This window comes from Silene latifolia, chromosome 4 (assembly GCF_048544455.1).
Source record: "Silene latifolia isolate original U9 population chromosome 4, ASM4854445v1, whole genome shotgun sequence".
Lineage (NCBI taxonomy): Eukaryota > Viridiplantae > Streptophyta > Magnoliopsida > Caryophyllales > Caryophyllaceae > Silene > Silene latifolia.
Window position 1 is genome coordinate 2,696,698 of NC_133529.1, and position 142,654 is coordinate 2,839,351.

General features: G+C 37.6%; 14 protein-coding genes, 1 long non-coding RNA gene and 1 other non-coding gene across 16 annotated transcripts in view; 10 read left to right on the forward strand and 6 right to left on the reverse strand.

Annotated features, from left to right (window-relative positions):
• The first annotated feature begins 928 nt into the window (after window positions 1–928).
• Window positions 929–3,369, forward strand: LOC141652548 (protein ANTAGONIST OF LIKE HETEROCHROMATIN PROTEIN 1). The gene is made up of 2 exons (XM_074460070.1): window positions 929–1,161; window positions 2,260–3,369. Exons 1-2 carry the CDS (start codon window positions 1,005–1,007, stop codon window positions 3,294–3,296), a joined length of 1,194 nt encoding a protein of 397 aa, XP_074316171.1. The 5' UTR covers window positions 929–1,004; the 3' UTR covers window positions 3,297–3,369.
• An 8,794-nt stretch (window positions 3,370–12,163) lies between these two features.
• Window positions 12,164–16,642, forward strand: LOC141652549 (FACT complex subunit SSRP1-like). The gene is made up of 17 exons (XM_074460071.1): window positions 12,164–12,318; window positions 13,060–13,151; window positions 13,355–13,463; window positions 13,559–13,651; window positions 13,746–13,838; window positions 13,945–14,145; window positions 14,258–14,400; window positions 14,490–14,589; window positions 14,672–14,812; window positions 14,967–15,045; window positions 15,121–15,252; window positions 15,410–15,438; window positions 15,599–15,766; window positions 16,024–16,102; window positions 16,244–16,292; window positions 16,343–16,494; window positions 16,582–16,642. Exons 1-16 carry the CDS (start codon window positions 12,259–12,261, stop codon window positions 16,407–16,409), a joined length of 1,635 nt encoding a protein of 544 aa, XP_074316172.1. The 5' UTR covers window positions 12,164–12,258; the 3' UTR covers window positions 16,410–16,494; window positions 16,582–16,642.
• Window positions 16,643–17,220: 578 nt separating this feature from the next.
• On the forward strand, window positions 17,221–21,230 carry LOC141652550 (FACT complex subunit SSRP1-like). Its single transcript, XM_074460072.1, has 15 exons — window positions 17,221–17,423; window positions 18,012–18,103; window positions 18,308–18,416; window positions 18,503–18,595; window positions 18,690–18,749; window positions 18,874–19,071; window positions 19,165–19,310; window positions 19,395–19,461; window positions 19,566–19,646; window positions 19,837–19,915; window positions 19,991–20,110; window positions 20,253–20,281; window positions 20,445–20,561; window positions 20,987–21,065; window positions 21,154–21,230. Exons 1-15 carry the CDS (start codon window positions 17,370–17,372, stop codon window positions 21,207–21,209), a joined length of 1,380 nt encoding a protein of 459 aa, XP_074316173.1. The 5' UTR covers window positions 17,221–17,369; the 3' UTR covers window positions 21,210–21,230.
• A 658-nt stretch (window positions 21,231–21,888) lies between these two features.
• Window positions 21,889–26,343, reverse strand: LOC141652551 (uncharacterized). Its single transcript, XM_074460073.1, has 5 exons — window positions 26,124–26,343; window positions 25,924–25,973; window positions 24,832–24,958; window positions 23,002–23,106; window positions 21,889–22,630 (listed from the first exon to the last, which is right to left on the reverse strand). Exons 1-5 carry the CDS (start codon window positions 26,236–26,238, stop codon window positions 22,008–22,010), a joined length of 1,020 nt encoding a protein of 339 aa, XP_074316174.1. The 5' UTR covers window positions 26,239–26,343; the 3' UTR covers window positions 21,889–22,007.
• A 5,009-nt stretch (window positions 26,344–31,352) lies between these two features.
• Window positions 31,353–34,061, forward strand: LOC141652555 (high mobility group B protein 7). Its single transcript, XM_074460078.1, has 6 exons — window positions 31,353–31,697; window positions 32,908–32,990; window positions 33,076–33,259; window positions 33,354–33,456; window positions 33,565–33,654; window positions 33,763–34,061. The coding sequence occupies exons 1-6, from the start codon at window positions 31,564–31,566 to the stop codon at window positions 33,808–33,810; spliced, it is 642 nt and encodes a 213-aa protein (XP_074316179.1). The 5' UTR covers window positions 31,353–31,563; the 3' UTR covers window positions 33,811–34,061.
• Window positions 34,062–35,778: 1,717 nt separating this feature from the next.
• Window positions 35,779–40,115, forward strand: LOC141652556 (type I inositol polyphosphate 5-phosphatase 4-like). Its single transcript, XM_074460079.1, has 11 exons — window positions 35,779–36,629; window positions 36,909–36,962; window positions 37,100–37,163; window positions 37,257–37,361; window positions 37,897–38,251; window positions 38,333–38,514; window positions 38,615–38,723; window positions 38,816–38,961; window positions 39,061–39,432; window positions 39,544–39,607; window positions 39,796–40,115. Exons 1-9 carry the CDS (start codon window positions 36,536–36,538, stop codon window positions 39,263–39,265), a joined length of 1,314 nt encoding a protein of 437 aa, XP_074316180.1. The 5' UTR covers window positions 35,779–36,535; the 3' UTR covers window positions 39,266–39,432; window positions 39,544–39,607; window positions 39,796–40,115.
• Window positions 40,116–50,487: 10,372 nt separating this feature from the next.
• LOC141652557 (putative E3 ubiquitin-protein ligase ARI10) lies at window positions 50,488–53,303 on the forward strand. Its single transcript, XM_074460080.1, has 2 exons — window positions 50,488–51,517; window positions 52,430–53,303. Exons 1-2 carry the CDS (start codon window positions 50,559–50,561, stop codon window positions 53,199–53,201), a joined length of 1,731 nt encoding a protein of 576 aa, XP_074316181.1. The 5' UTR covers window positions 50,488–50,558; the 3' UTR covers window positions 53,202–53,303.
• Window positions 53,304–55,718: 2,415 nt separating this feature from the next.
• On the forward strand, window positions 55,719–58,896 carry LOC141652552 (putative E3 ubiquitin-protein ligase ARI10). The gene is made up of 2 exons (XM_074460074.1): window positions 55,719–56,710; window positions 57,962–58,896. Exons 1-2 carry the CDS (start codon window positions 55,749–55,751, stop codon window positions 58,713–58,715), a joined length of 1,716 nt encoding a protein of 571 aa, XP_074316175.1. The 5' UTR covers window positions 55,719–55,748; the 3' UTR covers window positions 58,716–58,896.
• LOC141652553 (vicilin Cor a 11.0101-like) lies at window positions 58,785–63,664 on the reverse strand. The gene is made up of 7 exons (XM_074460075.1): window positions 63,538–63,664; window positions 62,428–63,359; window positions 61,612–61,787; window positions 61,351–61,431; window positions 60,595–60,870; window positions 60,094–60,490; window positions 58,785–59,558 (listed from the first exon to the last, which is right to left on the reverse strand). Exons 2-7 carry the CDS (start codon window positions 62,921–62,923, stop codon window positions 59,395–59,397), a joined length of 1,590 nt encoding a protein of 529 aa, XP_074316176.1. The 5' UTR covers window positions 62,924–63,359; window positions 63,538–63,664; the 3' UTR covers window positions 58,785–59,394.
• A 668-nt stretch (window positions 63,665–64,332) lies between these two features.
• Window positions 64,333–67,053, reverse strand: LOC141652559 (vicilin Pis v 3.0101-like). Its single transcript, XM_074460082.1, has 4 exons — window positions 66,971–67,053; window positions 66,574–66,850; window positions 66,074–66,344; window positions 64,333–64,772 (listed from the first exon to the last, which is right to left on the reverse strand). Exons 2-4 carry the CDS (start codon window positions 66,643–66,645, stop codon window positions 64,618–64,620), a joined length of 498 nt encoding a protein of 165 aa, XP_074316183.1. The 5' UTR covers window positions 66,646–66,850; window positions 66,971–67,053; the 3' UTR covers window positions 64,333–64,617.
• Window positions 66,975–69,049, reverse strand: LOC141652558 (vicilin Cor a 11.0101-like). Its single transcript, XM_074460081.1, has 2 exons — window positions 67,430–69,049; window positions 66,975–67,326 (listed from the first exon to the last, which is right to left on the reverse strand). The coding sequence occupies exons 1-2, from the start codon at window positions 67,797–67,799 to the stop codon at window positions 67,091–67,093; spliced, it is 606 nt and encodes a 201-aa protein (XP_074316182.1). The 5' UTR covers window positions 67,800–69,049; the 3' UTR covers window positions 66,975–67,090.
• Window positions 69,022–71,140, reverse strand: LOC141652560 (small ribosomal subunit protein uS14z/uS14y/uS14x-like). The gene is made up of 3 exons (XM_074460083.1): window positions 70,909–71,140; window positions 70,702–70,801; window positions 69,022–69,248 (listed from the first exon to the last, which is right to left on the reverse strand). Exons 1-3 carry the CDS (start codon window positions 70,968–70,970, stop codon window positions 69,240–69,242), a joined length of 171 nt encoding a protein of 56 aa, XP_074316184.1. The 5' UTR covers window positions 70,971–71,140; the 3' UTR covers window positions 69,022–69,239.
• A 6,119-nt stretch (window positions 71,141–77,259) lies between these two features.
• On the forward strand, window positions 77,260–80,743 carry LOC141652561 (mitochondrial import inner membrane translocase subunit Tim9). The gene is made up of 2 exons (XM_074460084.1): window positions 77,260–77,545; window positions 80,353–80,743. Exons 1-2 carry the CDS (start codon window positions 77,451–77,453, stop codon window positions 80,537–80,539), a joined length of 282 nt encoding a protein of 93 aa, XP_074316185.1. The 5' UTR covers window positions 77,260–77,450; the 3' UTR covers window positions 80,540–80,743.
• Window positions 80,744–81,438: 695 nt separating this feature from the next.
• LOC141652562 (uncharacterized) lies at window positions 81,439–83,469 on the reverse strand. Its single transcript, XR_012547219.1, has 2 exons — window positions 82,949–83,469; window positions 81,439–81,941 (listed from the first exon to the last, which is right to left on the reverse strand). It is a non-coding gene; the product is annotated as an uncharacterized LOC141652562 (long non-coding RNA).
• Window positions 83,470–131,348: 47,879 nt separating this feature from the next.
• Window positions 131,349–131,455, forward strand: LOC141654539 (small nucleolar RNA R71). Its single transcript, XR_012548096.1, has one exon. It is a non-coding gene; the product is annotated as a small nucleolar RNA R71 (small nucleolar RNA).
• An 8,254-nt stretch (window positions 131,456–139,709) lies between these two features.
• The window catches only part of LOC141652565 (F-box/kelch-repeat protein SKIP30-like), a 3,946-nt gene continuing 1,001 nt past the window's right edge, over window positions 139,710–142,654 (forward strand). Inside the window, exons 1-2 of the mRNA XM_074460088.1 lie at window positions 139,710–142,029; window positions 142,249–142,654. The exon at window positions 142,249–142,654 is cut by the window's right edge and continues 1,001 nt beyond it. Coding sequence (XP_074316189.1) covers window positions 142,454–142,654 — 201 coding nt within the window. The 5' untranslated portion in view covers window positions 139,710–142,029; window positions 142,249–142,453. The remainder of the gene's footprint in view (window positions 142,030–142,248) is intronic.

Here is a 142,654-nt window from a genome sequence, read left to right on the forward strand (position 1 = left end):
AGAAAAATAAAATAAAAATCAATGACAAATATAAGGCAAGTGCAAGTCTTTTTTAGGACGGCAATATTTGTATTAAGATGAAAACGGGTCAAAAATACTACCACTGGCATATACGAGTATAGAACAAACCTTTCTTAGTCCCTAAACTTCCTCCTTTTGTCATATCCAATTTACTCTCATTTAAATTTAAGACAATTATTACCATCTTAAACAAAAATTTATGTAAACCATCTTTCTAAGCGATATTATAATTAGCCCTTATATAGACCTAGTAAACGGGTCAACCGGGTCGAGTATGGATCATATCAGGTCAGGACGGGCCACTTTCGAGTTTGCAAAAATTCGGGTCGGGTAGGGTCATTTTGGGACAATTACTTACAAATTATTTAGGAATAATGGTTTGTGTGCAACAATAAACATTAGGTCGGGTCATATTTAATCGGAATTCGGGTTACAGGTCAAGCTCGGGTGTTTAGCTTGGGTGTCAAGTCAAGTACGAGTCAGGTTATTCGGGCCAGGTCATTCAGATCAGGTATTTTTAACGGGTCTCCTTATAAATGGCTTTTGTTACCTATGAGGGAGAGTTTTACCTCCGTAATAGTTCCATCCGTCTCGAATTCGGACCGAACCGAATGATATCCACCAACAAAAGATAAATAGTGCGTCTTGTTTCAGACGGGCCTTTTTGGTCTGAAATAATAAGACTGAATTTTGTAACCATTTTACAGTTATATGTAACTACTATTGATACCATAAGTGGTAACACTGTCTATACCATTATAGTTACATTTAACTATAAAATTATCACATATACATATACCCGTCTGAAAAATAAGACGAAAAGTGTCCGTCTGAAATAAGAATTTGTGAGAGAAAAACGGATGACTTTTGTTCAAAAATCAAGCCTAATTGGACTTCTTAGAAAACACACCTTTCACTCTTTCAGAAGTTTTTGGTTCATTTCCCTGAATCAACTCTTCAAGTAAACTCTACATTTCTGGGTAATGGTTCCTTTAAAGAAGAAATCGAAGAAATCAAAGAAGAAACATTTAGACAAATTAAAGAAGAAAAATATCTCACTAAATGTAGTTCCAATTGAACCCAGATCAATTGAATCTGATTGGTGGGATTGTTTCTGGCACAAAAGCTTATCATCTCCAGGTACCCCTTATAAATTCCTCCTTTTTCTCATCTTTTTAATCGAGTTTGCCTTGCTTAAAACCGTCTTAAGTTCATTTGTTTACCTTTTATATTCATTGTGAGACGTATTGTAAATAAGTGATTGGGACGGAGCTAGTATTAAATGAACAACATAGGACGGAAAAAGACCGTTTTAAGCTTAAGACGGTATTGATATTTATTGTTATTACATTATCATCAATCAAGTTGCAATCTTTTGATGAATGCTTGATGGGTATTTGTTTGTTTGATTTTTTCTTTTGATTTAGTTAATAAAGTTGTGATTTTTACTTGTTTTGAACTTATAGATTGAATTTAATCAATGGTTTTGACATGTATTGTTTTCTCGAAAGCGGTAATTGACCCCCTTAACTTCGATCAATTGTGAGATTAAGCCCCTTAATCTTTGATTGTTGTAATTTCGCGGTAATTGAACCCCTTAAGTTCGATCAATTTTGAAATTAAGCCCCTTAACCTTTGATGATTGTAATTTCGCGGTAATTGACCCCCTTAAGTTTGATCAATTGTGAGATTAAGCCACTTAACCTTTGATTGTTGTAATTTCGCGGTAATTGACCCCCTTAAGTTTGATCAATTGTGAGATTAAGCCACTTAACCTTTGATTGTTGTAATTTCGCGGTACCCCTTAAGTTTGATCAATTGTGAGATTAAGCCACTTAACCTTTGATTGTTGTAATTTCGCGGTAATTGACCCCCTTAAGTTTGATCAATTGTGAGATTAAGCCCCTTAACCTTTGATTGTTGTAGTTTTGCGGTAATTGAGCCCCTTAAGTTTGATCAATTGTGAGATTAAGCCCCTTAACCTTTGATTGTTGTAATTTCGCGGTAATTGAACCCCTGAAGTTCGATCAATTTTGAAATTAAGCCCCTTGGCCCTTAACCTTTGATTGTAATTTCGTGGTAATTGACCCCCTAAGTTTGATCAATTCCTTTGATTGTTGTAATTTTGTGGTAATTGACCTCCTTAAGTTCGATCGATTGTGAGATTAAGCCCCTTTAAAGTTTAATCTTTGGTTGATGTAATTAACTCGAGATTATGTTAATTGGGGAAAAATTCAGGTTTGACAATACCTAGTGATGAAGAGGAGGGATTCAAGTATTTCTTTAGGGTTTCAAAGAAGACATTTGAGTATATATGCTCAATTGTGAGGGAAGACCTAATTTCCCGACCACCCTCGGGGTTAATCAACATAGAAGGGAGGCTTCTTAGTGTTGAGAAACAAGTTGCTATTGCAATGAGGAGGTTGGCTTCTGGTGAGTCTCAGGTTTCTGTTGGTGCGTCTTTTGGGGTTGGTCAATCCACGGTTTCTCAGGTCACTTGGAGGTTTGTTGAGTCACTTGAAGTGCGTGCTAGGCATCATATAAAATGGCCTGATAGGGATCGGTTGGAGGAGATCAAATCGAAGTTTGAGAAGTCGTTTGGGTTGCCTAATTGTTGTGGAGCGGTTGATTCGACTCATATTATCATGACGCTTCCTGCTGTTCCAACGTCGGATGATTGGTGTGACGAGGCTAATAATTATAGTATGTTTCTTCAAGGAGTAGTTGATAATGAAATGCGGTTTCTTGATGTTGTGACTGGTTGGCCGGGAGCCATGACGGTGTCCAGGCTCTTGAAATGTTCCGGGTTTTATAAGCTCTGTGAAAATGGAGAGCGGTTAAACCAAAAAATGAGTTTAAATACGGAAGAGATTAGAGAATACATAGTTGGCGGAAATCAATACCCTCTTCTTCCATGGTTAATCACTCCGTATGAAAATAAGGATCTTACGGACGTTCCCTTAAAATTTAGGGGTGCCCATGAACCTGCTAGGCTACTTGCAGTGAGCGCTTTATCGGTTTTGAAGGGAAGTTGGAGAATTCTCAGCAAGGTTATGTGGAGACCCGATAAAAAGAAATTACCGAGCATTGTCGTGGGTTGCTGTATACTCCATAATATTATGATTGATTACGGTGATGAGTTGCAGTTGGATATTGCGTTGCATGGTCACCATGACTCGGTTTATAGAGAGCAGTATTGTAATCTTGTTGATGCATTAGGTAGCACCGTGAGAGACCATGTAGCTAAGTACGTAAGAGAGGGAGGAACAAGTTAAAGTCCCTTGTCTTCCGGATTTTATTGTAATGTCATAGTTCAGTATATGCAAGTTCAGCTTTTTCGATTCTAAATTCTGTAACAAGCTGATTCTGTAGGAACTGTGCCAGTAAGTGACCGTCGTGGAAATTACAAGACAGTCGGTCATAGGCCAGCAAGGAAATCTATGACCGAATTGACTTCAAAATTTTCCCATGGAACGAAAACTGAAGGCAATTAGTTCAAACCCTGTCGTCGTTCCCTGGTGGTACCTGCAGTTTACAAACCATTGTGCTGTGTTACCTGAGATGCAGATCCCTCCAAAATTCGACAATACGATCAAATTTCGTATTCGTGGGTCTTGCATGAAGTGGGCTCACGTGAAATGCTAGTAAAAGGCTAACCCATTCCGCGTTGTTAGAAAGCTGACCCGATAAAAGGCGGAATTTTAGTGAACTAGGGCCGACTTGACCTTACGCGATGTCAAACCAATTATAGATACAACCCCGATTTATCCCAACCCAAACTAAACTTCACCCAGGATGTCCCTTGGTCGATAATGACTAGATCCCTGATGACGCGACACGTAAGCTTAATAATAATAGTTAAAACTTGTGTGAAATTTACAAATCTCGGGTTTAAACGTCCCCAAGAGCAAACTTGTGGAGTATTTATGACGACTTCGAGCCTGAGACGTAAATAGCCCGTCATAATTTATAAAGGAGACCAACTCATCATTAAGAGGAAATGGGGCAAACAGGGAAATTTGGAGGAGTATTAAAATCAATAAACTTAGTTGACTTAGTTCCCACAATCTAAATACAGACTTGCAACCATGTTACCTTAAACTTCAAAGTCAAACAAGGCGTACATGCATTGATGCATGTTGACAGACCTTTACACGGGCCGGGCAGAGCCGGGCTCTCTTGGCCGGGAGCGGGATATGCTTGACCCGGGCCAAGGGCGAGCCGGACTGAGGGCCTTACCAATTTTTTTTTTTTTTTTTTTTTTTGCTAAAATGGCTGGCCAAGGCGGGCCGGGCTGGAATTTTAGGGCCCGGGTCGGGTCAAGTTGCATAAAATAACGGGTCGGTCCGGGTCAGCCCGTGTTGATGGCCAGCTCTACATGCATGTTGATGAAACTATAAATAGTGGACGACCTACATAAGTTCCGAGCATCGCATACCATATACACATACATTTATCTATTGAGATACCGTCTCATAGGAAAATTGTGTATATACATACATACATACACATACACTTGGCCGTTTTACAGCAAAATGGGGTAGCTGTTTACTGGAATCCTAACAATTGTCGTCTTCATTGCTTTCTTTTCTTGATCTTCATCTTCTCACTACAACTACCCATGTCGCCGCACTAACATTAGCACTTGATTTTAATGGTAATCCCTTCATTATTGTATTGTATCAGCCGCACTCGATTACGTAGCAGGAATGTACGATCCATTTATTTTGGTAATTAAATGGTACGAGTACCACGAAACTTCATTTTAACAAATATTGACTTAACAAATTCGGTATATTTTATTAAAATACACCTTACTAAAAAATAAAACCTAAAGAATCTGTTAAGTCGATTACGTAGCGCTGTCTCCTTTGCTCCCAATCCCGATTCAATAAGTCAAGCAAGCAATCCTATCTTTATTAATTCAGGAGCATTTACTGAATGGAGAGAGAGCCACGTCATATATACAATATTTTTTTTTTTTTGAAATTCAGTTTTTGGTGGGTCCCACTAGTGCAAAAGAATTTATTTCTTAACAATGTTCTGTCAATACAAAAATGCTACAATATCTGGCTTAGAGATAATTTTATGAAATAATTATATAAAATCGGAATGAATAAATTAATTACATATAATTCCTTAATTACATAATTAATAATAAAAGTACACAATTACAAATGGGAATGCAAAAAAAAAAATTATTCATCAAAAAACATTCATTGTGACCCAAATACATACCTTGCACGGGTTTAAAACTAGTTGCTTTGAATAGTGTATTACTCGACTTTTTAATAACCATCCATAAGATTGCTACACATTGTTTCTCAGCCAATTCAACTTTGTGTCGCCCTTCATTGTTGAGTTGTTTATTAGGAAATTGGGCCTATATTAGGACCGGCTACTATTAGGATTGGTCAAATTAGGGTTAAGATTTCATTTAAATAAGAGTATTATAAGTACTCATCATAACATCAATAATACAATTATCCCTTATGCAATTCTCTCCCCTCTCGATTTCTAATAATACAATTGTTAAGTCAATGAACTTAGTTAATACTTTCATTGATTATTATTAAGTCAATGAACTTAGTTAATACGCTAATACAGAGTTGCAACCATGTTACTTCGACGTTCAAACAACGCATACATGCATCAATGCACGTTGGTGAAACTATAAATACAGGACGACGACGCATCACATATACGATAATATATACACATATACACATACATAAATACATACATATTACATACATTTAGCTGTTTTACAGCAAAATGGGGAAGCTGTTGTATGGAGTTATCATTGCTTTGTTTGCTGTTTATGTTCTCACGACGACTACCCAAGTCGTCGCACTCACACTAGGAGTACAACTTGGACCTAAACTACCTAGTCTTTTACCAGTTGTAGAACAACCTAGTGTTTTACCAGTTGTAGAACAACCTAGTATTCTTCCAGTTGTACAACCAGGCAGTAAGTCTCTCTTAATACGTTCTTAAATTAATACGAAAAAATGTCAATATTTTATAATAAAAAGTGGTCATTTAATGATAAAACGTTAATAACTAAAATTTTCATTTTTTTAACAGTAAACTCGTTGTAACGTTTTATCAGAAAATATTTATATCATTTTATCCGTTTTAATTTCAAACTGAAAAAACCCGTTTGAAATGAGAATTTGCCATGCAACAAGTTTCTTATATATCCAACTCTTTCATTGTATTCAAGCCGCTACACTTTAGCTATGTAGGATCCGTCATTTTAATCGACTCGATTTCGAAATATATGTTTTTAGGTAATTATAATTAGGGGTGGGCATAATCCGGTCCATACCGGAAAAATGGACTGGTCCAGACCGGAATCTAGTAGACCGGAACCGGAATTAAATTTCAGTCCGGTCTCCGGTCCACCATTTTTCAAGATTCCGATTCGGTCCGGACCGGTTTGGACCGGAATGCTCGAAATTATTATTATTTTCATTTTTTTCTTAAAATTGTATTTTTATTCCGGTCCAATGGGCCGGAATTTGAAAAGGTGGGTAATTCCGGTCCAACCGGTCCGGTCCCGGTCCTTGAATTTTGTCGATTCCGGTTCTGGCCCAGTCCGGTTTTAGACCCGTGCCAGCCCTAATTATAATAAGATTGTCACAAGACTAATTTGGTAATTAATAAAATTGTATCTGCATGACGAAACATCATTCCCACAAATCTGAGAAGGTACTTATATTACCTATGTTGTGCGGAAGCGTGAATACCTTTTGTTGGGCCTTTGCTGCGCCAGTGTTCACTGGCCACAATAGTACAAGCCAAGCTCTTACAGATTTACTCTTAGGCTCCTTCACAAAAGGCCGCATACTATTATATTCTGTAGACACGATCTTCCATCTTTATTCTACTGATGTCAGTGATGTGGGACATGGGTTTGCACCCTAACAACCTAATACGGCGTACCAAATAATTTCGACTTGAATGGATATTACCTTGTGATATTTTGCTAATTTGCTGATATCTAATCTAAAAAATACTCGTAGAAAAGCAAAGAGTAAGGGCTTGTTTGGTTGCCCATTAAAATCATGGGATTTTAAACTTCCTAGGAAGTGTAAAACCATGATGTTGTTTGGTTGCCAAAATCATGGGAAGTAGAACTTCCCACATGAATCTACTTCCTCCATTATGTGGGAAGTCACTCACCAAGCCCTCATTGGTCATTGGAACTTCCCACATGAATTAACTTCCCACATGCAAACCAAACACTTTTTGGGAATTCACATGAATTGGAAATTCATGTGAACTTGAAGTTCCCGGGAACTTTAGTTCCCTTATGTCAACCAAACAAGTCCTAAGCGAATAAAATAGTGTTGGTTTGGATGGTTTTACACTCCCGTTATAAATTATTTTCATTTACAACGATTGTAAGCAAGAATTTGTGATAAATCTTGGTATCATTCTAATATTCGTGACGGTTGCATGCATGATGAAGATAAACTACCAGTGGTGGAATTCAATGTCCGCTTCCCGACTTTTGAAGAGGTCAGTAAATGCAAGGATGAATGCAACGACAACTCCTTTCATCCTGATCCCGCGGATTCGACAACCCTACAAAACCATTGCTATTCCGATTGTATTACTCGACTTCTTAACAACCATCCATAAGATTGCTACATATCCGTGCTACGGCCTAGGGCTACGTCCAATGAATTCTTCAATTACTAGTTTGAATGCCCGTGCGTTGCAACGGGGTAATAAACTTATTTATAATGCAAAAAAAAAAACGTTATAAGAGTTTAATGTTTACATTCTATGTCTAATGATTGGTTTACATATTATTAAAATATCTCTTTCAAAAAAAATAAAAGATTAATATATACGTGGGTTAACTCTTATTTATAATCATATAATCACCCTACCTTATACTAATCTTTCGATGTGAGACAATTCTATTATTTATATGTAATATATTCACCAAACTTGGATTATTTTTCTCATGTGGGACAATTCTACTATTTATACGTAATATATATTCATCAAACCTGCATTATTCTTCAATGTGGGACAAATAACATACTCAGAATTACACTATCTTTTTTCCACTTAGTTCGACATCCAACCAGATCCCGAATACCGAATACGGACAATTGCTACTCATTATATCTAATAGTTATATTTAAATTTAATAATATGATCAAGTACTCTCCATTAATATTTGTACGTTGTTTTTCTTCAAAAAAAAAAAAATCATAATTGAGATACGGAAATTTTCCGTGGTACCCCTTAATTTGGTCAAATTTTCCATGTTACCCCTACTTTTAAGAATCTGCCTACGGTACCTTGAGGTTCCATTTTTTTGCCCATGGTACCCCTAATGTAAAAGTTATTAAATGGACGTTAAGTTTGATGGCGTGACAATAAAATAACAATTAAAAAGAATTCCCCCTTTATTGTTTTATTGGTACGAATATCTCTCTCTTTTAAATGAAAATATAATTAACTATATCATTATAATATTAGAAATTTCTCATGGTAACTTTGAACTTTGATAGATTACACATGGTACTCCTAATTTTAAGTTTCTACAAATGGTACCCTTGTGTTTACCTTTTTCTTTCTCAGAATACCATTTGACAACTTCCGTCATAAGAGTAAGCCCATTACTCTTATGACTTGGGGACGCCTTTTTCTTTTGTTATCTATAACACAAACACTTCATTATCTAATTCCTAAATTCATATTTTATTTAATAAACTAACATTTAATACCTAAATAACAAAACACAAATAGCATGGCATGCTCAATTACTCATCTAGTTACTCATAGGAGTAATAGCATTATGAAAAAAAGTAAACACAAGGATATTATATGTAGAAACTTAAAATTAGAGGTATTATGTGTAATCTACCAAAATTCGAGGGTATCATGAAAAATTTCCGTTATAATACTGACTATTTTATCGTTCTTTCTCCCACCTAAAAAAAATGTTACAACTTTAAAAATTTAACATTTAATTCAAGATTATGTTTAAAGTCTCTTATATAATAAGTATACTTTGAGAGATTAATATATTTGGGGTGATACCTAAGTTCTAATTTAAGGATAAATCTTATTTATAATCATGGGATCACCTCAGCTTATGATAATCTTCTGATGTGGGACAATTCAACTATTTATACGTAGTATATATTTATCACACCTACATTATTTTTCAATGTGAGACGAATAACATATTTAAAAGTACACCATATTTTTTGAACCTAATTCGACATCCAACCCATTTAATAATAAGTAAATACTATATTATCTATTAATATTCATACATTTGTTTTCTATTTTTTTTATCATAATAAAAATATGTGCAAATGATATGAACCTATACTCTAATGATAGAATTTTTTTTTAACACAATTCTAATTATATTATTTAAACGTAGTATATTTACACCTACATTATTTTTTAAATGTGGGACATATAAAATCAATAGATAGAAAATATAATGATATAAACTTTTAAGAGCACTCCAAGACAGTACTTAAGATACTCAAATGATTTTGGGTTGATGCCTAAGTTCCAAGGATGCCTCTTATTTATAATCATGGAATCACCCACCTTATGTTATATTTCGATGTGGGAAAATTCTATTTTTTATATGTAGTATATTTGTCACACCTATATTATTTTTCAATGTGGGACATATAACATACTATGAAATACACCATCTTTAATATGTGTAAATTATATGAAATCTATATATACTCTAATGATAGCATTTCTTACCATGAATCTAATAATATTATTTTCATAATTTTTTTACCGACATTATTTCTTTAGTTTTGTACTCTGTCAGGAGACTACCATTAGTAAAATCTTTAGTTTTGTATTTTTTGATTTTCTTGCTCATGTTCTTAACTCTTTCCCGGGTAGTTCCCAACGATTTCCACTTTATTTTTTATATCATATCGTAGATAATGATTGAAAATCTTAAGAGCTCTTTAAAACAATATTTATGAGACTCAAATTTTTTTGGGTGGATCATAAGTTCCAAATATGTCTCCTATTTATAATCATAGGATCACATCACCTTGAACTAATTTTTCGATGTGGGACAATTCTACTATTTATATGTAGCATATTCATCGCACCTACGTTATTTTCCAATGTGGGACAAAACATACTAAAAAGTACACAATTTTACGTATTACGAAGTACACAATCTTTAATATGTGCAAAGAATATGAAATCTATACTCTAATGATAGCATTTTTTACCACAAAGCTAATTATATTATTTTCATAATTTTTTTAACGATATTTTTTTGCCAAATGAAATGTAAAAGGTTGATATAAAAATTGGAAATATCACTTGAATATAATTTAGGAAATATACATATTATAATAATTAAAAGATTCTCCACTTTATTTTTTACATTAAAAATTATACTTTCCTAAATTAATTTTTGATGATGTGGACGCTCTCAGATCGCTCGAAAAAACTCTCTTTTATATATATATATATAGATTTCTCGGCCCGACTCAACTTTATGTTTCCTTTTCATTGTTGAATTGTTGTTATTCTCGTCCTTTCTTTATCTTTTCATGTCTCGACTAATTCTCATATAAGATAATCTTACAATAATCTTTTCATTAGTGTTGGTTTTCTCACTTTATTTGATCCGCCATTAGAAACGGAAATCAAAAGCAATTGATTAAATTAAATTTAATGATAATAGCAATGAATTCATTCAATAAATGGCATTGATCACCTTGTAAAATTAATCTTGTGAATACTGACATTATGTTGCTTTTTTAATATTATTATTTTAGCTTTCTATCAAAAAAAAAATATATTTGACCAAATTTTAATACATCAAGGGTAACTCCCAAATTAATACGAGTAGAAAATAAATAAATAAATAACTCATTTAGTTAATGGAAAAATACTTAATTAACTATTAAACTTATTATTTAATTCTTAAATCACAGAATGTAGACCATTAGACCATTTGGATGGTATCATAGTCCATAGAGGCATAGATACACATTGTTAGCAACTAATCCAAACTAAAAAGTTTTTTTTCCTTTTAGTGTCAAATGAACTACAAGAGAAATCTATCGGGGGTGGGGATTCGAAAGTAGGACCGATCCTCCTTAACCACTAGGCTACGACATCTTTGATAACTAAAAAAAGTTAATTACACACACGATTAAATAACTTAAGTAGTGTCATCGAGTTAATCACACATGATTTTACAATGAGACTAACCCAATTATAATAGTCCAAACCAAAAGAAATTACTTTAATTTTATTTTGATAATAATCTACTAATAAATAGGTTAATGGTCATTGTTCCGGGTGTAATTCCAGAGCAGTTATTTGTTACCACCCGTGCTTGTAGAATGACGTCTCTTGGTTGAATCCTCCTTTCGGTCTCCTGAAACAGTGAACAAACTGAGGGCTCGGCTTTGGGCCGAGCGAACTCACTCCGACGCTCAAGTCAGTAAACTTAGAGGGATAAGTTGTTGTTACTTGGCGAAATATATATTGTAGAGAGATAAGGAAGATATTACCAGATTATGAGGTGGTTAGGTTAAATTGTGGATCATTTCCTCAATGAGAGTTGAGGGGTATTTATAGACTTTCACCTTTTGTCACGTAGTGGCCAAGTGGCCAAGTGGCTAGCAGATGGAAAGACTGATCTACCCTCGGCCGAGGGACCCATGGCAGGCCGGCGGGCCCTGTTGACTCGCCGCCGAGGGGTCTTGGATATGAGTTCGCGGATATGTGCCCCGGCTGGCTAGTTGTCCTAGCCGAGGCACGAGAGAGAGTGCCACAGCTGCGTCGGTTAAATTTGTCTAAGTCGTTGACTTGCTTGTGTATATCTTTGACCTTGCTCAATATGTTGACTTGGTCAGCGGGTGCAGAATATGCCCCATCAGTCATCATAAAGGATCGAGTTGTAAAATAAAATGTGAGGCTATAGAAATACCAGTATTTATTGCGTGACCGTCTCATTTATTAGCAATAATAATAATAAATGAATAACATTTATTAAAAGATCGTTTTACGGTATAAAACGATAATTGTGATATAGGGAGTACATATTTAGACCGCGTATTTATCTTATAAAACCGTCTTATACGGTTATACCGTCTCACTCATCACTCATAGTAAACCCGTAACAAGTTGGCGCCAATTCATTCCAGAAACAATCTTCACACACACGCTTCCATTTTTATCAAGCTCACAACAATGGAGGACGTCAACCTCGACAACAACAGCTCCATTAGCAGCCATGGCGAAAGCGAATCTGTCAGTCTCTCTCTTCTCTTTCTTCCTTCCTTCCTTCACTCCCTTCGATTCTTCTTTTTTTCTATATTTTTGCCTCGCGCGTGCTCTCTAACCTCAATTCGTTCGCCGTTGTCATCGATTGCGTTCAGTGTTTGTTCTCGTTCCTTTACTTTAATTTGTTTCTTGTGTATGTTTTTGTGATATATAAATTAGGGTTTTGGTTACGGAATTGATCTGATTTGGCCGAATTATGTGATTCTTGGATAGTTTCTAAATTGCTTCCTTTAAATGTGAAGAATGATGCAGAAGTATATTTTTGCCTCACGCGTTGTCATCGATTATAATGTTTTTGTTATTGTGATATTATGTTGATTAATTAGGGTTTTGGTTACGGAATTGATCTGATTTAGCCGAATTATGTGATTCTTGGATAATTTCGATGGTGCGTTAGTTTAATTGTGAAGAAATTATGCAGAATTATGTGATTTCTTCATAATTGTGATTATTAGGGGAAATATTGTAAATCTTTGGTTTCTCTAGAGTTTGTTGAAGCGGTAATTTCGCTGTAAAAGAGAAGCCACGAGCTAATAACACTCCAATTAAATCGAACTTTTATGATATTAATCTATGGCGTATTATTAGGGTTTTGAGGTTTTAATTTCTTTGTGTGTGAAATTATCTTTGAAATTATTTGGTGGCGTATAATTATGATATCTTCTACAGTATATTTGATTATAGAACATTTGGATTCGCTTTTCACAGGTTGCGGATAATACGACCATGTCGACTATGGCCAAGATTGATTCAAAAGAGGCAATTGCCACAATTAATGGCGTCACTGTTTTCAATCCAAGGTAATCTATGGAATATGTTTCTGTGATAGCTTTTGCCTGCCATTGTGTTACTCCAACTCGTTATAAAAGAAGAAAATGTAAACAATTAGTTGGATGAGAGTTAATAACATTTTGCACCTAATGGTTGATGTTTTTTATGCTCTGCGCGACCTGTTCTAAGATGTGGATTAGCGGTTACTGAATCGTTTTAGTTTCTATTGCAGGAATACATACAGTGTTGAATTACATCTTTCGCTCTTACACTTTGTAGGACAGACCAATGATTTTACGATTCACTATAGCAGTATTGTTGATCTTTTCAGTCTTCCTGAGGTCAGTTTATTCTACTGCCTACATTGTTTTTGTTAATAATAGAGTATTCGCTTCATTGCGATGTCAGTGTTCATACCCCGTATTTGTTAGTGCAGTCATATCAACCTCAGGCTCGCACATTTGTTGTTATCACTCTTGATTCTCCAATTTGTCTAGGGGAAACATCGTACCCTCATATTGTGATGCAGGTATGCTCTGTTTCATTTTGTTTGTTTTCTTAAACATCCAACATCTTCTTTGCTTTCCTTGAATGGCGATTTATTTCTTTGCTATTACTTTCAGTTCGAGACTGACTGTGAGATCAAAAGCCCTCCTTACACAAGTATTGAACTCTTGAAATACAAGTTTAAAGATGGATTAGAGTCACCTTACTCGGTATGGTCCTCAGGTCCTATGTTAGTTTTATTGTTCTTCACACTAAGATGTGGCTTTCGTATGATTCTTATGTTACATTATCTGGCTGTGGATTGCACTCATACAGGGACTTATTCATGGCTTTTTCACAAAAACATTAAGTGCGTTATCAAGTACCAAGATCACAAGACCAGGAGTATTCCGCAGCAGCCAAGACGGTAGTTATGCTGTGAAGTGTAATTCAAAATATGACAATGGAATACTGTACCCACTTGCAGAATGCCTTTTCTTCTTACCAGAACCGCCGACACTTTTTCATAATACGGAGGTACTTTCAAAATGCTACTAAGTGTACTAAGTAGGAGTAATATTGTGTGGCATACCATGCTTGATTTCTTGATTGCAAAGTGTGAGCAATTAACCTATTCTATTGTTTCCAGATTTTTTTTCTCGAGCTTCAGAAGAAAGTGCGAGGATCCGACAAGCGTTACTGTGACCTCATAGTAAGATTGAGGACTGAACCCGACCATCACTTCTGGAATATTGAAAGGAGCGAATATTATAATTTGAAAGAGTATTTTAGGTTTGTATGGTACTTCACTTATTCCTTGTAGCTAAAAATGCCGGCTCATTATTTATTATCCTGACGTGGTTTGGTTAATTATATGCCAGCAATATCGATTTGGAAGTCACGAGTCGAAGTGATGATGAAGTTGGCGTTTTTGACAAATTTGGTGATCCTGATAGTAGTGATACTGATGGAGAGCAAGAGGTAATCCGGTCATTATAATGTTCATGGAGAAATATTTTTCTCTTAGTCTTCTTATTTCACCAGTATGTTTGGCTGAATACAGATGCGTGTTAAAAGAGAGAAGGGAAGCAAGAAGCCGACTAAACATGGAGATTCACAGAAGAGAAAACGAATCAAGAAGGAACTTAGTGCTCCAAAACCAATTACGACTGCTTTTCTATTTTTCTCCGAATCAGAGCAAGAGGTAATGCTCCAAAACCAATTATTTTACATTATATTTGTACCGGAAAAATAATTGGTTAAAGTTGACATAGGTGGACTATAAGAAAAGAGAATATAGATTGATAATAGTTGCATTACAATTCTGTAATGTGTTTTCTTTTGGATATTTTACGCAGAATGTAAGAAAAGAGAACCCTAGCATCACTTTCACTGATATTGGGAAGATAATGGAGGAGAAATGGAGAAATATATCAGGTATGGATGTTGTTTGTTTAAAGTTACTTACAAAATCCAAGTCTGAGTAACCGGTGGGTACAATACTGTGCATAGATGCGGAAAGAGAACCTTATGAAGCAAAAGCTCAAGCTGACAGGAAGCGTTACTTGGATGAAATAGTCGAGTATAATTACCATCAGGAACCTAACAAGACGGCGTCAAGATACCTGTCTTGGCTATCTAAAGGTAACTAATAATAGTGTGCTCCAAATAAAAGTAAAGACAATGCTCATTGTTCCGCCTAATAACAAGGTTCGATATTTAAGAATCATTCCAAACTATAATTTGTTCCGCCTAACACATACTTCACCTGAAATGATCCTAAATCTAATTTGTGTTACAGTGCAGGCTCTTAAAACCAGAGATGACAAGGTATTTATAGCTGTGGGCTCTTATCCCATTTTTGTTGATCAATCAGTTTTTTTTTTTTTTTTTTTTTTTGCAGCATTTCCATTTTTCAAAGTCGTATTTTTGTCAAATTATTATTCATATATGCCAGAGTGTTTAGTTTTTACTCTCTTACATTTGACAGGATGAAGATTTCATTACCAACAGCCTTGGAGTTGTTTCTTCTGCTGACAACTTCGTGGAAGACAGCGATAGTGATGATGTTAATGATAGCAGCAGTGCAGATGGTGTTAATGATACCACAAAGTGTCCAATGGTTGCTTTCTTATGCTTCTCCCGAGCAGAGCAAGAGGTATTTACTTTTTTCTTTATGATGTTCATTACCTGTAGATTATACCGCCTCAAAATACAGCCTTTTTTTTTTGGAAATTATGCCTGAAAATGCTTGGTTTTAATAAGATGAATGTGACAAAGTAGAAGTTGCGTGACAATTTAGTGTTTAATTTTATTTTATTTTTGGATATTTCAATTCAATATCTAATTTTCTCATAATATAAATTAATTTGTGATTAAGGCTCTAATGTTGTTGTTGTTCGATATTTTTGTTAGAACACCAAGAAAGAGAACCCTTCTGCCACTTTCACTGATATAGGGAGAATTCTTGGGGAGAAATGGAGTAATATGTCAGGTATGAGATATGAATTTTTTTTATTTCGTTGAAGACGCCTATAATCTGCTTGTGCATTTATTAATTTTTTTTGAAAAGAAGTGTTTATATTTGCATAATCCGAGTTGCTTTCGTAACTGATGGGTTCAATACTGTGTACAGCTGCAGAGAAAGAACCTTATGAAGCGATGGCTCAAGCCGACAGACAGCGGTACGTTCAAAGAAAATAGCTCTATCAGCAATCTGCTATTATAGAGTCAGAGAGAATGACCGAGAAAGTAACTACTCCATACTAGTTAACTCTGAACAATACAGCGTAGTTTGTTAAAAAGGTTAGCTGCGTCATAGTATGAGATTATGTGCTGCACAGTTAATGCATCCATGTTTTGCGTACCAACCGTATGAGTTGCTTAGTAGCATAGTCGATGGCTTCGTGCTCCTACTTCTAATCTTGCTGATTAGTGCGCTGAGTGATGCAGCATTGTGTAAATCGTAAATAGCTCAACAATGTCTATTACAAGTTACAACAATAGTATGTGTGTGATTGATCAAATGTAGAAAGAATGATGCAGAATTGTGGAGACTTTTTCCATACATGATGTTTGATGTCAACTCATGTGTAACAATTGTGGTACTATGTCAAGATTACAACTCATGTGTAACAATTTGCGTTGGGCTCTCCTTAATTGGGTCGGTTTTATGCTATAGAACGGTCCTATAGGAAAGTTGCTGAAAGTAATTTATCTATTACTCGTATATGAGGTGAGGGGTCAACAACCCATTTATGTTTTAGTGGGTCAACACAAACATGATACATGATTTAATTGGGTCGGTTTTAGGTTGACCTCTCCAAACACAAACCTGACACGAATGATCTGTTTAGTAAATTAGTCTTCTTATGTTTTCGTGATCCTTTATTACATAAAATACAAAAAAATTCAAATATTAACCTGACACGAAATTAACGGATTTGAGTTAAGGCTTGATGACCCATTTATGTAAGTGGGTCAACATATGACACAAAATTTAATTGGATCGGATTTGGGTGAAGAATACGTAATCCGTTTACATGTGACACGAATACAAACTCAATACGATCCGATTTGTTTGTGAGGTGGTTCTACACAAAATTTAAGGGATTGCATCTCTTATTTGACTCGTCTTACCGTATCACGGACTCATAAAGTCAGAAGTCATAACAAAGTTCGCGCCACTTCATTCCCGAAACTCTCCATAAAACTCAAACGACCTTCACACACACGCTTTCATTTTTATCAAGCTCGCAAAAATGGCGGACGTCAACCTCGACAACAACATCTCCGTTAGCGGCCATGACGGAACTGTTAGTCTCTCTCCTCTTTCTTCCTTCCTTCACTCCCTTGAATCTTCGATTCCTCATCTTTGATTGTTCTTGATAGTGTACTTGTTTTCTGTCTATGTTTTGGTGATATTATGTCAAAATTTAGGGTTCTTGATTTGATTAGGAAATTGATCTGATTATTATGTGAGCTTGCACCTAATTTAGCGCGAATTATGTGATTCTTGGATTGTTTCGATGTTGCGTTGGTTTAATTGTAAAGATTATGTGATTTCATCATAATTGTGATTATTGGGGGAAATATTGTGAATCTTTGATTTCTTTAGGGTTTGTTGAACCGGTAATTTCGCTGTAAAAGAGGAGTATGCAGAAGTATGTGATTTCATCATGATTGTGATTATTGGGGGAAATATTGTGAATCTTTGATTTCTCTAGGGTTTGTTGAAGCGGTAATTTCGCTGTAAAAGAGAAACCACGAGTTAAGAACACTCGACTTACACTACATTATTTGGGTTTGCTTTATGTGTGAAATTATCTTTTGGTATTATTTCGTGGCGTATTATTATGATATATGTTCTATATCTGATTATCTGGAGGTTCCGCTTTTCATAGGTTTCCGATGATATGCCCATGTCGTCTGTGGCCGATATTGATTCAAAAGAGGCAATTGTTACTTTTAATGGCATCCCTATTCTCAATCTAAGGTAATCTATGGAAGATCAAAGTTTGTGATAGCGTTTGCCTGCCATTGTATTACTCCTCATAAGAGAAGAAAACGTAAACAACTAATTTAATGAGAGTTAGTTATATTTCGCTTCAAAAGGTAAATATGACATTCATTATGCTCTACATGACCTGCTTGAAGATGTGGATTATCGGTTACTGAATAGTCTTATTTTCTATTGCAGGGATAAGTACAGTGTTGAATTACATCTCTCGTGCTTACACCTTGTTGGAGAGACTAATGATTTTACGATTCAGTATAGCAGTATTGTTCGCCTTTTCTGTCTTCCCGGGGTCTGTTTATTCTACCTGCCTATGTTTTTTTGGTAATAGAGTGTTGGCTTCATTGCGATGTCAATGTTACATATTTGTTTGTGCAGTCAAATCAACCGCAGCCGTACACATTTGTTGTTATCACTCTTGATCCTCCAATTCGCGTAGGGGAAACATTGCACCCTCATATTGTGATGCAGGTATGCTCTGTTTCGTTTTATTTGTTTTCTTAAACTTGCAACTTCTCCTTTGCTTTCCGTCAATCGCGATTTATTTCTTTGCTGTTACTTTCAGTTCGAGACTGACTGTGAGATTAAAAGCCCTCCTTGCACTAGTAATGAACCACCTTACAAGGTATTGTTTTAAGTTAGTTTTGTACTTTTGTGAACTTGGTTTATTTTATTATTCTTCACAATAATATGTGGCTTTCCTATGATTCTTATGTTACATTATCTGGTTGCGAGTTGCACTCACGCAGGGCCTCATTCATCGCTTTTTCACAAAAATATTACGTACCTTGTCAAGTACCAAGATCACAAGACCAGGAGTATTCCGCAGTATGCGAAATGGCTATGCTGTGAATTCTACATTAAACGATGAAGCTGGAATTCTGTACCCACTTGCAAAATGCTTCTTCTTCTTACCAGAACCGCCGTCACTTTTTCATTATACGGAGGTACTTTAAAATGCTGCTAAGTGCACTAAGTACTCGTAATATTTTATGGCAAGCAATTATACTATTGTTTCCTAATGAACAAACTATCTCCAGATTGATTACGTGGAGCTTCAGGGGGAAATTGTTCCGGGATCCAGCAAGGGTTACTTTGACCTCCTAGTAAGATTGAGGACTGAGCAGGAACACCTCTTCAAGAACATTAGAAGGAGGGAATATTATTATTTGAAAGAGTATTTTAGGTTTGTATGAAAGTTCAACTATTCTTTGCAGATAAAAATGCCCGCTCATTAGTCTTGTTGTGACGGTGTTTGGTTATATGCCAGCTACATTGGTTTGAAAGTCATTTCAAGTGATGAATCTAGCAGTGATAGTGATGGAGAAGAACAAGAGGTAATCCGGTTATTAATAATGTTCACGGAGAACTATTTCTGTTTTAGTCTCGTTATTTTACTAGTATGTTTGGCTGAATATATGGAGATGATGATGGGTTACAGAATAGAAAACGAAACAAGAAGGATCCGAATGCTCCAAAAGCAATGACGCCTTATGCGTGTTTCCTCCAAGCGGAGCGAGAGGTACAAGTAGATTTTAGTCCCTCCATTTTACATTGTTCTTGTTGGATAAACAATTCAATCATAAAATACATTACCGTAAAACTAGTTGTTTATTATATCAAACGTGACAGATTTTACATTATCTGTACAATTCTGTTAGAAAAGCGAATATAGACCGATAATATAGTTTTCTTTTGGATATTTTACGCAGAATGTAAGAAAAGAGAACCCTGGCATCACTTGGAATGATTTTGGGAGGATAATGGGGGATAAATGGAGAAATATGTCAGGTATGTATGTTGTTTGTTTAAACTTATTTACGAAATCTATGTTTGAGTAACCGCTGGGTACAATACTGAGTGTAGCTGCAGAGAGAGAACATTATGAAGCTAAATCTCGAGCTGACAAGAAACGTTACTTGGATGAAATAGTCGAGTATAACCATCGGCAACAATCTAATATGGCGTCAAGGAACCTGTCTGAAGGTAACTAATAATAGTGTACTCGAAATAAAAGTAAAGGCAATGCTTGTTACTCTGCCAATTAACAAGCTTTGATGTTTAATTATACGACTTGTCGACTTGCATACTTCACCTGAAATCATCCTGAATTTAATTTGTGTTACAGGGAAGACTCTTGAGAGTGGAGATGACGAGGTATTTATAGCTGCGGGCTCTTATTTCATTTTGGTTTGGATCAATCATTTTTTGTTGCAGCATTTCCATTTTTCAAAGTCGTCTTTTTATCAAATTATTATTCTTCCTGTGCCTCTGATTAATATATACCAGAGTGTTTACTTTGTACTCTTACATTGGACAGGATGAAGAAGGTTCTTCTACTGACAACTCTGAGGAAGACGCCGATAGTGATGATGATCCAAATACCCCAAGGCGTCTAACGACTGCTTTTGTATTTTTCGCCCGAGCGGAGCGAGAGGTATTTACTTTTTTCGTTATGATGTTTATTTCCTATAGTCTGTAGATTATACCGCCTCCATCAGTCCATCTCATTATATTGTCCTCATTGGATCAAACGATGGCAGCTTTGACCTTTATTTTTCTCTCTATAAATTCTATAAAACAACTTTTTTTCATGAAATTATACCTAATACTTGGTTTTAATTAGACGAATGTGACAGTTTACGTTATATCTTTATTTGTTATGATGAGCATTAGCTTACCACTGAAGTCTAATATGGAATAAATTAAATAATAAATGGGATGGAGGTAGTAGTTGCGTGACAATTTAGTATCTAATTTTATTTTATTCTTGGATGTTCTAATTCAGTATTGAATTTTTTTTAATATAACTCATTTTGGGATTAAGGCTCTAATGTTGTTGTTGTTCGATATTTATCTTAGAACGTCAAAAAAGAAAACCCTTCTGCCAATTTCGCTCGTATAGGGAGGATTCTTGGGGAGAAATGGAGGAATATGTCAGGTATGAGATATGAATGTTTTGGGTTTTTTTTATATTTGCATAATGCCGAGTTGTTTTCGTAACCGGTGGGTACAATACTGTGGCACAGCTGCTGAGAAAGAACCTTATCACGCGATGGCTAAAGCCGACTTTCAGCCGTACTGAGCCAGAGAATGACTGCGAAAGGCCGAAAGTGACTAGTCCGTAGTAGAAGTAACTAGTCCGTAGTACTAGTAGTTAACTTTGAACAATTGTCAAAATAATTACTACAGAGTAGTTTGTTAATAAGGTTAGCTGCTTCATAGTCCGAGATTATGTGCTGCAAAGTGCAAAGTTTACGCATCAATGTTTTGTTGTGCCAACCGTATCAGTTGCTTAGTAGTTAGTAGCGTGGGTAGTCGATGGCTTCGTGATCTTGCTGATTATTGCAAAATGCAAACAAAGTACAATGGCATAAATTGATTGAAAATTGTTGGCAATAATATGATGAACAACATGAAGGTAGGATCATAGCTAATGCAATATCACAGTAAAATGCAACAATTTACAAAGTAAATCGAGAGTGGTCGAAACATCACTTCGCATTAAAAACGAGTACTTATTTAATTTGTTACAATGAGTTAGGGTTAACAAATTAACTTTCATGTTGAAGTAAAAATATTTGAGATGATATTTAATTGTCAATTATGAAAGATATTCAGCAAAATCATCCAAAATTGTAATGAAAATTGTGCTAAAAAATCAATCAATATGTAAAGAGAATCAAAAAACTTAACCATAGCTTAAACACTTTAGTAACATGAAGATCTGCAACACAACACTTTAGCTAGCCAGACTCCACAGATAAACGAAAGCAATCAGATTTATTCAGTCCTCAGTACCTAAATACATGATCGGTAAAAGCTTCCGTAGCTGAAGTACCTTATTGAGCAACCCAGGCCAACAAAAAAAAAACTTTTAAAGCTACGCAAGCGAAAATTCAAACAGCATGCTGTGCTGGTATTTCTGACCAGGTTCAACGACAATGGACGGGAAATTTGGCTGGTTAACAGCATTTGGAAATCCTTGTGTCTCAAGACAAAGTCCTGCGTGTTTGTTGTAGACGGCCCCACCTTTGCCAGTAACACCGTTTACAAAGTTACCAGTATAGAATTGCATGCCGGGGACGTTGGTCCAAACGTCTAATACCCTATGGCTAGATGGTTCTCGCACTTTAGCGGCGTGTTTCAACCCCATCTTCTCATCCCCACAATCAAGTACGTAATTGTGGTCATACCCCATCCCAACCTGACCAATATCCTGGCCAATTCTCTTCTCGGTGGTGAAATCGAATGGTGTGCCTTTAACAGGGACGATCTCACCAGTCGGGATTATTTTCTCGTCTACTGGGGTGTAGTGATTAGCCCATATTTGAATGTGATGATCAAGTACCTTGCCGGAGTGATGGCCAGCTAAGTTCCAGTAGGTATGTTGTGCGAGATTCACCGGGGTGGCCTTGTTTCCAGCTTTGGCTTCCATATCGAGTCTCATGGTTGTCTTGGAGACGAGAGTATACGTTGCAGTCAAAGAAAGATCACCAGGATAACCTAAAAAAGAAAACAAGTGAAGACAAAGTTGAGTAGTGAGACAGTTTATGATACTCCGACTCTTCTAATTCCGTCACGTACCCGTGTCCGACACTTGACACTCGGACAAGGCTATGACACTTTGACACCTCGTTTTAAACCAAAATATGCATATTTTTCATAAAAATGGCCAAGTTCGACACTTGGACATGACACGCACCCGTGTCGGATCCTTCTAAACGAGTCTGAGCAACATAGGAGAGACAGTAGACCTTAGACATGATAAGTCGATTTAATCCAACTTGAGATGTGAATTATACTAACCCGAATGACCTGTTTAAGAAGTTTAGGTGTGAGGTAATGAGGTAGAAGAAGAGGGAACAACAACTAACCTTCCTCGCCATCACGACTATGATATTTGAACGTGATGGAGGGGGTGTCACCTTGCTTGTGCTCAACTACTTCCCAGATTTTCTTATCGAAGCCCTTTAATCCACCTGAATCCACAAATGTCTATTACAACAATAGCAACAACAACAACAACAACATCAGAGCCTTAATCCCAAAATGATTTGGGGTCGGCTGACATGAATCATCCTTTCGAACCGTCTATGGGTGAACGCAAGCCTCAAAATGCGAATAAAAAAAGGGAAGATGAAAAACAAAAAGAAAGAACGAAAAATGTAATGGAAAGGCAAGGTAAACTTAGGGGTTTTAAAATCGAATTCCGTCTTTCTTTTATAAAAACTTAAAATTTAAATCGAGAGAAAAGATTAAAACGATTTTTAAAAACCGAAATAGAGTTAAGGATCCGGAATGAACCGGGTAAAATCTATAAGAAAGTGGTTGGTGAAAAAGTGTAATAAAGGAGAGAAAAATAAATAATTTAATTTCTTTAAATTAAATAAAAAAAAACATTAAATCTATCAAAAAACATCAGATACTAAAAATCCACATGTATCCTTTCCCTCCATTGTGCCCTCTCCGTCACCATACTCTCCTCAAGCCCCAGAACTCTCATATCGTGCTCTATCACTCTCAACCTTGTCTGTCTCGGTCTTCCTCGCCTCTATGGACCTTTTCTTTCTCCAAGTCTCGACCTCCTAAGCTGGTGCGTCCATAAGTCTCCGTCTCACATGGCCAAACCATCTTAGGCGGTTTTCCATCATCTTGTCCTCTATTGGCGCCACTTTTACCTTTTCCCTAATCACCTCATTCCTTAACCGATCTTTCCTTGTATGTCCGCACATCCACCTCAACATGCGCATCTCCGCCACACTCATCTTTTGAATGTGACAATGCTTCACGACCCAACACTCGGAGCGTAAAGTAGGGCGAGCCTAATTGCCGTGCGATAAAATTTTCCCTTTAATCTTTGGGGCATATCTTTATCGCATAGAAACCCTGAAGCACTCTTCCATTTCAACCATCCCGCTTTAATTACGTGAGCCACATCTCTGTCTAACTCCCCATCTTTTTGAATAATAGATCCTAGATATCCGAAGAAATCCGAACCCTCAACAACATTCCCATCGAAAATAATACTCCCCGCCTCTGTCGATCTCAACCCCGCCACCTTAGTGATTTGACACCTCAAATACTCGGTCTTACTCTGCTCGGCTGAACCCACGAGTCTCTAAAGTCCGCCTCCACAATTCCAACTTTCTCTCCACCCCTCTTTTTGTCTCATCAATCAACACAATATCATCAGCAAACATCATACACCAAGGGATGTCGTCCTGAATATCCCTTGTCAACTCATCCATAACTATAGCAAAGAGAAAAGGACTAAGTGCAGAACCTTGATGCACCCCGATGGTAATAGGAAATTCTTCCGTTCTCCCAACAATAGCATCGAACTTTAATACTGCGTATTAAAAACTTTAAACTGAGAGTGCGAAAAAAAAAATACACTGTAAACAAAACACACGACAGCGTTATACTGGTAAAACAGCATTCAGTACAGGTTAATTTCACTCCTAATAACTTGATTTATGTTCTGCAATGTGCTCCATTATCATCGTCATTTTAGGATTGAGTGAACACGGGTCCACGAGTCCGTCACTCGAACATGTACCAATACCCAGAGGCCAGAGCATCACCGGGAATGAGGAACATCACTTACAATATAGGAGTAGACAATTGGGGACGAACAACATCACCAATGTCAAAAGACGCACTACAACTCAAGTTTCGAGATATATGAGCTGAAAGTATCATACCATGAAGACTATTAGGTGGATTATTTATAGCCAGAGAGTATTCCACTCCATTCAGTGTAAATTTTCCATCTTTGATACGATTCGCAACACGACCAACAATGCAGCCATAATATGATCCAGCTCCTTGCTGAATTACAAAGATTTAACATCAGAAAACAAATTTGAAATAACAAAAAAACATCAAAGAAAATTCACAAATTCTTGTTTACATCCGTGGTAAACAAGAATAATTTACAACGGAGGTATAAATTCATCCAAACCCACACTTTGTTTGGGAGTGATGGTGCATTCCACCCTTCGTTACAACTTACAACGGTTGTAAGCAAGACCAGTTAATGTATTATACAACCGGTTGTACATACAAGTGATACAACTTATTCAATGTAATTGAGCTTTTTTATAAACTTATCGAGCTCTACTAACAAAATTATCGAGCTATGAAACAAAGTTATTGAGCTTCCCAGAATAATTATTAAACTCAATAACTTCGTAAAATAGCTCAATAACTTGTAAAATAGCTCAACAACTTTGTGTAAGAGCTCAACAACTTTGAGGCGGTTGTACAATGCTAGTATACAACTGGTTGTAGGATAGTATTTGTGAAGCAAGACTTACTGAAGAAAATTATTTCATCAAATAATATGCTCAAAATCTGAAAATGAACATGATGCAATTACAATCATGCAATGCAATCAATGCTCACGGATAACCAAACTCGAATTCTGAGACATCATAATTCTTTAGGATATAAAATAATTTATGGTCCGAATCATTTGTTTACCTTTTATTAAAATAACGCTCGCAAAGTATAAAAATGGTAAACAACTGATCGAGACAAAGGGAGTATGAATTATGTACTAATGTACAGCCATATTTGATCATCCAAAGGAATAAATCAATTCAATTGCAATAAAAATACAAAAATTTATAATTAACTGAAAAAAACTAGTACTCCGTAGTATCAAACAAATAATAATTGTTCAAATTAATCAAACATATTGTTATACACATATAATTGAATTAATCTGAAACAGAAATTACTTGAATATCAATTAATTTAATTAAAATTGATGGAAATAAAATAGAAATTACCAAATAAGGATCAACAGTATCAAATCCAAGAACAACATCATCGAGTTTCCCTATTCAATAAATTGAAACAAACCCATCAATAATTAATATAATTAAAATAAAACCCAGAAATTAAATCCCAGAAAAAATGACTAGAAATTGACATAAAAATTGAAAATTTATGATGAAATAATTTGTAATTGGAGAGGTAAAAAAAATACCATTTCTATCAGGAATGGAAAGAGAAGTTATGGCGCAACCATAATTAGTGATTTTCACTTGCATGACGCCATTGTTGAGCTCAAAGATCTCTGCTATTTTTCCTTGATCCGCCATTAGAGGATAAGTATAACTGTAGAAGTAGAACAATGGTAAACGTAACTTGAAAGTCTTGGGAGTACTCTAATTTAGGGAACGATTTGGCTTTTAAATAGGCGAGGCATAAAGTCCGATGTATAATGTTACTACTAAAATCGCTAATGCCATTTATGTTTGTGATTCGGTGAATAATATCGTGTCCTTAAACTTAACTTGTATGATTGTGATATTAAACAAAAGTGTAGTGGTATTATTATTTCGAATTTTCTAACATGTGCCTTTAGGGCACATGATAATAAGTTAAGTAAGGAAAATTTGTTGAGAATATATGATGACAAATTAGAGTTGAAATTCATATTTACCATAATTAGTGAATAATATTGAAAACTTTCTCTACTTTAGCTTGACACATGTTAGAAAAACTCTTATTCTTTTCTTTTAAATAATATGTACAAAAAATCGAGTTTTTAAGAAGTTGTATTTTGTAAATCACTAAACTATTTATATAAAATGATTTTATACAAGTGTTATTATGAAATGAAATAGTATTTTATCAAAATAACATCACTAAAAAAATTATATCAACTTTTATCTTCCATGATAAAGGCATCAAGATCTTTATTATTTCAAATCGTCAACAATTTGAGTGTACAACCCAAACTACCCTTTTACTCCTAAAAACTTCAATTAAACTATCGACAAATCGAAACTAACAACTAATTCACCATCTCGGGTTATTTTAGGTTACATTGTGTTGTTTTTGGTAGGTTGGGTGGGGAATTTTCTTTTAATCGTTTATTCACATATTTATTCTGCCTCCACTAGAAAAATATACAAATATCAGGAATTTGTTACCGACACCGTTGAGAGATAAAGACCAGGCATCTTATACTATATGCACGTTGAAAGAATAGATGCTCGTGATTTTTAACTGTTATTCCATACTAGGTAGCACCAAAATAGACACGTGACATGACATCCTATGAAATTTAGGACACTGGTCACATTATTTAAATCTAATAAAATATATTTTTAGTAATAAATGACGTACTAATTTATTTTTGTAAATATATTTGATATTAAATTTAAATAAATAAAGGTAAAATTTGACCTTAACTATAACTCATTCTCAATTCCAACCCAAACCAATCATCGAATCAATCTCTTTGGAAATCTCATTCATTGTCTAAAGAATATCATTCACCAACCATTCAACTCATTTCTCCACCATATAATAATGCATACTATTCAGCTTAAATTCAACTTGATTCCGTTTGAAAGTGTTTGTAAAATGTGTTCAAACTTCAAATACCATGAACACATGTTCGACATGTGTCCAAATACCATGGATACAATGTCCAAATAAATAAATAAAGTTAGACACGACTTTATAGGTGTCCGAGTCCGACAATTTTAGACGTGTATCGATGTCGGATACGATGTCGAACACGGGACAACTCATTACGAGGAGTATCCGTCCTACCTAGATTCCACACAACACACTAATTATCATTTGAAATGTGCATCATCCAGAACCAGACTTTTGAATTGTTTTCGGGTATATTTGTTTCGGTGTTACTTTTTCACATACAGACTTTACTCTTCCACATACACTTTTTCATTAACTTTCCGTATTATACCCTTTTCCTAAACTTAAACAAATTAGGTTTTATCTATACTTTTTTTTCCCTAAAATTGAATCTACTTGTTTTAAAATTTTGAATAATGGATTATAATTCTTCAAGTTTTTCAAATAGTGAAGTAATTATTTGTTTAGCAATTATTAAAAACTTGTTTATCAATTATTCGGTCATGAAATTAGGGTTTTTAATTGTCCAAATTCTTCAATTAGGTTGATGGTTTGTCGGTGAGTGAACTTACCGGAATTGGTTAGTGGAGGTGGCGTTGGTAACAAAGCATACAACGAACATATATTAAAAAAATCATGGGATATTCTACATGGTACCCCTCAATTTTTTGACTTTCTACATGGTACCCCTACATTTTTTAAAACATACTTCCTCCATTCAACTCCACTCTACCACTTTGCTTTTTCACGTTCGCCAACGCGTGTTTTACGCGGTAAATATCGTTAACTACGTATTTGCAAAAATTATAAAAGTTAGATATTTTTAATGTACTCGTAAAAACGAATCAAACAAGATCCCACATGATTATATTTTCACTTATGTATTGAGAGAAAATCGAGATTGAATGTGCATTTATGAATAGTGTAAAAATTAGAAATCGGTAGAGTGGAGTTGAATGGAGGAAGTACATGACACCCCTAAACTTTATTTTCCGCCAATTAAACTCAGTTTTAAGCGTTAAGTGATGACTTGGACACGTAACCAAGCGTGTCATTTATCATCCCATGACATAAGTGTAGGGGTACCATGTATGTTTTAAAAAGTGTAGGGGTACCATCAATACCCTTGGACGCTTTGTAACGAATCGTCGACGTTTTTTAAAATAAAGACCATCAATACCCTTGGACTCTCTCTCTTTACTCTATTCTCTCCCAAAAAAAAAAAAACTTAAAAAAAAAATACAAGATTGCTAACTCCATTCAATGGCAAACGACCAAGCATCTAAATCAACGGCTAACGACAATAGACGGACAATGAATACAAAATTAACGGTCTAAACAAAAATTACAAGTCCGAACCATAGACGGGCAATGAACTTCAATGTCCGGCCATGGGCAAGATGTTGAGTTTCATTGTCTATGGCCAGGTCAGACAATGAAACCCAACGTCGATGCCAATGAGAGACGGAAATACTGCACGTCCAAGCTAGCAATAGCATAGACAACCAATTTCATTGTCTTCCACCAAGAGGAACGTGCTAACTAAACATCCATGACCATAATGGACAAGCAACTTCAATGTCCCTGCCCACACAAGACGTCAAAATTCATTGTCTTTGCCCATCCCAGACGTTGGAATTCAACGTCCCTGCCCATCCCTGACGTTGAATTCTAACGTCTATCTTCCTCCATTAAACCCGATATCAACAACAACAAATGATTCAATAACAATAACAACAATAACAACTGATTCGACAACAACAAAATCAACAAATCTAATTGAAAACCGAATTAAATTCGATAATGACGATAATTGAAAACTGATTTGCATGGGCAGGGAATTAAAAACAAGAATGAAGAAGAATAATTCATACAAATCAAGACAAACAAAACCTAATTAAAATCAATTTATACAAACTAAAATCACAAACTAATTCAAAACAATTTTGTTTTCGGACTTACTTGAGAATATCAGAACAAAATTGAGAAGAGAATCGACAAGATGCGGTGCTACGGTGGTGCGTGTTGCTGCGGTGGTGGTGGTGGTGGTGCGGCGGTGGGGTGGGTAAGGTTGAGTTAGAGAGAGTAAGGTTGAAAGAGGGAGTAGTGTGATACAGAGAGAGGAGGGGAGGGGAAGGGTAGTTTTGTCTTTTTTTTTTAAAACGTCGACGATTCGTTATAAAACGTCGACGACGTTTCGCAATCCGGTTTAATTGTTTAATGTTCATACTTTTAGCAATTAGCATCAAATAGTGAATTAAACATTGGCCTAATTGTAATGTCGGTAACATCATCCTGGGTCACAATTAGGGCAATCCCACCCCAAGCAGGCGTTATGTTATTTTTGTCATTAAGAAAGTTCTTCCTTGAAACGCGGAGATAAATACGAACAAAATCACATAACTCAATGTCACCATCATCCTTCTTCTCAGATAAAGGTGATGAAGGGAGATGAGCAAAGGGAGAAAAAAAATTGAGTGAAAAAAAAAAATGACAAGGATAAAATTATAAATAACGTATATAAAAGAATAAAATTCGTATGTGAAAAAACAATACTATTTGTTTTGTACATCAAGCCACTTTCATGTATTGGGCCAGGCTTGTCGATTTTGTCGGGTTGAATCCATGTTCATAAGATAATGGATGAATGTGGGTCACTAACTGAAAATGAAGATGTTTTGCACTCGTAAGAAATAGAGTTAACAAAAGTTGATCCAACATGGTTAGCCTGACCGAATCCTTTGCAAATCGAAAGAAGCTGAAAGTTTGATCGGGTCGTGTCGGGTCGGGTCGGTTCATGTTCGGGTTGGAAAAAATAGGGATATTATCGGTTAGCGTGTCAGGTTGGATCGGGTTGGTTCGGTTTCGGGTCACCTGATTTTCGGGTTGTATCGGGTCGGGTTTCGGGCGGGTCAGTTTAGCTTTTGCCAGGCTGCCAGCTCTATATACAATACGTTAACATATAAACATAAAAAAAAATCGGTTAAATCCTACCATAAGAAAATATAAAATTAAATTTGAATTCATCCATTGATGTGACATAAAGAAACGTAATTTATTAATACAAACCCATAGGTACCAAACTACCAATGCAAAAAAAAAGGGTCCCGCATCTGCTAGATGTGTTCTCGGGTCGTATTCGGGTTGAGCTCTTACGGTCAGGCCCTTACTACGCCCGTAAGTGAGACAGGTCGGGCCGTGGTATGAGAGATATAACTTGGGCCCGACCCGTGCTCTGTCTTAGACGGGCCAAAGGTGGGCTGGACTGGCGAGCCGTACCATTTTCTTTTACTTGTTGCTAAAATGGCGGGTCAAGGGCAGGTCGGGGTGGGCGGGGTCAGCATGTGCTGATGACTAGCTCTAGCAATTGCTACCTTTAATGTGCATTGGGGTAAACCCCCGGATATACGTGATAGCCCACAAAACACGTATACTAGGTATGTCACTTTAGAGTGACAAACATAGCCTGAGACTAGTGACGAAGTCTGATTTGAGTTTAGGAGGGGCGAATGGGCAATAATATAAGGTACTCTCGAAAAAAAATTCAAATTATTTAACTAAAAGTTTCGAAAATCTCAACCGTCAGAAGGGTGAGCAGCGAGCGCCCCTGCTAGCCTCTAACTTCACCACTATAGTCGACCATAAACACTCCACTATTGCGTTAATTTTTTTTTGTTAATGCTAACCCGACCCAACCAAAACCCGAGATAACCCATCCCCTTAACCGACTTTAATGGATCAATAACAAATTTACAAGTTTTAGACGGAATGAAGGTCGAGCGGTAAACCGAAATATTTAGGCGGGGAAAACTAATTTCAATGAAGACCAAGTGCGTAACAACATTCCTTTTCAAAATTCCCCCAAAAATATTCAAAAAACAAATTTCCCAAATTATTCCCTCCTTCATTTCATTTCCCCCAAATTAATTCAACCATATATAATCCCAACTCCTCCATAATCTCCCTCCTCACATTTCTCCGTCTTTCACTTCACACTTTAATTCATCTCAATTAATTTCTTCTTTCAAACAACAATGGCGACCGTAAGCAACAATCCACCAAAGTCAAGGAAGAGAGTTGAAGCTGATACTCCAAACTCCTCCGCTGCTGCTGCTGCTGCCGCGGTTTCACTTAAGCGTGCTAAAGACGGCAGCGCTTTCACTCGCTGGTATAAAATCGTCTTACTCAAGTGTTATTTTCAAATCGCGTGTTATTTTACTTTAAACCGTCTTATAAGAGACTTTCATATTGATTCGGTAACCTAGGGTTTGTTATTTCTGATTAATTAAGCTGTAATTGCAGTTCCGGAGTAATACGCGTAGTTTCGCTGTTATTTCAGCTTAATTGAATACGATTTTTAGATTTCGTTGCGGTTACTGTGTGATTAGCGATTTCCGATGCGTTTTGTTCATCTAATTAGTTTGATTATTAATTGATTGAATTTCTTCGTTTGCGACTGCTTGTAGTGTGTGAAACTAGGGTTACCTAATTGTTTTAATCAATTATTTCGGAAATCCTGTATTCTCACCTTCTGATCGCTTATCGTTTTGTTCGATTATTTTGTTGTTTACTCTTTCAACATATTCAGTTGCATTCACTCGTTCATGACATGTTTGTTGTAATTTATGACTTAGTTTGCTCGTCATTGCTTTAATTTGTTGCAATTGAATTAACGCGTGTTTTGTTCATCTAATTAGTAATGTAGAGTATGTACTCTCTTTGTCCTAATTGTTTGTTTACCTTTGATTAAAATACGGCTCTCAAACAATAGAAAAGGTAAACAAATGATTTGGACCGAGAGAAAATATGTTTGCCTGACTTTATGTACGGTTTCATGTAAAAAATCGCTATACATTGCTGTCTAGGTAGCAATATCTGTTCCTTTTGAGGTCATTTTTCGCTTCTTAACTGTTTGAGGCCTTCATCATTGTTGTTTGTTTGGCATGTGGAGCTTGCTTACTTTTTGTTTTACTCGATTATGCTGCTAGTTTTGTAGACTTGGCTACTTAATGCTTGACTACTTATATTTCTGATTAATTTAGTTACTATCACAGTTATTGTGTAAAAGGCGAAGATTTAGCTATTAGCATTGCTTATCTTAGTTTCTCGAGTTGTTTTGCTAAGCAATGCAATGGTGATTTAGTCACTGTCACTGTGATGAAAACAGATTAGCACACGCAGTTGTTCTTTGTTGAAAGCCTTTTAATTGCATCTACATGTCACGCACTGGCGTGGTTTTAAACAAACAATACCGAGTTTGTGTTGTTGTATGTATCTGGTTACTGGTTTAGCATGTTTCTTTACATGGATATTGTTCTGTTTTCTTGTGTTCATAATCATCATGAACAAAATGTTTGATTGCTTACTTAATGTGACAGTGAGGAGTGCAAGAGCAGTGTAGCAGTTGCGCTTATTGACATGCATGACTGCAGCCTTGAAGCTAAGATCAAGATGAGCCTAGGTGTGTTATGCATTTCCGCTTAACTGTATATACCGTATTATGCCAGTTGAGATTGTTCTTAACATTTGGTTTTTGCTGTTTCCAGATGCAACTGTTGTCGAGAAACAAGCTGAAGTGAAGAAGAAGCCAGCCCCAAGGAAGAAGGCTGCTTCATCTGCTGCATCATCTGAAGATGCTACTGAAACAAAGGGGTCAAAGAAGAGAAAGCTAACAAAAGTGAAGGATCCTAACATGCCAAAGCGCCCTCTCAGTGGCTACTTCCTTTTCTTGTAATTACCGACGACTGTTTCAATTCAGTTCTATAACTCTTATCCTTCTGCTTGACACATGTTCTGATCATCGGTTTGTAATTGGTAACTGTAGGGAGGATTTCAGGAAGACTTACAAGGAAGAGCATCCCGATTCCAAGGGTATTAAGGAGCTTGCTAAGGATGCTGGTGCTAAGTGGAAGGCGATGACTGATGAGGTATATTCTCAGTCCGACCTATATGCTCTTTAGTCTTTACAGTTGCTGTACATGTTTAATTTAAGTGATTTGCAATGGTGGTTTTAATTATTGCAATTTACAATGCAGGAAAAGAAGCCGTATTTGGACAGAGCAGTAGAACTGAAGGCGGAGTATGAGAAGGCCATGGTGGAGTATAATGCTCAGAAAGAAGAAGAGGTATGCAGATAGTATCAGCTTGCCTATGAATATGATACGGCTTTTTCTACTGATCTATTCCCTGTTAATACAGTGTCTCACCTAAACACTTTGTTGTTCATTGATTAGGAAACTGCTGATGTGCAAGCTGAGGAATTGTGCGATGAAGATGCGTAGATCTTTGAACAGGGAACTCGAAGAATGTCGAATTGAAGTTTTTTTCGGATTATCTTGGGTTGTAAATTTTGGTTCTAACTCTGGGTAGCAGAATATTAGCAGTAGTTACTTATAGTGGTCTCAGCACTCAAGCTTATGAAACTCTTTGAAAGCATCTTATCGTTGCTTGAACAAATGTTTGACAGTAGCTTCTGTCATTAGTAAATCGTATGTTGCTACGGATTTTGGATCGACCATTTTTGTTAGCACAACTTCTACGTTCTATTCTGATTTGCCTATTTAGATGGTTGTTTGAACGGTACTGTATGCTCTTATGGCTTTGCTTAACATGCTGTTAACAAAAAGTCTTTTGTTTAGATGTCACAGTAGTCGTTTTTCGACTAATTTCTGTGAGTTTACCTGATGCGTTATCACTGGCAGACCAGTCGCCAGTGATCACTGGTCAGCTATGGTGACGGACAGTCGGACATGAGTAGAATTCTAGAAATAGCGGTGGGGATGAACACGGGGTAATGATGAGAAAACGAACGAAGGATCCAAAATCCAAATTCCCCAAAGTTTTCAATGCTTTCTTATGGTTCTTCCGATCGGTGCGAGAGGTATTGATGTTTGCTTACTTTTTTCTTATGATGGTGATGACTCAATGACCTAACGTTGACTCAAAACAATTTAAATTAATCTCTCATATTTTTAACTTTAATTTCTTACGCCAATGCCCATTGTTATACACTTAAAATAAGATAATATTAAAACAAGAAATTGCACAAGGCCTAAATATTTACATATGCAATTTTGCACGGATTCTAAACTAGTAATTTCCATACATTGCATGCCAAAAACTTATTCTAGTATAGATAGATCTATGAAATTTAACGAAATATCGTTGTTTTAGTAAATGAATATCCAATATATTCCAAAGACTGAAAAAGCTTAACAACGCACGAAAGATTTTGTTACAAAATAGTCAAGTTTATAATACAACGAATAATCAGCGTATTTGCACAAGATTTCATTTCCAAAGCTTCTAACACCAAATAATCTACTTTCCATTGCTTAATTGCCCTAAAAAAACTATAAAAACAAATGTTATGAACGTAAAACTAATGCAGAAAAACTTCATTCGATACCCTAAAACACACACCATGATTGGAGAAGATATCTTTGTGAGGCTTGACAATAAAGCGTCGTCATCATACTCGAGGAATAGCCGTCTTTTGTTCCCCACGTCCGAATTTGAAAACAAAATATTACCTCTCTTGAAAGTCGAAGAACGTTCATTATGGTCTCGACAAAAACTAGTATCTCTCAAGGTACGAGACGCAAGTGACGCAGGATTTCGACCCGTGAGCATGTCCGTAGAAGCTGATGAGAGAGATAATCGTCGTTGCACTCTTGGTGAAGGAGTATGGTTTAACTATTTTAACCATAAAAACCTTAGTGTAGGTGATATGGTTGGTCTCAAATATGATAACGATACACATCATCTTATTATCACTTATTATCCTCCTCGTTTAGGACTCGAACCTACGGGTCATTAGAGCAAGTTGCATTAAGTAATTCTATGTTTTATTTGTTGTTTTTAATAATAAGCTTCATTGCTCTGTTTTTGTTTTAATTAGATTGAGGTTTGCGGTATGTAACTCCTTCGAGTGGGGATTATTACACTATCATAATTATTATAATATTATTTTTATATTTTAGTATTAATTTCGTTGTTATGCTTAGATCTAATTTTGATATTGATAATTTCTGTTACTAAAATTGTCTTTAAATTGAAAAAACAATTTCTTCATGAGAATAAAAAATTATTGTGTCGTAAACAAAGCATATAACCTATATAATACTCCGTAATAACATAAAACAAAGATAACCTTCGATGCATATTCAACTCGCTAAAAAAAAAAAAAAAAAAAAAAAAAAAAACTGACTAATTGTACCCTTTCCCCCCTCCAAATTGGGTACTTGGTTATTACACTCAAAACAACCTGCATTATATATTCTCGTACAATCTTTCCACCCTCTCTTCGCTTTTTTTATCCCCACACATTGTCTTCTTCTCCTTCATTTGTCACTCAAAAATTCTATCTTTCTCACGTCCCTTTCTTTCATTTCCTCGTATTTTTCCTCTGTTTTTTTTTTCCTCTGTTCCTCATTCACATTATTCTCTACTATAACTCAACTAAATAAAAATTCCTAACTGGGTTTCGTACCCTTTACCTCCAAGAGCAAAACCCAGAAACAAATTTCTAAATCATTAACATTTTCTTTGTTAATTTTGATCATCTTTGTACTACATTACTTGAATGCAAATAGTTGTATATAGAAGAAAATAAAGTTGAAGTGCCCTTTTTTTTTTAATTAATCATTTGGGTATCATTGTGTTATCTTCACCTAATAATCTATTGTTGGAAATTTTAAATATTTTTCCTTTTTTCAAGATTTTTTTCAATTTTTTTTTCTTAGTCATAATTTACTTCCAAAACTACTTCAAACTTTTTTATTATTAAAAATTTAAAATAAAAAAACATTAAGTTTGTGTGAAAGGGAGTGTGACCTATATATGAAGTACTTGAATAATGACAGCTGGGAACACCAAAAAGAGCAAGGTGTGTGCATTTAAAAATTACCCAAAAAATTATTATTATTAAATTTTTTAGTTTTCTTTCATAAATTTTGAGTTCAATTTGTGATAAAAGATAAAAAAAAAAAAGATTAATTTGGTATAATGAAGATTTTATGGCCCAAGACATTGGTAAAGAAATGGTTCAACATCAAGGAAAAAGTTGAGGAATTTGATGCTGATAGTGTCTTTTATGGAGGTGTGATTATTTTCTTTTAATTTATTTTGTTTACCCCATTTTTTTCTTTTTGATTATAAAACCGCTACTCCCTCCGTCTCAATCATTTGTTTACCGTCAATTAAAAGATAAAAAAATGATTGAGACATAGTTTTTTTTTATGAAAAAATCAATACACTGTTGAATTCAGTTCTATTTTGGGCTATAATTGTCATTTGTAAAAGTATTTGTTTTATTTTGGTGGCATTTTTAATGATTTAATTGTTGCTTTAAATTTTGATGCACTTTTTTTAATTTCAGGTAGTGATGAATACTGGAGTTATAATAACTCTACTATCAAGAAATGCAAAACAGGTACTTTATCAGTTACATACTACATTCTTTATAATATCCCGCAATTTGCAGGAGCCATTTAGACACTGGAGTAATGTTGTTGTTCTCGTAATTCTATTTTATGTTGTTAATTTTTTTAGCTTCAATTTGTTCATCAGAGACATCATCAATCAGAAGTAATTCTGATCATTTTCGTCAAGAAACAGATGTGCTAAACTATAGGTTAGTCTCATATCATTATAATTCATTGATTTATGTTGGCTTCAATTTATGTTGTTTAATTGCTTATTAGTTTTCGAATTTCGATGTCTGTAGGATCTTTGTAGCTACATGGAATGTTGCAGGAAATTCCCCGCCTAGTCATTTGGATCTTGAAGAATGGCTTCATAATTCACCTCCTGCTGACATTTATGTTTTAGGGTTTGTGTTTCGATTTTCAATCTTTAATTACCTGAAAGTTTATCGCTTTTGTTTACATTTCGTTTGTTTTGAAATATGATGGAATAAAGCAAAATAGTTCACTAAACTGGTTGCGCTCTTTTTTCCGTTTATTATAAAGTATCTGTCATTCGATGCAATTTTTGAAGCCATTTGCATTATGAATCATCGGTGAACAACCTTTATGTGTTTAAACAACACGGGTTAGGCTGCCTGCATCCGACCCCTCTTATCCCACCATCTGCTGTCAATAGCGAATCCAGAAAAAATTCTTTCTAGGGTCCTGATTAATATTTAAAATCTATACACACATAAAAGAATTATAAAATTATTTTTTTAGCCTGAAAATTAGATAAATTACGCAAAAAAAAAAATTCTGTTTCTGGTGTCCGCGCACCCCAGAATGCCGTGAGTAGATCCGCTGCTGTACTGCTGTAAATCTGTAATGCTGTTTTTAGGTGAAAGATTGCAACTTACTGCATTTTCAGCATTCTTATATCCGTTATCTGGTTTTCAGTTTTCAAGAAATTGTTCCTCTGAATGCTGGCAATGTCTTGGGTAATGAAGACAACGGGCCAGCGAGAAAATGGCTGGCACTAATTCGGAGAACTCTAAACAATCTTCCTGATTCTAAAATCGTGTTAGATGCCAAATATGAGGGCTCAACGGGCCAAAAAGACTCAGATTTTCTCGACATTCCCTTGGAGAAGTCTGAGATCCGAAGAGGGCAGTCCAGGTATAGTTTGGTTGCAAGCAAGCAAATGGTGGGAATATTTCTAACTGTTTGGATCAAGAGTGATCTACGAGATAATGTTCAAAATACGCGGATATCCTGCGTGGGAAGAGGATTAATGGGATATCTAGGGAACAAGGTATTTAAATCAAAACTCGAGTCTTTGTACGATTTAGAATGAGGCAAGGACTGGATTGATCTTGAAATGTGATATTTGCAGGGTTCGATATCTATCAGTATGTCGTTGCACCAGACGAGTTTCTGTTTTGTCTGTAGCCATCTAACTTCAGGACAGAAAGAGGGTGATGAGCTACGACGAAATTCTGATGTTATGGAGATATTAAGGAAGACTAGATTTTATCAGTGTGACATGTATTCTCCACAGACAATTTTGTCCCATGAGTAAGATCTCACTTACCAAGTTCTTACAAAATTTTTATATGAGACGGTTTTAGATGTGCAATGTGTGAAATTGGTTAACCTGTGTTGAATTTTGGTGCAGCCGCGTCATTTGGCTTGGTGATTTGAATTATCGAGTTTCACTTTCTTATCCGTTTGCCAAAGCACTAATTGAGTTGAAAAACTGGAAAGTTTTACTCGAGAATGACCAGGCATGTTACTGCAATACTATATCAGTCCGTTTTCTTTCAGAGCGTCTATTTCTTGTGATAAATTATTCTGATGTGTTTTGTTTTATTAACAGCTGCGAATAGAGCAAAGACGAGGGCGAGTCTTTGAGGGATGGAAAGAAGGAAATATATGCTTTCCTCCTACATACAAGTATACTAAAAACTCTGATATATACGCAGGTTCTGATGTTCAGAAACAAAAGCGGAGGACTCCTGCATGGTAAATATTGTCGTTTTATTTATTCGAGTCTTTGAGGGTTTAGAAGCGAGAAAATGAAAGTTCTGTAATTAATAATATGAGCTTGATTTGCATATGAAGGTGTGACCGAATATTGTGGTATGGGAACGGTCTTCACCAACTATCTTATGTTCGTGGAGAATCTAGGTTCTCAGATCATCGGCCTGTTTATAGTGTGTTTCTGGCTGAGGTAGAGTCGAGTCACCGAGATAGATTCAGGAAAAGTTGGAGCTACTCCAGTGCTCGAGTTGAGGTTGAAGAACTTTTGCCTCATTCACGCGGATAAATTGGATATATGCAAGATTCAAAATCTCGATCATTTATTCAGATTCCTGTATATGACTCTCAAACTCTGATTTGCATCCTGAAACTCGTGACAGACGATGTTTTCTTTGACGATAAGGTGTTCCGTGTATAAAAGATACTGCAACAGATGAAGAGAACCTTCAAAAGGTACGTCTAGTCGTCTAACCAAAAATTGTAATTTCAGTCATATTTATACATAGACCGGATGTAGCCGTTTCTGAGTCGCAGAATTTACTCTGGTTCCCCGAATGTGTGTAGGTAGTAAACCAGCGACAGCGTAATGGGAATAACGACATGCTACCATTAACCCTCGCTCAAAAGGGTTAGTACTCGATTTTCATTCTGTTTCTTTTGTCGAATCTGTTTGTACTTTCATTTCTACAAAACAAATTAAATGTAATTTTCATTATATTTTCGGTTTGTCTTCATTTTTCCGATACCCTTTTAGTTACGGGATAAGTTGGTTGGTAATTTAGTACGAATTTTTTACCTATCATCCTTGTTATGCAGGACATTTTCATTCACTAGTTTCTCTGCAAGACATTGATGGAGAAAAGCAACAAAATTCAAGAGTATTATTGCCGGAAATTGCACAGAATAATTGTTGCTAACTTGTACAGTATACATTGTATTGCTCAATTGTAAAGCTATAATTATAAACACAAATTCTCATTGAAAACGGGCACTATCCGGCACAAGCTGAAGACGGATAGTGCCCCTCTCACATTATAAGAGATCAAAATGTGGGCTGACAATCATTTATTGGACATACATTACCAATTGTATAAAAAGTAAGAAAAAAAATGAGACTTTTCATTGTTATAATCATTATACAGATGGAGTTTTTAATTTTTGCAATGTTTTATCTCAAAAAAAAAAAAAACGAAATGATTTCTTAGACGCGAAATATATTAAATGATTGAGGTAAATATATGAGAAATGAATGCTTCAGAAGTAGAGTTCAAATGAAGCAAACAATTATTTTAGTAATGTTGGAAAAAAAATAATTAAGATTTTCATTATTAAGAAGTAGTGGCAGAGTCGAGAATCGTTAATAGAGATCTGGAATTGTTAGGAGGTACGAAACTAGGGAGTACAAATTATTAATAGGATAAAGTAATTTGAGTGTAGAAATTTTTAAAATTTGCTAAAGCAATCCGAGTGTACGAATTACTAATAGACCAGTACAATATAGGGAGGACAGGATTTCGAACCCACAACTTATTGTCATGATACCTCGGCCTTGAGCCTGTTTTTTTTTGTTGCATAAAGCTGAATTGAACTGAAATGAATCGAAATTTGTCGAGATAAATTAAGTTGTAATAAGATGAACTGAACTCAAATGAGCTAAATTGAAATGAAGTAGGCTCAAGATTGAAGTAAGTTGAATGAGAGCTGAAATTAAGTCCAAAAGAACAAGTCCTTAGCCACCACTGGTAAATGGATCACAATTAGTCTCATTAAAGACGGATATATCCGTCTAAAGTAAAAGACGAGTCAAATATGCTTAAAGTGGTGACATTTTTGGGCCCCAGCATGCAACTTGTTGCTTGTCTTAGGCTTAAAGTGAATGAATATTTAGCCCGTTTATAACCATACACGGATATCAGTAGAGGTAATGAATTAATGATGCCAAAAAGAGTAAGAAACAAGTGAAGGGATCAAATTCCCAAATATACCAAGTGACATAGGCAAATAATTAAACCAATGATCCATCTACTATTCAAGTACTCATTGCTTTTTTACTGTGTTTTATTACCTTGTTACCAAAAGCCGAGAACTGGCTTGTTTTACAAGTCGTCAGAAACTTGACTCTGACCTTCAAGTGTCACTTAAGTGATGTCAATACCACATTACTCCGTATTACTACCAATTTATTGGCTCCTATTTGTATCCGATTATTAATCGGAAACGATTCCGAGTTTGAAATATACGGTTCTCAAATATAACATGGATTTAAGACCGTTGCGTAACTTGGCAAAAAAAGCACGATTGTAAATTTTATAATCGTCTTCTATTATGCTAGTTACGTTAACTCATTTCTTATCATGAAATTTAACATGGATTTAAGGTTATCGCGAGTCTTAGAAATTTCTTTTACAAAAAATGTTAATGTTGTATTTATATACTTCTTCTATCCTAGTTACGTTATCTCCTTTCTTATCACAATTATACAGTATGTTGTGACAATTAATCGTGTTAGGGTGCAAACCCTTGTCCCACATCGGTAGAATAAAGATGGAAGATCATCTTTATAAGTGTCCAGAAAATATAATAGTACGAGGCCTTTTGGGAAGGAGCCCAAGAGTAAATCCGTGAGGGCTTGGCCCAAAGCGGACAATATCGTACTATTATGGGTTGTGGACACAGATGCAGCAGAGGCCCAACACGGGGATATTCACGCTTCCGCACAACAAATCGAATAGAAAAACATTTTTTTGGTAATCCTTTCTCATACTCTACTACTCATACAATTCAGTTATGTTGTTCTACATTGAACTAAATTTATAAGATTTTAATCAATTTTAAAAACAAAAAAACTAGAGCTCGTATTCTTAAACCAAACTAATCTAAAGTCTAAACGAAACGGAAACATGTTTATAAAATCGACACATTATTCTTTTTTTTTTGTGTGTGATACCACACAAATAGGATTATACATCCAGTTGTACCATAAGCATGGTACAACCAAGTATAAGAATTCGAGCTTATGTGTATTCTTTTTGAGCTAATTTAAAGTTCATGTTTTTAATGTGTAAATGGATGAACTCAATACTTTCTAATAAAGCTCATATTCTTTAACATAAAGCTCAGATACTTTAGCACAAAGCTCAGATTCTATACCGTACAACATATACAACTAGTTGTATAGTCCATGAATTGGTGATACCATGTCAGGTAGTAACATCCACGCTGGCTAAAAAAGTGGAAGTGATATAATTTGTGATTATTTTGTGATCACCAAGAAATTTTTTAGGAAATTGAGGAAGTTACACGTATTTATTACGTAAGAAAGCAGTAAATGCTTTATTTGCTATACAGAATGGTGACGTGAATAGTACCTAGTAAACGTGTAAGTCCTACTCTGTAAACCTACACCTATTTTGCAGTCAAAATATGATTTTTCTATTGCACTATACAAATAAAATCGCTAATGTCATTTATGTTTGTGAGACAATGAATATTGAATAATAGCCTATTACTAATTTCTTAGACTTTACTTGTATTTTTATGGCATTACACAAAAGTATAGTTGCGTTATTATTTTCCAATTTTTATGGAAAAAATTGTAAACCAAAAATTAATCTCCACTATCGGTGAAGGTAGGGATTTGATGTCCGAGGGTGAAGCGGGGATAAATTGCTAATGTAATTGTTAAAGCCGAAAATATCGAAATTTTTGAATAAAATTTTCATTTTTATTTTATTTTTCAGCGACGCTATCACCCCCGCGAAAACCTTGCTGGCTTTGCCCCTGTTTTTAGCCTTATTTAGGACGATTGTAAGTCTAAAACGAATTTCAAGCAACCCATTTACATAGCTAGTAAATTAGTACAGAAGTAATCATTATTTAAGGTTTAAGATGTGTTTTCGCATATATTTCACCCTTCAAACGGCTTTAAGTTTTTAGTACAAATTCTAATTAGCTTTTTATTTGATTATCGAAATTTAATTTCTTTATTTTGCTAACTCAAGGTAAATTTACATTGACTCGATTCCGTATTCATATTTTACAAAACCCTATAAACACGGATTAATGTCTTAATGATGCCATTATTTTGAAAAACACAAATTCTAATTTAAGACGACGGACATATCCGTCTTAATTTTAAAACGGGTTAAGTATCACACGTAAGATAAAAACAAAATACATTGGAATTATCAAAAGGTTTATCCCACCTATACAAATTACGGAGTATATGTTATTTGACTCGTTTTATTCTTAAGACCACGTATACATTAAAAAAAACATGAAAGTTTCTTGGAGTTACACACTGTATTTTAAGGTGGTCTTACGTCTGATTTCCCCCCACGAATTACTCTGATAACTTTTATCTTTCACCAATAAGGTAAATTTTGCCATGTCGAATGTTGTGTTATCTTTGTATAGTCCACATCAACCAAATATATGCAATTATGCAACACGTGGGATCATATCAAAATAAATGACAAAAATCTATGATTGTATAGTACGTATGGAAGAAATGTTTACGTTATAACTTTTCTTAGGTTAACATGTATATATACGTACAATATTTATTTGTGATTAGTGCATGAGTAGTGTAATCATATTTATGATCGATGGAAGTGACGTAGGTCTATGTTTGACAAGATCATTTGTACGGTGAGAATTTAATGTTTGTTTCATTGTGCATGTGAATTAACTTTACATATATGATCAATCCTAAGTAATTTAGGGTATTGATCTCTAAGGTCATGTTTTTTTTGACTTGAAGTCACTTAATTTAAGTTCATTTCATATCCTATAAGTTCAGTTCAGTTAAGTTAAGATCCTATAAGTTCAGTTCAGTTCAGTTCAGTTCAGATCCTATAAGTTCAGTTCAGATCTTATACGTCACTTAATTTAAGTTCAGTTCAGATCCTATAAGTTGATTCGATTCGATTCGAGATCTTATAAGTTAAGTTCGAGATCCTATAAGTTCGATTAAGTTCGGATCCTATAAGTTGATTCGAGATCCTATAAGTTGATTCGATTCGATTCGATTGAGATCTTATAAGTTCGATTCGATTCGAGATCTATAAGTTTGATCCAAAAGAACATGGCCTAATTCACAATTCGCCGTGTTCTTTTGAACTGAAACTAATTTGATCTAAACTGGACTGAACTTAACTGAAATGAACTTATAGAATCTGAACTAAACTAAACTTATAGGATCTGAACTGAACTGAACTTATAGGATCTGAACTGAACTGAACTTATATGATCTGAACTGAACTTTAATTAAGTGACATATAGAATCTGAACTGAACTTATAGGATCTGAACTGAACTGAAATTATAGGATCTGAACTAAACTGAACTTATAGGATCTGAACTGAAGTTATAGGATCTGAACTGAACTGAATTGAACTTATAGGATCTGAACTGAATTTAAATTAAATGACTTTAAATCCAAAAGAACAAGGCCTTAATATCATGGTTTATACCAATTCTTGTTTTAAGATGTTTTTTACACTTGATTAAAGTAGAGTTGGAAATAAAAGCAGGTTATAAGAGGTTGTGAGTTAAGACGGTTTTAAGCTAGACCAATTAAACTGGTTTATTTCTATAAAAATGTTATAATCTATATATTGAGAGGCTCTAAATATCGTGGTCATCAAGAGGGTCTAACATAAATCAGATTTATCGTGGATGTTATGATCTATACGGAGGCTCCAAGCCTTCAACTATCATGGTTTATTTCTATCAAATTCACCAAATATATAACTCTTACGTTGTTTACAAACTAGGTGGCCGGACTTTGGTAAGGGCAAACCAGGGGAAGAATTTAATTGATAAATTGCAATTGGAAACTGAGTTAGTCAACGAACAATGTAATAAGGGCTTAGCTTGATCTGATGGTTGCAATTTCATGGTGCTAATATTCCACAAACAAGTTAAGCTGAGTAGGCGGCGTATTAAACTCTTCAGCTAGTCTTGCTTGTCACGGGCTAATCCCGTCACAAGTTTGTGACCTCTCACAAAAAGGGAGAGGGGACAAGGTGGGACACCCCCATGTACTTCTCACTCACCTCTGAATGGACATTTTGTGAGAGAAAACGGTATCCGTCACAAACTTGTGACAGATGTCGCCCGTCTTCAATGAGATTTTATGTAAACTCTTTCACAAGTTACTACGAAGTACTAATATTGAATTTGTTATTTGTGAAACAATTGGATTCAACAGTTGCGAACAAAGTAACTAAACCAAATTCAACAAGTTGATCAATCAAGCAAGATTAAAAATTCCTTTGCAAGGTAAGTAGGGGCCATAATTTGACTTTCTTATTTGACTAAAAGAACTTATTTTACTAAAATTTTATTGAGCTTATTTTCGCTCAAGTGTTTGACAAGTGAGTTAAATCTCAAACTTTAGCTAGCTTAAATAGAAAAAGCTATTAAAGGCAGTATGTAAGAAATATGTTACATAGAGTAAGTCTTGCTTAAAACGGGTCGGATTTTAAGACGGGTTGTTGTGTGAGAGGAAATGGGTAGAGGGGACAAAGGTGGGACCTCCCATGTGCTTCTCCACTCACCCTAAATGGATATTTTGTGAGAGAATATGGTATCCGTCTTATTAATAAGACGGATACCTTGGTCTGAAATAAGAATTGGTGCATATTTATAGTTTATCTTCCATGTACCTTATTTGATGATTCATTACTCTATATTTTTGAAGTCATTTTACCAAAAAAAAAAATGATCACTATTACAAGGTAAAATAATTACGAGCAATTTTTCTTATTGTTGTCCAAAAAAAACAATTTTTTTATTTTGAAAAAAGGGCTTAGGGCCCGTTCTTTCAGCTGAATTGAACTGAATTAAGGTGAACTAAACTGAATTGAATTGAACTCAAGTTACTCAACTGAATGACATTACATTTAAACTAAAATGAGACAATATTAAACCAGAAAAAACCGGGCCTATTAGTGTTTGAAAGAGAGAAAGGTAAAGTATGATATAGGCTGGTGGACTGTAAATCTGTATGTATGTGTCAGTCCATAAGTAGTTACTTTCTCATTTAGGCCCGTGAAAGAGTATCATGTAAACTCACTTAAGTACTAGGCCCATAGTACAACCCATAAAAGTATTTATTGGCTATTTAGTCCACCCTATATAATCTTACAATCCGTCTCATTGTAAACGGATATTATCCGTTTAAAACTGTAGATAGATAGTGTCAGTGTGTCACTCTCATAAAATGTAAGTGTGGGGTATCAATTTTCCACCAACTTGCACTATCCACTCTCATTTTGTAAGACATACACTATCCGTCTACAGCTTTAGACGGATAGTGTCCGTCTAAAGTGAGAATTTGTAATAATCTTATACAGAGTACATTCAAATCACATGAAAATCATGACCTGGAACCGTAATAGTCTGCAAACCACGTACACCACTGAAAATAACGGGCGTGAAGTCTGTAAGGCATAGACTCAGACCATAAACATCCACAAAATTGCTATTGGGGAGACTTGGACCAGATTCTCTTCAAAATTTCACCCAAGTTTTAACCACTAAGCTCCATCCTTAGATGCACCTTCATCCATATTTAAACTTCTACTCCTTTCAAACTTGCCTTATACAATTATCTTTGTGCAACAATAGCTAAGAGCATTTTTTCATTTTCACATTTTTATAATTAGTTGTGAGAGTCATTTTAAGTTAAGATGATTTTAAACAAGAATGATGTTACTTATTAGCTAAAACAAAATACAAAATACTCTCTCCAAGTTCCTATTATCTTCTCCTTTCAATAAAATACTCCTCACATATATTAGAGAAAGGAGAAGATAAAAAAAAATTGGAGGGAGTAATAAATAAACTAATCCAATTTAGTACCTTCAACAAGCGACATTTGTCATCTTATTTTTTTGACAAGTGTCTTTCATTAATATTTTAACTAGTTTTGGAACCCGTGCATTGCACTGGTGGTAACGAAAAATATTATTGAAATTAAAAACTTATAATTTTTTGATTTAGTAGATAACTAAATTTTAGATAATTTTACTTTGTTTAAATTATTGAAATTATTAATCGTAGTTATTGTTACTTAGTTATTTAAATTTAGGAAAGTAAATATCTTAAGAAAAATAATTAAATTATAATAGTCACCTTAAATTATAAAGTATGAAGGGCAAACTAATAGGCAACTAATCGATTTAAGGGAATATTTACTCCATATAAAATGGTACACAAATTTGCGACAAATTTTAGTTTTTGGTCAATCTCAGTATAATATCACACGAGATCGAAGAATTCGGCGTTGTTTGGTAAACGACATATTGACCAATTTTTAGCATATTCAAGGGTTTTATCATGCTTGACCAATCAATATTCTAATTTTAGTGTTTGGTAAACAACATATTGTAAAACAGCATAATGCTTACCCCAGCATATTGGTTAGCATATTGTAAAATAGGAAAATTTTCTCCATTTTACAAAGAAAACTAACAATCTACTAATCCTAATTTGCCAATTATCAAACATTCAAATTAATTCTGCTAATTATAAAATGCTAGTCAAACCTTCTGATAAAATCTGTCATTTGTAATTTGCTCTTGCAATCTGATTATGCTGAAATGAATTCGTTGTTTACCAAACATGGCCTTTATCATATTCGAGCCGCTCTTGTACCAAATTCTTTTGGCCTGATCTTTAGTTCACATAATTTATTTTTTCGATCTTTGATCCGATAAGAATAAAATCTTTAATACATCCTAATTTCCTAGACGACGACGGCGTGTACTAATTTACCATAAAAGTTAAACCATTGACTAAATATTTCTCCGATTCTACATTAGAGTATGAATTTACTTCAATATATACTTTCCATTGTAGGATACAAACTTAGAGCTGGTAAGTTCGACCCGATTTGAGTGATCCGACTTAACCCCGATCAAACCCGATTCGATAAACCCGAGAATTTTTCAACCCGAAATCGACATGCATGACTCGATAATCAGTGACCTGAACCCGACCGATATTGACCCAATTAAATTGATGACCCCACAATGTTAAGCTTAATATTGAACAAAATGGAACTAATTTAGTGTTTAGATTGATACGTTCGACTTAATAATGAAGTAACTAAACCAAATAATTGTTAAAAAATAAATCTAATGGTAAAAAATTGACTATTGCGATAATAACCCGACCCAAATCCGACCCGACCCTATATATCATTTGACCTGAAATGACCCGAGCTGATAACGACCCGATCCAGTATCGACTCCACCCGAAAGGATTGGCTGACCCGATCTGACTCGATCCCGATATGACCGCATGTCCGCATCCGACTTGACCCGACCCGACTACAAACTGTTATATAGACAACCGCAAAAGTAGTAATTAGCCCTCATAACTTTAGCCAATTGTGAGATTAGGCCCCATAACTTACAAATGTAGTAATTAGGCCCCATAACTTTGGCAAAAAGTGAAATCTAACTCAATTTCTCTTTTCAACTTAAATCATATCATTAAATCATTTTATATATAAGTTCATTGTACACTAAATAATTATTAACATCTCTATATACTAAAAGAATAAGAAAAGCTCCAATTTTTCCCGCCTAAAACACATTCCCTATTTAGATAATTCCCTATATACTTTCTTATTCTGATATAATCCCCTATATACTTTTCTTATTCTGATATAATCCCCTATATCAATCAATACTATATATTAATTCCAGAAACCAAGGGACTTCAATGTAATTAACGAAATCTATACAAATTAATTATACTATATAGTTTTAAATCTATAGCACCGTGTGATGGACCTGATAAAGGGACCTCAATGTAAATATTATACAGTTTTGGTTAAAAGTATAATATAAAAATAACTTGATGAAGAATATTTATGGAAATTACATTAAATTAAAGTGATTAAATTTAGAAAACACAAGAATATAGTAATTTTCCTTAAAATTAACATGCCCACTTATGGAATTAATTAGTATCATCATAGAATTATACATTAAATTAAATGATATAGTAAAAGTAATAGTAGCAGCAACGAGATTAATAAAATTAACGGTATTAATGTGGGAGTAGTGACAGTTATAATAATGATAATGAGATTAGTGAAAGTAACTACGAATGTTGTGAAAGTAACAATGGTAACAATGAGAAAAAGTATGAACAATTAAATAACCAATCGACTCAAGGAAAAATTTTACTTATTTAAATATAGGCCGGATAAAATTAACGGGAATAATGAATTTAACAGAAAAAAAAATAGAGGAATTAGTAAAAGAACAATAATAACCACGGGGGTAGTGAACGTAATGATATTAAGAAAGAATGTCGTGAAAGTAATAATATTAATAGCGAGTTTAGTGAACGTGTCTCATAATTTGAAAATAAATTTTACATTTCATCATAATACAAGATATGTCGTAGAAAAATATATTACAAATAGTAAACGTGTGAGTTAGACAACTCCAACATAGTTTATTTCATTGAAAATAAAATTTAAGATAAATAGAGGTAGCCCGGGCGAAGCCGGGCACCAAACCTAGTACTTTCCTATTTGAGGTGCATAAAATTTGTCTCTAAGTTTTTTGCAATAAAAATTTCGTTAACTTTGTAAGATAAGTCGTATTATAAAAATTAATAAATTGTCAATTTACAATCTATAAATAGTATATTAAAAAATAAAACTCTATAAATACCGTGCATGTATTGCACGGGTTCTATACTAGTTTAAAAAGTATTTATTTAATTTATTAACATAATTTTTAGAATATTTTTTTACTAATTTTATTATAATTCACATACATATGAGAGTACGTTTACATATTTTCAATTTTATTTAATTCATTCAAATATTTGTTTTCAACAATGTGTAATAAATTGCATACACAAATTTAAATTTCGAATAAGTTTTATTATATACTTATAAATTATAAATTGTACTCCCTCCGTCCCGGTCATTTGTTGTCCTTTGATTTTGGCACAAAGACCAAGGAAAGGGGGAGGAGGCCAATTACTAAATGACAAGTGGAATAAATTGGATGTGAATGATCAAATTAGTCATCAAATTCATTCTTAAAATAGAAAGGACAACAAATGACTGAGACACCCCAAAATGGAAAAGGACAACAAATGACCGGGACAGAGGGAGTATTGATGAATGAAATTGAATTTTTTTGGTGCAATTTTGGTTGAAAATAAAAAATTGGGTTGAAATTCACTTTTTATCAAAGTTATGGGGCCTAATTACTACATTTATAAGTTATGGGGCCTAATCTCACAATTGACTAAAGTTATGGGGCTAATCACCGCTTTCGCGTATAAACAACTACCGGCGATAATATATTGAGATATTATTTACCATAATTTCCTTGATCTTAGTATCCTCAAGCTGTCTACATTAGTTTTTTTTTTTTTTTTTTTTTTTTTTTTTTTTTCCGGTGTTGACTCGGAGTATCCACCCTATGTCCCTATCAATATCGACAATTAGGGCAATCACTCCGCCGAACTAAACCTCTTCAAAAACCCTAAGAACTTAAACCTCTAAATCCTATTCATAAATCATCATCAGCCATAATGGAGTTTGATGATGCTGATAATCTCTCATACAACGACGACGAAGACGATCAATTCGACTACGACGACAGCGACAACAACAACGACGAAGACTTTGCTGCTTCGTCCTCACCTAACCCTCACGGGGCCGATGGGGGCAACAACTCGAACCATTGCAAGGAAAAGCGTTACACCATCTTAAACGACGTCGAAATAAAACGTCGACAAGACGAAGAAATCTCGTATGTTTCATCCGTCTTATCTTTATCGACTTCCGAAGCAATATTACTTCTTTGTCATTATAATTGGTCCACTTCTCAATTAAACGACGATTGGTTCGCTAACGAACAACAAGTTCGAACTAAAGTCGGATTAATTAACAACATTACTGTTAATCACTTTAGTAATAAAAAAAATTATCGATGTGGGATTTGTTTCGACGATGAATTCTCGACTGATGAAGTTCGTTCCGCGAACTGCGGACATATTTACTGTAAAACATGTTGGAGAAACTACGTCGATATCACAATCGACGAGACGGGTTCAGGGTGTTTACGTTTAAAGTGCCCTGAACCAAAGTGTCCGGCCGCAGTTGACCGTGACATGGTAACCGAGTTAGCATCGAAAGAGGCTACCTCAAAGTATTTAGCTTATTTAATTCGATCATACGTCGAGTTCAAGAAGAAGAACACCAAGTGGTGCCCTGCACCGGGGTGCAATAATGCTGTCGAGTTCGAGTTAGGTAGTAGTGATGTGTATGATGTTGTGTGTGAATGTGAGCATGAATTTTGTTTTAATTGCGGCGAGGAACCGCATCGACCGGTGAAGTGTGGGATTGTGAAAGAATGGATGTTGAAGAATAGTAATGAAGCTGAGAATACTAAGTGGATTCTTGCATTTTCTAAGCCTTGTCCTAAGTGTAAGAGGCCTATTGAGAAGAATACTGGGTGTAATCATATGACTTGTGGTGAACCTTGCAAGTATGTTCTTAATTCCCCTTTTTTTATTTCGTAAATTCTTGTTTGTGACGTCTCAGAACCGGTTTAGATAGTGATGAGATGGAAAGGTAGTTGTGACAGATGTCACAAGTACCTTTTTCGTCACAAACAAGAATAATGTTTTTATTTTATGTAGGTTTTTGTTTGAATGTTTTCAAGTAGTGTTGTTTGTTTATATTAGTACTTCTAGCTAAACAAGTTGAGTGTGATTGAGTTATTCTAGATAGAGCGTGATTAAATGAAAACAAGTCGAGTGTGATTGAGTTATTCTAGGTAGACCCTCTAAATAAGTCGAGTGTGATTCAGTTATTCTAGATAGACTTGGTAAACAACTCGTGTGATTGAAAAAAAAAAAAAACAAGTCGGGTGTGATTGAGTTATTCTAGGTAAACCTGGTAAATAAGTCGAGTGTGTGATTAAGTTATTCTAGATAGAACAAGTCGTGTGATTGAATAAAAACTAGTCGAGTGTGATTGAGTTATTCAAGGTAGACCCTCTAAATAAGTCGAGTGTGATTAAGTTATTCTAGATAGACTTGGTAAACAAGTCGTGTGATTGAATAAAAACTAGTCGAGGGTGTTTGAGTTATTCTAGGTAGACCTGGTAAATAATTCGAGTGTGATTGAGTTATTCTAGGTAGACCCATATAATGCCCTTGTGGCTTCTTTATCACCAAAACGATTGAGTTAGTGAGTTTATTGGACGGATTTCAAAAACCGAAATGATTCTTTAAAGCTCAAACCACTAATGACACTCATATTTGTGAGACAGTGAATAGTAACGTACCCTCAAACTTATCTTGTATTTTCTTAGCATTAAAAAAAAAATATAGTGGCATTATCATTTCCCTAAATGAAACTTCACGTCCCCAAAATTTGTCCATTATATCTGCAGGCACCACTTCTGCTGGCATTGTGGACGTACTTTGCACCCTACCACTCAGTATTCGTGCAACTGCAATGGCTACCGGCACCTTGAGCCCAAGATAACCAACGACGATGACAAACAACGAGAAATGGCAAAGCGATCGATACAAAGATACGCGCATTACTACGAACGTTGGGCTAGCAACAACAAGTCAAGAGACAAAGCTCTAGCTGACTTGACCGAAATCAAGTCCGACACGATCCACCTTCTAAGTGAAAATCTCGGAATACCCGTATCCAATCTCGATTTCATCTTCGAGGCTTGGGAAAAGATAGTCGAGTGTCGAAGAATTCTTAAATGGACTTATGCTTACGGGTTTTTCAGTCTCGAGCATGAAGATAAAAAGCGAGAACTTTTCGAGTATTTGCAAGGTGAAGCCGAGAGGGCTCTTGAATGGCTACATTCTTGTGCCGAGAGGGAATTAAAGGTTTTTTTTAATGAACGCGGTGATGGTGTCGCTCATAACTTCGATTTCAAGGAGTTTCGGGTCAAGTTACTTGGGTTGACGAAGGTAACCGGGACTTTCTTTGAGAACTTGGTTAAGGGGTTGGAGAACGGTTTGTCCGAAGTAGGGTTCAAAGTACCAGAGCCAGAGCCAGAGCAAATAACGAATACTGATTCGAGTTCGATTCCGGGTCAGGGGAATGCAAATCAAGAAATTGAGTACTGGAGTTGTGATCGATGTAGCTTTATGAATCCTGTGTGGGCTTTTACTTGTGAGATTTGCTTTGATGAATGAGTAAATCTTTTTTGTGTGTGTTTAAGAAACATACAGAGCTATGTTGCTCAGACTCGGTTAGAAGTATCCGACACGGGTATGTGTCCAAGTGTCGGATTCTCTATTTTTTGAAAAAGAATTCGGCCCTGTTTGGTAAACAGCGGATTAGTATTAGCAGAAGCAGATTTAGAAAGCAAATTTGACTAGCATAATGATTTAGCGGGTTTGACTAGCAGATTTATTTAGCAGAATTATTTTAGAGGTGTTTGATAATTGACAGTTTTAGATTAGCAGATTGTTTAGATTCTTTGTAAAATGACAAATTAGGATATGATAAATTATTTATTAAATATATAAAAGGAAGGTTAATATTTTTTAAGGGGGTAAATAAGACAATATTTTTTTCTTTTTAATCCGCTAACCTAATATGCTAGTAGGAGCAGCATATTGCAAAATAGCATATTGGACCCCAATATGCTATTTCAATATGTCATTAACCAAACGCTCTAAATAGCATATTTGTAAGTCAAACATGCTAAACCTCTCCAATATGCTGAAATTTGGCCAATATGCCATTTACCAAACAGGGCCGAATGTTTTTGGTCTAAAATGAAATGTCCGAGTGTCCCACCCATATCCGAGTGTCCAGTGTCCGACACGGGTATGGAGGTAATATTGAAGAGTCCGAGTAACATAGATACAGAGCCGTTTTAATATACCTAACTGAATTTATGTACATTAAATATATATTCCCTTCATTTTTCTACTTTCACCCATTTGCTTTATTGTGGTATTCAAGACGCTACTTTGACCGTATTTTTCGATGTCTATTATGTTATTTTTTTTTTCTTAATTTTTTTTTCGTAAAAGATGTCTTGATATTAATTGTAAATGTTTTTGTTTTATAAATAAATAGTTTTTACTCTCTAACTTATTGACGGTCAAACTTCGAAAACTTTGACCTCCATAAAGCAAATGGGGTTATCACCAAATATCATGCTTAATAAACTAAACTAATGGTAAATGATTCATAAAATTAAATGGAGATTTAGCGATGTTCTCAGTTCTCACAGTTCTCATTATGTTGTTGGTTATTACAGGATCTTGACAATGACACACCATCGTTACTCCACAATAAAACAACGATGTTCACAATTCTCATTATGGAGATTTAGCGATGTTCTCATAGTTCTTATCTGACTTGAGAATCTCTCCAGTCTCCATTTAATTTCTAGATATTTTTGTTTTAGAACCCTAAAATCTTAGTTTTGCGGTGAATCCCCTAAAACTAAAAGAATAAGAAATCTCTAGAGTTTTCCCGCCTAAATGAATTAGGCTATAAATGGGCTTCATAGCATCATATCTACAAGTGGGCCATCTTGATTAATTTCGACTTAAGTTATAAATAGGTTTAATAATATCAAATCTACAACTGGACCATACTGATTAATTTCATACAATAAATAATTTCTATATACCATTTAAAAAAGGGATAATATTCTTTTAATTTGCATAGACATATTAACGGATATTCTTATTTTGTTACATACATGAAATTGCACTAATTATATGTAGAATGTGATAGAAATATTTTTACTTATGATATGCTTAATCCTATTCAGCCTATAGTTCCCCTTTCTCTAATATATGTGAGGAGTATTATAATGAAATGGGGAGTATAGGTTAAATAGGAGGAAGTATTTTTTTTTTACACTTTAACTTAATATCCATCTTTACTCCATACTATATGAAAACTTAAATTTTGGTTACTTTTTCTTAATTCTTTATATAACGCCTTCAGGATATAGTGATATAATTAAAAACAACGTTTTATTAAAACAAAGTTAATAAAATAATTTAGTAAAACCGACAATCTCATACGGAGTAAAAAGTGTTGAACAATCTCTTTTCTAGCTCTTAATACAAAATTACTAATAGTAAATTTTATAATTAAATTTCAAATGGAGTTAAATACCAATAGTATAATTATTAAATTCTCTAATATTCTTATCTAAAAAACCGCGCATTTGCGCGGGATCTATACTAGTTTTAGACTAAAATCACACGAGAGTACGAGACTGAGGACTTCGTATTTGAGTCGGTCTAGGACTAAAAAATTTAGACCCGATTTTCAATTTACCTAATTTATTTTTTCGGTCTTCGACCCAACCATCGATCCACCACTCACCTAATTTATTTTAGAACTTCCAAATTCCAATCCTAATTTCCTAAACGACGGCTTGGACTAATTACCATAAAAGATACATCATTGACTAAATTTCTCCGATTCTTATATATCGAATATGAATTTACTTCAATATATAAACAACTTCCGACGATTCATATTTACCACAATTTACGAGATCTTAATATCTTCTAGCTCTCTACTTTAGCTATTTTTTAATTTCCGGTGCTGACAAGGAGTATCTCCTTATTAATATCAATTAGGGCAATCTCCCTGCCGTACTAAACCTCTTGAAAAACCCTAAACAATTTTAACCTTAATCTATTTATAAATCACCAATCACCAATTCAATCTCCCTTAACAACTCAACATCATCGGCCATAATGGAATTTGATGATGCTGATAATCTCTCTTACAACGACAACGAAGACGATCAATTCTACGACGACGACAGCGACAACAACAACGACGAAGACTTTGCTGCTTCATCGTCACCTAACCCTCATGGGGCCGAAGCGGACAACAAAAACAACTCGAACTCGAACTCTAAGGAGAAGCGTTACACCATCTTAAACGACGTCGAAATAAAACGTCGACAAGACGAAGAAATCTCGTATGTTTCATCCGTCTTATCTTTATCGATTTCCGAAGCAACGTTACTTCTTTGTCATTATAATTGGTCCACTTCTCAATTAAACGACGATTGGTTCGCTAACGAACAACAAGTTCGAACTAAAGTCGGATTAATTAACAACATTACTGTTAATCACAATAATCACGATAATAATTATCGATGTGGGATTTGTTTCGATGATGAATTTTCAATCGATGAAGTCCGTTCCGCGAACTGCGGACATATTTACTGCAAGACATGTTGGAGAACTTACATCGATATCACAGTCGACGAGACGGGTTCAGGCTGTTTACGCTTAAAGTGCCCTGAACCGAAGTGTCCGGCCGCAGTGGACCGTGACATGGTAACTGAATTAGCATCGAAAGAGATCGTTGCAAAGTATTTAGCTTATTTAATTCGATCATACGTCGAGTTCAAGAAGAAGAACACCAAGTGGTGTCCAGCACCAGGGTGCAATAACGCAATCGAATTCGAGTTAGGTAGTAGTGATGTGTATGATATTGTGTGTGAATGTCAGTATGAGTTTTGTTTCAATTGCGACGAGGAACCGCATCGACCGGTGGAATGTGAGATAGTGAAAGAATGGATAATGAAGAATACTAGTGAAGCTGAGAATACTAAGTGGATTATTGCATATTCTAAGCCTTGTCCTCAGTGTATGAAGCCTATTGAGAAGAATAGTGGGTGTAATCATATGACTTGTCGTTGTGGGTATGTTCCTATTCCCTTATTTATTTCGCAAAATTTCATTTGTGACGTGTCACAAGCTTGTGACGTCTCAGAACCATATAAACAAGTAGAGGGTGAATGTTTACAAAGGTGGTTGTGAGATGTCACAAGTACTTTTTCGTTACAAGCAAGAATAGTTGTTTTTATTTTATTGTTGAATGTTTACAAATAGTGTTGTTTGTTTACAAGTCAAGTGTGATCGAGTTATTCTACATAAATCTGGTAGACCTTGTAAACAAGTAGAGGGTGATTGAATTATTGTAGATAGACCTGGTAAATAATTGAGTGTGATTAAGTGTAAACAGGTCGAGTGTGATTGAGTTATTATAGATAATCCTGGGAAACAAGTCGAGTGTGTTTGAGTGTAAACAAGTCGAGTGTGACTGAGTTATATATTCTACCTATACATGGTAAATAAGTCGATTGTGATTTAAGTGTAAACAAATCGAATGTGATTGAGTTATTCTTGATCAACCTAGTAAACAAGCTAAGTCGGGTAAACAAGTCAGTGAAATCTAGTGTAAACAGATCGAATGTGATTGAGTTATTCTTGATAAACCTGGTAAACAAGTTAAGTGTGATTAAGTTATTCTAAGTAGACCTGGTAAACAAGTCGAGTGTGATTGAGTTATTTCTTGAGCGGACCTATGTTTGGGTTTGGTTAAGTACTGTATAGCCTATATGTGTGAAATTTTAATATGGGCCTATATGTCCTTTAGGGGGTAAGGCTTAGTTTGGAACCTACAAGTTTCGGGTTCATCTTTGGGAGGGTTTGTTTGGCTGTGGGTAGGATTAATCGGAAGGCCGAAAAGTTTTGGTTAGTTTGGTCCATCTAAGCAAGTTGGATAATTATTGACTTATTTTTAAAATGGATATATCTGTCTTAAGGAAGATCTACCTCTTAAACACATTACATATGATAATATAATTTGGCTTTTTAAGGTTTAAAGTTTGTCATAGAACTATTCTTAAGACTCCTATAGAGTAAACAATGTGATATCTAGATCCGAGTACATAATAATGAAAACTAGGTGCCAGGTTTGAATCTCTCTCGCCCATAGCGTAAATGTGTAATACCCTTGTGGCTTCTTTATCATGAGAACGATAGAATTACTGAGTTTCTTAGACGGATTTTAAAAAACAACGATACTTTAAAGCTCAAACTCGATAACTCTGATTTAAAACCCGTAAATAAAACCTTAAATCCCCAAAATTTGTCTATTATATTTACAGGCACCACTTTTGCTGGCATTGTGCACGTTCATTGAACACTAAGACTGGGTATTCGTGCAACTGCAATGGCTTCCGGCGCGAGCCCAATCTAAAGAACGACGTAGAGAAACAGAGGGAAAGGGCAAGGCTATCCATAGAAAGATATGCGCATTACTACGAAAGATGGGATAGCAATAGCAAGTCAAGAGACAGAGCTTTAGCTGACTTGGCCGAAATCAAGTCGGACAAAATCCAATTCCTTAGCGATAATCTCGGGATACCCGTTTCCCAACTCGAGTTCATCCTCGAGGCTTGGGAAAAGATAGTCGAGTGTCGAAGAATTCTTAAATGGACTTATGCATACGGGTTCTTTAGTCTCGAGAATGAAGATAAAAAGAGAGAACTTTTCGAGTATTTGCAAGGTGAAGCCGAGAGGGCTCTTGAACGGCTACATTTTTGTGCCGAGAGGGAACTAGACGTTTTTATCGATAAGCACGCGGATGGTCGTGATGGTGTTGATAATTTCACTGCGTTTCGTGTCAAGTTACTTGGGTTGACGAAGGTGACCGGGACTTTCTTTGAGAACTTGGTAAGAGGGTTAGAGAACGGTTTGTCCGAGGTATGCAAAGCACCACACCCAACGATGAATTTTGCCTCGAGTTCGATTCCGGGAGACGGGTACGGAAATCAAGAAGTTGAGTACTGGGGTTGTGATAGATGTAGCTATTTGAATCCTTCCTATGCTTTTACCTGTGAGATGTGCTTTGAAGAGTAAATCTTTGAAGAAACAATCTTCTTGTTCTTCTTTAACTCGGAAACTTTTTTCGTAATTTTTTTTCCTAAATTTGTTTTCGGTTTATATATTCCGTATATTATTATCATTAATTGAGGTTCATGATACAGATGGATTCTCTTATTCCATTTTCGTGTCGTATATTATTATTAATTGAGGTTCATGATACAGATGGGGATTCTCGTATTCTCCATTCTCCTGCAGTGGCGGAGCCAGAAATTTAAGTTAGTGGGGGCGAAAAGGTAAAATTATACGGGGCCTCGAAAAATTCGAAAATTCTAACTAAAAATTTCAAAATTTTCAAACATCGGCTCTCCTCGTCTTGTATTACCTCTACTTTTTCGAGGAGTCGCCCTTGATCAAAGCTGAAAACAGAGAAAAACAGGGGGAAAATGGAAGGCAAAACTGGCATTTCCTTTATTAGTACTACTTAAGCTGAGCTTCTCTAGATCTTATTTATATATAGTACATAGCGCGACGCGATACAAGATGAAACAAACAACTATGCACAAAAAGAGAAGCTTTGGAGAAAAAAAAAAACAGATAAGAACATAACCAAAGCTGGTTGGTTCTAACTTAGCCAAGCTGCAACTTGTTCTATTTACACATTATGCAAACTCAAAAACGGTCAGGTTTGTTTTCGACATGGCGTCTGAGTCTCTCAGATGATGGACATTCCTCCACGGTGGCGACGCTGCTGACGAGGACCTTGGAAGAAGAAGTCCTCATCTTGGTTCTCGAACACTTCGTCCACTTCCTCGGCTGAGATGGCAAATGCCAACTCTTTTGCTTCTCTCTCAATGTTCTTCAGTATGTTCTTCTGACCTGCACATTTAAACAACACAATTTTACGCCATCAAGATAAGAGACCATGTGATTCAAATAAGGTTGTTACGATGAGTTTAGATCGTGCATTTCGGTGTCTTGTACGTGTTGTATTTAGGTAATTTTGGGTCTGTTTAAGGTATATTGCCATTGGGTGTTCGAAAAATGATCACAAAGTGTTGATAGTTTTTGTCTCGGGTTTAACTCCGGTCAGTACGTCATAGCTATAAATCCAAATTAGTTGTTTGAGATCTCCCATGGGCAATTTTGTGTCGGAATTAAACTGTAGCAGTAGGTGCTTATAAATAAAAACAATTACTCTCACTATAGACGGTTATATCCGTCTAAAGTAAAAGACGGGTCAACTATGTTTAAAGTGGTGCCATTTTTGGACCTGTTGTTTGTCTTATGCTTAAAGTGGGTGAATATAACTATAGACGGATATCTCCCGTCGATAATGAGAATTTGTGAAATAAAAAAGGAAAGAAATTAGATACAGGAAAATGAGAAGAGGAAGAATGATTGTGAATTGTACCTGCAAGTGGGAATTTTTGGTTGTTCTCGGCGTTGATCTCGAAACAGACGATCTCCAGGTTGTCGTTCGGAGAGGCGAAGGTGACATAAGGATGGCCAGGAGGAACAATAAACACAGTCCCGGGCCTCAACTCTGAGTGGATCTTCTCATAATGGACTGGAGTTTCACTCTCCTCCCCTCGCCTTGATCGTCCACTGTCATGGTGACGGTATTGTTGTTGTTCTTGTTGTTGTTCCTGTTGCTGTTTTTGTTGTTGTCTTTGTTGTTGTTGTTGCTGCTGCTGGTGGCGGCCTGACTTAGATACATGAGGACATGCCATCTCAAACTCGCCTCGTCCGTTGAGCACCACTGATATCTTTGTGGCCCTCGAGTTGTAGACTGGAGTGTGCATGGCGCCCTGCGCAGATAAACAGCAGTAATAAATAAAGATTACAATGATTACGACGACGACAATATTATTCAGAACCAAAAAGACTTCGTCATTAATGCATGGAAATTAACCTGAGTGATGTTGGCGAAAGCTACGGCTATTTGAAGGTCTTGGAGCACCTTGTTATCGCTGGGATCGATTTCAAACAGCTTTCCGAATTCATTGGACTCCTTGGGGTCCTGCCTTAAGAGGTTTATCGGACTCAAGTCCCTTTTGCTCTTGCCTCCGAAAGGCCAATGACCACTGCCTTCATCATGGGTCAGAGCCCTTATTTGCTCTTTAGATGCCCTGATTATTATTCCCTCCCTTTGTTGGGAGAAAATCCTCTGGACTTTATCAGCTGATGTCTGATATATCAAACGAAAAAACACAGCATGAATATCTGCACATTTCTCTATGCATCCTACCAATTATATTCGTAATTACACAAATTATAGAATGAGACCGTCTTAAACTGTGAGACGGCCCTTTGATTTGTTAAACTCACTTTTTACTATCAAACACGCAAAAAAACCGGTTTAAAGTAAACAACTGTCGCGTACAGTAATTATTGTTATACTCCCTCCGTCCCGGTCAATTGTTGTCCTTTGGTTTTGACACAAAGACCAGGGAAATTGTCCTTTGGTTTTGACACAAAGACCAGGGAAAGAGGAGGGGACCAATTACTAAATGACAAGTGGACCAAATTGAGTGTCCATAGTCAAATTGTTCATCAAGTTCATTCTAAAAATAGAAAGGACAACAATTGACTGAGACACCCAAAAATGAAATAAGACAACAAATGACTGGGGACAGAGGGAGTAATAATCTTTGTACAGTAATCTTACCTTGAAGGCAGCTTCAAGAACCTCAGTGCTGAAGGCATTGAAAATTGATTCAGGGTTTTCACCTCCCGATGAAAAGAACGGCTAAAACCAAAAAAAACGGAGACAAATGAGCAAACTTTTCAAGTTTAAGAATTTGTGTATGACAGATAATATTAATATCGAAATTCAGTACCACCCAGTTGCTCGCTCTGGTTTTGATGATATTTATACATGGTTTCAAGAAAATCAAAGTCAATGAGACGAAAACTGTATCGTGATTACCTCAAAGTTGCCAGGGTTAGAAACAGGGTTAAAAAGCTCGGCAAGGACCAATTTCTCATTGTTATCACTGTTGATCAAATAAGCAGTTACACCAGCAGGTACCACCAACACATGCCCTTGTTCAATATTGAAGCTCTCTCTTCTGTCTGTGAAAACAAGGCTCAAAGTTCCCCTTCCTGCAAACATCAAACATTAAGCCAATCCATTAAAACACAAGCAAAGATACAACCCCATGTCCCCATGAATTAGATATATTTAAATAAGATATACTTGTCAAATCGTCCCAGTCAATAGTTTACATATTTCATTTTGATTCATCCCAGCATATAGTTTACATTCTTTTTACATAAAAACCGATCTAAAAACAAACATTAACTACTGGTTTGATAGACTTTGACAAATTCATGCACATACAATGTTATGTTGGTGCACATTAACTACTGGTTTGATAGACTGACAAATTCAATAGTTTACATATTTCATTTTGATTCGTCCCAGTCAATAGTTATTTTCTTTTTGGTCTACTTAAATGAAGGGTCGAACTCTCAAACAAGCAACATGTGACCAAGTGAAGTGTCGGAGTATCATAGTATATAGTGCACATAGTATATACTATATAGGCAAATGGGCATTTCAATCCTTTCTTTCATTATCTACCATAACCATTTTTAAACTTCCGTATAACCATTCATGTCAGCAGACCCCAAATTCTTAACGAACTTAAAAAGTTACTCATAATCGAACAATTTAACAAATATTCCCGCATCAGATAAACAAATGATTGGAACGAAGGAAGTATAATACAAGAAAACATACCTTTCGCAACGAAAACGATAGCATCAGCATCCCAATGCATAGGAACACTAAAAGTCTGAGGATTAGCTTCAAACAACACAACCCTAAAATTCTCAATCCCTTTAAAAAGTTTAGACCTTTGAGTAAATTTAGGAAGAACTCTCACTCTCCCTTCTTGTGTTCTAAACTTTGACTCAAAATGTTCAGTTTGAAACACATAAGGATTCCTCTCCTCAAACTCTTCTCTTCCCTCAACTTCATCTCTTGATTCTCTTCCCTCTCTTCCCTTCCACTCTTTCCACTCCTCTTTTCCCTCCTTCCACTCACCTTCATGTTGCTTTCTAACCTTCTCACAAACACTCTCACACAATTGTTGCTCTCTTCTTCCTTGTTCACGCTCTTGACACCTCTCCCTACACTCCCTATACTCCTTAATTGGATCTCGTTTTGCTTGACTAAGCACAATTAAGGACACCCAAAACAACACTAAACAAACCCTTTTTGTGAATTTCCCCATTTTTGTGAAGTTTCAGTTAGGCAATTCGTCGAACAGTTGGTGTGCACTACTGTTTGTTGATGAATTCGAATTTGGGAGGAGGAATGGGGATTATTTAAAGTGTGGGATTGATGGGTAGTGATGAAATGAGTGTGCCATGCGAGGTGACAAGTGTAGGAAGGTGTAGAGTAACGTGGCGAATTTTTGGAGATGATCATTGACGCGTATAGTATATGATATGATAAAGATGATGAAGATGAAGATGAATTGAAATGTTGGATAATTATGTAGCATTTTGAGATTGAGATGAATGATTGTACAGAGTACAAACAAATGTAGATTGGAATTTGGATGATCACAAATTCCGTTCAAGACGGTAATATCCGTCTTAAACTCATAACAGGTCGAGTATGGTAGATAAAATGAAAAATTGCCTATAGATTAACAAAACATTTATCTTATTTTATTTAAGCGGATTTTCTAACATGTGCCCTTAATAACATGTTAATAAGTTAATTAATTTCTTGATAAATTAGAGTTGAAACTCATATTTACCATAATTAGTGAAATAATCTTGAAAATATTTTCCTACTTAGCTTATTATCGTGTGCCCTATGGGCACATGTTAGAAAAACCCTTATTTAAGTTATAAATGGGAGTATATTTGCCGGTTTTTATGTTAAGACGGATATTAACGTCTTAAGAGAGACTTGCGATGGTTTGGAATTTGGATGATCATGTATTGTATTGTTTGCTGGAAGTGTTGATATGCTCATGTGTCGTTGCATATTGTTTTTCACAAATTCTCATTTGTCACGGACATATCTGTCGCAAGCTTGCGACGGGTCAAATACAACCCATGTGGGGTAGATAAGACTAAAGCAAAGTGCCTAGAAAGTAGCATCCTGTTTTGTCTTATCTATCCCACATGGTATTACTTGACCCGTCGCAAGCTTGTGACGGATATATCCGTCGCAAGCTTGTGACGGATACTTGTTGATTTCTTTTAGCCGCATTCACGTGGCATGGGCGCATGGCTATGTGGGTGGAGATGGCGGGAAATTTCAAGCATTTGTCCTTGGTAAAAAAAAAATTGTATTTTTATCAATAGGTCTTGAATCTGGACCAGGTTCATGTGTTTATCGAGTCGGGTGCGAGTCTGATCTGTTCAGGTTCAAGTTTTAAAACAAATGGAGGTCATTTGCTCCACACAAAAAATGAGCCCCTAAATATGAATGCACAAGTGTGTTTCAAGCTTTGAATTGAATTCCGTCGATAAATCTTGTAAATTGGATGACGAAAATCAAAGACCCGGTTCCGTGCTTAGAAATCAGGCTAAGGTTAATCCTTGATTATGAAATTTGTTAATGTTCGTTCAACAATTATATTAATGCTGCTATGTATAAAAAGAGCAGTTCAATTTCGAACTTAACTTAACTTAATTTAATGGACATAACCATTGAACAGAACTGAACTAAACTAAACTGAATTGAACTTAATGAATCTGAACAATATGAAATTGAGTTCAAAAAGAACATGGCCTTATTGTTACAACCTGAACTAATGTTGCTTCAAGTTTGCTCCTAATGATGCAGCTATGCTTCTTCATTATAATCTCAGTCGACAGCGATCTAATCTGATGAAAAGATAAACCATCAGACTTTACTTAAGATTGGCTTTCGATGTCTCCTGGCCGAGTTTTTCCCTAGTCGATCTCAGAAGGCAGTGGCGTCTTCTGTCCGCTGCACTGGGCCTCTCATGAAGAAATCAAGGTGTTGCTTACCGAGCTCCTCGTCCACTTCTTCGGCTGTAGTTGCAAATGTCAATTCCTTCGCCGCCTTCTGAAAGTTCTTCATTATGTTATTCTGCCCTGTAACAACATATTCGCAAAATAAAACAGTACTGTCAGAAACAGCTGATATGCAGATAGGTTAACTCGTAAAGTCACTGAGTGTCTAGGTTGCACGGACACGCCTAGTTTTGAGCGTTCCCGTGTCGGACACCGTGTCGGACACCGACACTCGTAGGACACGCCTGAAAACGTTCTGGACACGCCTTGAACCGTGTCCCCGGTTTTTATGTTAAAAGAAAACGTGTCGGACACGGTCCAACATGGTTGGACACGGCCCGTGTCCGCTGGACACACCAAATAAGCAAACTTTGAAATCAAAATCTCACTTTATCAGTTATCACGACATCTCACTTTTCCATTTTCCTCTTACATCTCACTTATCCCCTTTTTTCTCTTGCATTGCGACGCATTCCCGCCTCCCCTCGCCTCCGTCCGGCCGCCGTGAGCCTCCCCTTCCCCGCCGTCAGCCTCTGCTCGCCACGTAGGTCGCTTTTTCATTTTTTTCCTAATTTCTCAATCTGTATTTTATTTCTATATTAATCAATATATATATATATTATACATAATAATAAGTTTCTAAATAATCAAATTAATCAAAATCAATCGTTATAATGATTATTATTGTTGTTATTATTAAATTTGGGGGTTTTAAATTTGGAGATTGTTGATTTTTCGGAAGCTAGGGTTTGTTTGAGTTAGGGATAATTTTCGGAAGCGAATAACTGAGTTGTTATTCCCACTAATTGAAAGAAGTTTAATGAATAATTGCAATGGTGCAAAGGATGATCCGTGAACTCCCTTTTTTTAGCTTTTGGTGAGCATTGTTTGTCAAACTTATTTCTGGTGCCTTTTAATGTTAATATATTTTGCGGAAAATATTCGGTTTGATGACTATGGTGAATAGTATTGTAAGTCTCGAATTTGGGTTTGTAATTTGGAACCTTTGATACTTTTTATTAAATTTTGTAAGACTTGAATGCTTATTTAAATTTGGGTTTGTAATTTGGAAATTTGTAGCTTTTAAGATATTGATTTTAACGTATAAGACATTAATATTGGTTGTCAGTTTACGATTTTGTGGCTTTAAAATGTTTAAATGACCAAAGTTTAGATTTGGTTATAATGTTCTTCAAATTCCCTTTATTTTAATATGTATATTGATTTATTTTTTTTGCCGTGTCCGTGTCCTGAAAATTTTGAAGTTCCGTGTCGCGTGTCCGTGTCGTGTCCGTGTCCGTGTCCGTATCCGTTTTCGTGCAACCTAGCTGAGTGTAATACTCGAGACCTGGGTTCAAAACACGACAGCATTTTGGCATTACCTCCGACATGGTATCTATAATTTCCATTTGCGTAGAATTCTAAGTTGAGGGTTTCCAAATTCTCGTCCTCAGAAGCCATGAGGATCAATGGGTGACCAGGAGGAACCACAAACACCATGCCTGGCTTCAATTCTGAACTCGTCTTCTTATAATGGATTCGTCTTACCCCCTCTTCATTATAGGGAGTTGCCATCTCAAAGCGGCCGCTCCCACTTATCACAATTATTATCTTTATCACCCTTGTGCTATGAAATGGAACATTCATGCAACCCTGTAAGAAATTCATATCAGTCAATACAGTACAGCAGATGATGTACTATGAGGCTAAAATTATGTCTTCTGAATAAATTTGGCAAGCTCAAGTTATTTTCGAGCGATCTCAGGGTTCTTTTATTCAGGTTGAATTCAGGCTCAGGCCGTGTCATATATGCTCGCTTTACGTCGTTACCAAAGCATGTTAAAAAAAAAACAGTTTGTTATCTGTAATACTGTCACTGTACCTGTGTAGTATTGCTAAAGGATATAGTCATATCCAATTCTTCGAGTTTCAGATAATCAGTCTGAAAAAGCATATAAATCAACCCGAAATCAGTAATATCTGATGTAAGATGATATAAAATTTGACATGGTCCATAATCTTGTAAGCAATAACTGCTTCCATGAGACAAGGTTAAGTCTTCTTCAGCAATGAGGTTCTTGATCTGATCTTTTGGATGCCTTAATTATCACTCCGTTTCTCTGCTGAGAAAATAACTTCTGCAGTCTGTCACATGATGTCTGTTATCATCAGAATCGAAACATTTAGCTCAATATCATATGTAAATTTCATAAAATGTGAATTCTAGACAACTGAATGCCAGATGACGTTTCACTCGATCTAAGTCGACTGTCACTTACATTGAAGACAGTTTCGAGAACCTCAGGACTGAAGGCATCGTAGAATGATTCTGGATCTTCGCCTCCTACCCCAAAAAATGACTACATCCAAACACAAAATCTTACTAATTACGCGTAATATCAAGTTATTAACTCATGATTAACTGATACAGCAAAGAAATGAAGCGGCAAAGTAATTACCGCAAAACGACCAGGATTGGCTATAGGCCTGACAAAACCGAACAAAAGTAATTTTTGATAATCGTCTCTGTTAATCATATAGAAAGTCATACCAGCGGGTACCGTCATGAGATGCCCTTTTTCAATGTTGAAGCTCTTTACTCCCTCTTCGAAAACAAGAGTGATTGTTCCTTTGCCTGCAAATTATTGCAGTAACTAAAACAGTGAATACAAGTGCTTTACAAGCGTACATAAGTATGATACTTCGGCAGATAAAAGACAGGAGAGACAGGAACTTACCTTGAGCGACAAAGAAGAGAATGTCGGAATCCCAATGGCTCGGAATAAAAAAAGTCTGAGGATTAAGTTCGAAATTCAACATCCTTATATTCTCAATCCCCTTAAAAAGTTGAGACCTTTCTCTGAAATTACGAAGAACTTTAACTCGTCCTTCTTGGGTCTTAAACAATGTAGTAAAATCTTCGTCATGAAACACATACGGGTTATCATTCTCTAGTCCTTCCGCACCTGCAAACTGCCTTTGACGCCTGCACTGCAGTTTGCATTCATTGACGTCTACGTCCTTCTTTGCGACAGTTGAACCTGCAGAGATTACAAAAACAGAAAAGGCCAGCACAAATGTACACATACTATGTCTGAAAGAGGACATATTTTCTCAAGTTTTTTTCTTTCAGCTCGGGTTTTTCGTCTTACAGTTTGGTGTGTGAATTGTTACAGCAGAAGTTACTGGATTGCGATTTAATAATGCAGCATTTGTTATCCACGTTGGTGGCAATTGTGAGCAAAATCAGAGAAGCGTGGCAAATGCAGCGAATGTCGTTAATGTCCACAAGCTGAAGATATACTGACTCCAGAGGTACAATGATTAGTACTACTGATAATTCAATGTCTACCAAATAGGTACGATGATGAGTAAACTTAGTACTACAGAAAAATATTTGATATCTGAGTTGGTGTTGGTGATTAACCGTTAATAATTCATCGTACTAGACTAATAATTCAAAGTGAAGAAGGGCAGAGGTACAGTTACTACAGTACAGTGTCGAATGTTGAGTGATTATGGATTCACGGTACTAGACTAATAATTCAATGTCGCCATCAAAGTGGGACTTGCTTGTTGCTACATCGTGGCATTCGAGGTGAAAATTATACCAGCAAAATCGTGAATAGAACAGCATTGTTTTGTGAAAAAATCTTACAAGTATAAAATTACAATTTAGAAGAGCATAGTATTGTCCGAATCAGGGCAGCGCAGCCCAAAGCAAGACGGGCTGTGCACCTTCCTGGGTCTAGAAAATTGTGAAACAGTCGTCTAGCAAAGTCGAGCAGAAAAACACAGCACAGATACAATGAGACGAGAAGGGCCACAGTCGACCTCAACAACAGCGACCAACATTTTAAAAAAAGAAAAAACATCGAGTTACCTTCAATTTTTAGCTGGATCGAGCTGAGATGTGCATTTCTAAAACTTCTGTAATTATCAACAGAAAGGTAATGAAAGTGCTACCATATGTGTAACAAACTAAGCTGGCGCAGCGAGAACCAAACTACTTGTGCAAAATTGTTCTAACAGCGGCCAATCCAGCATGGACGGATGACTTACCGGCCCAGACTATCCGCATAGACAGCTCAATAATAACACACGACATACTCCAACACGAAAAAACAGTACCCAAACCAAACACAAATGCATGCACAAAAGAAATGACCTGACAACAAAGCCAAGCCATACCTAAGCTGAATGACCTATTTGCTAGTCTAAACACGACTATGCTGGATTTGAGAAGCCCACTCGCCAGCTATTAAGATAGCACGATCATTTCAGATCAATCCTAAAGCATGGCACTTGCAAAAATGCCAGACACTAAGAATGGAGGGAAAGAAACAGGTGAAGGCCAGCTTCGTTCAAAATAAAAGTAATATAGCAAGTTATCAGTTACATTCCGATTGCAAAATCCAAAACTACATTAAACCAAGTCCAGAAACCAAAAAGTTCTAGTAAGCTACACCCTCAAAATAAAGTTCAGCAGATAAGGATGATCCATAGAGAGTTCATTTTTTCCAGGCTTGTGAATCAGAGCACAACTCTTCAACGATACTGCAGAGATACAAGAGAGAAAAGTTAGGTTTAACCTATAAACAATTCCAGAAAGAACAAAGATAAGCTAGAGCATATAAAGAGTAGGAGTAAATCGATTACAGTAATCAGGAGACAAATCATACACAAAGAACTGTAAAGTTGCGGTGGAAGCGTAAAACAGAAAAATAAGGATAGAAAAAAAAATGAACTGCAACTCTTGAAATTGATAAATTCAAGGTGAACTTTCATGAAAAATTTAGATTTTAAAATTCAACTCTGACAAATTCTTCATATACCTCAACAGCTAAAATCTTACTTTATTTAAGACCTCACAATTCAATCTTCTAGTATAAACATGGACTTTGAATTTGGCATCCTATCTTCATTATCGCAATATCTCAAATGTCATTTTAGATACGTAAGCATTCGAATAATATTTCACCATGGTTACACAAGATTTAATAGCAGACCTTCACCTATTGCTGCCCATCACCACCGTTTTCAGCCCTCACACATAACCCCTTCATTTCGGCAAATTGAGTGTATAATGAGCATTGGCCATAGTACTTTCTAGGTTCTATAAGTAATTTCGCCTAATTTATTCGACCATAGAAATTTCTATAGGTAGTTTGTCTAAAAGGATAATCGTCCAGGAGATAGGCATTAAGTGATACCAAGATAAAATCATAAAACTAAACAATGCCATTAACAGGTTAATATCTCATTATTTACAAGTTTCGCCGAAAAACTTTCCTAGTGCATAGTGGATGAAATAGGACACTCATCAATAATTGAGTCGCAAAGGTCAATTAATAACCAGGTAACAAGAATTTGAACCTACCAAATATTGACTCAAACGCATCAAATACTGAAAGATAGTAACACAAACCAGCACAATCAACTGGACTCAACAAATACTATCGTTCCAATCATTTGTTTCTCTTTTATATTCATTAAGAGGGGTATTTTAATTGAAGGTGACTACTAACTCGGTGTCTAAAATTAAGAAGAAATTCATCTTCCAACATTAGTAGCTAAGTATTCAATACATTCATGAGAAAAAAATCAATACATTGATTCCGACTTTCCCAGTTCCCACAACTTTTTCCTTCATTTCATATCAATAAAAGATCACTCACAAATAAAACTCTCAAATCAAAACCTACTAATTTCGGGTCATTTCTTTACGATTTCCTAATTTGGATATGTCATGTACTAAGACTAGTCTTAATCCCAATCATTTCTTTACGTTTTCCTAATTTGGATATGTCATGTACTAAGATTATTCTTAATCCCGGTCATTACTTTACGTTTTCCTTATTTGGGTGTCTCCGTCTTCGTTTCAAGTACGTGTAAATTAGTAATACTTGAATCGAAACGTAAAAAATAACCAAAACAAATAAACAAATTGATTAAACTAGAAATTAACAAGATACAATAGTAAAAAAAACTAAAACATCGATTATAATACCTTGATGAAACCAATCTCCTTAGCATTGCTACGGAAACATTGCCTGCAACACATTAATCCATACTTGCGAATAATAGCATGAGGGTTTCCGCAAACACGACTGTAACAATTCACAAAAAACATAATCAACAAAAATTAAAGATCAATTAACAGATAATTAATTTAGGGATGAATTATATGAATTAAATTAGGGATTAAAGTAATTACCAAGTGCGAGATCCAGGACCATAGAGTTTAGGGTGAGAATTCCAGATGTTTGTGTGACCCATGATTGTGTTTTACTGATTGATGATGATAAACCCTAGAAAATGAATTGCGGCGGTTTGAGATTTGGGAAAACCCTAGATTTTGAGGTTGATTGATTTTATGTGGGGGAGACGAAATGTGGGAGTTGCGGGGGATAAATAGTTGTAAAATGGGGCTGAAAAATGACCCTTCCGCTCTCTAGGATCGTGTCGGGTATGGATATGGGTTGGGTCGACATTTCGGTGTAATTGGGTTATTTTATTTTTAGGGTTATACTCCGTTTTCTTTTTATCTTTCCATTTCTATATAATATACCCCTTGCATATAACAGAGAACACAAAAATATAGATGAAATATTGTTTAAGACGGATGTTTCAACAAGAATATCGAAAACCATGTATAACACTTCAAGTTTAAGCTGTTCGGGAGGTCGTAACGGACCAAATTTTTTTTCACCCGGTTTTTCTACCACGTGTCCAGGGTTGAGATTAGGGTTGAAACTTGAGATATAACCTATTCAATTTCAACCCCAAATAATGAGTATTTTTACCACGTTGGTTAGGGTTGAGATTTCACAATCTTAGGTAATCATCATCTTTATTAATATTTATAGTGCAAATTCAAAACTACATTATAACTTTTATTCTTTTAATAGACTTTAAGCATTTAAAAAAATCATAAATTTTTATTTCACATCTTAAGACGCACTCACAAATTACAATCGATTTTAAATATGCAAAAAGAAAAGACACAATGTGAGACATCTTAAGTTAAGACAGTCGCCCGCAAGGATGGAGTCTACTACTTAAATCTTGGGAGAAATTTCAAGGAGACCTATGTTCAGGCCTCCACAAGAGTAACCTTGTGGAGTATTTACGGTTTGAGTTCATGGCTTCTAAACTTCGAGTCTAAGATTTACCCAGTGCGTCCGAAGGTAGTGGGTAGGCTTGAGCAAAACCGTATATCCTCGGTTACTCCTCAAAATTTATCCTCCGTTACCCCTCAAAATTTGTGTAGACACATTACATGACCTGAGAAACCTTCTGTGTGATTTCCGGACATTTTGTTCCGGAACCATAGAATCTCGAAAATCGTGTATTTATACAGTTCATTTTTTAGCCGTTCGGAAGGTCGTGCAAGACCAAATTCCTTTTCACCCGGTTTTTCTACCACTTGTCCGGGGTCGCTTCAGGAGTTACCCACTTACCCTATTCGATTTCAACCCCAAATAATGATTATTGATCTGTTTTTCACGATTATCCGATTTTAAGCCACATCTGATTTATCGCATACCAGCACCATTTAATGTCCTCCGTTACTCCTTAAAATTTGTGTGGTCGCTTTATATTACCTGAGAAACCTTTGGTGAGATTTCCGGTTTTTTTTCCCGGGACCCCGAAATTCCAAAAATCGTGTATCATACACTTTACTTTTGAGTTGTTCAGGAGCTAGTATTGGACCAATTTTTTTTTTCACCCGATTTTTTTATCACGTGTCTGGGGTCCCGGGAGTTACCCTATTATATTTCAACCCCAAATAATGAGTACTAATCTATTTTTCACGATTATTCGATTTTCAGCCAAGTCTGATTTATCGCATACCAGCATCCTTAAATGTCCTCCGTTACTCCTCAAAATTTGTGTGGTCGCTTTATCTGACCTAAAAAACATTCCGTGATATTTCTGGACATTTTTGTTCCGGTACCCACGGAATCCCGAAAACCGTGTATAATACACTTCAATTTTGACCGTTCGGGAGGTCGTAACGGACAAAATTTCTTTTTCACCCAGTTTTTCTACCACGTGTCCAGGGTCGTTTCAGGAGTTAACCTATTCGATTTCAACCCCAAATAATGACTATTAATCTATTTTTTTCGATTATCCGAGTTTTAGCCGAGTCTGATCTATCGCCATACCGGCACACTTAAATGTCATTTGTTACTCCTCAAAATTTTTGTGGTCGATTTATCTTACCTGATAAACCTTCTGTGTGGTTTCTGAACATTTTTTTTTCCGGGACCCACGGAAATCGTGTATTATACACTTCAATTTTGAGCCGTTCGGTAGGTCGTAACAGACCAAATTTTTTTTCCCACCTGGTTTTTCTTCCACGTCTCCAGGGGTCGTTTCAGTAATTAATCTATTCGATTTCAAACCCAAATAATGAGTATTAAACTATTTTTTCCGATTATCCGAATTCTAGCCGAATCTGATTTATCGCATACCGGCACACTCAAATATTCTCCGTTAATCCTCAAAATTTGCGTGGACACTTTATATGACCTGAGAAACCTTCCGTTTGATTTCCGGAAATTTTTGTTCCGGGACCTTAGAATCTCGAAAACCTTGTATTTATACACTTTATTTTTAAGTTGTTTGGGAGGTCGTGCCAGACCAAATTTCCTTGTTCCGGGTGTGATTCCAGAGCAGGATTTGTTATCACGTAAGCTTTGTTGAATGATGACTTTGCTTGACTCTTCCTTTCGGCCTCTCCTGAAACAATGAACAAACTGAGGGCTCGGCTTGGTACCGAGCGTACTCACTCCGACGCTCAAGTCAGTAAACTTAAAGGGATTAAGTTGTGTGTTACTTGGCAAAGTATATTGTAGAGAGATAAGGGAGTTTATACCAGATTAATAGTGAGTTTAGGTTATATTTCGGATCCTTTTCTCAACGAGATAAGTGGAGTATTTATAGACTTTCACCTTTTGTCACGTAGTGGCCAAGTGGCAGAGCAGGTGGAAAAGACTGTTCTACCCTCGGCCGATGGACCCATGGCAGGCCGGCTGGCCTGGTTGACTCCATGCCGAGGGGTCTTGGATATGAGTACGCGGATATGTCTCTCGGCTGGCTGGTTGCCTAGCCGAGACCCAAGTGACAGGCCGACAGGCTGCGTCGGTTAGGCTGTCAAATATGTTGACTTGCTCTGGATATCTTTGACCTTGCTCAATATGTTGACTTGGCCACTACGTGACAAAAGGTGAAAGTCTATAAATACTCCACTTCTCTCATTGAGAAAAGGATCCGAAATATAACCTAAACTCACTATTAATCTGGTATAAACTCCCTTATCTCTACAATATACTTTGCCAAGTAACACACAACTTAATCCCTTTAAGTTTACTGACTTGAGCGTCGGAGTGAGTACGCTCGGTACCAAGCCGAGCCCTCAGTTTGTTCATTGTTTCAGGAGAGGCCGAAAGGAAGAGTCAAGCAAAGTCATCATTCAACAAAGCTTACGTGGTAACAAATCCTGCTCCGGAATCACACCCGGAACATTCCTTTTCACCGGATTTTCTACCACATGTCCGGGGTCGTTTCAGGAGTTACCCACTTACCGTGTTCGATTTCAACCCCAAATAATAAATATTAATCTGTTTTTCACGATTATCCGATTTTAAGCTGAATCTGATTTATCGCATACCGACACTCTTAAATGTCCTTGGTCACTCCTCAAAATTTGCATGGTCGCTTTATTTAACCAGAGGAACCTTCCGTGTTGTTTTGGACATTTTTATTCTGGGATCCTGGAATACGAAAACCGTGTATTATACACTTCAATTTTGAGCCGTTCGGGAGGTTGTAACAGACCAAATTTTTTTTTCACCCGGTTTTTCTACTACGTGTCCAGGGTCGTTTCAGGAGTTAACCTATTTGATTTCAACCCCACATAATGGGTATTAAACTATTAATCTATTTTTTTCGATTATCCAATATCTAGCCGAGTCTGATTTATCGCATACCGGCTCACTTAAATGTCGTCTGTTACTTCTCAAAATTTGTGTGGATGCTTTATATGACCTGAGAAACCTTTCGTGTGATTTCCAGACATTTTTGTTCCGGGACCTCTGAATCTCGAAAACCACTTAAATGCCTACTGGTTACATTTTGGTTGAAATTTCTAGGAGACCTATGCTCAATCCTCTCCAAGACTAACTTTGTGGAGTATTTATGGCCTAAGTCCATGGCTTCTAAACTTCGAGCCTAAGATTTACCCTGTGCGCACCGAAGGTAGTGGCACTATGGGTAGGGTTGAGCAAAACCGTATATCCTATACGCTCCTGAAAACTGTATCGGATATCCGATTTTTAAATCTCAATTTTGAGTATCCTTATCCGATACGGATTTTTCGTATATACGGTATCCGATTTCCAGTTCAATTTATGTAATTTTATGTCCTATTTTTATTGTCTTTGGTGATTTCATGATTTTTGTTAATAACTTAAAAGAGTATTAATCAGTATAAGAGTAAATAACTTAAAAATGTACAAGAGTAATAAGACTAAGGCCCTGTTCTTTTGGACTTAAAGTCACTTTCTTTAAGTTAAGTTCAGCAAAATTAAGTTAAGTTCAGAAAAGTTCAGCTCTTATAAGTTAAGTTAAGTTCAGCAAAATTAAGTTCAGAAAAGTTCAGCAAAATTAAGTTCAACAAAGTTAAGTTCAGAAAAGTTCAGCAAAATTAAGTTCAGAAAAGTTCAGCAAAATTATAAGTTTCATAATATTGGCGAGTTTTAAAAAAAAGATACGATTTTCGTTCAAATCGATTAGTCCGAAATTAATTATTATTCTGTATTTTTTTTTTAAAAAGGTATTTATTTCAACCCCAAATTCTTACCTATCCCCTAACCCACCCATTAAAACCACACAAAGTCATCAAAACTCCATAATTTTAATCACCTAAGTATAAACAATGGCATTTGGTCAATTGAAAAAAAGGTGGAAGATGTTAAAAGTTATACCTCAAATGTCACATAAGTATCAAATGTTCATTATTGTTTCTACTTTTACACTTCATAATTTTATACGGATGCACACTCTTGGGATACATGTAATACAACATGAGAACGTTCTAGGGAAAACAGATTCAGGCATGTTTGATAAGAAGCGGAAAAAAGTTATGTACAAGGTGCGAAATAACATAGTTAAAAACATTTGACGAGGCAATGGATTTGACGGGGTGAGCTCAAATGAAGATGAAGAAAGTGACGAGGAAGATGATAATATGGAACTACATGATTAGAAAAAAAAAAGTAATATGTGATTTACTTTTTATTTTTATGTATTACGTAATGTGTACGAACATATTAATTTATATAAATAAAGTATTTTATTATTTTTACTTGTGTTTTAAGTTATATTTATTTATTTAATTATTATTATTATTATTAATAGTAGTAGTATTAAGTGAAATTAAATTAAGTTAGTTTAAGTTCATCAAAATTAAGTTCAGCAAAATTAAGTTCAGAAAAGTTCAGCAAAATTAAGTTCAGTAAAATTAAGTTCAGCAAAAGTTCAACAAAATTAAGTTCAGAAAAGTTCAGCAAAAATAAGTTAAGTTCAGCAAAATTAAGTTAAGTTCAGAAAAATTAAGTTAAGTTCAGCAACTTTAAGTCCAAAAGAACAGGGCCTAAGTCACAAATATAATCGATAATTCAAATAGTTTCATAATTTTATGATTTTATTTTAATATTTTCTATTAAAAAAAGGAACCGTATCGGAAACCGTATATGAGGTTTCAAATTTTGCCGATACGTATATCTTATCTACGGAAATTCGTATCGACTAACGGAAATCCGTATAGTTGAAACCATATACCGTATCGTATACGTATAATAAAACTGTATCGTATATTTTTGCTGAGCTCTAGGTTTCTAGTTGTGAGTTCCCTCGTTAAAGGGAAAAAAACAAAGTTAAGACCGTCTTAACTCAGACAAACCGATTATAAAATCGAAAACTAAAACAAAGTGAACCCTCCTTTATCTCGGCCTTATTAAACTTTTAGATTTAGACTTTAGTCCTCGTTTGCTTGCTCGTTGGAATACAACTCCACCGGAATATCGAATTCATGGGAATTAAACTCCCACATGAAATTCATGTGAATTAGCAAAATTCGTTTGGTTGCCAGTGTAGGAATTCAATTACACCGGAGTTTGCAATTATCTAGGGGGGCCTAGGTAATTCAACCCCTCCATTGTGGAGGTGTTGGAAATTCCTTAGAAAATGGAATGCCTACATTATGGCAAAAAAGGCAACCAAACAAGTCTCAATTTTGTAATTCATGTGATTTTCCAACCCCCATGATTTACAAGGGATAACCAAACGACTGAAACGAGGCCTTATTTTTTTCCGTCTTTTTAAAGTTGGTTTCTTTTCCTTTTGGGCTTTTGAAGATTAAGATTTTCCTTGTGAGAGTCTTATCTTTGATTTGCCTTCATTTATCTCGGTCTTATTAATTGGAAGTCTTGCACTTTCGTTTACGGTTCTGATCCGCATCCGCGAGGATGTCATGAAGTGCTGATTTCGATTAATTCAGTTTCTTTACTTTAAAAAAAAAAAAAAAAAGTGAACCATCACAAGAGTAAAGGGTATACTCGGAAATCACTGTTCATAAAAATATAAACCCTAATTTCTCAACAAAACCCCCAAATTTCCAACAGAAAAACTCATCCATCATTCTCTTTCTCCTCTTGCACATTCAACAGAAGAAAAAAAGGGTATCTAAAGATGGACAAGAGCATGATGGAAAACCTCGAAAATTTACCTGAACAAGACAAGATGAAAATGGGTGCCATGATCGAGCAACTTCAGATCCGTGACAGGTATTTTTTTTTCCAATTTTGTTTGAATTTATAGCGTTCGTAATTTATATTGATGATATAAAGTTATGAACTTTGTTAAATTGTCAGTTTTAAACATTACCCAGATGTTGTATTTTGTTGTGTAGAATTCTTGTGCTTGTAGTTGACTAATTGTTAGTTAACAGTTGTATTTGATTTGTTCGTATGTTATTGGGTTAGGTTTTACGCCATCCGTCGCAGTGAATTGTTTATCTTTATTATTCTTTGCGAGGGTATTTTAATCGATGGTAAATAAATGATTGAGATGGATGGAGTATAAGAGGAGGTAATTGGTTAGTAGTTATTTGGTTATGAGCTTGAGATGGGCTGTTTTGTTTAGCTTTTTATTAATGTTTATTAGCTTAGGAGTGTTGTTCTGTGTGGATCGACTTTAATTGGGTTTCGGGGTTAGAAAGCAGAAAATTTGGATCGGATTGGATTAGAAGTTTGAATCTTTGATGGTTTTGCGAAGATTGTAACGTAAAAAGAATTCGGGTGTTGTGAGATTAGTACTGTGACGCGCTCTATGAAAGGTTTTTTGAGGACTGATTGTGTAAGGGGAATGTATTGATTTGATATTGTGAAGTGAGATGTGCTTACGGCATATGATGTCGTGCTAGCTAATTTGGTAACAACAGTTTTTTGAGGGAACATTAGTTGAAATTGTTAAAAGGAAAGTATTGATTGGTGTAGAATTCTTAAGCTTGAATTTTGCGTTTTGATGATCTTTTCCATTTGGCATTGTTCACCGATAAAAGTTCCAATCTTTAGGTGGGGGTGGAACGGACAGGATCGGGTTATGTTAAACCCACTTTGTGTTAAGAGTGATTTGTTTGAGCATGTGAAGTAGAGTTAGCTAAGGAGAAAGAGAACCTTGTTGGAGTAGGAAAGCATATCTGATAACGAGAGAACATATGTAGAACCTCATGTCACACAAGTCCCGTGTAAACTCCATTGTGAGATATAGGGGTAAGATGTACGCAGTTGTATGTTAAAAATACAATGAGGTTAATTCCAAATGACTTGTAATAAGAAATGCATCAATATCTGAATAGATCAGTCACAATATAGCAAGTGTGAAAAGTTTACCGAGTGTTTTTTCTTTGTTCCATTATATAGTGGAATCTAAGTCTCGATTGGAAACCAACAGAGTTAACAGAAAGCAAATGTGTTGCTTTATAGAAAACTTAAGGAAAGAGTGAAGTGAGAATGCTTCTTAAATTGGTGAGTCATACCCAGAAGCTCTTTTTCAACTTCTCTTGAAGGGAACATGGCGTAAGTTGATACCCATTGCTTTCGCTTGTATTAGAAATAGAATGTGCGGAATGAATATTGTAAATTCATAGCATATTATTATGGTTAGGTAGTTGGGGAAGAAATTGTTGATGCAAGTTATTTCACAGACTTCATTTTTCTCACTTGGTTATGTATTGATGATATTTTTCTTTGTTTTATTAAGAACATATTCTATGGCGATTGGAGTCAGAGAATTGTTTGACATGTGACCATTGTCATGTTAGTTTAAAGATGTTTATGGCTTAAGATGAACAACCCAAGTATAATACATGTGTCTTAGGGTGTGTTTGGATAGTAAAAGTGGAGGGAAAGGGAGGGGAGGGGGAAGGAGGGAAGAGAAAGGGAGGTAAGGGAAGGGGAGGGCACATGGGATGTGGGTGTTTGGATACCATTTACTTCCAAATCTTGCCTATTGTGGAGAGATTTTGATTTGCCTTAGAGGAGGGAAAATGGATTCCTCCAAATCTCTCCCCCTCCATTTCTCTCCACCCTCATTTGCTATCCAAACAAGGAATTTGCAATCCCCTACTCTCCCTCCCTTTCTTTTCCCTCCAATTCCCTCAATCCAAACACACCCAGGGTGTGTTTGGATTGAGGGAATTGGAGGGAAAAGAAAGGGAGGGAGAGTAGGGGATTGCAAATTCCTTGTTTGGATAGCAAATGAGGGTGGAGAGAAATGGAGGGGGAGAGATTTGGAGGAATCCATTTTCCCTCCTCTAAGGCAAATCAAAATCTCTCCACAATAGTCAAGATTTGGAAGGAAATTGTATCCAAACACCCACATCCCATTTGCCCTCCCCTTCTCTTACCTCCCTTTCTCTTCCCTCTTTACCCCTCCCTTCCCTTTCCCTCCACTTTTACTATCCAAACACACCTTTAGTGTTGAGTGTCGAATATAAGTATGCAACATAGTAGGAAGAGTCATAGTAACATAGCTTGTATTGAGATCAGCTCGATGTTTTTGAGCAAGGCTCAAATTAGTATGTCAGGGTCAGGCGAGTAGGAAGCACTGCATTGCCTTGAGTACTGAGCAGATTCAGGTATGCTCAATATGATAGTGTGCAAAATAGAAATGGGAAAGAATTAAATAAATTATTTCAAAAACAAATACGGAGTAGTATACAAGGTTCAACTTTCTTGGTTATTATCCGCAAGGATGTTTATAGGTTGATTTCTAATCAGCCTAGTTTCCTTACCTTATCAAAAAAAAAAAAACTTTCTTGGTTATTAGCTTCTCCCCATGTATGAGCTTTTCAACAGAATTGATGACGGCATTGCTGTATATTTTAGTCGATTACTTATTGGCCCTTGTTACCTTTCTTCTCGTTTACTTTTGGTTTTTATCTGGATTTCTTTCTCTATAACAAAAGGCATTCGTGCAATACATTATGACCGTAGGAAAGAAGTCGAAACTTCCTTTGCATTTCAAGTGCATATCGACCTTTATAAATCATTTTCTGATATCGATTTTGTTTTTTGGCTCATCAATACAGTCTAAGGATGTACAATTCTCTGGTGGAGAGATGCTTCACCGACTGCGTTGACACCTTTAAACGTAAAACCCTAGACAAGCATGAGGAGACATGTGTTAAGCGGTGTGCAGAGAAGTTCTTGAAGCACTCAATGCGTGTTGGCTTGAGGTTTGCTGAGCTGAACCAAGGTGCTGCTACTCAAGATTAAGCTAGCTAGCTTCATCAGGAATTTACTCCTTTTCGGAGCACTAATATGCCGGATAAGTTTTTTCCCTAATTTTTGTAGGATTCTTGTACCAAACCCGGCAGTTTGAACATTAAACCATTCTAGTTCTTCCAGACGTATATTCGTGTCAATAATGGCATGTTTCCATTGTTAAAAATGTTGTGGCTGACTTGTGCCTCCCTTTCAAATTTCGCTCGTATGATAGAAAGTAGAAACGACCCCAGTTATCTCGTACAATTGCCCGACCTTGGAAAGCCATTCAAAAAAGGTTCAGATTAGTTTATTTCAGGCATGGGATTGAATTTGTCGGGATTACACCTTACGGGTACAACCCAAGTCCCCTATCAACAATCGAGAGGATGTTTACCGAGTTTATTGTGGTGGTCGTCATTCTTATACTAGTTCTTAGGATTTGCATACTTAGTTAGGATATCTACCTTGTTTATTGTAGTTGTCGTCATTTCAGCCGATTATCCGATTTTCTGGCAAGTCTGATTTATCGCGTACCGGCTCCCTTAAATGTGTTTGGTTACTCCACAAAATTTGTGTGGTCGCTTTATCTGACCTGAGGACCCTTTGGTGTGATTTCTGGACATTTTTGTTCCGGGACTCCCGGAATCCCGAAAATCGTGTATTATACACTTCAATTTACCGTGTATTGTATACTTCAATAAGTGAGAGGATGTTTACCGTGTTTATTGTGGTGGTCGTCATTCGTATATGTTAGGATTCACGTACTAGTTAGGATATTTACCGTGTTTATTGTAGTTGTCGTCATTTCTTTACCAGTTCATGCTGCATTGCGGAGGTTGGTTATCGATTTATCATATCCTCACCGATACAAGGGAGTAATAAAAATGCCCATTCGCGAACACAAGTAATTCAATGCCAGAGTTAAACATTGTTATTCCACAAACAAATACGGAGTAACATACATCACATAAACTAAACCGGATGCGAGGACTCGCATCACATGAAATAGAGTTTACACCACAGAAGACGTTAAACACGAGCCGAAAAAAAGATGGGTAAGGATTTAGGCTAGAAGAAGTGCATCTCCAGGTGCGAAATTATTGTCGATATTTACTGATTTAAACCTAAGGCAACATCGCAAACAGGGCAACCGCTGATGGACGAGCATACTTGAGATTACGAGGGACGTATTGAAGCGTAAGAGCATCGTTTAGATTTCAGAAGGCTTTGTTGAGGCATGTACTCCATCTAGCCCAGGCAAATACATTGCGAAAACGTTTGTTCTTCATCCATGTTGGGGAATGAGTAACCTGACGAGTATTTGTGTCGGTTTTCTGAAGCATCTCCCACATTATCCGAACATCTTCGTATTCACAAGCTTGCACTTCTCGGCTTAGCATTAAAATCGCCCCTGGTATAACATCAAAGCAAAATAAAGTGGCATAAGTTTTTTTTTTTTTTTTTTTTTTTTTTTTTTTTTTTTTGACAACGATGAACTAATCAACTCTCAAAAATTTATCGTGGTAAAATCGAGTTGGGTCTTGAATTCAGATCAAATTATATCAGATATCAACTCGATTTTAGGACTAGTCCCTTATTAGAATTTACAAAAATTTCAATTGTGTAACTTTGTAGATGTTTTTAATTCAAATCAAGTAGCAAACAGGTCGAGACAGGTAATAGAACCTAAAAATTACGGTAAATCATGATTTACTTGTACTAAAACTCAAGCAATTCTTGACCACTTAAGGTCCAAATAACTTCAGCAAAAAGGCAAATACAGAATAATATTTTACGTATAAGACATGTTATGAATATTAATATTCCTCTAAATTTCTAATCTTTTTTTTTTTTAACTATACAAATGAAAATTGTTTAAAAATGGATGGAATAAAACACGTGGTTAGTCTTATACACGACTAAATTTCGGCAAAATTACCTATTATCCATCCGTTTTAGTCATCTGTTTACTTTTTTTTTTTTTTTTTTTCTTTTATTTTAATCAAATATAAATAAATGATTGACAGTATATTTGATGATAATAGCTATGAAAATTAAGGGTAAAAATTTCATACTAGCGTTAAAAACAATCATAATTTTTAACATAATAAACGGAGTCAAAATTTACTGTTAGACGGAACAAAATCCTAATGAAAATAATAAATTAGAAAAGATATTTAAAATCGTAACAAATACACACTCAATTTTTTCATTATTGTTCTTAAAACTAATATTGGTGCTTAAAACTAATTATTAAGCAAATAAACTCAAGACGGTTTTACACAAACAAAAGTAGGGTAAAACGAATACAAGTATTACCAAATTGGTGCTTAAAACTAATTATTAAGCAATCTGACTAACAATAAACTTGTGTAAGACGATCAACACGTAATATTATCATCAAATGAAAATACTAACCTTGCTTACGAATACCGAAACGAGAAGCAAAACCACGACATAATCGTCGAACAGGCAAAACTATTGTCTTCTCCCACCAATAATACTCCATAATTATACAATTACTATTATACCCTCCTAGCCTCGTCTCCGCCCTCTATAAAACCCCTTTACCTATGAGGGATAATTTTGGAATTGTCAAAATAACAAAACTCCCCTAACAAACTGAAGAAATAAAAGCATGAAAAATGAAGGAGTAATGTAGGGAGAAATAAATTAATTAAATAATTGGTGATAAAGTAAAAGAGATTTAAACCAATGAGAGTTTGGCACGTGTTTGGTTTATGTGGGTAGAAGGTTTGGTATATTAACGGACTGTCGGCACCTTTCACCGTCCAATTGTACGGGCCGGGCCCAGTTTATTTATATTGGATACAAATGTTGGAATTTTATTTGTGGAAGGAAAAGATATTATGAAGGAAAGTAACTACTTAACGACCGTTGGTTTTTTCATCATTTCATGGTTTAGGAGGTTTTTTGTTGGATTTTTTAAGATTTGATTGGGAGATATTTTTGAGTCTTTTAACTTTTGTGTTTTAAAAAAAAGGAAATTGAGATATGTGATGTCGACTAGGGGTGTTCATTGGTCCGGGACCTGGACCGATGGACTAAACTAAACTCCTGACCAAACCAAATAAGGGTTAAGAGGTGGACGGGACCGGACCATATTAATATTATGCAGTCGGTTTGGACCATAAAAACACGTAAACCGGACCGGACCAGACCAAATGGACCAAAGTGGACCAAATATTATCGTCATTGACATGTTTTAGCATATAAAACTAGAACTCGGAAAGTTCGTAATGATCAAAATAAACAACATTATTTTCTTACGAGATTTAACTATATAATTACACATCTCATAATACGTATAAACAAAGTAGAAAATAAAATCAATAATATTATAAATTTAAAAATTCGTTTATTACATAACTTCGGTCCATGGTCCGGTCCGCGGTATTCGGGTTGGTCCAGGACCGGACCGAAGACCAAAGTAGAGTAAATAGGAGGACCATGGACGGGACCAAACAAAATTCGGTCCGGTCCGGTCTGGTCCTTGGTCTGGACCACTGAGTGAACAGCTCTACCTGGCAACGAATTACCGGGTTAGTTGCAAGTCTAGTATATTTCGGGTTTGAAAGAATTCGAATAAATTATTATCAAGGTATTAAAGATATAGTGTTCACTGTGAAGCAATAAACATTAAGGTAGAGTCAATTTGAGTTACAGGTCCTCGGCTCGGGGATCGAGTCAGGTCATGTAAGACATTATTCAATTTTGTTAGGTATAAGGCCACATAGGGCTTGGTGATTCGGAGTTCTGAGTATAACTCTCTCACATACTCCGTATACAGTATGATCATTACACATATACTTCGTATGTCTCAATTATGTGGAGTCTACATTTCATGTGAAAAGTGATACTGGAAGCTATTATCATTTGATGGACGTCATTAACCTTTTTTCTGTATATGATTATTTTTGTGTTATATATGCATAATACGTGTCTAGTTTACCATCATGTATTAACACATGTTAAAAGCAAGGTCTTATGCACTTACGACCTACTTTTTGAATTGGAATATGATGGAGATTGTAGAGTCCTACTTACTCCCACGACAAGAAAATGAGCTCTTTTTTCCAATCAAAGTCAAGTCATACACGTCGTGTACTCGTGTTGGACACTGTATGCTAACATGAAATATGAGTATATTCCATGAAATTATCATTTCGATAGGTAAATAAAAAACTTATACGTTTGAGAACGAGAACTCTAAACAATCTAAAGCAATAGATCCAATTATTGAGCATTTATAAACATTGCCTTTGTTTATATGTTGATTGATCACATGGAGAAGATGATGTGATGGTGATTGATCACATGGACAATTCATTTCTAATATGGCGTTACCAAGCATTCAAATAGTTAGAGGCCAGCCAATATGTTGGGCTAAAACTCCACCTTTTGTGCTCAAGCTTTGGGCTTGTTTGTAGTCCTTACTTGGGCTGTTTTGTTGGGTCGGTCCAATATCCTAGCTAAGACATTGCTCATTAACAACATTCCGAATATCATAAAGTCTCCATCCATTCAAGTGAATTTCATTCGATTGATTAAAATATACCCCACTTGTATTTAAAAAGTGTATGGAGTTTATTTGAATAGAGGAAGTATATATGACTACCTTACTAGTTATATCAACTCGATCAATAAATTCAAATATATACTCCGCATATTAGTGAAATTTTGACGTCAATTAACATTTTATAATGATATAATTGACACATTTAAATAGATTGGTCTTCACTTTAAAATATAAAGTTAAAAGTGTCATAAATACAAGAATTATCAATTATTGATCCATTCTTATTAGACCCGTTTTATCGTAAGACGTTTATAAAGAGATGCTATTTATTAAGCCGAAACCTTTTGCTTTAGTAAAAAAAGACAATCAGGCTAATATGCTCCAATTAGTCAATTATTACGAACCTGACAATTCAACTGCAAAGTTTTTTTTGGTCATACAAAAGGGTAAAATACAAAATGAGAACTCTTGTTTAAATTTAGAAATAATTTGATAATGCACAATTATTATCCATGATGAATTATCACTTATCAGAATTCATTGACCCAAAAAAGAATTCAATAAAACCAATTAGCTTATAATATGTTTAAAAAAAATGTCTAATGAATTTGTAGACGCACCATTTAATTGTAGCAAATTCTATATTTGAGTCACATCCTTACAAGTTTTCTTTCTACATGGAGGATTGCCGAGAGAAATATGAGGTTTATCCTCATTCGGCTTAGATGTTAACCTATTATGAGTTTATGACGGCCAAGTAAATTAGACTATTTTGTGCTCACAATAGCCAAAAGGTTGTGCAAGATTGAAACTTTGGCAATATGTGAATCAACTCCATTATTAAGTGAGGTACAAAATATGACAGGGAAGACAAATATCTTTTGCTTCTTTTCGGCTTATTTTTGGGATCTAGCTACAACTTTCTCTTGAAGCTCCTTCTTTCTTTCCACAACAAACTATCAAATCCCTGAAATTGCCCAGAAAATGTGGAAATTAATTGAAGCCTAGCTAGGTGCAATTAGTAGTAATAGTAATGAATCATTGTTGTTGGGGTCACTTTGGTTATGGGGAAGGTCTTAGATCTGCTTATGGAAGATGGTACTCGGTTTGACCTTCATCTTAATGTTGATATGACCGAGGTTTTTTGGCATACGAAAGACGCATGAAGTTGGCTTCTTGGTGTGCCCCCTATTGCTAGGCCTTTGCATGGTGTCACAGTTCTGGGTGGTCATATCAGTGTTTGTCCTGTTTTCGGCAGCGACCTTGTGGTGAAGAGAGTGACTAGGACCATAAAGCTTATGGATTCTGTCGCGAGGATTGATGACCCACAGTGCGAGTTGCTTCTGCTTCGGGCCTGTACTAATATTTCTAAAATTTACTTTGCCTTGCGTACTTGTTCCCCTCGTGTCTTTGGGTCGGCCCAACTTTCTTTTGATGCGACACTTCATTCTAGCTTAAAACGTATTGTCACTGCGTCTGGGCCTGGGCCTGGTTTTGGTGATTGGCAGTGGCGCCTTGCCACCTTCTCTTTTCATTTTGGTGGGGCTCGGGGTTTATGCTGCTGGGGATGTCGTTCATTATGCCTTTTTGGCATCCTGTTTGCAGTGTGTTGAGTTGCAGGCTAAGCTACTCCATCCTTCTGGTATCATTGTTGTTGGTCTTAAAGTTATGAAGAAATTGGCAGATATATATTTCGCGAAGGTTGCTGCTACCTCGGACTTTGTTTTCTCCTTGACACTGCGACATGTGGCGTTTCAGAAGTCTCAACAGGGTGCTCACTCCTCTGATTGGTTGCGTGGAGTTCCTATTTATGAGTTGGGGCAGACTATAAATGGAAAGACCTACCACAGTGTGCTTAGCTATCGACTGGGTGTTCCGTTGTTCACGGTGCCTAAGCCCTGTCCTGCTTGTTCTCGGGTATGTGATGGCGATGTCTATGACGATCATCAGATCATGCTATGTCTTGTGGTGGTACTGTGGGCATTAAGCATCGACATAATCTCGGTCGCGACACCTTATTGGAGATCTGCTTCAGGTTTGGAATTTCTGCCGGTAAGGAGGTTGATATCGGTTTGGTTGATGGGCATGACAAGCCTTTTCGTCCGACAAATTTGTTACTTTACTCCTAGGACAAAGGGCGGGATGTGTGTGTCGATCGCTGAGTGAGTGGACGCCCAGATAGTATCTCGGCTGCCCACTAATTTCTTGTAAATTTTAATATTATTTGAATAAAAGTTGTCCTTTTACAAAAAAAAAAAAACAATAATAATGATAATAATAATTAGGCGATTGTAATGAAAATAACCCAACTTTTAACTATTTTTCCCAAAATAACCCAACCTTTCCACCTAAACAAAATTAACCGCACCTCTATACGTGCCTTACAAAAATGGCAAACACGCTGTAGATTAAATATCTCCGGTATAATCTCCATTCTGAATATCTCAATGAGCCAAATAGGGACTTTTTTTTTTCATTTCTATTGATAAATGGAATAAAATACATCACTTCATTCTAATACAGTAGTACATTCAAGTCTCTCTAGGCCATTGTTAAATCCAATCTCTCCCACAACACAAACAGTAAACATTATTTATCACAACAGAAAAATAAATTTGCCTTGAAGGTAATTTATTGCCCTAGCTAACGTTTTAGAGCTTGTTTGGTTGCCCATTAAAATCACGTGATTTTAAACTTCCTAGGAAGTGTAAAACCATGATGTTGTTTGGTTGCCAAAATCATGGGAAGTAAAACTTCCCACATGAATCTACTTCCTCCATTATGTGGGAAGTCACTCACCAAGCCCTCAAGCCCCCCCCGCCTCCCCCCTTCTTGGTCATTGGAACTTCCCACATGAATTAACTTCCCACATGCAAACCAAACACTTTTTGGGAATTCTCATGAATTGGAAATTCATGTGAACTTGAAGTTCCCGGGAACTTTAGTTCCCTTATGTCAACCAAACAAGTCCAACGTCAAATAATGAGAAAATAATTTCTTTATAAATAGATTCTTCATTATTTGCAATTACCAACTTTTGTAATTAAATACTATAAAAAAAACAAATGAGGTTTAAAGCTTGGGATGAGATGTCAGATTTATTTATTTATTTATTTTACATTGATATTCAATTTATCTGAGCCTAAATTTGGGTTAGTAACATGAATAAGTTGTTTGAGAGTAGTGCGGTAGTAATTTTTGTCGGAGATTCTCTCCGATAACTTCTTTGTAATTTTTGTAAGCCATATATAAATGTGGTATATTTTTGTTTAACTGGAGAGGTTGAGTTATTTTGAGGAGAATAGTTTTTTTTTTTTTTTTTTTTTTTGTCAGAATTGAAAAGATGTATTACATAAGGGTCAAACTCTCCGAGCCCATAATACATCCATTACTAAAAGCTACAACAGTATCAGTAATATAAACTAATAAACCTAAGATAGTATGGAGTACAACGGAGTATTGATAACCAGCGATTGCAATAGCTTCACCATCACAACTAACTTCCAAAGACCGCTGATACATATACGAGCCGTCGGGTGGCAAAAACAAGGTGTACTTACGCTTTTGCGAAAAGAACGTAGATAAAAAAAGGTGAAAAGCAAGACGACGAAGTCTGCCATCAGTGGAGATAACTCTCCTACACCGCATTAATCTAACCCATTGATCAAAGCACCAACAAACCAAGAGAACTAGCGTGTAGATGGATGAGAACAAGGACAATCCCGCTGCCAAACTCCACTCCACAGGGTCCAAAAGGCACCGAAATTGATTCCAAGACTGAAGCAAACCCAAAATGGTAGCGGAACAGGACACCCTAGACCATTGAAAGGGACGCTTTCTCAAGGAAATCCTTATTGAGGAACATGATAAGCAAATTAAACAGACAAAAACAAACATGACACTAGTAACCAAAAACATGGAAAAAAGAAAAAAAACCACCACAACCACCCAACCCAACACTACAATCCACCCCATATTGAGACTCCCAAATCAGACCAACACACCAAAGCAAAAGCATTGGTTAAGACCAATAACAAGAATGAACCCGTGTCAAACATCAGAAGAAAGAATCTCCCTTAAGTCAACAAGATCAGATCAAAACTCCGACACCAGACCCAAGCCGCACACAAAACCCAACACAACAAACCCGGAAAACCCAAAGCCCCAAACGACATACAAAATACGAAAGGTGGGAACACTACAAAGCCACCCTTTACACCAACCGACTCCTCCCACGACCACCGCCACACATGCAAACAGACCAAACAAAGAAGCGACACTGACGGATACTATGGGAAAAGGAAATAGGACCGATAGGTGGGGGGAATGAGGGGATCACCATATCTGACCCAAATCACGACCCCAAAGGACAACAATGCAACAGACAGATGAGCTATACTCATCGACACAAGCAAGGCAAGACCAAGAAACCAACCCATAGGTGAGGGGGAATGGGGGGGATCACCCCTGGGAGGAAACCAAAGAAACGGAGACAGGACAAGGAGACGGGGGAGGGGACATGCAAGACCACCAAACTCCGGGGAGGGACATGCAAGACCAACAAAACCCTAGAAAAGGAACAAAACCAGCAAAGAGTTGAAGACCTTGCAACGACAAACCAAAACTTTAAAAGATCGGACAAGCGAAGATCAAAAAGACAGAAAAGTGATCTGATCGTTGACGGGGTCGGAGGAAAACACCCAACCAAAGCAAGACAACTGGGGATCAATTAATAAATTGGTACATTGGGCTTAACCAAGGGATGAAGGTCCGACCTCCGGAGATGAGCCAAAGCATGGCCACATCTCCGGAGAGGCAGTGTTAATATAGAGCGATGTAGAGGGGTAGGCGGTTAATGGTGGAGCAAGATGGAAAGATTGAGGTTTTTTTATGGGGGTTATTTAGAGAGAAAATCTAGAGAGAGATAGTTGGATAAAGACAAAAAGTTGAATCTGTTATTAACAATCTATAGGAGAATAGTTAAAGGTTAAGTTATTTTCATTAAATTTGCCTAATAATTAGTAGTAGTAGTAGTTTGTAGTAGTACTAATTAGCACAGAAAAAAAGAGTTGAATCAGTTGATGAAAGAAAAAGAATGAAGGGAAAGATAAAACCTTGAGATCTGTTAATCAAAGGGAAAAAAGGTTTGTATACAGGGAGGGAAGAGGAGAGGGTTTAAGACGGCCTTTTTTGCGGCCCTCACCGTTCGCGAAGCAGGAATCTGGAAAGTTGGATGAAACATAAACTTATGGACGGAATTATATGGTGTAAGTATAAATTGAGTATATTTTTACAAAATTGATAGAACCCTTTTTTAGGGTGATTATATAACCATTCTCAGTCTACATAATAAACTAAACCTAATCTCACCTAATTACTCTTTGTGCACGTGCTCTCTGTGCTAGCATTCAAATGTAATAAATTTGAAACAAACAAGTTTTTGCTTCAATTACTCATGGACTAGGACAACGATTGTACGAGACACCCAAAAATGAAAATGGTTGTAATGGAGAGTGCGGTATAATGTAAAGATATCAGTAAGTAGACTATACAATCAACTGTATTGGTTATATAGAACAGAACCTGAGCTTTACAATGTGTTTACTTGAACTTAGACCTATACATTACGAGTTTTGTTTAAAAGAATCTGAGCTCCATTATAAAAATATTGAAATTAAAAAATTATAATGAAACTCAAAAATAACAAGATATACTCCACTCAATTAGATTTTAATTTTTGACATAAAAAAATTAAAATATAAATCAAAAATTATAAGAGGTCGAAAAAAAATACACATAAACTTAGTTAGATTGGTTATGGTTGTACAATGCTCTTGTACAACCATTTGTATTATAGTATTTGTGTAAAGATATTATGGCAGTATACATTGTAAATATATTGTGCCAATATAAATTGTAAATATATTATGGCAAAAACCTACATAAGAAACTACAACACGAGGGAAATTTACAAAATCAGGATGGTGAATAATAAAGTTGAGAGTTTTTTATGTAGGTTTTACAATACTTATTTTGTCATTTGATCTTTTTGATAAAATATTTGGAGGGATCCAACTTATGTTGGTGCCCTTTCATTTATGCTTGTTACCTAATTTGAAAATCTTGATTTTCTTTTACCGTTCTCATCCGAAAGGATGTAGGTTGATTTTCGATCAATCTAGTTTCTTTACCTTAAAAAAAAAAAAAAGTTTGGTGAATAATTATACTTTGTAACACTTTTTGTAAAAGCCGATTAGGAGTTATTAAAAATGATTTTGGATAACTAAGTTATTAGGATTTTTTAAAAGAAGTTATTAGGAGTTAACATTGGTAGTTTAATAAGATGAACTCTTTTTTTTTTTTTTTTTTTTTTTTTTGCAAGGAAAACGAACTTATATTAAATCAATCTCCGCCAAACAAAGGACGGAATTAGGAAAATCAGATACAAAAGTTTGTTCCTCCCCAACACTCTCACATAGTCTAGCACACATATGAGCTACTGTATTGCCATTTCGTCTCACATGAAAGAAGCTCCGATTAGGATAATTCTCCACTAGAGCACACACTTCTTGAACACAAAGGCCAAACGGACTACGCACAATCATCCTATTTTTAACAGCATGGATAACATTGAGAGCATCCGACTCAATAACACATTGTCCAAAGCCATGGGTACGCGCCAACTCCAAACCTAGGACCATCGCCTTGGCTTCCGCCACATCAACCGCCCATTCCGCTCTTACCCTCCTGCTTGCCACTAGTAAAACCCGTCCCTGACAGTCCCTTGCCACAACTCCAAGCCCCACGGTACCATCCTCCCTAACCGTCGCGTCAGTGTTAATTTTAACCACACCAACCTCCGGTCTCTGCCACCCCGCCTCACCAACACTCGGCCCCTCCCTACCACACTCCAATTTTTGTGCATACCCACCATAGTCCTGAACAAGACGAATGAAAGCCATAATAGTAATCTCAGGGCATCGTTGTTCCTCCTCAAATAAACGTGAATTCCGCAATGACCAGATCGCCCAAATCATAGCTAAAAGCCGCCCCCTATCCGTGCTATCCGTCTGCTCTAACATCCATACTAACCAATCCGAGAAGGAAGTAATGGGTGCAGCATTAACCTTCTCTGCAAAATCACTTCGCGCCCAATGCACACATGCCCACTCACACAAGACCACAGCATGTAACTCCGTCTCTTCCTCCCCATCACAAAAATCGCATAAATTAGACGGGCATCAATGTCGTCGGTGGAGATTAGAACGTACAGCAAGAGTACCACTACAAGCGCGCCATAGGAAGTGTATGAGTTTTGGTTGGAAAGGTAATTTCCAAATGCGCTTCCACAAATCACCATTGCCTCCTTGCCCATCCACTCCATCAATATCCAAGTGAGGTCCCATAGCAAGCCAATAACCCGATTTAACAGAGTAAATTCCATTCTTATTCGGCCACCAAAACATAATATCAGGCGGTAACTCTCTACTTAATGGAATTTTGTGAACCATGTTTACCTCATCCGTAGAAAGAAATTTATTAAGCTCGTCATCACGCCATATCCCACGATCTTTATCAATAAAAGCTTCAACACGTAGCATGGGGTCGGCCTCAATATTCGGATTTGGCTTACACCCACCATTCACCCCGGGCAACCAAGCATCATCCCACACCCCTATAGTCTCGCCATTCCCGACCCGCCACTGTAGTCCTTCTTTAAGAAGGGACTTCGCCCCCCACAAACTTCGCCACACATAGCTTGGGTCATAACCCCTCCTAGCATCAAGAATAGAACAAGACTTAAAGTATCGCGCCTTCATCACTCGACCCGCCAACGAATCCGGATTCATAAAGAGTCGCCACACTTGTTTAGCCAAAAGGGCTTGATTAAAAACCCGTAAGTTCCGAAAGCCCATACCACCCTTACATTTCGGTAGGCAAAGTCTATCCCATCTCCACCAATGGATCTTTCTTTGGCTTTCAGTTGAACCCCACCAAAACCGAGCCATGGTCATGTGCAATTCATCAATGGTTCCGTCCGGTAAAGCAAAGAGGCTCATCATATAAGTAGGAATAGCTTGTGCCACTGCTTTGATTAAAACTTCCTTCCCCGGTCTAGATAAGAGCTTTTCCTTCCAGCCTTGAACTTTCTTCCACACCTTTTCCTTTAGACAAGCAAAGGTTGCCTTCTTCGACCGACCAATAATGGTTGGAATACCCAAATACTTCTCATGTCTTGCCACCTCTCGGACTCCCAAAGCATTAATAAGACTTGTCCTCACATTCGTAGATACTTTTTTGCTAAACACCACTTCCGATTTGGAATAATTAATTTTCTGACCCGATGCTCGTTCATATTGGCTAATAATATACGCTATTTTCGAGCATTCCGCTTGATTGGCTATAGCAAAAAGAATACTATCATCCGCAAAAAACAAGTGGGAGATCCGCAGAGCTCCACGACAGACCCGAGCCCCATGTATTTCACCCTTGTCCACCGCCACTCTAAGCAAATGTGAGAACGCATCACCACAAATAAGAAATAAATATGGCGAAATTGGGTCACCTTGTCGAAGCCCCCTACTCGGACGAACAATCCCAGAACTCTGCCCATTTATAAGAAACGATTGAGCTACTGTTGAGAGACAACTCATAACACGGTTTCTCCATAAGGCTGAGAAACCCATCTTCCTCATAACTTCCTCCAAAAAATTCCATTCCACCTGGTCGTAAGCCTTACTCATATCCAGTTTAAGAGCAATATTTCCACACCGTCCCTCTTCACTCCGCTTCATCGCATGAAAAGTTTCATAAGCAATTAAGGCGTTATCAGTAATAAGCCGTCCGGGAGTAAAAGCACTTTGATTCTCCGTAATGAAATCATTCAGCAACGGTTTAAGACGATTAGCCAATGTTTTAGATATGAGTTTGTATACCACATTACAAAGGCTAATAGGACGGAACTCAGTAATTTTCTTTGGAGACGTACACTTCGGGATTAGCACAACATTAGTCAAATTCACAGCATCAATATCCCCCCTCCCATTCCACCAATTACGAACAAACATACACAAGTCAGGACCGACAATATTCCAATACTTTTGATAAAACATAGCGTGCATACCATCGGGACCTGGTGCTTTATTGGGGTGCATACAAAACATAGCATCTTTAATTTCAGCATCACTTAGGGGACGATCAAGGGCAGCATTCATCTCCTCGGAGATAACACGTGGGATACAATCAATAACGTCACCGAACTCGGACGGACTAGAAGTACAAAAAAGCTTCTCAAAATAATCTTCAATTACCTTAGATATAGCTGGAAGTTCCGTACACCACTGCCCATCTTCATTTTCAATACCCAAAATAGTATTTCTTTTTTTCCTTTGCTTGGCTTTATGATGAAAGTAATTGGTATTCTTATCGCCATCCCGTAATTCACACTTTCGAGCCCGTGTATACCAATAAGTTTCGTTTTGTCTTCTTAATTCGTCCAGTTCCGCCACAATATTCCGGCACCTGTCAATCATGTCCCTCGAAGGAGGGTATCTCTGCCAAATTTCCAACTCCGCTTCTTTATCCCGAATTCGCCGCTTGATGTTACCAAACTTATGACTAGCCCAATCTGCAAGTTCATCAGCACACTTTTTAACCTTCCTCGGTATAGTCTCTCCCGCACCACTCACCCATGCATCTCGTACAATCCCTTCACATTGCTCATCCGCCATCCAAAAGGGCTCAAATCTGAAGCTTCGACGTCTTCGACCACTGCCAATAATACTTTCCTCCTTCAAAATAATGGCTGCATGGTCAGATGAATAAATCGGAAAATGTTGGACAATCATATTAGGGAACAAAGATCGCCACTCAGTCGTCGCCAAAGCCCTGTCTAATCTCTCCTTCACCATTGTTTCTTCCGTCAAACCTCGCTGCCACGTATAAATATTACCTCGAAAACCAAGGTCATGAAGAGCACAATCATCTAAAGAACTCCGGAACGCATCCATGTCTCGCTCGCGTCGAATAGCACCTCCCTGTTTCTCATTCATACTTAGAATCTCGTTGAAATCCCCAAAAAGAGCAATTGGTATAGAGCAATTATCACACACATTTCTCATCAACTCCCACGTTTTGTGTTTATTACTCCTCTCCGGCCACCCATAGACCCCTACGGCTCTCCATTTGTGGCAATTATTTGCATCAAGAACATCTACCATAATATGATTATTACTATAAGAGATAAGATTGACGTTGATATCACGCCACCAAAGACCCAGACCGCCTGCTCGTCCTCTACTATTCACACACAGGCCTTCCGAAAAACCACAACTGTTACGAATCCTTTCCAACTCTCTCGCACTCAACATTGTCTCCATAACAAAGACAATGTTCGGGCCCTCCCTCCAACACCAATCTCGGAGGGATCCAACCGTCAAGGGATTGCCCAACCCTTGACAGTTCCAACTGAATATTTTCATTGCTGTTCGCGGTGCTGGTCCACGCCAGTCACCGCTACTAACATATGTGTGTCCACTACAGAATTATTCTCACGCCTTTTCTTCGTATTATCCCCCTCCACTTCTACCATCATCTCCAAAGCCCCCTCCTCATCACCTACCTTTCTCTTACTCCCTACCTCAGGCCCACGTTTCACCCCTGCATCGCCCACATTGTGATCTCGTTGCCTGACCCCATCCTTCAACTTCCTAAATTTCCGCAGTTTAGTCCCCTGGCCCCCCACCACAACAGTTTTTTCCACCGCTTCAAGAGCACTGTTTTCAGCACACGTGGGCATAGATGACGCATTCGACGATAATAAGACTTAATTCATTGTAATGTTATTTTATCCATTTGGATAATAACGGATTGTTTAATCGCCAAGTGTTTTGAACAATGGATAAATTGATATTTTACCCTTTTCTTTATGTTATTTAATTACATTTAAAAAAAAAACTTATCCCTTATTTTTAAAGTAGGACAATTACAAAAAGTAGTAGAATTAAGTACTCGTAAAATTCCATATAAAGTAGAAATTGATGTTTTATTTAAATTATTATTCTGTGCTTATGTCCTCTCTTTAATTTGTCTCGATCATTTGTTTGCCTTTATTGTTTTTTTTATGAAGGATATTTTAATTAAAGACATAGATGTGGCATTGTGGCGTATCATTTGGAATTACCCATACAATAAGTGAATAACTGATTAAATTATTCATATGACTAGCTGCTCATGGAAGATTGATGAGTAACTTAATATGGTCAAAAAAATCCATCTGACGATCCGTTTTGTACTAGATGTCACGTGGCTAAAGAGAAAACAGGGCATTGCTTCGTCAATGCCCTGTATCTCGTTCATTATGTGTCATGTTAGTAACATAGATAGATTCCAACTCCCCATTTTTCTTGATTCCATTTCCGGATTGGATCTCTAAAAATGCATCTATGCAAGCAATAGTCTGTCTAATATGCGTTTATTCGTCTGGTCGATGAAATTTGCATTTACATGTTGGTGAATTTGGCGATGGAGGAATAATAATATTGCTTTTGGGAGAGGCGATAATGACAATCCTGTTGTTCGTAAATTCTGAAGCAGTAAAGAATTACGAGAGGAATAAGAATGTAGTAACAAAATAAATGCCAGAGATCAGATATACCGACAGAGGAATTGGTAGTGACGCGGTGCGGAACCGCTGCCTTAAAAACTATTTCTCCGGTGCGACCGTGGTGGCGATCAGCGCTGACCGGTAGTCCCCAAGGTTTACACTACTGCCGCCTTACAAACTCGCCCACTCAAGAATGTAAGACCTGGAACGACATCAATTAGCAATGCCCAGAAATTTATGAGAGAGCAGAGAAGACGAGAGAAGAGAGTTTATGTTTCTGTGTGTTTGAGAGAGAAGTCGGGCTCTTATTTATAGCCAAGACAGAAGCAACAGAAGCAGCAAATCGTGCTCCTAAGAAGTTGCAGTCAAGGCCAAAAAACGAGGAGCATGACTCTCCTGTTGGATCGGTTGACCGATCGATTCAACTCAACAAATAACACGACCCAAAACAAAACTCGGATGCGGCCCAAAAAAAGATAGACCCGCCGCGAGCATTGCCAAATCCCAAATCCCGAATCACGAATCCGGATCCGGGCCGGGCCGGGCTCGGGCACGGGCGCGCGCGCGTGTGCGAGCTGAATTAAGCACCTCGCAAAGTCTCTACAAAAGACTCCCCATGACCACTAGTGATAAGGTAAGGGAAGGGGTGTTATATAAACCCATAAAACACCCACTTCCTCACCAATGTGGGACAAATGGAAACTAAGAAAAAAGGCTCTCAAAGCCTCTATTTCCAACAATCCCCCACTAGAGGCGCCAGAGCCAGAGAAAGAAGAATTCCTGGGTAAAGGAAGGGTGGATACTTAGGTATCAATATCTTTCGATTTGAATTGACACTTTAGTGAAATGAGGAAACAACTTACTTACAACTAGAGAATATCTTGCGATTTGAATTCCTAGCTGAACTTCGGTCGATACCCCCCACTACACATATCATACCTTCAAATTAAGATCGTCCCGCGATTTTCAGAGTGCAACGCGCTCTTTTAGAGCTTATGCGTTACCTTGGTACTGATAGTTGTGACCACAAGACTTCTCATAGTCTTAGGATCATTACACCTACGTAGGTGGCTCAAGTGCTTCTCATCAGCACTTCTCACACGAGCCATTAAGGACATAAGTCCAACCTAGAGTATAATTCATCAAGTGCGTCTCAAAAGCACCACCATAAAGGCTATGAATCATACTACGCCATAGGAATGGAAACTTTGGACCTAGTCAATCTCAACCTTGACTCATGGACCTAAGCCCCATTCCCCTCGACGTATTAACGACTAATCTCTTAGTCAACCCCTTAGTAAAGGGATCAGCAAGATTACTTTCGGACTTCACATAGTCCACAGTAATCACTCCATTCTCAAGGAGTTGTTTAACTGCAGCGTGCCTTATTCGCATGTGTCTCTTTTTCGAATTGTAGACACTATTCTTTGCAACGCCAATTGCAGCTTTCGAGTCACACAGCATGGAGACCGGTGTCAGCCGTCCTCCCCATACTTCGGGTACATCACCAATAGGTTTTTCACCAATCGGCTTCTTGTCCTGCCAACTCAAGAGCTATGAACTCCGACTCCATGGTAGAGCGTGCAATACAAGTCTGTTTAGAAGACTTCCACGATATCGCACCTCCACCCATGGTGAAGACATAACCACTAGTAGAACAAATCTCATCGTTACCTGCAACCCAATTTGCATCACAATATCCTTCTAACACAGCAGGAAATTTACCATAATGCAAACACAGCTCAACTGTTCCTCTTAGGTATTTTAGCAAACGACGAAGAGCATTCCAATGTTCATTACCAGGGTTATGTGTATAACGACTCAGTCTACTAACTGCATATGCAATATCTGGTCGAGTACAGTTCATAAGAAACATCACACTCCCTAGGATTTTAGCATACTCTTCCTGGGAAACACTGTTACCCAAGTTTTTACTCAAATGTACACTGGAATCATAGGGTGTTCTAGCAGGCACAACATCAAAGCAGTTAAACTTTTTCAACACCTTTTCAACATAATGAGATTGACTCAGAGAAATTCCATTGGAGTTTCGGATAACCTTAACCCCTAGGATAACATCAGCTTCTCCTAAGTCCTTCATCTCAAAGTGTGATGACAAAAATTCTTTGGTTTTAATTATCACATCTAAATTATTACCAAAAATAAGCATGTCATCCACATATAGGCATATAATGACACAATCAGATTCTATCACTTTGGAATAAACACATGAATCAGAATTGTTAATCATAAAGCCATTACTCATCAAAGTAGTGTTGAATTTCTCATACCACTGTTTAGGTGCTTGTTTCAGACCATAAAGTGACTTGTTCAGTTTACACACTTTATTCTCTTGACCCTTAATTACAAACCCTTCAGGTTGCGACATATAGATCTCTTCCTTTAGCTCACCATTCAAGAAAGCAATTTTAACATCCATCTGATGTATAATAAGGTTATGAATAGCAGCTAAAGCGACAAGAGTTCTTATAGTCGAAATTTTGGTCACAGGAGAATAGGTATCAAAGTAATCAATGCCCTTCTTTTGTGTAAAGCCTCTAACTACAAGTCTAGCTTTGAACCTTTCTATTGTACCGTCAGGTCTCATTTTCTTTTTAAAGATCCATTTACTCGTAATGGGTTTACTACCTTTAGGTAAATCAGTCAACTCCCAAGTCTGATTAGAAACAATAGAATCAAGTTCACTTTTAATAGCATCTTTCCAAAAATTAGCATCAATGGATTTCATTGCCTCACTATAGGTTTTTGGGTCATCCTCTATTAAAAAAGCTGAAACAAACTCATCACTTGCACAAACAGAGTATCCATATTCAGATAAATGTGTTGTAACATAATCACTATAATCCTTTGGACATCTAGGTCTTTTACTCCTCCTAGGTTCAACAAAGATGATCAATAGGAGTGCTACTACAACTAGCATGTGAAGACATATCAATAGATGCAACAGGTAATGAAGTAGATGAAACAACATTTTTCTGAAAAGGAAAAACATGCTCAAAAAATTCGGCATCTCTGGCCTCAGATATAGAACGGTCACTCAAAGACATAAATCTATAAGCAGAGCTATTTTGAGCATAACCTATAAAAACACAGTCATAGGTCTTAGGTCCAACGGTAGGTCTCCTAAAGTCAGGTAAACCCACTTTAGCCAAACACCCCCACACTCTAAGGTAACTCAGGTTAGGAGGATAGCCCTTCCAAATCTCGTAGGGTGTCTTGTCAATTTTCTTATGAGGTACACGGTTAAGAATGTGACAAGCAGAAAGAATTGCTTCCCCCCACATATCGTCAGACAGGCCAGAACTTAAAAGCATAGCATTCATCATCTCTTTTAAAGTTCTATTTTTACGTTCAGCTACACCATTGGATTGGGGTAAGTAAGGTGGACTAGTCTCATGTATTAAACCGTTTGCAGCACAAAAGTCCGCTAAATAACTGGATTTATACTCACCACCTCTATCAGACCTTACCCTTTTAATCTTCCTGTCGAGTTGATTTTCGACCTCATTTTTAAAGTTTATAAACGATTGTTGTGCTTCATCTTTAGTCTTAAGCAAATAAACTCGGGTGTACCTCGAACAGTCGTCTATAAAAGTCACATAATAATTCTTGCCACCTCTACTTGCAACATTTTTGAAGTCAGCTAGGTCGGTGTGAATTAACTCAAGAAGACTCGTAGTCCTAGTTGTCACAGGTTTACTAGGTTTCTTTGTGAATTTAGCCTCAACACAGCTACCACATTTAGAGAATTCTTGACTCGACAAACTTGGAATTAAACTCATGGTTCTAAGTTTTTTAATGTAGTCGATATTCACATGACCTAATCTACCATGCCAAACATCAATAGACTCAGCGATATAAGCAGAAGTAGATGCAATATTATTAAAAGCGAGAATCGGTGTTGAGACAAAAAGACCCCCAGACAGATAACCCTTGCCCACAAATTCCCCATTGCGCGACATTACAACCTTGTCAGCCTCAAAAACAAGTTTCAAGCCAGCTTTGTTTAACAAGGCACCAGACACGAGGTTTCGACGCAATGTAGGTACAAATAAAACATTATTAAGGGCAAGTGTTTTCCCCGAGGTGAGTTTGAGAAAGATCTTGCCTTTGCCTGTGATCTTTTGCGGTGAAGAATTACCCATGTAGACGCATTCCCCATCGCTATCTCCTCGAACTCGGCAAATAACCCTTATCAAGACAGAGGTGTCTGGAAGCGCCGATATCAAGACCCATTCAGAAAGATTACCCACCAGTTAGCTTCAACAACCACAAAGACAGAATGACATCATCAGTCCAAAGATTGGCTTCACTTCAGCAGTCTTCTTATCGATTACCTTTGGTAGGCTTTGTGACCGGTTTCCCACAAACGTAGCAAACCAAAGGACCCTTAGGCTTCTGAATCTTTGCAACCGGCTTGGTGTACTTTCCTGGATCAGTCTTCTTTCCTTTACCCTTACCCTGACCAACCTTGGCCTTACCCTTACCCTTGAACTTTCAGCAGCATTTGACGGACCACCAGACTCAACCAAATTAGCTTTGACAGCAGCAACAGATGCATTCACAGACTGGTAAACAGCTGATAAGTAGCATTTTAGTCGTATTTTGACCTGCATTTATACTTTATTCCGACTCGATTTTGTGTGCTTAATTGTCTAATAAGCTCATTTAATTACTAATTTATAATAATTAGTCGTATTAGTTATATTTAATAATTAGTCGGTTTTATATAATATTAGTATTATTATATTATTATTATATTAATTTATTATTATATTAATTTAATGTGTAGGTGAAACGGGAAAGCCAGGCGGAATAATAAGAATCAAGACGAGTCAAAGAAACGGGTCAAAGCTACAAGTCATAAAGGAGGGAAATGAAGGTCAACCTTTGACCTCAAATTACCAAAGTCAACCCCTGCAACTCTTCTTCAACCTCCATTCTTACCACCACTTCATCACCATTTTCGACATCACCATCAAACTCGTCCTCCATTCACCGTTCATTCACTCACCTCACCTGTTTTCTCCTTTATTCACCACCATTAACCACCTTCACCTCCATCTTAAATACCATGGCAGCAACAACCAACCTTCGACACCTCCATTAATTACCACCATAAACTCCATTCTCCCTCCGTGCTCACCATACAATACCACCAATTCATTCACTTCCTTCATCATTTCCGCCATCACCAATCGAGCTCGCTCTTCATTTCATCTCCAAAACAAACCCCACAAACACCAATTCATCGCCATGACCATTTCACTTCATCAATACAACCAATCGCCATTTTCAACTCACCATTTTCGCACCTCCAAATCACCATAGCAGCTCCCCTGCATCATCAACAACAACATGCAACAACTTCATCATCTTTCAATTAATTCACCAGCAGCGACATCCCCCATCAGTCATCATCAATTCGTTCATCTACTCGAGCTCGAAATCGAGCTAAATTAAAGCTTTGAGTCCTATGCCGGTCAACCGGCAGTCGACTACCCACACCGGCAGACAACAACATCAATTCCTCTCCCTTTCTTTGTGAACGCGCTACGGTCATATATATGGCGGGCATCCGGCATCTGCATACAACACCGCATACAACATTCTCGCATCAATTTGTGTTCCTATGCCGGTGCCCCGGCAGCCGCCCCACCGGCAACCACACACACCTAGTGAATTTCCGCCTTTTATTCAAGTACTCGCTGCCGGCACCTCGCACCGACCGCCGGTTGACCGGCACAGGCCCTTGTGCTGCGATTTGTTCACCCGCATCCTTCTCTTTTTCCCTTTTTGTTTTTGTTTTGTTTGTGATGGGGCATATTCTGCGCCGCTGACCAAAGTCAACATATTGAGCAAGGTCAAAGATATCCACAGCAAAGTCAACAACCTAGACGGCCTAGCCGACGAAGCTCATCGGCCTGTCACCCAGGTCTCGGCCAGACAACTAGCCAGCCGGGACCCACATCCGCGTACTCATATCCGAGACCCTCGGCGAGCCTGCCACCGGTCCATCGGCCGAGGGTACAACGGTCTTTCCATCTAATGAACCACTTGGCCACGTGGCCACTACGTGACAAAAGGTGAATGCCTATAAATACTCCTCAACCTTCATTGAGGAAAGGATCCACAAATTGACCTAATAACCACTATTCATCTGGTAATATCTTCCTCATCTCTCTACAATACACTCTTAGCCAAGTAACAACAACTTACCTCTCTAAGTTTACTGACTTGAGCGTCGGAGTGAGTACGCTCGGCCAAAGCCGAGCCCTCAGTTTGTTCATCGTTTCAGGAGACCGCAGGAAGGATTCTAGCAAGGACATCATTCTACTAGCTACGAGTGGTATCAAACATCTGCTCTGGAATTATACCCGGAACAATTGGCGCCGTCTGTGGGGAGGAATAGACACTAAAAGCTAGTCATATTCATTTCCCAAACAACAAAAACAAAAACACAAGAAAAACCCACCCCAAAAGCTAAGAAGATGTCAAAACAGCAAGAGATAATCGCAACTGACGAAACCACTTTCCACCAAGATGATACATTTCACCATTCTAGAGTAGTACAACCCTCCACCGGCGGGGTAGTCCAACCGGAATTCGGAATGCCGATAACACCGGACACACCGCCGCCCGTCAACCGGGTCACCATCATGGGACAGGTGGTTGACATAGCAAAACTGAAAACACTCCTAGACCTGATTGGGAGTGCACCAACTCACGCAGGCTCGCCGACACAAGCGGCGGAAACCGTCCAAAAAACCAAGGCCCAGGGCGTGACTCCAAGAAATTTGAACGAAGCACTGGGAGAAGCAGACCCTATCAAGACGCCGGAGGAGCCCAGAGTGGTCGTGGTGAACATAAGTCCATCTCGCACTCGGGAGAGGGGCGTCGCCAAGAAAGACCGACGGGGAACACCCGGGGGAACAAGTCCGACTCGGGAGAGCCCGGAGAAGAAGTCCGAGTCGAAGAAGGAGTCCTTCCCGCTACGAGGAGAGAAGCGGACCGGGAATGCAAGGAGTCGGTCGCCGCGTGTCATCCGACACGTGGTCAAGCGACCTCTCGGTGATTATGTTCTAGAGACCGCCGTGCCACCCAAACCGAAGCGCGCAGGCGCCACATACAAAGGAGATAGTGACCCAACCGACCACGCCGAGGCCTTTGAGTCTCACATGTCGGTATGGGAACAGCCCGATGAGGTCTGGTGCCGGGTCTTCCCAACGACCCTGCATGGGATGGCTCAGAGTTGGTACAAGGGGCTTCCCAACGGCTCGGTATATTGTTTCGCCGACCTAAAGGACGCCTTTTTAGCCCAGTACTCTTGCAACAAAAGGACGGTCGTGGAGACGTCGGACCTCCTAACTATCAAACAGGAGGAGGGCGAGTCTCTGCGAAACTACGTGAAAAGGTTCGACGGCAAGGTTCAACAGATTCGGAAGATCAACCCCGAACTGGCGGCTTTCGCACTAATGAAAGGCCTCCCAGAGGGAAACTTAAAAGACGAGCTCATCAAACACGGGGGTTTGGGCTCGAATGCCGCGTCGGAAGATGACCGATCAGGCCATCAAAGTAGAAGACTACCACAAAACTGGCTAGCCCCAGCGAGACCGAGCCCTCGTAAAAGAAAAGCCGGGAGGACGGCCGGAAGAAAGGCGCGTGGCGATAATAGGTCACGGTCCGATAAACCCACCAGAAACGTAACTCGACGGGCGCCGGGGAGTTCGACACCATACTACCGAAAGCAAAGACAATGATCACACCCCCGGGTCGTATCCGCCGCAGAAGTCTTCGCCCTAAGCGGGAGCGAAGGTCGAAGTGGGAAAGGCCCCAGGCCGAGGGGCGACGGTGACACAAGCAATCTGCGAGTACCACGGCTCCGGCTCCACCGGCCACTTAACAAACGATTGCCGACATCGAAGGATGCCATTGAGGAACGATCCGGAAGGGGAGCCTAGGCAAATATATTGCCGGCGGATCAATTAAGAGACCCGCTTTAGAACGGAAAGGAGTAATTAATGTCGTCATCGGGGACAACGAGAGCGGCGAGTCCACTCGTAGGTACAAACGGCACCTAAATGAGCTATATCAAGCCGTCAACTTTGTGCCCAACTTAGCAACCCCCGCTTCCAACATCCCCGATATGACCATCGGAAAGAAGGATTACGAAGGAGTCGTCGCTCCTCACGCGACCCGCTTTACATGATCCACCTGGACATAGCCAACCACTTGGTAAAAAGGTGCCTAATTGACACAGGCGCGTACACAAATATTATGTACGGAGAATGCTTTCTTGGCCTCGGTCTGAGGGTTGAAGACTTGACCCCCTGCACCAGCCCGTTGTACAGCTTCTCTGGGGCCGGCATGGTACCCCTGGGGTCAATCAGACTGCCGGTAATGTTCGGAGAGCGAGGTGCAGCCAAGAACGTTACGTCGGAATTCGTGGTCGTTGACGGTTCATCCGCCTACAACGTCCTCATAGGCCGAGACACCCTGAGTGCAGCCGACGCGGTGATGTCCATCCGGGCTCTGACATTGATGTATGTCTCGGACCGGGGGGAAGCGCATAAACTCACCTCGAAGAACGAAGACGATAAGGTGGTGAATATCCAAGTATCCGCCAGAGGGTGCAACCTGCAATCCTTCAGTACGGCGAAGAAATCAGCAAAGGGGAAAAGCCCATCCTTACGACAGGATAGCAAACCCATGGATACCACCGTCGGCATGGTAGAGGGAGCGGAGACCGAGGAGGTAGAGATTGACCCAGGCCGCACCGTGACTATCGGCGTCGACCTGGAACCAAAATTCAGAGCCGCTCTCCTAGATCTCGCCGAGGGAAAACAAAGACGTCTTCGCCTACTCGGCGGCCGAGATGCCAGGCGTGAGCCGGGAGGTAATTGTTCACAAGCTAAACGTACTTCCCACCGCCGCCTGTCAAGCAAAGGATGAGAAACTCCTCAGCCGAGAAGGATGACGCCATCAAAGCCGAGGTAGATAAATTACTAGAAGCAGGCTTTATTATGCCTTGTACTTATCCTGAGTGGTTAGCCAACGTCGTGATGGTAAAGAAGTCATCGGGGGCATGGAGAATGTGCGTGGATTTTACCAACCTTAATAAAGCATGCCCCAAGGATTGTTACCCGTTGCCGCGGATAGATAGCTTAATCGACGCCACGGCAGGCTACACCATGCTGAGCCTGCTAGACGCCTTCTCGGGATATCACCAGGTATTCATGGACGAGGAGGACATGCCTAAATGCGCGTTCATCACCGCGAACGGCACATACATGTACAAAATGATGCCGTTTGGTTTGAAGAACGCCGGAGCAACATATACAAGACTGGTAGACAAAGTATTCCAGAGCCAAAAAGGGCGAAACATTGAGGCCTACGTCGACGATGCTATTGTGAAAAGCAAGTCTGACAGCGAGCACCTGGCCGACTTACACGAGACATTTTGCTCACTAAGGAAATACAAGATGAAGCTCAATCCAATGAAGTGCAACTTCGGTGTCCGGGCAGGTAAATTCCTCGGTGTACTCGTCAGTGCCAGAGGCATTGATGCCAATCCAGACAAAGTCCGAGCAATCCTAGACCTGCCGGAGCCAAGGAATCGAAAAGAGGTTATGATACTGACCGGGAGAATGGCGGCCCTAGCCCGTTTCATCTCTCGGTCAGCCGACAAGAGCACCCCATTCTTCAAAGTTTTGAAAGGGAATAAAGACTTCCGCTGGGGGGAGGAACAGAGCACGGCTTTCCAGCAGCTAAAAGCCCATCTTCAGACTCTCCCAACTCGTCGTGCCGATCGGGGAGACGCTATACCTATACATAGCAGTTACCTCGGCCACGGTCAGTGCCGTAATCGTCAGGGAAGAAGACAAGCAGCAACACCCAATCTACTTTGTCAGCCACACATTATTGCCCGCCGAAAGAAACTACCCGCTTGTTGAAAAAGCAGCCTTTGCTGTCGTCATCGCCGCAAGAAAGTTAAAACCCTACTTCGATGCCCATCCCGTGACGGTCCTAACCGACCAGCCGTTAGAGAAAGCACTGGAAAAATTTGAACAATCCGGCAGACTCGTCAAGTGGGCGGTGGAGCTATCCGGTTTCGGCATTCAATACAAACCAAGACCTTCGATAAAGGGGCAAGCACTTGCAGATTTCCTGGCCGAGTGCACATATCAAGAGGAGATACACCCTGGTGTATGGGAGGTATTCACCGACGGGTCCTCCACAACAAGCGGCGCAGCGCCGCATCCTTATCATCGCCCAAACGGGACGAGTTTGAGTACGCCTTGAAATTCACCTTCCGGCCTCAAACAACGAATCCGAATACGGCGATAATAACGGGGTCGAACTAGCCGTGAGCCGCGGGAGCAGAACACATCGTGTTAAAGAGAGACTTTGTTGGTTACCAACCAAATCGAGAGGAGAGTTCGAGGCGCGAGACGATGGGATGGTAAGATACCTGGAAAGGGTAAAAGCCGACACAAAGAAAATTGAAGTTCTTCAAAATTCGGTGCATCCCGTGTCCGAGAACAACCGGCCGACGCACTCTCCAAACTTGCCACCAACAACCAAGAACATCACCAACCGTCTTTGGTAGATATCAGAATGCAAAGAGTATCACCGAGGACGTCGACATAATGGGCAACGTAGAGACCGAGACAACGTGGATGACTCCGATAATGAAGTATAAAGTTACAAGTGAGTTACGGAGGACCGCATCTCTCGGCCAAGATAAAAAGAATCGCCGCAAGGTACGTGGTGTTCGAAGGAGAACTCTGAAGGTCCGTAATAAGACCACTCTTGAAATGTGTCGGCCCAACCGACGCAGAGCTAATCTTCGACAGAGATTCACGAGGGCATATGCGGACACCACATGGGGGCAAGAACGCTAGCCCACAAAGCTCTCCGAGCCGGCTACTTATGGCCCACCATGCTTCAGGACTCGAACGAAGACCAAGAAGTGCGCAAACCGCGGATGCATGCCCGGTGATACACGCTCCTTCCCGAGACCCGCAACCGGTGCTTAGCCCCCTCCCCTTCGCACAATGGGGGATGGACATGCTAGGGCCATTTCCAACGGCCTCCGGAGGAAGGAAGTTCTTGATCGTCGCCGTTGATTACTTCACCAAATGGGTTGAAGTCGTAGCGGTACCGCGAAGACCACGGCCGTCGAAAGGTGATCGGGAAAATGTTATAACCGTTTCGGATTGCCCCAAGTCATGGTATTTGACCACGGCCGGGAGTTTTGGAGTGACCTAATAATGAATCGGTTAGAAGAGCTTGGCATCAAGTTTGCATACTCCTCCGTCCGCCACCCACGAGCAACGGACAAAGTGAGGCGGACCAATAAAACGATCCTCAGCGGTTTGAAGAAGACAGTGGAAGACCTTAAAGGAAGGTGGGCCGATGAACTACCCGGCGTCCTATGGTCCCTACGAACCACGGAGAAAGAAGCAACGGGGTACTCCCCTTTCCACTTAGTCTATGGATCCGGCGTCCTACCAATTGAAGCGACGGTGCCAACATTCGTAACGGCTACCTTTAACCCGGTCGAAAATGAGGAAGGCCTTAAAGCCTCCCTAGAGCTGGTCGAAGAGAGCCAGGGATACAAAGACGCCTCAACTTAGCAGTATACCAAAACCGTATGAGAAGAGCCTACAACCGAAGAGTCCACAAAAGGGACTTACAAGTAGGAGACCTAGTCCTAAGAAAGTCGGCCGCCACCAACAAAGGAAACATTCACGGTGGCGACGGCCAATCGGGAGGGTCCCTACAAGGTGGTTGAAGAAATGAGGCCGGGTACATACTGGCCGATGGACATGGAGGGTGTGCCTTTGATGAGCCACTGGAACACCGACAACTTGAGAAAGTACTTTGTGTAGCGGCGGAGGTGTCAAAACCCAATGTGGACACCCCAACGCATGATCTTAAATAAAGGAACAACCAAGTTTTCCATCCAAGTGCTTGTCCCCTCCATAGTTGCCACCCAACGAAGAATTGCTGCCGAGCCATAACCCCGTTACCTTGGCAATTGGCCGAGAGCGACGGGGACACAATGACCGGTACGCTAGAAGGATTTGCTGCGAGCCATGACCCGTTACCTTGGCAATTGGCGAGAGCGACGGGGACACAATGACCGACGCTTGAAGAATTGCTGCCGAGCCATAACCCCGTTACCTTGGCATTTGGCCGAGAGCGACGGGGACACAATGACCGCACGCTCGAAGGATTCGCCGAGCCATGACCCCGTTACCTTGGCATTGGCCGAGAGCGACGGGGACACAATGACCGTACGCTTGAAGAATTGCCGAGCCATAACCCCGTTACCTTGGCAATTGGCCGAGAGCGACGGGGGGACACAATGACCGCACGCTCAAGAATTCGCCGAGCCATGACCCGTTACCTTGGCAATTGGCGAGAGCGACGGGGACACAATGACCGCACGCTCGAAGAATTGCCGCCGAGCCATGACCCGATTACCTTGGCAATTGGCCGAGAGCGACGGGGACACAATGACCGCACGCTCGAAGAATCTGCCCGAGCCATGACCCGTTACCTTGGCAATTGGCCGAGAGCGACGGGGACACAATGACCGCACGCTCGAAGAATTGCTGCGAGCCATGACCCCATTACCTTGGCATTGGCGAGAGCGACGGGGACACAATGACCGTACGCTTGAAGAATTCCGCGAGCCATAACCCCGTTACCTTGGCAATTGGCCGAGAGCGACGGGGACACAATGACCGGTACGTCAGTACATAAAAGACGTTACTCAGTTGAGATGTGCATTCAAACCGCCTCGGCCAAGCCAAAGGCCAAAAGGATAAACTTTGTTAAAAGAGCTGAGAAAAGAATACAGACGACGGCCGTCCCCATTGGGGCAAGCCTAAACACAACCTACCAAGAAAGTTGTTTTTTTTTACAAACAAGGAAAAAGAAAAGCAAAAGATTACAATCATATCAATTGAAGCGCCAAAAGATGGCAGGGAGGAAAGGCTCAATAGTTGGCCCCGAACGCCTAAGGCTATCCGAGACGCCGGGTGAGTCTGGTGACAACCGCCCGTCTCCCTATGCCTGATGCTGCCCTCCATCAGAGGCAGCAACGTCTACGGTGGCCGGCTCAAAAGAAGGCCCGACATTCTCAGCCTCCTTTTCGGCCTCCTTTGCCTCATAGGCCGCCTTGGCCAACGCTATCTGAGCCGCCTTCGCCGCCTCCTCCTTCTCAGCAGCCGCTGCTTCCGCAGCCTCAGCCATCTCATCAAGGAGCTGGTCATATTTATCCCACGGGAAGCCATCGGGGACAGAGCCTGCCTCCACGAGCTTCCTGATTGCCGCCTTAGCCGCCTCCTCAGCTTGGTCCCGGAATTGAACGCACATGTTAGGGAGGAGATCATCTTGAAGCATTTCAATATCCTTCTCCTTTTGAGCAATGATAGCCTGTGCGTCCCCGAGCGCCTCCGCCTGTTTCTGGAACTGATCCTTCCACTCGTCCCTCTTGGCAACCACGGCGTCATAGGTTTCCTTATACCTATCCCGCTCCGCCATCATCTTGGCCGTGGCACCATCAGCCTCCTCAACTTTGGCCCTCTCGGCCTTCAGCAACTTCTCAGCCTCCTCCACACGCTTCTCGGCAGCAACGAGATCGCGCTTAGCCTTCGCGGCTTCCCCCCTCGCAGCAGAGAGATCAAGCTTGAGCTTTGCAATCAGTGGCCCAGATTGGGCCGCGGCCTTTTCCTGCTCCGTGACGAGGGAGCCGGCTAAACGGATCCACTTCCCCAACTTCTTGTATAGTCTCTCACCCTCCGCCACGAGCTCGGTGGGAGGAATTTGCTGAGCTGAGGAGTCAACGGTGACATTTCTATCACCCGCCTCTTCAGGGACCTTCTCAGACCGCTTCTCTGGTTGCCGTGCAGTCAGAACGCCGGCTGCCGATGATGGATCTACAAAAAATTTACACAGAGCATCCATGTCACCATGCATTGATACATCGGAAAGTCGTCATCGGGAACGTCCAACGAACCGGCTAAATCCAACCACAAGTTAGATCCGTGCAGGTTCGGACCCTCTTATTCTCGAGGGTGGTGGAGGAGTTCCTCCCCGCAACGTTGGAAGCGGACGGTGGGTCCTTCCTCTTCTTCGGAGAAGGGACCTTATCAGCGGTCACCTCCTCCTCAGGAATGTTGATCACCTCCACATGATCCTCTTGGACCACCAAGGGCGAAGAGGGAGTTGGCGTTGAAACCGCCGCCGACTTCGACGCCGCCTTCTTCGATCTTTTAAGCACGCCTACAAGAACCCGTGCCTCGGCGTCTCCGATCCAACCCCTAGTCTGCTTTTCCATGACTTCGTTGGGGATAGCCTGCGATCTTCGAATCGCCCGTAGGACGCAGATTGACAATCTTCCGTCCTTGTCAAGCCCTAGCCTCTTCAAGTCCTTCTCGGATGATCCCGCCCAAACCGATCCGCAAAAATCATCAAACAAGAGTTACATAAAGGAAGTAAAACGAGGCTCTGAAAAAGGAACATAACAAGCAAAGGTGGGCCTCACACCGACCCCACTCACCCCCCTGAGGGCGGGGATGAGGCCGACGCGGCATAGCGACTCATCTCGGACAATGATCCGAGTCGGGGGTATCCATCCCTCCTTAGCATCAAACACCGCACCGCCCGCTTCTCATCCACGTAAGGGGGACAAAAGAAACGTCCATCTTAACTTTGCCGCCCCGGATGATGTGTTTCTCATACTCATCCCGGGTCTCACACCGTAAGTGAACGGGCTCGGAATGACCGGGGCAATGGGTAGTCATCCGCACTGGACGTACACCCATCGCCCGGCCGATCTTTGCAAGAGGTGAGTTTGTTCACAGAGACGTAGCCCGCTCCGCTGACGCTGTACCACCCCACTTTGCCGGATTTAGACGGCCGAAGACTATGGAGGCGGCGAAACAAGTTAATCGATGGGACCTCCCCAAAAAGAGAGAGATCCATACAAAGCCGACTATCGTCCTCATGGCCAACGGATGCAGTTGGGCCACGGCGACGTTCATAGCTTTGATAATGGCCATGACGTGCTCATTCAAAGGAAACCGGAGCCCATACCCGGATGCCTAATGTACACGCCAATATGACCGGGGAGGACAGCAGACCGCCTGACCCTCCTTAGGGATAACAATCTTATACCCCTCACCAAAGGAGAAATGATCTCCGAAAAGAGTCTCTCCGGAACTGCTTGCGAATTTATTTGTAAATGCACGGTCGAGGCCAGTCGTGCAGGCCTCACCATGATCCAGGACGATCGTCCTTCCCCAACAACGGAGCCCCCTCATCATCGCATCATCCTCATCCTCCAACTCCTCCCGGAGGGGCGAACCAGCAACGGGAGAGAGAGACCTAGGGCCCCCAAACCTTAACGGGACGGCTTCTAGTATCTCCTCTTCGTCAAAATGCGACGGGGAACCCCTCGGCGCAGAAGTACTAGCCCCGGCATCAACAGAAGACATGTTCGCAAATTACTAACGAAATAAGAGAAAATTTGTTTGATTACCTTGAAGAAATACACTCGCCGGATCGAAGACCGAAGATTTGAAGAAAGGAAAACCCTTGAGAGTTTAGAGATGAAGATTTTGGGAGAATTTTCGAAAATTTGAGGAAATGAAAGTAATGGCCAAAATCACGGAATAACTACCCTATTTATAGGGGAAAGCCCATGAAGAGGGACCAATCAGGGAACAGCCCATGAAGCGTCAACCAATCAGCAAGCAGACACGTGTCAGACATGCAACCACGGAATGTCAATCGTTGCAACAGTTGAATGTCAATCAATGCTACAGTTACCAAGCGTATTCAACACGCCCATTCACATCTCTTCGCCTGTTCATCTCCCGCAACAAATTCCTAAGCACCCGCTCTCCGCCGGCCACATGATCGACAAGCTGTAGAAAGCACGGCCGGGGCAATCGAAATAACTAAGACTCTCACCCGGGTCTCACCGGCATCACATTCTTTCCCACATCGGATGCCCTATACGCATCCATGTGGAGGGGGATACGGAGGCCTACGAATGATCAAGCCGATGCATCGAAGAGGCCGACGCAGAAAATTTTTGCAAAATACTTGCGCAGAATATACGTTCACATACATCGGAGCCCATGCCACGGCAGATAGACTACGCCCGGGGGCAAATTGATGGGGCATATTCGCGCCAACGACCAAAGTCAACATATTGAGCAAGGTCAAAGATATCCACAAAGAAAGTCAACAACCTAGACGGCCTAGCCGACGAAGCTCATCGACTGTCACCCGTGTCTCGGCGGACAACTAGCAGTAAGGGACCCACATCCGCGTACTCATATCCGAGACCCTCGGCGAGCCTGCCACCGGTCCATCGGCCGAGGGTACAACGGTCTTTCCACCTAATGAACCACTTGGCCACGTGGCCACTACGTGACAAAAGGTGAATGCCTATAAATACTCCTCAACCTTCATTGAGGAAAGGATCCACAAATTGACCTAATAACCACTATTCATCTGGTAATATCTTCCTCATCTCTCTACAATACACTCTTAGCCAAGTAACAACAACTTACCTCTCTAAGTTTACTGACTTGAGCGTCGGAGTGAGTACGCTCGGCCAAAGCCGAGCCCTCAGTTTGTTCATCGTTTCAGGAGACCGCAGGAAGGATTCTAGCAAGGACATCATTCTACTAGCTACGAGTGGTATCAAACATCTGCTCTGGAATTATACCCGGAACAGTTTGTCTAATGTATTATTATGTCGGTTGATTTGGGGTTTTATTAGTGCTAGGTTTATTATTAGTATTAGAATTATTATTATCATTATTATTATTATTATTATTATTAGCTAATTAAAATTGTAATTAGAAGATGTTATATAAGTCTCCTCTACAACACATTACCATTAGACTACTACCAATTAGAACAGAAAATTAGATTAGTCCATCCTTCTCTCTCAATATTGTAGAACCCTAATATTTACTCTCTCCTTTTCATTCAATAAAATTTGCAATCTTTCTTTAATTATTAGTTTAATTCTTCCTTTGTTCATTCAAGTTCCTCATCTCTCATTAGTATACAATTAGTATTTTGGGTTGTATTTGAAGATTAGAAGAAATTCATTCTTCCATTATTATCCAAGCTTGCTACTTTCCTCTTTGTTGGTACAATTCTCATCTTTTGTTTACATTATTTTCATTAGTTTACATTTCTTATGTTGTTTAATTGTTATTCATCTAAAGTATTAGTCTTTATCATGTTTGCAATGTTTACTTGTGTTTTGTTGGAATTTGTTGTTAATTTCTCACCCATGAACATGTGTGAGTAGTCTTATCTAAGGTCATAGGGGGAATTTGGGTAATTAAGGGGATGAATTTGGGTTGTTAACCTTTTGAATTGGGTGATTATTTGGTTTCTACTCTTAATGCATTTGAAGTGTTTGTGGAAATGCCTCAATGAAAATTGGACATTTTATTAACATGTTTGGCTTACCTTGGTGCATTGTGCTATTAGATAGTTTTAGAAGTGCTTATCGATGAGTTTTAATGAAAGTTAGAATATCTCTTTGATGCATTCGATCCGTCTTGGTGCTCATGCTATTGGGTAGTCTTAATGCTTTATTTGTAGCTAGTTCATCTCGATCAAGTGACAACTTATTGAGGAGCTTAAGGTGACTAAGAAATTAGTCTTAAACCCTTGACCACTATTATTACCCTTTTCTTGTTAGACCTTGTTTCTCCCCCTAATTGCCCTTTGTGAACCCAAAGACCTTAGCCTTCCATCAATTGAATACAATCCCATTTAGTTTAATTTAACTTGTTTGCATCTTAATTTAGATAAATCAACATCTTATTTTGTTTGACTAAACTAAAGACTTAAACAAACCAAGTATCTAACCCCCGCCATCTTCGTGTTCGACACCCGAATAAATACTACTTTTATTTGGTTTTATAAATTGTTTTTGATTGGGAAGTGACGGCAAATCCCTACATCAACAGCAGGATTGTCTTTGAGGCGATTTGCCTCTTCGGTCCTCATATGACTGATAAGTTCCATAAGGGACATGTCTTTCTTTTTGTGTTTTAGCTGATTTCTATACTCAGACCAGGAGGGAGGAATTTTTCCAACAAAGACATTAGCAACAAAAAGGTCGTCTAATTTCATGCCCTCACTAACAATATCAGCACACAAATTTTCATAGACATGGACCTGTTCCATAATAGATTTCCCATCCACCAACTTAAATTGCAGCCACTTACCCACAACATATTTCTTTTTCCCAGCGTCATCAGCCCCATATTTTTTCAGTAAGGACTCCCAAATGACTTTAGCCGATTTATTATCAGCAAATAAATCGAACAGCGGGTTAACCATGTTATTAAGTATGTGACACCTAGCAGTTTTGTTGTCCTTAACAAATTTAGCAATATCATCTTCATTTGACTTAATCGCTTTAGCCTTAGCCGGAGGAGGGGTAGTCTCAAGATCGACGGAACAAAGGTTTGGGCGGGTCATTAAATAAAACATAATCAATTTCAATCGCTCAAAAACATCAGTTTGGGACCAACGCTTATAATTCTGACCATCTAATTGCTCAATTTTCGAAATATCAGGTACAATTTTCGAAATCACAGACATGGCTACTGCACTTAATTGAATAGTTTTTAAATTGTTGTTCGTAAATTCTGAAGCAGTAAAGAATTACGAGAGGAATAAGAATGCAGTAACAAAATAAATGCCAGAGATCAGATATACCGACAGAGGAATTGGTAGTGACGCGGTGCGGAACCGCTGCCTTAAAAACTATTTCTCCGGTGCGACCGTGGTGGCGATCAGCGCTGACCGGTAGTCCCCAAGGTTTACACTACTGCCGCCTTACAAACTCGCCCACTCAAGAATGTAAGACCTGGAACGACATCAATTAGCAATACCCAGAAATTTATGAGAGAGCAGAGAAGACGAGAGAAGAGAGTTTATGTTTCTGTGTGTTTGAGAGAGAAGTCGGGCTCTTATTTATAGCCAAGACAGAAATGCAACGAATGCAAATCGTGCTCCTAAGAAGTTGCATCAAGGCAAAAAAACGAGGAGCATGACTCTCTGTTGATGATCAGTTGACCTGACTGATTCAACTCAACAAATAACACAGCCCAAAACAAAACTCGGATGCGGCCCAAAAAGATAGGCACAGCCCGCCGCAGGCGAATCCCGAATCACGAATCCCGATCCGGGCCGGGCCGGGCTCGGCACGGCACGCAGCGTGCGTGTCAAGGAGCTGAATTAAGCACCTCGCAAAGTCTCTACAAAAGACTCCCCATGACCACTAGTGATAAGGTAAGGGAAGGGGTGTTATATAAACCCATAAAACACCCACTTCCTCACCAATGTGGGACAAATGGAAACTAAGAAAAAAGGCTCTCAAAGCCTCTATTTCCAACAAATCCTATATTTATTTCATTTATTTTTAGATATATGGATATTGTCTCACATAATTAAGTTACCCCTTTCATTTATTTCATTAGGAAATATTAGCTTATCTCTTCATAATATAATCATGATGATGACCTACGTAAATTCAAAGCGTTCTACTTGTGACAGTATCTTTAAAGAGTTTCTCACGACCTTCTTCACTTGCTCTCACACCTGCCCTTTGTCTCACGTCTCTTCAAATTGATGAATTTTATCCGTCGCAAATGAGAATGTGTGATGTAGATTAGTGTATATTTATAAGCCTTAAACACTTCAATTGTGAAGTACTCCTTGACAAGTCAACAAAAATGATCTCCGCCTAATAAGTTGGAAAATGGAGTTAAGAAAATCTTTGATGTAATTTATGAATCATACTCCGTATATGAGTACAAGATGACAATCACTTTCTATACAATGAGGTTGAATTCAATTTTATTGGAAATATGTTAGATGTACCTACATCGAATAACCCATTTATTAGATCTGATAAAAAATGATAAATAATTCGACATATATGTGGTCAAATGAGGATTTAACCGAGCCAATAAATGCTAGATGTATATACCAGAAACAACCTTAAAAACATGTACCTACACCAAATAACTCGTTTATTAGACCTGATAAAAAATGATAAGGAATTCGACATTTATGTGGTCAAATGAGGATTTAACCGAGCCATTAAACAAGCATGTTGTGTCGATAACAAAATAACATTTAATCACATTTAAATGATGATTTAATTAATTCGTATAGATTTATTTAATTACATTGAATTCCCTTGATTTTGGAATTAATCATCAATCAATCAATCAATACATATACATATATATAAAGCAGAAACTTTTCGAGCGATATTAGAGAGTCCGGCTTTTTTTAGAATTCCTAACAAGGGTAGATTTCGAACTTTTCGAGCGATATTAGAAAGTCCAACTTTTTTTAGAATTCCTAACAAGAGTAGATTTCGAAACAAATTTAATAAAATCAATCAATACATATATATAAAGCAGAAACTTTTCGAGCGATATTAGAGAGTCCAGCTTTTTTAGAATTCCTAACAAGGGTAGATTTCGAACTTTTCGAGCGATATTAGAAAGTCCAACTTTTTTTAGAATTCCTAACAAGAGTAGATTTCGAAACAAATTTAATAAAATTATCCTAATAAAAGTAGATTTCTTAATATTTTAATAAAATTATCCTAATATAAGAAATTTATTTTAATAAGATTATTCTAATATAAGTAGGTGATACTCAAAATACACAATGTAACTAATTATATGGTATATTAATATTAATAACATAAACATTAGTCATATATTACATATTTAATTTCATTAGTCATACTAACTGAACAATTAACGGAGACCTAAAAAAGTAGCTTAAAAGATAACTGGAAATTAAGAGCTGATAACTTAATTGATTAAGTAAAAAATGTTTGGCAAACTAATCGAAATGTAGCCATTTTTTTGTTAAAATGATATAAAAGGCAATAATAAGTTCTCTATATTTAATATTATAAATTAAAGGAATAAAAAAAACAGGTAACTTATTTCTCACATGCTACTCAAATTTTAGTAAATAATTTATCTATCAAATAATTACAGAAAAAAAAAAAAAAATGAAATTTTGGTCAAAAGCTTATTTCTTTGAAACAAAGCCTAAATATGAGGATTTTCATGATCTCCCGACCTTCCTCATATCTAATTAATTACTTCTTGATGTTTTTATGTCATTGTTTACTTGGTTTTGACCTTATTGTTAGTAGTTGACCTCAAGTGTTCAATTATATCAGTGCAATTGTTTTGGTTGGAGTGAATGTAAATGGCGATTTATTAGGCCGGTATTAAATTGTATATCGTGTCAACTATGGGCGTTAAGACATACATAAAGCTAATATTTACATCTTCATAACTCTTGAAGGAGTTATGGTTTCAACCATCGTTCATTCCCCTTCTCCATATGACATCCTTGCTTTTAAATGAGTCATTTTTTACTTTCATTATGCGCGACTTTGACTAGGTATTTGAGTTGGACTCGGCAAGACGAAATTTGCTCTTGAAAATTTCACAATAAAGTACATACCCAATGAAGTTAATATAAATCATATTGCTAGTTAACTAATCCTATAATCAAATTTTATAATAAAACTAATGTAGATCTAATCGGATTTACAAGTAATACCCCTACTATCTATCCTAAACTCTAAAAAAATAAACATTTACTCCCTCCCTGGTCAATAGTTTACATTATCCCTCTTTGAGTGTTTCAGTCAATAGTTTACGTTTCTGTTTTAGGTATGTTTATACTCTCTACTTTATCTTTTAAAAATATAAAATTAATTCCCCTCTCTTTGTACCTTGGTCTTTATGTATATATTTCCTCCGTCCCGATCAATAGTTATCTATTACTTTTGTCACAAAGATTAAGGAATAAATATGAGTGAATTTGGACCACATGCACATGAGCCACAAAAGGTTGCCAAAAATGGAAATAGATAACTATTCAATGATACACCCGAAAATGGAAATAGATAACTATTGACCGGAACGGAGAGAGTATATGAAGCATATGTAAACATTTTATTGAGATAAATGGAGTATTTAGTTATTGGAGTAGTTAGTTATTCTCTAAGATATAAAGATACATCTATATAATAGACATGCAACTTTAATGACTCATATCTTCATAGTTGTACACGGGGATAATGATGGATTTCAGATACAAAAATATATTTCGTGTTTAACCGGAGACAATATCCATTGAGGTCATGCTACGCCATGACGATAAATAGAGACAAGGGGCAGTCACTTAATCGTGTTGAAATTTATATGAACTCTGATTTTAGTCATGGTTAGCTTTATGTAACAACGTAAAGAAACAACATCACCAAGGGATGAATGCTCTACATTGTTGATAGGGAACAAGTATACCAATGCCCCACGAAAAATATTGTTTACATGAAGTTCATAGGAAATAATCAGTCATAATTGTAAATTATGAAAACAAATTCTATTGGTTAAAGATATAACAAATTCTCCAAACATGCTACATATATGATCGAGATACCTGTTGTTTTGCGTACCCTCATTCAACTTTTACACCGTCTTATGCTTACAGAGTCGAATATATGGGTAGATAATGTAGGTTAATCTAATTTGCGAAGCACATAAAGGTTAGCTTCAATTATCACATGTTTATTTTGTTAGAATTAAACCACATTTGGCAATACCGTTTTATGTTAACTAAAAACTGATGGTACCTACAACAATAAAAATAGGTAACTACATAAGTGAATAATACAACTGTCTATTTGGATGTTATACAACTGATATAATTAATACCAAAGAGAGTAACTTTTACGTTACAGGGACTGAAGATCCAGCAGTAATCAACTAAATCAACCAGAAGTTTTATGCGTTCCAATTTCTAACATATTTGGACTTTTTTTTATATATTTAGTTTAGTTGACTTATGCTACCAAATATGGCAATGTAAACCAGCGTTTACAATATGTTGTTCAACAAATTCTTGGAACATTCAACATGCACATTGTTAAAGATAATCCTAATTGGAGCCCCGTGCATCGCACGGGCTTTCCAACTAGTACATATATATAAAGTAGGAACTTTTCGAGCGATATTAGAAAGTCCAACTTTTTTAGAATTCCTATATATAAAATAATTTTTATATAAAATTATTATCATTATCCTAATAAGTGTAGATCTAGTTTTTTCCTCTTCATTATCCTAATAAGTGTAGATCTAGCTTTTTTAGAATTCCTATATATAAAATAATTTTTATATAAAATTATTATCATTATCCTAATAAGTGTAGATCTAGCTTTTTCCTCTTCATTATCCTAATAAGTGTAGATCTAGCTTTTTCCTCTTAATAATTTATGAGAAAATTATCCTAATCGAAGTAGATCTAATAATTTATGAGAAAACAATCCTACGAGAAGTAGATTAATTATTTAGTAGAAAAATAATACTAATAGAAGTGTATCTAATAATTTATCCATTATTCTTACTAAAATAATAATAGGAAAATAACTTTATAAAGAATATTTATTTTAGAAATATTTATAATGCAAAAAAAGTCATATAATAAACGTATAAAAGTGTTAAAATTGCATATTTTATAAACATACAATTACTCTTTGTGAGGAAAAAACAAAAGAGATCCTAATTTTTTACAAATATAAAATATTCTCAAAAATCTAAGTTGTTTCGACTTTAACTACTTAGTGAAACTCGTGTAGTAATAAAAATAATTTTATTTTAAAACGTTTTTGAATATTTAAAAGATTTACAAAATATTCGAGTTGTTAATTATAACAAAACCCATAATTATCTTCCAAAAACCATAAGAAAAAGCTTATTTTTATTTTAAAAAAAAAATACTCCAGAAAAAAGTAACATGTCATAAGAGGAAAAGGAGGTAAGGACTAAGGAATGACATTTACTTAGCATTTGGCTTTTAAAATGGCGATGAGAGGAGAAATTTTTTTATAATGACAATATTAGAAATAAACAGCTTCAATGGTGGGCCGGTGGCATGAAATAGTCTTAATTCTGAATATGATTATATTACCAATAATATTCACATAAGATTAAAAATAATTGAGCTACCATTTAAAAATATTAAATAAGTCATATCGATTTTGTCAAGCCAAAAATTTAAATACAAATAAACAAAATCAAGAATTACAATTTTATACGGGGCTAATAATCCAAGAACCAGCTAACTATGATTTTATGAATGAATCAGTGTACGATAAATATATAGAAAAATTGTGCGAACTATATATAATCTGCTATTATATCACCGAATTTTTTCTTCAAACTGGTTTCAAATTCATATCAAATCCATAATAGACGTTAAAAATGTATTGAACTGCCAAATATACAAAATTATTCAGTTACATCAATTTTTACTTTCTAAATTCCAATTCATCTATGTGTTTTTATTCACTTAATTATTTATCGCGGTTTGCGTATGGCTGGTTATTACTATGTCATGCACTGATTGTATATTGGAAATATGGTCTGAATCCGATATTGGGTGCAAAATGTAAACTGAGCAATTATTTTGGGTGTAAAATATTAAAAAACTTTGACGTGGGAGTAAGTTTAAAAAAGTGGATTAAGCGTGAGTGTAATTGATAATTTATTCTATAATTAACGTAAACCAAAAAGTGTAGCTTTTATGTTAAATGGACCGATGATCCATCAATAATCAACTAAGTCAACTCAATAGTTTTGTGTGTTCCGATTTTCAACATAGTTAGGCTTTTTTTATCAACTTAATAGAATTCTACTACCAAACCATGACAATGTAAATTAAACCAACATTTACAATCTATTGTTCAACAAATTCTTCGAACATTCAACATGCATATTGTAAAAGATGATCCTAATGGAAGTCTAATGCTTTCTACGTAATAGATATTTTTGTACTGTTGTTTAGAGACTACTAATTTTATTGGAATTCAGTATGGATTTAATTTTACGATAAATATATAGACCAAAACACTATTAATTGTAGATAGTCAAGGTAAACTTATGCTATAAGAGATCTAACATTTTTTCTAAACACACTAAATATTGATAATTATGATACATGTTGCTTTACGTAACACCATTTAGTTTTACGTAGTTGCACTACTACAGATACAGGCTATAACAATGGGTAAAAACCGTTGTTATATAAAAAAGCGGACGTTGATAAAGCGTCCGTTGTAAAAGGTTTTAACAACGGTTGGTTCTCTTAAGGAACCCGTTGTTAAAACTATTAACAACGGTTTTAAGTATAAAAATCCGTTGTGGAAAGTGTGACTCAATTTTGGAGGGAAAGTTATAACAACGGTTGTAATATACAAAACCGTTGTTATAACTAAAGACAACGGTTTTTTAATAAATAACCGTTGTTGTTTGTTCTTAAAAAATAATAATAAAAAAATTTAAATATTACTAGATGCATGCATAATTACGGCCCGTTATAATTCCGATGCATGCATTATTACTGCCATCACTGTGCATATGAACGGACAATATGGAATGAGAAGGGTTAGTAATAAGATTTGAAGCAAAAGATTGAGAGATATGATGATGATTATGGCACAACTTCCTAACATATATATTAATTAAAAAACAACTCAACCCACACATTGCTTAGTATAAATACATTGCATTATCTCAACTAACATGCATTTCCATTATCTCAATATATACATCTCCAAACCCTAACTGCTAAAACAAACTCCAAATAAATTAACCCTCCTTAATCTTTCAAAACAAACTCCAACAAAATGAATGATATCATCCTTAAGACTCTTACTATGATCGAGAACAACAACAGTTTCAACCGCCGGTTGCTCCATATTGAGGAAAGTTTCAGGAGCTACCTTGCGGATGCTCGATCCGTACTGAAGGACGCCAAAGAAGATGGCTTGACGGAGTAGCAGCAGTTGCAGCTATATGACGATATAGCAGATGCTGAACGGAACCTCCAAATAGTCAAGGAGGAGAGGACGGATATGATAGAGGAGAATAAGATCCTCTATGAAAATATAAGAATTGCATTTTTATTAATGTAATTTTTTTTTTTAATTTATGTATTTATAAATATATATATATATATATATATATATATATTAATTATGTTTATCTTGCTTCTTCATCTTGCTTCTTGATAGTTATCAAATAATACCTCGCAAGTGCACGATTTATCGTTGTGCAAAATTGAGGGTCGATCCCACAAGGAGCTAGGAAGACTACTAATCGTTTTAACTCTTTTGTTTAGCTAAGTCGACAATAAATGATGAGTGTAAATATCTAAAAACTAGACTAAACAAAATGAAATGCAATTTAACTAGAGAATGTAAAATGAGCAAGAAGGACTAAGTTGTAATTCAAATAATTAAAAGGCCTAGAACTCGGTTCTCCCACAACAATTCGTAATTCCACATACTAATTCCCTAGGCTAATCGTTTAGGTAAACGGGCAAGGAGGAGATGTCTCTAATTCGCCTAAGACCCCCCTCTCGGGTTCGAAATAGGACACTAGTACTACCCACCAACCCCCCTCTCGGGTTCGAAGGTCGGAATCCCTAACTCAATACCCGACTACCCCAAAAACATGCATATTTCCGAGGAGGTCAAGAACTTGGTCAAGGTCATTAAGCCCCATCAATTTCCGGGTCATCCCACTCCCTCTCTCGAGGGTCGATTTCAAACGCTAGTTTAGAGGTGTCCTACCCCGGTTCTCCCTTTCGGTCTCAACCAAGGTTAACAATAGGGTCAAGTCCTGGATATCCAAATCACAACCTAACCAACTCTCGTTGGTGGACAAGGGTTATAAATCGACACTACCCAAAATCAACCCATAAACCAAATCAATCCTCCAAACTACCCTCACCAATTTCCCCAAATAATTAGCCTTTATGAGATTTAATTAGTGAAATTACTCATGTTGGGTCAAACCGAGTCCTAGTAGAAGACTACTCACTAATCATGGTACCAAGAGCAATAAAAATAACAAAGATGGTTTCTTTATGCATAATCATGATGGAAGTGTAAATTCTATTACTAATCATGCAAATACCCAACTCAAATTACAAGAAAAGACAATTTAATTCAAGAAACAATGAAGATTAAACTTAAAGGCACAAGCTTTAAGTCAATAAACACAAAGACTCAATCTTTAACATGAGAAATCAAAGATTCAATCTTGTAAACAACAATGGTGAATAGAGAAAAGATGAACAAGAAAGAGAATAACCTCAATTAAACAATAAGAAGTAGTATTCAAACATTAACAATTAAACAAAACTTAAAAGAAGGCAAATGTAAACAATTGAAATTAAAGAGTGAAATAAGAGTAAGGAATTATACCAATAACATGGGAACTTGAATTGATGGAATGAATAACTTGGATAAACAAGAGATTGATTAAACTAATTGAGTAATGATTACAAATTTTATTGAAGAAATATTGAAAGGGAAATATTTGGTTTACAAATATTGAGAGGGTAAGAAGTAATTTCTCATCTAATTTCTAAGGTAAGTAATGGGTCTTGTTCTAGTGGTGTAATGAGTAAAGTTAGAGGGGCCTTATATAGATCCTCTAATTACAAGCTTAATTAAACTAATTATAACCATAATAATCTAATACTAATTCTAATAATAATAATAATAATCTTAGTCTAATAATAATAATCCACTAACTAACCCACTAACTAAATGCACCAAAACTAATCACGCACAACATTTGTTCTAACCCGTCGAAAACTTGGGAAAAAACAGAGCAGGGCGTCTTTGCCGGCCTGCCGGCCGCCGGGGCTTGTGCCGGCAGCGAGGTCATTGAGAAAAGAGCAGAAATCAAGTGGGATGTGTGTTTTGCCGGTCAGTCGACCGCCGGGGCACCGGTAGAGAACAACAAGACTGATGCAAAATTGTTGATTTGGTGCGTTTTGCCGGCTGGCCGGCTGCCGGTCCCTATACCGGCAGCGAGGTCTTCACAAAAAAGAGAACAAATTGGTGTGTTCTGCCGGTTGAGGGAGTCGACTGCCGGGGCACCGGCACGGAGAACAAAGCTTCATAAAAACTCAGTTTTCGATCCCGAGTTCGAATTCAATTAGTTCAGATGGCTAAACTGAAATGGTGATGGCGGCTTCGATTCCGAGCTTGATTGTGGAGCACGGAGGAGCTGATGACATAATGGTGATGTCGCTGCTGCTTGGTTGATTGCTGCTCGTCCATGACGGAGTTGTTGCTTGATTGGTGATGAATGCAGGGGAATAATTATGGTGAAATGAGTGACGGATGAAAGGTGGCCGGCTGTTAATGGCGGATGAAAATGGTGGTTGATGGAATGCGGGTGAGTATGAAGTTGAAGTGGTGATGCGGTGGTGGATGATTAATGGTGGAAGCTGCAGATGGTATAATGATGGTAAAAATGGTGAATGGAAATGGCCATTGTTGATGATGATGAGGAAACAAAAGTAGCAGGGGAGTTGTGTTTGACTTTTGTAAAGTCGAATGGTCAACTTTCTTTGATAATATTAGCATGCCAATCCGTCTTGCTTTCCGTCTCATTGTTCCTCTAACTCGAATCTCCTCTTTATTATTCCGCCTCACCTATAAATTATATTTAATAAAATAAAAGTAATATTAATATTATTAAATTCCGATTAATTATTAAACATGACTAAGACGGCTAATTATTATAAATTAGTAATTAAATGAGCTTATTAGACCATTAAGCACGCAAAATCGAATCGTAATAAGATATAAATGCGGGGTAAAAACTGACTAAAATACTATTTATCAAACCTCCCCACACTTAAATCTTACTCGTCCTCGAGTAAGCTCATTAAATAAACTAGGACCCTTAATATAAAATGAGCAAATAGCAAATGCTTTATTATAAAATCCGAATCGGGTTTAGCTACACCCGTAGCCCTTTCAACTCACAATTTGACGCTTATGAGGTGAAGCGCCCTATTGCAAGGCAAGTAAGGTCTTGCTACAAAAATTTCGACACATCCATCATTTAAGCACGAATCAACATATAAGATGCATCACAAAAAGTCAAACCGCTTTCCTCATCTAAGCGGCCGTTTTTCTTCTTTCAAAAACCGAACAAAGAGAGTCATTAGTGGAGGATGTCGTCTCCGGGTCTTACCAAGGTGTCAACTCCCTAATTCTAGCTCAAGTAGCCAACATTGACAACACGGGATGCCAAAGAAACAAATTCTTGGCGGGAAAGGGGAAGTACTTCGCTATACTCCCAAGAATGACACGACGCACACAAGATTCGACTCCATATCAAACCTTTGACCAAAAGGAGACCAAAGCCCGACTCTCACGGGTTTCACTAGTCACTCAAATGAAAGAATGGGGTGATTTTTGTGACAAAAAGTAACCAAAATCACTCTCCTAACTCGACTTGCGAAGCATGCCCGCAATCTAATATGGTACTATATCCAATATCCGCAAGAGAAATGTTAAATGATGCACATACAAGAGAGACAACCGGGTTGTAATGGGGCTTGGGTTAGGTGAAAAGGGATCGGTGCAAGCACCGTTTTATGACATGTGAGGCTATCGGATCGAGTAGTCGCCACATCTAACCAATTCATTAAACTCAACCAATGCAAATGAATTCCTTCACAAAATATGGCAAGATTGCCATTTTCAAAAAGCATTCAATTCTTCTTCAAAACAAACTCAATTTTGCAAATTACCAACCCTTTATTTGAGACAAAAATATACATTCTTTTCTTTTTGCTTTTTCATTTTTTCTCTTTTTCTATTTTTTTTTCTTCTTCATTTTTTGTTTTCTTTTCTCTTTGATTTTCTTTCTTGCATTTTTTTTCTTTTTCTATTTGAATTTCTTTCTTGCATTTTTTTCACGACTTGTTCACCTCTTATTAGACAAAAGTAGCCAAAGTTGCATTTCACTCATGTGGCATTAAGATCATACACCTCAAGGAGAGTCAAAATTTCAACCCAAATATACTCCACAAAAGAACCACAATGACGAACTACTCAACCAAGGTGAGTTGTTTATGGGATGTAGTTAATTTGTTGGCAATAGAAACGATAAGGCTTAGGCTCAAAATGGGTTAACAAAAGGAAATGATTGACTCAAGGGCATAACAAAAGCTTATTTGGCTATTGTGAGGTTACTTTATTTGAACAAATATGTCTCAATATGCACACCGACACTTCTACGGTAAGGAATGAGCACCATACTTGTGCGTTTTAACATGACATACCACGTAAGGAGAACTACTCTCATAACCTAAACGGAACCGGTTTGATGGACCGGCCATAAGGAGGCTCTATCCTCACATTTTAGTAGCTATATCGGACCTAGGTCAAGTCTCGGGCCTAATACGGTCTCACAAGGTGGTCGCAACTTGGTTGTTAAGCTAGACTTCCGGGTTTTTGCAAGCAAAAACCCTAACATGTGTCATCAAAAGGCACGAGCTATCAAGAGGGAAATGACACGGGCAAAACAATTATCATCATTGACGACATATACCCTCCACATTTAGACCATCTATGCAACTATTTACATACGAGATGCAACGTGTATGAAATGCAACTAAACATATGAACAAACTATGTGAATGCAAGAGTGAACACATATATACATGTCTAATCTAAATGCATACAAGTTCTAGTCCTAACAACACACCAACAACACACGCATATCCAAAACGGTTCCCAAAAGGAACACCCACATCACATATCCCGTCCTCCTCCATGCTTATATATACAAAAAGAAAAGGAAGGATAAAGGAGAAAGAATTGGAAGAATTTTACCAAGCGTCTTCTCCGATGATTCATGTTGTTCCGGGTGTAATTCCAGAGCAAGTATCGTTACCACCCGTGGCTTGTAGAGTAATGTCTTTGGTTGGATTCTTCTCGTCCTTATCGTCCCTCTCGGCCTCTCCTGCAACAATGAACGAACTGAGGGCTTGGCTTTGTGCCAAGCGTACTCACTCCGACGCTCAAGTCAGTAAACTCAAAGGATTAAGTTGTGTTACTTGGCTAGATATGTATTGTAGAGAGATAAGGGAGATATTACCAGATGAATAGTGTATTTAGGTTAAGTTGTGAGATCCTTTCCTCAATGAAGGTTGAGGAGTATTTATAGGCTTTCACCTTTTGTCACGTAGTGGCCAAGTGGCCAAGTGGCTTATCAGGTGGAAAGACCGTTCTACCCTCGGCCGATGGACCTACGGCAGGCCGGCCGAGGGTCTTGGATGTGAGTACGCGGATATGTGCCCCGGCTGGCTGATTGCCATGCCGAGACCCAGGTGACAGGCCGATGGGATGCATCGGCTAGGCTGTCTAAGTCGTTGACTTGCTGTGGATATCTTTGACCTTGCTCAGTGTGTTGACTTGGTCAGCGGTGCAGAATATGCCCCATCACATGTGTTGCCTATCAAAATGGTTAGGACAAATGCAATATATATAGTATAATATAAACAATGCAATTTTTGAAATTTTTCAATTTTTTCAATTTTTAGGCATTTTGTATTTTTCTCAAATTAACAAGCAAATATATACAATTATAAACAATATGCACAAAGTGGATATTTCCCTCCCCACACTTGAGATTTACATTGTCCTCAATGGAACAAAGCATAGGGAGAGAATAGGAAAAATAAATAACATATTGTTGTTGGTTTTTGAATTTTCCAAAATGTAAGAACGTGTTTTTGATTTTTTTTTGAATATTTGAAGATAAATAACATGTTTTTGGTATTTTTGAATGATGGAATTTCCTCCCCACACTTATTTATTTACATATTTCAAATGGAAATAAATGTGTGGAGGAAATTTCGAAATAAAATACATGTTTTTTTTTTGAAGATTTTTTTTTTTTTTTTTTCAAATTTTTAGTGGTTTTTGGTTAATGAATGTAATGCATGAATTATTCTACATGCTAAATTAAAAGGACAATGCAAACTACACTACATGAGTGCAAAGAGAGCTAATTTAGATTAACTCCTATTCGGTTAAGTAAAGTAAATGCAAATGCAAGCAAGGCATAAATAAAGTAAGGGAAGAGAATACTAACAATGTGGTGGTTCTTAAGGGAGTCCACCAAACCTCTCATGCAAAATTGTCTTGCTTGAATCTTTAAATAGCATGATCCATGTCACTCAAGGCACGGAGTAACCGATCAAAAGCTTTAGCAAAACCCTCAACTAGACACAAGTAGTGCCAAGCTATAGCAAACCACAACCAACTTCTTTTCCAACACTTCTTTTCATAGTTCCTCTTACCCTCCTTGGCTCCCTTTCTTGGGTCTCTTTGATAGTTAGACCCCTTAAACTTGGAATGGTAGTTAGGTGGTAGGAGGAACGGAATCTCATAAGTTTCACTTGTTGGACAACCCTCTTCTTGGTCACCAAGGTAAGGAAATTGGTTGGGAATAGTAGGTGGAGGAGTCAACTTCTCAACATTGAGGTTCATGATGATGTCATTCTTATCCCCATTTTCTTGACTCTCCTTTTGAACCGAACTATTTCCATTGAGGGCCGCCTCCAAGGCATCAATTTGAGCTTCCCAATCACTTGAAGAGTTATCCAACCAAGGTGCATCTTCTAAAGGGCTTAGATTAAATGAATCCGGGGAGTTCAAGAATGATTCAATCTCATCATTAATTTGGTCTTCAAATACATCTTCTTTTGAGTCATCTTTACCCAAGTCTTCCTTCACATCAACTCCCAACACATCATCAACTCCATCCCCCTCCTTGGTTTTACAAACTTCAAATGGGTCCAAATATGAAGGCTCAAGATTATGCTCATTCAAGCAATCCTCCAACAAATCCACTCTACAACAAGAGTCACTTATAGAAGAAGATTTCATGGATTTTTCCAACGAGAATTCCATCTTGTCATCACCAACTTGAAGGGAAAACTTCCCATTCTTAACATCAATCATTGCACCCCCGGTAGCAAGGCATGGGCGCCCTAGGATGATTGGAATTTTGGAATCCTCGGGAATATCCATCACATAGAAGTCGCAAGGTATCACAAGTTTTCCCACCTTGAGTGGAACATCCTCCACTAGGCCAATTGGATACCTCACCGATCTATCCGCAAGTTGAAAAGATACTCTTGTAGGTGAGAGCTCAAATCCCTTCAACTTCTTGAAAATCTTGAGAGGCATTAGGCTAATGCTAGCTCCCAAATCACATAGGGCCCTCTTTATTTGAATGGATCCAATTGTGCATGGGATAGAAAAACTACCCGGATCTTCAAGCTTTTGGGGCAACTCATTCATTAAGATTGCACTACATTCCTTGGACAAATTCACCGTTGTTGTTGGACTCAAGGAATTTTTGTTGGAAATCAACTCTTTCAAGAATTTTCCATATGCGGGTATCTCCTTGATGGCATCAATAAAAGGCATGGTGATGTTCACACCTTTCATCATGTGCATGAATTTCCCATACTTTTGCTCAAGCTTTGCCCTTGCCAACCTTTGGGGAAAAGGAATTGGTGGCACATATGTTCTCACAACTTGTTCCTTGGGTTCTTCAACAATATTGGTAGGTTCATCAACTACCATGGGAGTTTCCACAACAACCTCTACAAGATCATCTTCAACCACTTTTTGTGGTTCAACCACAACTTCCGGTTTGCGACTCTTTTTCCTCTTTACGAACACCCGGTCTTACAACTCCCTACCACTCCTCAAATGTATAGCATTAATTGTCTTTGGGTTCTCCGCGGTTTTACCCGGAAACTTTCCATTTGAGGCTTGAAATTGACTTATTTGAGAAGCCAATTGAGAGATTTGATTATCCGTCATTCTTTGGGAGGCTTGCATTTGAGTCCTTAGTTGGTTGATAGAAGATGTGGCCTCCTCTTGCCTTTGGTTGGAATGAGTGATGAATTGGGTTTGAGAATTCATCAATTGCTCTATCATGAGCTCCATGTTTGATTTAAGTTGGGTGGATTGTTGAAAAGGTTGAGAATTTTGTTGAAATTGTTGGGAATTTTGTTGAAATGGTGGGTCAATTGGTTGATTGAGTGGTTGAAATAGTGGTCTTGGTTGAAAGGTGGGATTTTGATTTTGGGCTTGGAAATTTGGTGTAAATTGTGATTTTGGTTGGAAAGTGGGGTTTTGGACATTTTGTGAGCCATGAGAAAAATTTGGGTGGGTTCTCATTCCGGGATGGTATTGATTGTTGTTGAATGCTTGTCTAGCCGGAATTGATTCCCACACTCCATTCACTTGCTCCATACAATTTGCCTCTCCCATCATCAAAGGACATTCATTTGGTGGATGCCCTTGATCTCCACAAATCTCACAACAATAAACTTGTGACCAATTTGATGAAGAGTTTCTTGAGGTGTTGCTTGAGTTCAACAAAGCAATTTGTTGCTTGAGTTCTTCTATCAACCCCTTAACCTCAACATTGTTGGCCGACTCAACGGTTGTCTTTCCCTTCCTCTTGTGCCTATCATTATTCCAATGAAAAGTTCGGGAAGCCATTTCCTCAATAAGCTCCTTGGCCGTCTTGTGATCAATTTTATCTAATGCCCCTTTTCCCGAGCCGGAATCTAGGTTCATTTTCATTTCATTGCTCAACCCCTCATAAAAGTTGTTGATCAACTCATCTTCTCCTATCCCGTGATGAGGACACAACCTTTGGAGTCCTTTGTATCTTTCCCACGCCTCATAAAGGGTCTCATCATCATGTTGGGTGAAGCCTTGAAGCTCACTCTTGATTCTTGCGGTCCTTTGTGGTGGAAAGTACTTGTTCAAGAAGGCCTTGGAGACATCATTCCAAGTTCTAAATGAATCGGGCTCACAACTCTTCAACCATTCCTTAGCACTCCCCCTCAAGGAATAAGGAAAGAGTCTAAGGCGGATGGCATCCTCCGACACTCCATTTGCTTTGAACATGTCACAACTATCCAAGAATTCATTAAGATGTTCATTGGGGTTTTCGGTGGCTCCCCCTCCGAATTGGTTTCCTTGGACTAGTTGCAACAAAGTAGCCTTTACATCAAAGTTATTGGCTTGAATAGGTGGCTTGACAATACTTGGGTTCACCACCTTCTTCGGAGCCAAATTATCCCTCATAGGAACCGCGGCCATTGTTGGTTCTTCGGGAATTCCAAATGGATTCTCAAAGAACTCAAGATTACACGGTTCTTCTAAAACACCTTCCACTACTCAAGAAAGGGATTAGTAACAAAGAAAGACCTAGTCTAAACTAGAATAAAATAATTAATATCTAGCCTTTGCTCCCCGGCAACGGCGCCAAAAACTTGATAGTTACCAAATAATACCTCGCAAGTGCACGATTTATCGTTGTGCAAAATTGAGGGTCGATCCCACAAGGAGCTAGGAAGACTACTAATCGTTTTAACTCTTTTGTTTAGCTAAGTCGACAATAAATGATGAGTGTAAATATCTAAAAACTAGACTAAACAAAATGAAATGCAATTTAACTAGAGAATGTAAAATGAGCAAGAAGGACTAAGTTGTAATTCAAATAATTAAAAGGCCTAGAACTCGGTTCTCCCACAACAATTCGTAATTCCACATACTAATTCCCTAGGCTAATCGTTTAGGTAAACGGACAAGGAGGAGATGTCTCTAATTCGCCTAAGACCCCCCTCTCGGGTTCGAAATAGGACACTAGTACTACCCACCAACCCCCCTCTCGGGTTCGAAGGTCGGAATCCCTAACTCAATACCCGACTACCCCAAAAACATGCATATTTCCGAGGAGGTCAAGAACTTGGTCAAGGTCATTAAGCCCCATCAATTTCCGGGTCATCCCACTCCCTCTCTCGAGGGTCGATTTCAAACGCTAGTTTAGAGGTGTCCTACCTCCGTTCTCCCTTTCGGTCTCAACCAAGGTTAACAATAGGGTCAAGTCCCGGATATCCAAATCACAACCTAACCAACTCTCGTTGGTGGACAAGGGTTATAAATCGACACTACCCAAAATCAACCCATAAACCAAATCAATCCTCCAAACTACCCTCACCAATTTCCCCAAATAATTAGCCTTTATGAGATTTAATTAGTGAAATTACTCATGTTGGGTCAAACCGAGTCCTAGTAGAAGACTACTCACTAATCATGGTACCAAGAGCAATAAAAATAACAAAGATGGTTTCTTTATGCATAATCATGATGGAAGTGTAAATTCTATTACTAATCATGCAAATACCCAACTCAAATTACAAGAAAAGACAATTTAATTCAAGAAACAATGAAGATTAAACTTAAAGGCACAAGCTTTAAGTCAATAAACACAAAGACTCAATCTTTAACATGAGAAATCAAAGATTCAATCTTGTAAACAACAATGGTGAATAGAGAAAAGATGAACAAGAAAGAGAATAACCTCAATTAAACAATAAGAAGTAGTATTCAAACATTAACAATTAAACAAAACTTAAAAGAAGGCAAATGTAAACAATTGAAATTAAAGAGTGAAATAAGAGTAAGGAATTATACCAATAACATGGGAACTTGAATTGATGGAATGAATAACTTGGATAAACAAGAGATTGATTAAACTAATTGAGTAATGATTACAAATTTTATTGAAGAAATATTGAAAGGGAAATATTTAGGGTTCTACAAATATTGAGAGGGTAAGAGAGACTAATTTCTCATCTAATTTCTAAGGTAAGTAATGGGTCTTGTTCTAGTGGTGTAATGAGTAAAGTTAGAGGGGCCTTATATAGATCCTCTAATTACAAGCTTAATTAAACTAATTATAACCATAATAATCTAATACTAATTCTAATAATAATAATAATAATCTTAGTCTAATAATAATAATCCACTAACTAACCCACTAACTAAATGCACCAAAACTAATCACGCACAACATTTGTTCTAACCCGTCGAAAACTTGGGAAAAAACAGAGCAGGGCGTCTTTGCCGGCCTGCCGGCCGCCGGGGCTTGTGCCGGCAGCGAGGTCATTGAGAAAAGAGCAGAAATCAAGTGGGATGTGTGTTTTGCCGGTCAGTCGACCGCCGGGGCACCGGTAGAGAACAACAAGACTGATGCAAAATTGTTGATTTGGTGCGTTTTGCCGGCTGGCCGGCTGCCGGTCCCTATACCGGCAGCGAGGTCTTCACAAAAAAGAGAACAAATTGGTGTGTTCTGCCGGTTGAGGGAGTCGACTGCCGGGGCACCGGCACGGAGAACAAAGCTTCATAAAAACTCAGTTTTCGATCCCGAGTTCGAATTCAATTAGTTCAGATGGCTAAACTGAAATGGTGATGGCGGCTTCGATTCCGAGCTTGATTGTGGAGCACGGAGGAGCTGATGACATAATGGTGATGTCGCTGCTGCTTGGTTGATTGCTGCTCGTCCATGACGGAGTTGTTGCTTGATTGGTGATGAATGCAGGGGAATAATTATGGTGAAATGAGTGACGGATGAAAGGTGGCCGGCTGTTAATGGCGGATGAAAATGGTGGTTGATGGAATGCGGGTGAGTATGAAGTTGAAGTGGTGATGCGGTGGTGGATGATTAATGGTGGAAGCTGCAGATGGTATAATGATGGTAAAAATGGTGAATGGAAATGGCCATTGTTGATGATGATGAGGAAACAAAAGTAGCAGGGGAGTTGTGTTTGACTTTTGTAAAGTCGAATGGTCAACTTTCTTTGATAATATTAGCATGCCAATCCGTCTTGCTTTCCGTCTCATTGTTCCTCTAACTCGAATCTCCTCTTTATTATTCCGCCTCACCTATAAATTATATTTAATAAAATAAAAGTAATATTAATATTATTAAATTCCGATTAATTATTAAACATGACTAAGACGGCTAATTATTATAAATTAGTAATTAAATGAGCTTATTAGACCATTAAGCACGCAAAATCGAATCGTAATAAGATATAAATGCGGGTAAAAACTGACTAAAATACTATTTATCAAACCTCCCCACACTTAAATCTTACTCGTCCTCGAGTAAGCTCATTAAATAAACTAGGACCCTTAATATAAAATGAGCAAATAGCAAATGCTTTATTATAAAATCCGAATCGGGTTTAGCTACACCCGTAGCCCTTTCAACTCACAATTTGACGCTTATGAGGTGAAGCGCCCTATTGCAAGGCAAGTAAGGTCTTGCTACAAAAATTTCGACACATCCATCATTTAAGCACGAATCAACATATAAGATGCATCACAAAAAGTCAAACCGCTTTCCTCATCTAAGCGGCCGTTTTCTTTCAAAAATCGAATAAAGAGAGTCATTAGTGGAGGATGTCGTCTCCGGGTCTTACCAAGGTGTCAACTCCCTAATTCTAGCTCAAGTAGCCAACATTGACAACACGGGATGCCAAAGAAACAAATTCTTGGCGGGAAAGGGGAAGTACTTCGCTATACTCCCAAGAATGACACGACGCACACAAGATTCGACTCCATATCAAACCTTTGACCAAAAGGAGACCAAAGCCCGACTCTCACGGGTTTCACTAGTCACTCAAATGAAAGAATGGGGTGATTTTTGTGACAAAAAGTAACCAAAATCACTCTCCTAACTCGACTTGCGAAGCATGCCCGCAATCTAATATGGTACTATATCCAATATCCTCAAGAGAAATGTTAAATGATGCACATACAAGAGAGACGACCGGGTTGTAATGGGGCTTGGGTTAGGTGAAAGGGATCGGTGCAAGCACCGTTTTATGACATGTGAGGCTATCGGATCGAGTAGTCGCCACATCTAACCAATTCATTAAACTCAACCAATGCAAATGAATTCCTTCACAAAATATGGCAAGATTGCCATTTTCAAAAAGCATTCAATTCTTCTTCAAAACAAACTCAATTTTGCAAATTACCAACCCTTTATTTGAGACAAAAATATACATTCTTTTCTTTTTGCTTTTTCATTTTTTCTCTTTTTCTATTTTTTTTTCTTCTTCATTTTTTGTTTTCTTTTCTCTTTGATTTTCTTTCTTGCATTTTTTTTCTTTTTCTATTTGAATTTCTTTCTTGCATTTTTTTCACGACTTGTTCACCTCTTATTAGACAAAAGTAGCCAAAGTTGCATTTCACTCATGTGGCATTAAGATCATACACCTCAAGGAGAGTCAAAATTTCAACCCAAATATACTCCACAAAAGAACCACAATGACGAACTACTCAACCAAGGTGAGTTGTTTATGGGATGTAGTTAATTTGTTGGCAATAGAAACGATAAGGCTTAGGCTCAAAATGGGTTAACAAAAGGAAATGATTGACTCAAGGGCATAACAAAAGCTTATTTGGCTATTGTGAGGTTACTTTATTTGAACAAATATGTCTCAATATGCACACCGACACTTCTACGGTAAGGAATGAGCACCATACTTGTGCGTTTTAACATGACATACCACGTAAGGAGAACTACTCTCATAACCTAAACGGAACCGGTTTGATGGACCGGCCATAAGGAGGCTCTATCCTCACATTTTAGTAGCTATATCGGACCTAGGTCAAGTCTCGGGCCTAATACGGTCTCACAAGGTGGTCGCAACTTGGTTGTTAAGCTAGACTTAGGGTTTTGCAAGCAAAAACCCTAACATGTGTCATCAAAAGGCACGAGCTATCAAGAGGGAAATGACACGGGCAAAACAATTATCATCATTGACGACATATACCCTCCACATTTAGACCATCTATGCAACTATTTACATACGAGATGCAACGTGTATGAAATGCAACTAAACATATGAACAAACTATGTGAATGCAAGAGTGAACACATATATACATGTCTAATCTAAATGCATACAAGTTCTAGTCCTAACAACACACCAACAACACACGCATATCCAAAACGGTTCCCAAAAGGAACACCCACATCACATATCCCGTCCTCCTCCATGCTTATATATACAAAAAGAAAAGGAAGGATAAAGGAGAAAGAATTGGAAGAATTTTACCAAGCGTCTTCTCCGATGATTCATGTGTTGCCTATCAAAATGGTTAGGACAAATGCAATATATATAGTATAATATAAACAATGCAATTTTTGAAATTTTTCAATTTTTTCAATTTTTAGGCATTTTGTATTTTTCTCAAATTAACAAGCAAATATATACAATTATAAACAATATGCACAAAGTGGATATTTCCCTCCCCACACTTGAGATTTACATTGTCCTCAATGGAACAAAGCATAGGGAGAGAATAGGAAAAATAAATAACATATTGTTGTTGGTTTTTGAATTTTCCAAAATGTAAGAACGTGTTTTTGATTTTTTTTTGAATATTTGAAGATAAATAACATGTTTTTGGTATTTTTGAATGATGGAATTTCCTCCCCACACTTATTTATTTACATATTTCAAATGGAAATAAATGTGTGGAGGAAATTTCGAAATAAAATACATGTTTTTTTTTTGAAGATTTTTTTTTTTTTTTTTCAAATTTTTAGTGGTTTTTGGTTAATGAATGTAATGCATGAATTATTCTACATGCTAAATTAAAAGGACAATGCAAACTACACTACATGAGTGCAAAGAGAGCTAATTTAGATTAACTCCTATTCGGTTAAGTAAAGTAAATGCAAATGCAAGCAAGGCATAAATAAAGTAAGGGAAGAGAATACTAACAATGTGGTGGTTCTTAAGGGAGTCCACCAAACCTCTCATGCAAAATTGTCTTGCTTGAATCTTTAAATAGCATGATCCAATCTAAACGATAAACCTAACCGATGTCGACGAAGACGATGCCAAAACAACTCGTGAACAACTCCGACACCATGACATTTGTCATCCCTCAAAATATTCCTTTCGGGCATGTTTAGCCAACACCGAATTCCTTAGATCACGTTTCACACTTTCACACCACAATAGATAAACCAACACAAATAAAACACTTCAATCTTCATCCAACGGTTTAAATCACCATCACATATCAATCCAACGGCTATAATAAATCAAAACAAAACAATAAATAATTACACAATTTTCTTGTTTTTTTTTTCTTACAAGTCGCCGCATAATAATTGCCCTATTTCTCTTCTCTTTCCTTTCTTCATCTTCCAATTAATTCCCATTTTTTTTAATTAATATTTTTAAAATACCCACAAAAATTCAAGTATTAATTTTTATATCATTAATTTAAATTCCCGGATATAAAATCACACATTTTGCTATTTTTTTTCTTAAATTTCAGATTTGTCACAACAAAAAGGGAGAAAAAACAATTGGGGTTAGTTTTTTTTTAATCTTAATCATTATGTTTTTTGATTTACTTTGTTTGGATGATTGTTATAGTTATGTTTGAAATTACCCACTTTGATTCTTGCTTAATTTGTGTGTTTCTGATTAGATTAGGGTTTTGTGGTTTATTTGTTGATTGTTGTGCTGAACTTTGTTATGATGTTTGCATGTTGTAACTTATATAGAGTAATTCTGTAAGTTTAATTTGCTTGATAGAGGTAAAAGAATGTAAATTTCATGGTTATTGCTGGTAATTTGTGTGTGTGGGAATTGGGGTGTGAATTTAGAAGGTATGATGATGGGGATTGTGGAATATTAGTGTGATTTATGGGTAGTTGTGTGTTATGTTTGTTTGATGTATCCGACACGAGTGGGTGTCCAAATGTTGGGACTGTTGTTTCTCGAAAAATGGTTCGTCGGATTCATAAATACCTCCCATTTCGTTAAGATGTAGGATTAGAAGTCGGAATCTTAGTAATTCTAACTTTTATTAGGATAGATTAGAGTGATTGATTACAACAACAACAACATTACCCCAGTGCCTTAATGGCTCCCGCAAATTGCAGGGTAAGGGGTGTCGGATGTACGCAGCCTTACCCTTGTGTTAGCAACGCAAAGAGGCTGTTTCCGAATGATCCAAGATGAAAATTGCATCGAAGGACCGCTACTTCACAAAAGAAAGAAGCGCAGTCACTGTAGTGAGCCGTGAGCCATTTTGATTTATTCCATTATAATCCATAACCAAAGAGTAACTTTTATTAGAGTGATTATTGGCTTAAAATGAAATGGGGCAGACAATACCCCATACACGGGTAGTATGGTTATTGATTAGTCGTTGGTCGAAGTAGCATTGCTTGTGTGAGAAGTTATGGTATGAATTCAATGATCAAGTATAGAACATAACTCTTTACTTTGATAGCTTAATGCACTTGAGTTGTGTAATAAGGGTGTATATCCGTTCCAAGGGGATGCCCTTTGGTGCACCCCTATAAGGTTAAAGAAAAGTAATCTGCTTTTTGGAGTGAAATTTTATTGATGTCAATGAACTTCGTTTAAACTCTTAAATGTGTGGTCTGTGATGTGGAGATCATGATTAGTAGGATGGGATTGGCCGAGATAAATTATGCAAGTGTGTAGGTTTGTCGAGGACTTGAGGTTGTGTCATGTGTAAACAGTATGTCTTTTTTGCTGAGAGATCGAAGAGATAGAGTCACCTTCATACCTTGAAGTAATTGAAATAAGTATAGGGCACTTGGGTAATAGGTGATGAATCACTAATTTCAAGAAATGGAAATGGCTAAGAACTAAAAAGTATCGAGTACATAGCTTTTGTGGATTAGCAAGATGAGCTAATTGAGTCGTATTCTCCAGTTGAAGTCATGGATTGAGTGCATAGGAAATGCCTGATTATCTATATGGAGCGATATAGTCATCTTTACCATATTGAAGTAATGAAATAATTCATAACTACACTGGGAATTTAGCCAATGAGTCGTGATAGTTACGGACTCTGAGACATTTTATTGCTTTATATTGCTGCTATTAGCGTTTTCTTGGTATCTAATATGTAGTGCCTAGGGATGCATACGTAACCCATTCACGAAACTTATGAGTTGGCTGGTTATACTGCATTGCTGGTATTGAGACAAAGTGTTCCTGTGATCTTTACTAATGGCCATAGTTTAACCACAAAATTTGGCATGTACCATAAAAACGTGTTTAAAACGTAAATGAAGTTGTGTTTTTAAACCACTTTTTTTTTTTTTTTTTTTTTTTTTTTGAAAGGGACACATGCGGTATTTGCACCTAGGGAAGGGTTTAGTGATACAAGAATCTGGTTTTGTCTTGAAAAGGCTGATTGATATATAAGAGGGCAAAAGGGCATGATCCAAATGATGAGTAAAAAAGCTAATTATTTGTTTTGATTGTTTTAGCTGCTGTTCATCTTAAACTGCCAATCAAATGACCCCTAAGATTAGTGAGAGCAATAAATTTGAGTCCTATATTTTGAATGATTGTAGAGCTAGGAGTTGTTATTTAACATATTAGGTTATATTTTGCGGATTATTGATAGACTGATTGATGATTACCTTGGGAGCATTCGTAAGTTTATTTCACCTTAGGAATAATTCCTTAACCGCACCTTCATCCTCCCATTGCCACCCCCTCCTTTTCTCACCACCACCTCTACTTTCCTTCTTTTTTCCTCTGTTTTAACCACCATTACGACCTTAATAATCACCCCCAATCCAAGCGAGTTCTTAGATGTGGTATGTGCTGGTCAATTCAGTGACAAGTAATCATTCTATATTCCTCAAGATCACGATAATGTTGATCTTTATCACTAGCGTAGAGTTATGTTAGAAGTGACTTGTCCAAATAAATTGGGGTATCTTCTTTGTTCCCCCCCCCATTGTCTTTTCCTAATTTCAGATGGCTTCAATTTTATCAGAATGATCTTGTATTAGAAGCTCCATACATGGGTCGGAAATTCTGTATATGTTCCAATGGTGATACATTGAATTTCAGTGAGATGTCAAAGGTTCAGTAATTAATGGTCATTGGGGTCTTAGATGTCGTAAGTTAAGTGGCGTACTCTGCTTGTATAAACATTTATCTTCACTATCATTAGCCTAATGCAAAGGCTCCCACTAAAGATGGGGTAAGGGAGGGTGAGACGTGCTCAACCTTTCTCTTGCGACTAAAATCTGTTTACAAAGACCTGTAACAGAAACTTTTTGACTATCTTCTACTCCCTGAACTAGGAAGCGTGGAGGATTTAAATTTTAAATCCTCATTAAAGAGATTATGAATTTCATATGAATACTCTCTTTTTCGAATGCTTATACAATTATTTAAGAATACTGAGTCCCTTTCGTCACAAGTTTGTATCCGATGTATTTTTTTTCGTCACAAACTTGTATCTTATGGAAAAGGCATCATGACTTACAGCCCTACGTGCCCTTCATCTTCATTCGTACTTGATCATCTACTTTTTATGGGTCAGAAGGCAAGCAATTCTTCTAATTTTGAATAATCATGAATATCAAGGTGTATTGCTGAGTGATGGAGCTGGATCTTCGAGGCAACCATGTTGTTGGTCTAGGAAAAATGCAAAACTAGTCTGTGAAAGATGGTTGGCCCCTCCACCCCCCTTTTGGAGTATTGTAGTTACTAAGCTAGCAGCTTATTTGTGCCTCGGGCTGACAAATCTGGTGCCACTGGCCCACCACAGATCCGCATATGGTTTTGCTCTGCCTTGTATATAATCAAGGCAGAGAACTGTGCGTAAAACCAGAAGTTGGGCCTTGAGGTCTTATAGTCGTGCCTTCTAGTTCTCCACAATATTCTTTCCCTTCCTTTATGGGTGGCTGAAATGTTGAGTTGAGCCTACATATAGTCAAATGGACTCTTTAAAATCTCATAATCGTATGACAGTGCTTTCTTATTTCATGCTGTTGGCTGGGGTATTGCTTATCAGCTTTGATGTAAAATCCACATTGTTAAATTGCCTTGTTTGTGTGTTCGCGGCGTATTTATGTGCCTTACCATACGAACGATATTTTTTTGAAACCTCTGAAGATGAAATTACGGACCATTCTTATTTAGGAATATGAAAGAATCTTAGCCTTGCCTCTCACAGAGCCATTTATCAACAGTTTTTTTTTTTAATTGGGAATCATCTCTCCCGCTTCTTCCTTGAAGAATTTTTCCTGTTTGTCATAAAGGCATTTATGTATTTCTTCATGTTTGTAATTGCATTCTCTGCCCTAATCTTCTCTCCAGGTACTGGATGATTCACATGATTCAGTTTAGGCATTTAGTTCCGGCATAATAGATTTTTGTTAATGGCGCAGCTAATAGGATTGTGTTGTTATGTGGAGCCTAGTTTGGGCATATTGACTGTTTCAGAAGTTTAGAATTTAATTTTAAAATTCGTCCGAATAATTCAGTAGATTAATAAGATTAGACTTCAACTTACTGTTAGAGTGTTAGCTATATTGCTGTTAGCTAATAGGCTGTCTTGTTATGTGGAGCCTAGTTTGGACATCATGACTGTTTCAGAAGTTTAGAATTTAATTCGAAAAATCGTCCTAATAATTCAGTAAATTATACTCCCTCCTATTCTCTAACATCTTCCACATTTCCTAAAATAACAAATTCACTAACATCTTCCACTTTCCTTATTAGTCTATAATTTGTGGTTCTTAGGATTTGTGACCCCATATTTCCTCTCTTACTTTTCATTTCCTCCATTTTCCACCACAAATTTCATTCTTCTTAAAAACTACCCAAAAGCAATGTAGAAGATCATAGTGAATAGGAGGGAGTATAGATTAGTCTTCACCTTATCTGCTGTTAGCGATATTGTTTTATATAGGTGTGACATGCTGACATCGCTCCGTTGCTATAATTTTTGCAGGTGTCTTTACTGAGGTTTATTTTTGTTTGAAGGGAATTCTGAAGGTTTATCTGGGATCAGTATCAAAATACTGGTTTCGCATAAACGGTTTGTGATATCGAGTATTATGTCTGCATTGATTGAAGGTCTTCCAGATGCTGTTGCTTTAAGGTGTTTAGCTTATGTTCCATTCTACCTGCACCCTAGTTTAGAGCTTGTAAGTCGTACGTGGAGAGCTGCCCTACGCAGCCGGGAGCTATTCAAGGCTCGGGAAGAGGTCGGTTCTCAGGAGGAATTTCTTTGTGTATGTGCCTTTGAGCCTGAAAAC

Bases quoted from the DNA above. Each gene is read 5' to 3' on its own strand.
- LOC141652559 (XM_074460082.1), bottom strand. From the start codon at position 66,645: ATGCTTTTTCAGACTGATTATCTGAAACTCGAAGAATTGGATATGACT. The intron at 66,345-66,573 runs GTACAGTGACAG...AATTTCTTACAG, and splicing joins CCTTTAGCAATACTACACAG to GGTTGCATGAATGTTCCATT. The intron at 64,773-66,073 runs GTAATGCCAAAA...ATGTTGTTACAG, and splicing joins TTATAGATACCATGTCGGAG to GGCAGAATAACATAATGAAG.
- LOC141652557 (XM_074460080.1), top strand. From the start codon at position 50,559: ATGGAGTTTGATGATGCTGATAATCTCTCATACAACGACGACGAAGAC. The intron at 51,518-52,429 runs GTATGTTCTTAA...TTATATCTGCAG, and splicing joins ACTTGTGGTGAACCTTGCAA to GCACCACTTCTGCTGGCATT.
- LOC141652560 (XM_074460083.1), bottom strand. From the start codon at position 70,970: ATGGGTCACACAAACATCTGGAATTCTCACCCTAAACTCTATGGTCCT. The intron at 70,802-70,908 runs GTAATTACTTTA...GAATTGTTACAG, and splicing joins GGTCCTGGATCTCGCACTTG to TCGTGTTTGCGGAAACCCTC.
- LOC141652555 (XM_074460078.1), top strand. From the start codon at position 31,564: ATGGCGACCGTAAGCAACAATCCACCAAAGTCAAGGAAGAGAGTTGAA. The intron at 31,698-32,907 runs GTATAAAATCGT...TTAATGTGACAG, and splicing joins GGCAGCGCTTTCACTCGCTG to TGAGGAGTGCAAGAGCAGTG. The intron at 33,457-33,564 runs GTATATTCTCAG...TTTACAATGCAG, and splicing joins GGAAGGCGATGACTGATGAG to GAAAAGAAGCCGTATTTGGA.
- LOC141652556 (XM_074460079.1), top strand. From the start codon at position 36,536: ATGAAGATTTTATGGCCCAAGACATTGGTAAAGAAATGGTTCAACATC. The intron at 37,164-37,256 runs GTTAGTCTCATA...CGATGTCTGTAG, and splicing joins ACAGATGTGCTAAACTATAG to GATCTTTGTAGCTACATGGA. The intron at 38,724-38,815 runs GCATGTTACTGC...TTTTATTAACAG, and splicing joins TTTTACTCGAGAATGACCAG to CTGCGAATAGAGCAAAGACG.
- LOC141652551 (XM_074460073.1), bottom strand. From the start codon at position 26,238: ATGGCGGATCAAGGAAAAATAGCAGAGATCTTTGAGCTCAACAATGGC. The intron at 25,974-26,123 runs GTATTTTTTTTA...TTTATTGAATAG, and splicing joins TTCCATTCCTGATAGAAATG to GGAAACTCGATGATGTTGTT. The intron at 23,107-24,831 runs GTATGATACTTT...TTGTGGATTCAG, and splicing joins TCCACCTAATAGTCTTCATG to GTGGATTAAAGGGCTTCGAT.
- LOC141652548 (XM_074460070.1), top strand. From the start codon at position 1,005: ATGGTTCCTTTAAAGAAGAAATCGAAGAAATCAAAGAAGAAACATTTA. The intron at 1,162-2,259 runs GTACCCCTTATA...GGAAAAATTCAG, and splicing joins CAAAAGCTTATCATCTCCAG to GTTTGACAATACCTAGTGAT.
- LOC141652553 (XM_074460075.1), bottom strand. From the start codon at position 62,923: ATGGGGAAATTCACAAAAAGGGTTTGTTTAGTGTTGTTTTGGGTGTCC. The intron at 61,432-61,611 runs GTAATCACGATA...TTTTGGTTTTAG, and splicing joins CTAACCCTGGCAACTTTGAG to CCGTTCTTTTCATCGGGAGG. The intron at 59,559-60,093 runs GTACAATTCACA...TTAAATGTGCAG, and splicing joins CCAAAAATTCCCACTTGCAG to GTCAGAAGAACATACTGAAG.
- LOC141652558 (XM_074460081.1), bottom strand. From the start codon at position 67,799: ATGTCCTCTTTCAGACATAGTATGTGTACATTTGTGCTGGCCTTTTCT. The intron at 67,327-67,429 runs GTAAGTTCCTGT...AATAATTTGCAG, and splicing joins TCTCTTCTTTGTCGCTCAAG to GCAAAGGAACAATCACTCTT.
- LOC141652549 (XM_074460071.1), top strand. From the start codon at position 12,259: ATGGAGGACGTCAACCTCGACAACAACAGCTCCATTAGCAGCCATGGC. The intron at 12,319-13,059 runs GTCAGTCTCTCT...CGCTTTTCACAG, and splicing joins GCCATGGCGAAAGCGAATCT to GTTGCGGATAATACGACCAT. The intron at 15,767-16,023 runs GTATTTACTTTT...TATTTTTGTTAG, and splicing joins TCTCCCGAGCAGAGCAAGAG to AACACCAAGAAAGAGAACCC.
- LOC141652550 (XM_074460072.1), top strand. From the start codon at position 17,370: ATGGCGGACGTCAACCTCGACAACAACATCTCCGTTAGCGGCCATGAC. The intron at 18,750-18,873 runs GTATTGTTTTAA...GCACTCACGCAG, and splicing joins GTAATGAACCACCTTACAAG to GGCCTCATTCATCGCTTTTT. The intron at 19,072-19,164 runs GTACTTTAAAAT...AACTATCTCCAG, and splicing joins CACTTTTTCATTATACGGAG to ATTGATTACGTGGAGCTTCA.
- LOC141652552 (XM_074460074.1), top strand. From the start codon at position 55,749: ATGGAATTTGATGATGCTGATAATCTCTCTTACAACGACAACGAAGAC. The intron at 56,711-57,961 runs GTATGTTCCTAT...TTATATTTACAG, and splicing joins CATATGACTTGTCGTTGTGG to GCACCACTTTTGCTGGCATT.
- LOC141652561 (XM_074460084.1), top strand. From the start codon at position 77,451: ATGGACAAGAGCATGATGGAAAACCTCGAAAATTTACCTGAACAAGAC. The intron at 77,546-80,352 runs GTATTTTTTTTT...TCATCAATACAG, and splicing joins CAACTTCAGATCCGTGACAG to TCTAAGGATGTACAATTCTC.